The sequence below is a fragment of the Sinohyriopsis cumingii genome, chromosome 15 (assembly GCF_028554795.1).
Source record: "Sinohyriopsis cumingii isolate HCF-2022 chromosome 15, ASM2855479v2, whole genome shotgun sequence".
Lineage (NCBI taxonomy): Eukaryota > Metazoa > Mollusca > Bivalvia > Unionida > Unionidae > Sinohyriopsis > Sinohyriopsis cumingii.
In genome coordinates this window covers 136966481-137110659 of record NC_142975.1, presented here as the reverse complement: position 1 = coordinate 137110659, position 144179 = coordinate 136966481, and the positions used below count along the sequence as shown (strand labels likewise).

At 35.6% G+C, this 144179-nt stretch overlaps 3 protein-coding genes across 4 annotated transcripts in view; all 3 read left to right on the top strand.

The window, feature by feature from the left end:
* LOC149782870 (DNA topoisomerase I, mitochondrial-like) overlaps nucleotides 1–30269 on the top strand; it is a 67349-nt gene extending 37080 nt beyond the window's left edge. The window contains exons 10-19 of the mRNA XM_089934403.1: nucleotides 968–1155; nucleotides 1687–1750; nucleotides 3639–3863; nucleotides 7707–7961; nucleotides 14900–15014; nucleotides 15694–15821; nucleotides 19494–19588; nucleotides 21597–21675; nucleotides 22179–22249; nucleotides 24464–30269. Coding sequence (XP_089790529.1) covers nucleotides 968–1155; nucleotides 1687–1750; nucleotides 3639–3863; nucleotides 7707–7961; nucleotides 14900–15014; nucleotides 15694–15821; nucleotides 19494–19588; nucleotides 21597–21675; nucleotides 22179–22249; nucleotides 24464–24566 — 1323 coding nt within the window. The 3' untranslated portion in view covers nucleotides 24567–30269. The remainder of the gene's footprint in view (nucleotides 1–967; nucleotides 1156–1686; nucleotides 1751–3638; nucleotides 3864–7706; nucleotides 7962–14899; nucleotides 15015–15693; nucleotides 15822–19493; nucleotides 19589–21596; nucleotides 21676–22178; nucleotides 22250–24463) is intronic.
* Nucleotides 30270–38904: 8635 nt separating this feature from the next.
* On the top strand, nucleotides 38905–125008 carry LOC149782868 (DNA topoisomerase I, mitochondrial-like). The gene is made up of 15 exons (XM_089934402.1): nucleotides 38905–38993; nucleotides 39367–39400; nucleotides 69818–70800; nucleotides 74651–74739; nucleotides 75959–76074; nucleotides 88631–88752; nucleotides 94574–94696; nucleotides 98000–98187; nucleotides 98725–98788; nucleotides 100648–100872; nucleotides 103701–103955; nucleotides 108211–108325; nucleotides 109170–109297; nucleotides 113875–113945; nucleotides 117966–125008. The coding sequence occupies exons 1-15, from the start codon at nucleotides 38952–38954 to the stop codon at nucleotides 118066–118068; spliced, it is 2658 nt and encodes an 885-aa protein (XP_089790528.1). The 5' UTR covers nucleotides 38905–38951; the 3' UTR covers nucleotides 118069–125008.
* Nucleotides 51064–56770, top strand: LOC149782869 (uncharacterized). Of its 2 annotated transcripts, none has more exons than XM_089934939.1 (5): nucleotides 51064–52224; nucleotides 52448–52533; nucleotides 52815–52963; nucleotides 53112–53246; nucleotides 56021–56770. In XM_089934939.1, exons 1-5 carry the CDS (start codon nucleotides 52032–52034, stop codon nucleotides 56037–56039), a joined length of 582 nt encoding a protein of 193 aa, XP_089791065.1. In that variant the 5' UTR covers nucleotides 51064–52031; the 3' UTR covers nucleotides 56040–56770. The 2 variants fall into 2 exon arrangements, with proteins under 2 accessions (XP_089791065.1, XP_089791064.1); XM_089934938.1 differs by having other exon boundaries at nucleotides 55880–56770.
* Nucleotides 125009–144179: the final 19171 nt, after the last annotated feature.

The window sequence follows — 144179 nt, the reverse complement described above, 5'->3', positions numbered from 1 at the left end:
GTCTTTAAATGAATTCACAGTAAGTCCTTACAGCAAAATTTTATTTATCTCCTAATAGTCTTTAAATGAATGTTAGAGCACTGCATTTCCAATGAATTATTATATTAAATCAATGATTCAGTCATCTCATAAAAGACCAGTAGTACCATTAAGAATGTTTTAATTCCTGGTAATAATTATATACAAATCTAACAGATGATAGCAATAATGTAATACAAGACTTTGAATAAATCATTCTTGTTATTTCAAAATACTTTATCAGTAAAATACAACAGCTGTTTCAATTCTAACTAAATAAAGTAGGCCAGGCTAGCTTTACCAGAACTTGTGTTCTTGTCTGATCAAATGATGTTTGTACTTGACAGTACGACTTAACCTAGTAACTTATTTAATACATGACTCATCTTACAGTTCAAACTACAATCATAGGATTTTAGCATTAAAAATGTCCTTAATTAAATGACTCTTGTGAAAACTTATTATGAAAATATTGTACATATTATAGATATACAATATCAATTCCAATAAGCAACTTGATAATGAGTTCTCAGGACTTTAGCTTTTCTGGCTTGTGAGCATGATAAAAAGTATGAATGCATTTTTATAAAACCCAGTTGATGTGAAGAATACCTTGAATGATGCATTTTCAGTAAGTCACAAATCACAAAGCTAGTTAGATGCTTTGGCTGCACTTCTGATTTACACAGAAATCTGATTTATTGTTAGAGTTTTCAGTTTTAAAGATGAGATAATCTTGATAAATAATTGCAAAGATTAGTCTTAACAAGTAACTCATTAAACTGGATTGTGTGAACATTTGTCAAGAAAATTGCATGCAGGCAATATAGTTAATGAGAATGTGTGCATCAGTGGGTGCTGTGACCTATATTTAATGCTTCACTGACTTTTAGTTGACCAGGTTTCCACATTCCACAACCAATTTTGAATGCTGTGTATGTTTTAACAGAAAATCAAGGCACAGAATGAAGCTATTCAGAAGGAATATGGTGTCTGTATGATGGATGGACACAAAGAAAAAATTGGAAACTTCAAAATTGAACCTCCTGGCCTTTTCAGAGGCAGAGGGGATCATCCTAAGCAGGGAATGTTAAAGATGAGAATAAATCCTGAAGACGTCATAATCAACTGCAGCAGGTAGCTGAACATTCAAAACATTTAAAAGTTTTAATTGGATGATTTGAATTTGATCAAAAGTTGGTATTTTCACTTCATTGTGTTTTGATTGTTGATTTTAATGCATCACGATGACCATGTTCATGTTCTATTATGAAGTACTTGGTGTCAAATTTCCAAAAACTGTTAAGATAACTCTTCCACCTGTTTTGATAAATGCAATATTTGTTATTTCTTTGGAAATGTGGTTTGCATAAAAAATTGTGTATTAGAAATTCCTTTGTTTTTTGTTTGTTTTTTTTAAAAAGGGAATAGATTTGCTTGGATAGCTACAATTTAAAGATTGTGTAAAGTCAACGCAATAGAGTGAAAGGCAATATTTTTTCCAAAATCTGTTTATCCAAATTGAACAGAATGAAGAATCCTACCTATTTCACATTTTCAGCTGTTAAACAATTTTTCGTATTTCAGAATTGTTGACTAAATTTTTTAATGTACTAGGCTGAGTTCAGATCACTGAGGTTTAGTTCAGTTTGTATTCGTACTTTTCAGTGATTCCAAGATCCCACAGCCTCCAGCTGGTCACAGATGGAAGAAAGTTTTACATGATAACAAGGCAAGAAATTACAACTGATCTCCAATAAATTGCAGGAGAGTTAATTACAGACTTGGGGGTTACTGTTATTCTTTCATTGATCTTTTGTACTCCTCAGTTGCAGTCATAATCTTTAATTGCAGAGAAATACCAAGCTGAGTCATTGAAATATTGACCACTATATTGTCACAAAGAAGTAGTAAGTACTGTGATTTAAGAGGAGAGATCAAACAAAGAACAGAGATTATTTTCCAAATCAATGGAAATAAATTGCAAATTTATCTAGACAGTGTTTTGAACTTATGCATGGCACATCAAACTTTAGTTGGTGTTCATTACTTAAACAAATCATGCCTAGTCAGTGAATCATTGATCACTGTATAGTCACAAAGAAATATCAAATACTCTGATTTAAAATGAGACATTGGATAAAGAACCACATTTATTTTTCCCCCAAAGAGTAAATAAATTGCAAATTTTATAGAATAACTTATTTATTAGTTACACAGTATGTATTAATGTTAATATGGTGTGTTATATTGCACAGATTGAAAGTATTCGTGATAGAGTAGTAAAACAGATTTCCAATCTTTTATATCTTTCGGGTTGAGGCACAGAAAAAGAAATCTACAAATGTATGTGATAAAAGACTAGAACATAAGCAATCAAAGAACAGGACTGTTGAGGTTTGTAAGCATTAGTTGCATCTAAAACAAGGCTAAAAACAATATAGTTAAAATACAACAAATTCACTATTTAACAAGGATGTATGTGTGTTGGCAGCTTTAGTGCCATGATCCTCTCATCAGATCAGCCAAAACAAAAACTTTTCCTTTGTTCATTTCTACTGTAAACATACACCTTCCCAAAAGTAGGGAAATCGGTATAAAAAGTACATCAATCAGTTGGTAATGTTTGTATCACTTCCTAGATTGCTGAAATAAAGACCTGAGACTTTGAGATATAATTCAGCGTGGTCAGTAGACATGCACAGCAGTTTGAAATATTGACCCTGGGTGTGGCTAGTTGGTGGTTAGGGTTTTCTTAACTATAAAAGATATAGCTTATTAAGTATTATATATCTGCAACTTGGCATGTCATCATTGGGGCTAGAAATATTATTTGTTAACACTTTTGTTACAATACTCCTTTGGGTCTAGCTCAGTGGTGTGTGAAATGCTGCCCATGGGTCTTCACTTGGAAACTTGAAATCACCTCCCAATGAACATTTATAGGTTTAAAGGTCATGAGGAGATGAAATCAGACGTATTCAAATCAGACCCCTGGAATAGGGGATTACCTCTGTGTTAGGAATCCCATCATGTAGCCATAGATACACTTACTGAATATGAAAAAACAAATAGATATAACTGTGTAATATTGCAACATTGGCTATTGGGTAAGGCATTACCCCAAGTAGCATAGCTTGGAAGCTTTGAGATATGCATTTACATACCATTGACCCCATTCTGTTGCATGTTTATTCCTACTTTAGAGAGAACTTTTAGCTATTACTTGAGCTGTCAGTAAAGTGTTGTAGTATTGACACTTGGTCTCTGATGCCATCACCCTAGGTTCAGTTACCAAAGTATAGTTATTGATCCATGATGTGTACTCTTCACTGATCTTTTTTTGTAACTTGGGGTCAGCTTTAAACCGTGACCTGGCCTGGATTTCTCTGACAGAATCTAGTCTGTACTTTATACTTCATTCAGCAGTCTGATTGGATTTGTTTAAGTTTGAGAAGTCAAATTTTTTCAGTTCAAAATTAAACTCTAAGGCATGCCCTGAATAGTATTTAGTGTAGATTGTTATAATTTATGGTACGATCAATGTAAATTAAATAAGCTTTCTCAAATATGATACCAGCATTCATCTTTTATTTTTCCATTTATTTTTTTTACCAAAGGTTACTTGGTTGGCCAGTTGGACTGAGAACATACAGGGTCAAACAAAGTATGTTATGTTGAATGCTGCATCCAAGTTGAAAGGAGAGAAGGATTGGCAGAAATATGAGATTGCACGAAAGTTACACAGAACTGTTGACAAAATCCGAGCCCAGTACAGAGAAGACTGGAAGTCAAAGGAAATGAGGATAAGACAGAGAGCTGTTGCTCTGTATTTCATTGACAAGGTAAATTTTAGTATTTTTGGTTCGTTTTTTTAATGATGTGAAGTTTGAAATTGAAGCAGAGAATGCCTGTTAAATATTGAATTACTTTCAGTGGAGATAATCTGTAAGCCTATAACAATTTTATGTACTAAGAGGCCAACAATTAATTCAAATAAATCCTCCAGGTTGTTGAAGTTCATGTCATGTACACTAAAGGAAGAATTGTCAAACTTGTTGTCTTACTTGTGTATATCATGTCTGAAGGCCACACAAGGGCTGTATGTGCCAGACATGAGCTCAGATGACCTGCTGCTAGTTATACTTTTTGTTATTTAAAAAATGTAGGCACAAAGCACTCTATAAAAAAGGTGTAAAATCTAATCTCTCAGACTAATTAGAGCACTATAATCCTGTAATTGAATGGTTGCCCCAGGGTCAGTACTGTAGATATGACATTAGTCCCTCTCACTGTGATTTTTAGGTCACCTTGCCATAAGGCCAATACTGACATTACTAAAAGTCAGGAAAGTATATATAAAAAAGGAAAGCAGCAGCAACAACTTCAAAAAAACCTCTAACTAAATTTGACCATATTTGATCGACATCAGACATCTTAGCATAGGGACCTTTAAAATATGCCTCATTACTAAAAAATAGAAAATCCATTGATCAACTTTACCTAAATATGACTCAATAGCATTAGCATTTGATGGAAAGAACTATGTATGAAGGCCTTTCAGATTTGTACATGTGGTGATTATCTGTCAGCAGATATAGCCAATATTAATAAAAATATAAAACCATTGAAATGACTTGCACTCCACACAGCTGCTGAACCAATTCTGACCTCATTTTGGCAGAAAACAGACTGGTTTCAAGGCCTTTCAATTTGTGTACATGTGATGCCAATCTACTACCAACTATGGCCACCATTAGCACAAATGCAGAGGCCTTCTGAAATGACTTCTCAAAAACACGATAGGAATTTTGTTGAAATTTGACTTGAAGCATTCTAGCGTGAAGTTCATTTGAATTTTGACAACTGATTGGGCTTACCTCGAGATATGGCCTCCATTATTAAAAATGAAAAAAAGTTTTAAATGACTCCTTAAAAACTACTTAACATAATTTGACCAAATTTGGCAGAAAAGTCCCAGATTTGAGATGTCCATTCCAATTTATGCAAGTGATGACAATATACTAACAAATATGGCTGCCATTTCTGGAAACAAATAAACTTCTTTTAAAAAAATCTTTGAACAGAACTTTACCAAACATGGAAAAAAGCACACTGTCCAGAAGGCTTTTCAGGTTGGTTCAAATGATGGCAATCCATTGTTAAATATGGCTGCTGCTGTTATTAAAAATAGAAATACCTTCCTATGATCTTTTCTCAAAAACCACTTAACAGAATTTGACGAACAGCATTCTAGCTTACTAATGGTGCCACTCCATTATTAGGTATGGTCACTTTTCTGCTAAAAATGAACAAACACTTTAAATGACTATTATCTTAAAAAAAGATGTTCTTCAGAATTTAATCAGATCAGATAGAAAGGCTCTTTGAATACCAAAATCCCCAGATATTTTGGTCAACTTCTTTTTGCATTTGGCTGTTAGCAGATTTAATCAAGGACCAATGTTTTTAACTATATTGTGTTTCAGTGTAAAAATATCAGACCTTTTGAACAAAATATACTTAGCCTAAGCCCAAATTAAAAGGAGTAAACATTTTTGCCATCAAGTAACCTTTATTATCATCCTCCAACACTTATTTGAATACCTGATCAGATAAAACTTTATCATCAGACTTGACTGGATTTGCCCATGAAGTTAAATCGTTTTACTTATATACATAGTTTGAGAGAAAACTATTGAAGCCTGGAAGGATACTAATAAGCAAATCCGGAACCCAAAATGACAACATTTTCTGGTACATTTAACAGTTAAGTATATTGATATATTATTAGGTATTACAACCTTTTTTTAAACTATTTTTGAATGTTTTTGTATATTAAGTTTCATAAATATCTGACTGCCACATTATGTTTTTAGGAAAATTAATATGCAGTAGCTATCAGAATTTAGGACACCTAGGCAAGACATCAAGAACACTTCTCACCATTAAGATCCTTTGCTAAAGTTTAATGTTAAAATTTTGCGTGTCAGATTCAGTAGAGTATATCAGTGCAAGCCAGACACCATGTTGTCAGAACCCTTGTGTTCCTTTAATTATTGTTCTAAAGTACCAAATAAAGCTCATTGTACCACAGTCGTTCATATCACACAGATATATTTATAGAACCCATTTAATTAACTTTCTTTAGTTGCCAATAAACATGATTATAGGTTTTGTTTGATTAATACCAATTTTAATGTGACCTTACATGTGACATGCCCTATACATGGGTGTTTTGTGTACAGATTGCCCTGTTATGATACAACCTTTGCATCCTTCCACTGCCTCAGAACTAAATAATTACTGTCATGCTGAGGTGCCATTAAACACCAACCAACCAACCAGTCAGCTTCTCTATGTCATATAGTACAAGGTGGTCTTGTCGAAAATGCTGCACACTTTATACCTGTCACCAATTGGCATATTGAGGGATATCTCTAGCTATGGATGACCAGGTCAAAAAATTTCAAGAGATGCATCGGTTATTTGGCAGATATGCAGAAACAATTATTTTAAATCCCCCACTACATGTCTGCAATGACAAATGACTGTCCAACTTGTACTTTATCATAAGGAAAATAATTTCATGTGACTTGTCTATAAATTCCGATTGAATGGTATAAGGCCACACTGGTAAAGTAATCTAAATTAACTGGAAAGTGACATTGATTTTGGAATGTAAACAGGTATACTGCATCTTCAGGTGAGCCCAATGATTGCTTTTGAAATGACACATTCTCATGAAAGATCTGATTAAAAATAGTATTGTTTGGTTACATTATTTACTGTTTACAAATATTTCATCCTTGTTGAACTAAAACTATTTGTTTATTATTAACCAGGTTTGTGCAAAATATGGGAGTGTCTTTACCTAGGTACCCATGTAATGTTTAGATTTAACTTGAGGAAAAATCATGTGATACACTCATGGAGAGACAGCCAAATTATTTAATATTATTCGTGGATGCAGGCATGATAATTCAGCATAACTAAATTGTGTAAAATATTAATAACATCAACACTTAACAAGGTATATTAGGATGTGTATTTAAAGCAGTAAATATATATATACAACATTCAACTACTAGTGTAGTGGTCTTTGAAGTATTGAACTATTGTAAGAGTGCATGACTAACAGAACAGAAACAAAAGATTTTCAATTTATTAATGAATTTATTAAAATAATAAGACATGATATTATCCAATTAATCTACATTGTTTTACATTTTGTTGCTGCATCATATTGCTGCTATTTTATTTTTTTCTTTGATGCATCATACATCATTGAGGGGCCTAGGAATCTAGACATCACATTATTGCTGAAGAATCATTGATGAATTTGATGCAGTTTTTAATTACATGTTAGTGGTAACAATGAACCACATTTTAGCAGTCACATAATAAGCAAGGCAGAGTGTGTTCTGGCTATCCATACAAAGTTTTGTTTGGTATTAAAGAAGGGGTTGAGCAAAAATGTACAGGTTATTTAGAATGGAAATGCCAATTTATATGTGTAGAAAAAGAGAACCTTAAAACACGTTTTACAGTACTTGAAAAGTTGTGTATCAGTGGTAGTTCATAATGGGTTTGAAAAAGGGGCATGAAAATTCCTACCATTTTTCCATGCTTTCAGTACAAATAAACTGCACATTTCAGTTTCCTATTTAAATTCTTGTTTTTTATAGCTGGCTTTAAGAGCTGGTAATGAGAAGGAAGAGGGAGAGACTGCAGATACAGTGGGTTGTTGCTCACTTAGAGTTGAGCACATTAAACTGCATGATGAATTGGATGGAAAGGAAAATGTGGTAGAATTTGACTTTCTTGGAAAAGATTCCATCCGCTACTACAACACCGTGTCAGTGGACAAGCGAGTCTACAAAAATCTGAAAATATTCATGGACAATAAACAGCCAGGAGATGACCTCTTTGATCGCTTGAATGTAAGTATTTCATTTTTTTTTAAAGTATGGAAAAGTTTTTATATGATCTTGATTTTCAGAATTGGGTCATCTTCTCAGCCCTCATATTAGATTCGGTGGAATTGGTCAAGGAACGAAACTGACTATTTTATAGAGTACTACAAACTCTTTAGACTGCATATTTTGTGATGCAGAATGTTTGTATGATCGTTTTTTTTATAAATGACATCCAACAAGTGACATGTCAAGACAAAAGGGACAGTAAACCTCTTAAAAATTTTAGTAATGCAGAAGAATGACAATATTCAGATTCTTTGGGGGAAAAAGCAGAAAGGGCAACAATTACATTAGTGGATATCATGTGTTGTTTTGAGCATGTCCTGTGGCAGTAAAGATGATTGCCATCGTGACAGCCAACATGAAAGTTAACTTTTATAAGGATTACCTCAAGTTGAGAGATACCAAAAAGCCATTGAACTCCATATAGAGTTTGGGACGAGCCTAGGCTGGAGCTCGAGGCTCGATAATTTTGGAGCATTTTGGGGGGCCCAAAGCTTGAGGTCGAAGCTCGATGAGCTTCGAGCTTACGCCTAGATAAATTCTCCGCTTTTTGATATTATCGGACCAGAGAAACCCATGCTATAATTAATTGACTGTGGGAATGAGCAGCTTTACAGATTCACACTGCCTACGCTTCCCCATGTGTTGGTCGACCAGTGGGCGTTCATTGCCTTGCAACTGTCATCGCTGGGGGTTCCTAAGATAATAATTCCGACTATTATGATTGCGGCTGACGGGGAGAAGGGGTTTTTCAACTTCTGCAACCGGTGAACTTCTCAAGCATTTGTCCTGACGATGAGTGGTGCCGGAGGGGCAGTAGGCGCACAACTGACGCCCGAGGGATTTCTTTTAAACTGATTTTTGAACAGTTCAAACAACATAAACGTGTTACCAGCGATTTTTCATATTGTATCTGCTCTTTGTTTGTTAATTTTTACTTATATTTTATTTCTAAAGCAGTAGCGATGTCAAAAAATAAGCAATCAGCTGTTTGGACTTATTTTAACAAGCGCGAAAAGGATAATTTCGCAGCTTGCAATGAATGTAAGCAGACAATTTCATGTCCACAAGGAAACACTTCAACAATGCGCCGACATCTGCTTAGCATTCATCATATTGACGTCAACAAGGATGAGTCTGAAATAGAGCCGAAGAAAATGAGAACAATGGATAACTTTGTTGTCAAAACTTCACTGGAAGAAATAGTCTCGAAACTCGCTGCAGTCGATGGATTCTCGATTCGGAAAATCACTCATTCAGAATTTATTCGTCAATCGCTGTCATTAAGAGGAATGAAGCTACCTGCTGATGAAAGATCAGCAATGGCCCTTATTCGCGGTTTTGAAGAAAAAGTGAAGCAACAAGTCATACAGGACATTAAGAAAGAACTCTCAGAATCAAAGAGATTTTCAATATCATTGGACAAATGGACAAGTATCGGAAATCGTCGATTTCTCAACATCAACCTTCATACGGTCTCGTCAAAATGTATCAATCTTAGTCTTGTCAGAAGTTACGGAAGTTGTAATGCTGAAAGAATGAACGAGCTCGTTGAGGAACATCTTAATTCTTTTGGTGTCTCATTCAAACAGGATATTGTTGCCTCTACCGGTGATGGAGCAAGTGTCATGATCAAGTTCAGAGAAAAATCGCCCGCTCTGTATCAAGTCTGCCTTGATCACGGATTGCATTTGGGTGTTACAAAAACTTTTTACAGAGAAAATTGCCCAGGTCAAGGAATTTCAGTTTTTTCACGCGAAGAAACTGGACAGACTGATGATTTCGATGAAAGCGACGATGAATTGAGTGCTGAAGAAGTTGAGATACAAAGCGAATCATGGAAGGAAAATATAAACACTGTGAGAGAAATCGTTAAATTTTTCAAAGGCTCAGCCATACGATCGAATGCGTTTAAAGCTAAAAGCTCAGAAAAATTTAACAAAGAACAACAACTGTCCCTCGACTGCAAAACTAGATGGAATTCCATGCTAAAAATGCTAGAAATCTTTATTAAATTATACGATGTCATGAATGAAGTGCTGAGTGAAATCAGATCCGAGCATCTCTTAATTAATTTGAACATAGAATTTTTGAAATCCATAGTTTTGGCATTGAAACCGGTTGAGGTTACTCTTAATGCTTTGAGCGAAAAAAAGCTTCTCTGAGAACCGCTTATGTTGCTATTAGCTTCATGAGGGAAAAATTGTCTGCACAAGGAACAGAGATCAGTCGTACTCTTTTAGAAAATATTGATCATTACATCGACGGTAGAGTTAATCAACAACTTATGGATCTTATGATTTCTCTGCACCATTTGGATAATGTTCCATCCAAAACTTCTATTGAATTAGTGACAAACTCGATGAAGCGGCTATTTCCATCGGCAAATACTGCAAATGAAGAAGCACATGATGAGAAAATAACAATTAACCATAATGAGTTCTCACTTGAAGATGAACTTAGATTTCGATTGGAAGCTTCTAGCACTCAGGGATCTCTTCAAACCGATCGATTTAAGAAATTACGCCAAGAATTTTCCTTGTCAAAAAGTAATGGTGAACTGACCAAAAATTTGAGGCGATTATCAGATGCCATCAGTACAATCAAACTGGCTTCAATTGATTCAGAAAGAGCATTTTCAGTTGCTACTAATTTCTGTACAAAATTGCGATCAAAGTTATCGGATAAATCTCTGCATGCTCTTGTCTATTTGAAATACTATTATATTAACAAGAATGATGTTTAAATTATAAAGAAAATTATTTTTCGTACTACTCAAGCTCGAAAGCTCGAAAAAATTATCGAGCTCGAGCTCGCATGAGCTTCAAATCCCCAAGCTTTCCTATACTCTAACTCCATATGGTTTGAAACTGCAGTTTGTTTAACTGTACTGAAGGTAATTAAGATTCAAATAAACTTTACAAACTTTTTGAGTTGAACACAATGTTTATCATCACTGCATCAGTCCTGACAAATCACACCTCTGGATTTGTAAATGTATGTTTTCCAGCTTGACAACAGCAAGTACATGATATTTTGTTACACTTCTGAAAACTGGTGTAACTTGCAGTAAAAGATTAACCTGCCTTACTGAAGACTTGTTGGCTGGTCTGCTGCAAGGTAGCTACCATTAAACCCTGTTTAAACCAGTTTTTATTTTTGCTGCCATGTGATATATGTCCTCCAGACAATCCAGTTAAATTCGACAAGTGTTATAACTTAAATTTTGTCATCCACGTCATTAAATGTTTTTTTTTGTAATATGGTGCATACAGCATTTTTGTAAAATCTGTTGAATTTATTGATATTTTTAAATTAATGTTTGTTTTCATCACAGATGGCTTAGAATGGCAGCTTATATTTTCATGAGTGTAATTTCCCAGGTGTTATCTTTAGGCATTTACTCCTATTATAAGTCCTGTTTATAATGATGTTGGCATATATATATATATATATATATATATATATATATATATATATATATATATATATATCTGTGTGTGTGTGTGTGTTGTACAGAAATGACAACATGTGGGACAAATGCAAGAAATTGAGAGAAGTAGAGGATGTTCATGAAATATGCCTGCTCTGTACCAAAATGCTCTTCATTTTGCACATGTTTAAGGTTTTTGCAATGTGGAAAGAGAATACATGCTCTAATGTCCTTAAAGCAGCTCAAAGGCACAAAATAGGGCAATATTTATTTCTTGTCAGCATGAAGTACTAAGCCTATGTTCTCCTTCAAAAGTGACCGCTCCAGTGGCCAACTGGTTAGAGCGTCCACCTTGGAAGCCAAGTCATACCAAAGACTTACAAAAATGGTACTAACAGCTGCCTCGCTTGGCGCTCAGCATTAAGAGGTTAGTTTTAGGACTGGTTGGCCTAGTGTCAGGATAATGTGACTGGGTGGTACATTATGCTACATGTATGCGGCATGATGCCCCAGTGCTAGACACCACTTTAAACTGCCACACTGCAGACATCGTAGCGATATGACTGAAAAATTGTTAAAGCTACATTAATAATCCTAATCACACACACACATACTCCTTCAGAATCCCTCACAACATCCTCCAGAATCTTTCACAAGTCTCGTTGTGGGATGCAAAATGACCCTCCCTCACCCCTCTGAAATTCTGAAGTCTGCACTGGATCTTAATCTAGTTGGAATGAGTGATGATTCCAGTCAAGCGTAAATTAAGCTATATCTTCGACATTGTTGATCACGGAATGAGAAGAAAATTTTGAGGATCCCAATGGGGATATTACTGTAGCTCAGCCCATGAGGCACAACAACAATCCCAAGTCAAATATCACCCCCACTTTGGGTGTGAGAGTACAGAGTCATGCCTATCTTTGCCATGAGGCTTGTATATACAATACTCCATACACTGTCTATGCATTGCAACATTTTTGCTGATTGTGAGGGCATATTATTTGATGGCTAGACCAAATGAGCTGCAATTTGACTCTTTTTGGATGGCTGCCTGTCTGGCTGTAATGCCTGACCATCATGACACTTGTCATCCACTGTATGCCTTTCCAACTGTCAACCAACCGGATGATTTGTATGTGCAGTATACAACTGCAGTGGTTATGAGTCACTTCTGTCCATGTATTCCAACAGCTATGGTATCCAATACCAAACATAATGTACAGTGAAACCAACCAGCTGGACCAAAATTACTATGCCATTTAATAGTAAATCGGCTATTTTCATAGAACTATCCAGCTGAGAATTCTAGTATGCCACCACTTATGAACTGTATGACCAATGATACGGCATCATCATTTCTATATGGAGTTGTGTATCCATTGATTCAAGGTGTGCAAGAAGAGGACATTCCCCAGCTAGATGAGGGGATGAAATGGAAATGTGAGAATCATCCAATCTAACAATGGAATGGATGGTATTCAGGCTTTAAGGCAGCAATAAAAGAAATCTTTCTTATTCTGCTTTCATCCAAACATCCTCCATCTACATTCATCCCTACCTACAAGGTCAAAGCCTCTAGATGTAGATGGTGACAACAATAGTCCATCATTTAGAATGTTTCCTCAGCCATGAAAAGTTCCAGAAATTATTGGGCATCTTTCTGAGAAAATGTGCACTCTTGGTGATGCAAAGGCCTTTTCCTTGAGTTATTTGCCATCTAGCTTTTCTTCTCACTTTTGTAAGTTACTGATGCATAATGTTCGGAAATGCCAAATGTTGACATGGATGTTTCTAGTTTTGGCATGATTGCCCCACTTTATAAAGTAGAATATTATACCAACTTCCTTACTAATAGACTTCACTTCCTTTGGTGATTTTTTGCCTCGCTGAGAAGGACATAAGTGATCACAACTAGGATTCGTTGAGCTGTTATCACGATGGTCATGAATAGGGTTTCTCAACACACTATGGCTAATTCCTTGACGGCTCCCGCTACATAGACTGTGACAAGATGCACTCTTACACTCTTCCTCTCTAGAGTCCCAGCATGTGATGGCCTTGCATAGCCTCCCATTCTGCTTTCCTTTTCTGTTTAGAGGTCAAATTAAAGAGGTCAGAAAACAGGTGACACAAGAATTGCCCCTACATCTGTCAGTGCAAGTTCCCTTATCATGGTGTTCTACTTCTCACTGTCAGACAGGGAGGAGATAAAAAGCATTTTGTATCCTCCAAGCCCTCTTCCACCTGTCAGTGACTTAACATTTTCTCCTACCTGCTGGTGACCCACTCATGGGTGCTAGACTCTGTATGGTGTAATTGCAACATTATATTGTACAAATTTGGATAACGATTTTTAATTATTTTTTTTTAAAGATTCAGGTACAGAAAAGTATGTTTTAGCAGTAGAGATTGAAGAAGCAATGGAGAACAACTAACAAGAATATCACTTAGCAGAGAATTTGTTGACATTTTAAATTTATTTTATTTTTTATTCATTCATTAATAAAAGAGTAAATTTAATAAGTTTTAATTGTACAATTTTATCCTGGCATTCCAGTTTTCTTTTACACATAGCAGAAAAGTCACTGCCCTGTATAAGTTTAGGACTGTGTCTCATAGGTCATGTTGTTCCAGAATTGGTCCAACATGGTTAATCTCATAGCATTGTGACTTCCATAGCAAACTTTCATAAAAACTTTTTTAGCTGAATCTCAATGTGGCTGATTTTGATCAAACTTGGTATGAATGCTTCTTTGGACACCCTGTCATGATTGTCTCTTGAGTGCCGCCCCCCCCCCCCCAACCTCCAGAGTAGCTTCTGTTACAACTAGGCATAAATCCTTCAGATGATACCTATTTCCATCCAGTATGGCTACATTTATTGTTTATTTTTTTAATATAACAACTATCATAGACTGGTTTTCTCTTCCCAAGTGCTACATTATACAGACAAAATGTGATAGGTAGTGTTCTAGCAAGAACACTTCACATTCTTATAAAAGATGCCATTGCATCATCCACTCCAGATGAAGTTACTCAAAATAGAAACACAGTTAATCAACATGTCAAATACCACCAGTTCTGACAAACAGTGTCTTTCAACTAAAGGTATTTGCTTTATTTAATACATCTCCAAGGTTAGCAATATGAGGCCCATTTAGCTGCTTCATAATGAATATGTTTCTCTGGTCTCTGTTTTCAGTTTGGTGAATTATTATTGTGTGAACATGTGACTGAGTGGGACATCATCCTACATGACTGCAGCATGATGCCCCAGTGTTAGACCTCACTATAAACTGTCACACTGCAGACATTGTAGCAGTATCTTGATGCAGTAGATAAAGTCCATTCTATAGCCAAGATTGTGTTGACAGGCCAATTAAGTTTATGCATACATGTACATTTATATGTAAGGTTCATATCAACTGCTTAATACATATAATGTGTCATTTCTGAATTACAGACCAGTATCATGAACAAACATTTGAACAACTTGATGGAAGGGTTGACAGCTAAAGTGTTCCGTACCTACAATGCCTCCAAAACTCTGCAGGAACAGTTGAATCTCCTCACAAATCGTAAGCTTTCAAAAATTAATGTCACATGTTGCTCAGAATCATAATGGAATATCTTGAGAAGAACAAAAATTAAATCGAGAATACTACATTTTAAACTTACAACTTTAATTCTATTTTGAACATTCACTATTTTCTGTGCAACCAATGCTGAGGTTCCATTTTAGCTTTTAAACAAAAATGTTAATTTTTTTCAAAAGAATTTAACATAATATCTTTAATGCATGGTTCAAATTTGGGTTTCAAATCAAACTGAAAATGTGAACTGTGGTAGCTCATTTTGCAGAACATTGAACTTGTAATTCAGATGTAGGGGGTTTAATACCTGAATAGGCAGCCCAGATCTGATGCATCAGTGTGTCCAGGGAAAAGCACTTAGCTTCTGTTTCCTCTGCATGATATAACCTATATCATGTTGAAAGTGTCATTAAAGCCATCAAGTCGATCAACAATCAATGAGGAGACAGCAGAGGACTCACATTAAAGATTCAACATCAGTCACATGGTTACTGCTAACTTGGATCTTCCTGTTGACCATGACATCTAAAATTTGAACAAATTAAATACCTGAATGAAAAATGTAGGTCTGCAGCATATCTAAGTTTGGTACTTCCACCATCTTTTACACAGACTCTATTTTGTTCATCAGTTCCTGAATGCATTTAATTTCATTATCTTGCAGCTGATGACCCTGTACCTGCCAAGCTTTTGTCCTACAATCGTGCTAACAGAGCTGTGGCCATTCTGTGTAACCATCAGCGATCAGTGCCTAAAAATTTCAGTAAGCAGATGGAAACCCTTCAGAGCAAGGTAAAGCTAATTCAGCCTATTAAAGACTGGCATACTGCGAAATTTGTGCAGGTTTATTGAAGTGCTTTAAAGCGTGTAAAAAGTGTTAATGCATTATTTAGCTTGACTAATCATTGACCAGAAGAGCTGAAGGAATGATCTGTTCTCTGTTCATTTGTTAGCATAAGTTTGCTATTGTTACTACCCCTAAACTTCAACTACTTGGAGGATTGCCATGAAATGTTGCACACACATTCATCCCATGGTCTAGTTGGTCCTATAAGAAAATGGGACCAATCTGATGTCCAGTGTGGCTGCAATACTTTTTATGATGTCTGTTTTGCCCTAAATTGAAAATGGTGCTGATCTAATGGCCAATATGGCTTCCTGAGTGGCCATTTTGAAAATCTGATTATCAGTACACCTGAATGGATGATTATATCAACATGGGGTTTCCACAGAATGAAAATGGGTCCAATCTGGTGCCCAATATGGTTGTCACAGCTTCTTATGATGTCTAGTTGGTCTTAAATGAAAATGGGGCTGATATCTATGTCCAATATGGTCACCAGAATGTCCATCTTGAAAATCTTCTTATCACTCCTCTTCCTGAATAAATGGTCATATCAACATGCGTTTTTTAGTCTGAGATATTTTATAATGTCTGGTTAGTCTTATATGAAAAAGGTACTAATTGGATAGCCAATATGGTCACAAGAATGGCCATCTTGAAAATCTTTTTATCACTACTCATCACATCAACATGGGGTTTTCAGTCCAAGACATTTTGTAATGTCTGCTTGGTCCTAAATCATAATAGTGCTAATCTGATGTCCAGTATGGCTGCAATATTGGTAATCTAGAAAATCTTGTTATTGCTGATCAACCTGAATGAAAAGTAATATTGCCATGAGATTTTCAAAAGAAGACTTGTGATGTCCAGTTGGTCCTAAATAAAAGTGTAGATCTGATGTTCGGGATGGCCACAACAGTAGCCATCTTGAAAATATTGCTATCACTACTTGTCCCGAATTGATGGACATATCAGAATGAGGCTTTTACTAAACAACTTAAGATGTCTAGCTGGTTCTAATGGTGCCATTCAGATAATATGCCTGCAACAGTGGCCACCTTGAAAATCTTATCCCTATTTCTCCTGAATGAATGGTAATATCAGCATAGGGTTTTTGCTTAAAGACATTTTATGATGTCATGCTGGTCACAAATGAAAAGGGTGCCATTCTGACTTTTAATATGACTGCCACAATAGCCATCTGAAAAATCTTGATGCCACTACTACTAGATGGCTGGTCCTGTAGGCATTTTGCTTTCACCAAAAGACTTCTTCGCGGTGTCTGGTTGGTACTAAATAGAAATGGTGCCAGTCTGTTATATATAAAAAAAATAGCCACCATGACGTCCATCTTGAAAATCTTATCATTGTTCCTGCAAAACAGAAAATCTTAGCATGAGTTTTCCACCAGAAGCCTTCTTACAGTGTCTTGTTGAACTTAAATGAAGTGTGAAGTTGACATCCAGTATATCCACCACAGAAGCTAATTTCAAAATCTTGATATTGATGAAGACTATCAGAGATGGTTCAACACTCCAGAGTTAAAGGAAGAAATCTTGAATTCCTTGAAATTCTTTATAGCCAATAAAGTGTCAGACCCTTTGAGGGACTCTTGTATAAATTGGAAATTAGAAATGTCCACAATTTGGACTATAGCAACAATAAAAAGGCTGCAAATAAATTTTGGTTTTTGTGGGTTTAATACCACTTTTTGGCACATGATAGGTGGCCAGTATGTTTATTGGAGGAAGATGTCTCACGCCAAGCTTCCTCACATATCCATGTTATTGAAGGACTCACGGTACTAATTCCACTCCAATGGTAAACATATGGAAACACTGTCATATTCAAAATTCAATAACTTAAAATTTATGGGTGCTGATAATGACACCTATAATTTTTTGTGCACATCTAACCTTGGTGCAAGCTTATGTGTGGAGAACACCATATGACCTGCGGCAATTTGTTTACATACATGTGCATGAAACACGTGTTATTGATTCTGCACCAAATGAATCAGGTGCTACTTTCAGTATTGAGTACTCCTGAGTCAAGCCTGTAAAAATGCTAAAATTTTATCAGTAGAAATTTGTCAATATTTTTTTTACATTACATATAGGACAAGCTCTCAAAAGATATTTTTCCTAAAATTTTAATTTTCATTATTAACCAATTATGGACCACCAAACCTGTAAATGCTCTATCATTTCTTCACCCATTTCTAGACTGGTTCACAGTTCTTCCGTATAATTAGTACCGTGTGTCCTGAACCATAGACTTTAACCCACATAGGCAGAAGTGAGATGGCAGCTGTTATAAATTTCAAGCAAAGAATGTCTATAATGTGTGTTTATACTTTTGTGATAACAGCTTTTTGGAAGGAATGGAATGTGTTGCAACAAAATTATTATTTGAATAGAAATGGTAGCTGAATAAATAAAAATTATTGCACCCAAAACAGGTGGTGTGTCGGTTTCATTAGTCTATGTATCTGTTGTTATGCAGTTCATTCCATGCTGTAACTCTTATTTTAATGTATCTATTGAAATAGTGGTTTCAGAGGTTAAGAGGATTCTTAAATTTGGTCACCATGACCTACTTTCCAGAGTTTGTTTAAAATTATTCTACATTACCTTAAAATCCAGTGTTGGCTCTTATTCTGGTAACTTTATGTCTGTTGTTACCAAAGTTGCAATCTAGGTACAGCTTGGGATCAAGGCATGTTGTGCACCAAAAACAGCCAGTCATTGCATTGCACATCAGAAATGAGTATTTGTGACTTAGTTTCCAGACTTTATTCAGCATTTCATCATTATAATGCCGAATAGCTCAGAAACAGGGATTAATTGTTTCCTTATTAGGGCTTTCCATTTATACATATATGGCACCCAGGGAAGGCACCTTTTAAAACTATATGTCAGGATACTCTGATTACTCAGGGAGTTCATATGAAAATAATACAAAATTCTAAATTACATCTATGGGTGACAACTCCACATTATAAGTGCCTTCCCTGAGTCCCTAGTGTATTTTACTGGAACAGCCCTTACACCATGTACATGAATTTTGTGGGGTATACAAAGTCTGTCTATCCATCCATTCATCCATTAGACTTTTGTTCACTTAATATCTCCTGAATTGTTTTAAATAGATTTTCTTGAAACTTGGTATGCATTTCTATCATAGGAAGAGTTTGTGTCCCATATAAGAGTCAGTTTACTACCTTTAGAGTTGTCTTCAATTCTTAAATGCTTGCAGCAAGGCAGGGCATATTATTATGTTTTAACTCTCATCAGTTGTCTCTTGTGTTTCTGCATAATAACTCTAATTGTCCAACAACTCCAGCTATCAAACACTGCATGGCCTTCCCTTGAGGCAAGGAACAACTTTATTGATATTAGGGGTTACAAGGTTTGACAGGGGTATTATGTGCTTTTCCTAGCACTCTTGTTGAAACTTGTTTTTACAGTTCATATATTGCAGAGCATATTCCATTTGTGCTTGTGTTAATGCTTGTTTACTGACATATCAAGTTACATAATAATATTGTCACATCTTATTTCTGGTGTTCACTATTTAACATGACTAGTGAGTATTTAATTCTATTATCACTTTTCCAGATTGATGCCAAGAAAGATAATATCAGAGATGCAAAGAAACAGCTGAAAGAAGCTAAAGCCAACTTCAAGGCCAGTAAAACCCCAAAGAACAAAATGTAAGTTAGATTCTTTGATCTCTGGTAACAATTTACTTATTATAATTTACTGGAAGTGCATGTTTATGTATGTTTCTCCCTATGTGAGTAAAACTTTCCTCATCATTAAAAAAATAAACCATTTGATCTTTATTATTTCTTCACTTTGAGAAATTTTCTTCATCTATGCATGTATGCATCTAATCTATCTCTTTTGGATTGGCTGTAACTCTTAAATTAGCACACCTGTTGATACCACACATGAACTTGGACATATCTTCCAGGGTTTTTCAACATTGTCAAAATAATATAAATGAGCTCTAATTGCAGTACTTGTTACTTCAGCAGGTTGTAGACCAAAAGCTCTTATGGGATGGTCTATTGTTTGTTGTCCTTACATAAATTAGCACAAGTTTGTTATCGCTTCTCCAAAACTGCTTGGAGGATTGCCATGAAACTTAACACACATTCATCACAGGATCTAGTTGATTCTGAATGGAAATGGTGCTGATCTGACAACCATTATGGCTACCATAGCAACCATCTTTGACACATAGTTATTGCTTCTCCTTCTAAACAAAAAGACATCTTGACATTATGTTTTCACCATGAGTCTTATTGTGATGTCTGGTTGGTTGTAAATGAAAATGGTGCCTCTTGGACTTCCAATATGGCCACCACAGATGGTTACATATCAGCATGGGGTTTTCACTAAAAGACTGTCAAGATGTCTAGTTCTGAATGTTGAATGAAAATAGGCTGATCAGATGTCCAATAAAGCCACCACAGTTGCCATCTTGAAAATCTTATTGCTACTTGCTCTGAACAAAAGGTAATATTACTGTGAGGTTTTCACCTGAAGACTTCTTATGATGTCCTGTTGGTATAGAATGAAAATTGGTGCCTGTATGACAACCACTGCAACGATCTTGAAAATCAGGTTATCACTTCTGAATCAGTGTTTGTTTCAGCATGGGGATTTTACTGAATGACTTCTTATGATGTTCTAAATGATAATGCTGCTGCTGATACAGCCAGTATGGCCACAACAGTGGCCATCTTAAAAATCTTGTTATCACTACTCCTGAATGAATAGTCATATCAGCATGGGGTTTTCACTGAAGGACTTCTTAAAATATCTAGCTGGTCATAAATAAAAATGGTGCCATATGAGCCGGCCATCTTGAAAATATTTTGATTACTTCTATTAGATGGCTGATCATATTAATATTGTGCTTTCACAAGAAGACTTGTTGTGATGACTGTTTAGTCCTAAATGCAAATGGATGGAAATTGTGCCAATCTGACATCCAATATGGTGAGCATGGCAGCTGTTTTAAAAATCTTGTTGTCATTCTTTCAAAAGAGAAATTTTCATGGTGTTTCCATTAGAAGACCTCTTATAACTTGATAATTCTATATGATGTTTTGTTGCTCATAATGAAAATGGTGTCAGTTTGACATCCAGAATGTCACACCATTACAGCATATTTTAAAATCTCATTATTGCTGAAGAATACTATTATCAGAGATAGTTTCAGTACTCAGCAGGTAAAACAATAGTTTTATCTCATGCTGGATATTCATTTCAGTCGGTAGAGCTTCAGTCCCTTTTATCTAGTGCCACCAAAGTTGCCATGTTGGTGAATTTGGGCTGAAAGTAAGGCCCTGAAAATATATTATTGTGATATATTTCTAGGTTCATCGATATTGCTTAAAAATATAGACTTTTGCTACTAAAGCATTGTATCCTGTAACCTATTGCACCCTAACAAGAGTAATTAATCATTCTTTTTTATATATATATACTAAAGTCATAATTAAAGACATGGGTGCATTTTAGTTGAAATAGTTATATTGCACTGTTTTGATAACCGCCATTTTATTGTAAATTCCCTCCCACCATCCGAAAAGAAATAAATCTTAGAATTGCATGAGAGATTTCACTTGGGTCAGGGGACATGATTTGGAAGTTTTGTCACTTTTGATGAGCTTTCTGTTTAAGACAGATTTTGTTGTTTTTTAAAAGGGTATATGAAAAGAAGAAGAAAGCTGTGGAGAGGCTTGAAGATCAATTGACAAAGCTGGAGGTGCAAGCTACAGACAAGGTAAACAATTTGAGTTATACTACAACTGGCCAATGAATAATTATAAGCTTACCGACTTAATTAAGATCAAATATTGTGATCAGTAAATTTACATAAAATTTCTACATCACTGTTTGGTAGATATTAATATTGTTGTCTCACTTAGGCAAGAAATAGTCAAGCTATGATATGAATGTCCATTACATAGTGAAAAGTACCTGCATGAAAGTAATCAAGTCCTATCCCATGGAAGTTGTATGCGATCTGACAAACACTAGCACACTGACTTGCATGTGGCTACAGTATTGTTGGTGTAAATTGCACTGATACTGATAAGCAGTGAATGATGAAAAGTTTTCATAAGGTCACTTTTTATAGAAGCTTCTTTGCTAAGTCCAGCAGTGAAAAGCAACACATTCACTTCCTATGAAGTTTTCATCCTCATTCTTTAAGGAAATATTATAGTAATGATAATCAACCTTTGTTTATTTACATTCTTGTTTATTAAATGTTTATTCCCACAGGATGAAAACAAGGAAATAGCTCTTGGCACCTCCAAGCTTAACTATTTGGATCCCAGAATCTCAGTTGCCTGGTGAGTCCTTTGTTTACATTTTCTCTTTCCAATATTTGTCTTTGTTCCCTCTTTCTTTTCAGTAATCAGAGATTTCATAAAAACTGAGTACAATGTTTTCTATTATTAGTATAAAATTGTAATCAGTTGGTATTTCTAATATAGGTGTTACTACTTGCAACAAAGTTGCTTATGTTGTTGCCAATGAAGTCACCAGTGTCTTTATTACAAGTATGATGCCCATGTGGTCTAAAGCGCTCACCATTCTGGATCACTGCCATCTCACCTGTGTGCATGAGTTCGAGTCTTAGGCATGGCTAACGTGGGTATTTGAGAAGGCTTGTCAGTAGCTTCTTGTGGGTTAGTGGTTATTCCCAGGGTTCTTCCTTCACCAGTTATACTGACCACCATGTCTAGCCAATCTTGTGCTGAAAAATGGTGTTGTACCCTACAACAACATCAACAACAAGTATGATGTATGTAAACAAATTATTTTATGTCACCCTGGATGTTATTATACTTTGTCTACAGTACAGTATAGCTCACATTATCTTATTTCTCCTCTGAATTGCAGTGAGAGTGGTGAGAGCATGGAGGTATAAGGGAAAATCTCTCCATGTTTTCACCTTGTATATTTGTGGACTTGCAGTACTTGAATATGTAGAAATGCCTCCTATACATTGTAGGAGCCATGCCACCAAGTTGTGGTGGAAAGGGCATGGTCAGTTTGCTAAATGGGGCAATATGTACAATATTTATATGTGTGTGTGTGGTAGCATTTTGAAGCACATCAAGGCAATAGTGGATACATTATGCCATCTTAAGATAAAGTTTGTAAAAAGTTAAAATGAAGAATGGCTCAGAAGCAATCAAAAAAGGACAAATATTGCAGAGTAAACATAAAGTGTAATCAGATTGTTTCCTTTATTACATATTATCATCACTTGGATGTTTCCATGTTGTTGTGGTTTTATTGCCATTTTTCAGCACATGATAGCTATACATGGTGTTAAGTTTGTCTAGTGGAGCAGAACCTAGGAAAATCATGGGAAGAACTGCTGACCCATGGGAAGCTACTGGCAAACTTTCTAACATACCCACATTGGATTTTTCTTTTGTCAGGGAAGGCATCCTGCACCTCTTCCTACTTGAATATTTTTATTTTTACAAAAATCGTCCAGCCATACTCCAAAATATCATCAATTACTATTTACTGATAGGCATGGGGAATTCAGAGATAGCCTTGACCCGAACTTTAACTCGAATCTTAAGTGAAAGTACACATTTAGGGTGATGGCAAATTGTCTGTCAGAAAATTAACTTGCCCCAGACCATAGAAAATGAGAATTGGAAGGCCAGACCTGCCAACCCTGTGACCATTTGTCTCACTAAAATGACCCTTAAGTTACTGACCTGAAGAATAATAGGAAACAAATTTGATAGTTACAGTTAAATCTGGAAAATTGCCTTGTCTGGGTTTGATTTGGATTAAAGTTTCATATTAGATTAATTGGAGTTGGTCAGGAAATAAAACTGAAGGAGTACTTCACATGATTTAATCTGCTCATATTTTTCATGGAAAATATCTTGATGATCATCCTGTTTCTTATGGCATTTTCTTGAATGTTATACAACAAAGAAAAACACATTGAAGATTAAAGGGACTGTTAACATTTAAAAAGCTCAGGCAATTGGTACAGAAGTAGAACAAGGAATATTCAGATTCTTGGAATAAAAGCTGGAATGGCATCAGTTGTGTTTACTGGATATCATGTTATGTTGATTTGAGTATGTCTTTTGGTCAGAGAGATGATTCCCATTGTGAAATGAAATTGGAAAAAACCCAAAGATTATCTTAATTTAAGTGATCTCGGAAGTACTTTTGGAAGAAGCCATAGAGTTCCATTGGGTTTAGAAATGCATTTTCTGAAATGGTACTGGAGGTCATTAATGTCTAAGTATACGATACAGTTTTTAGTTAAACACACTGTTAGCCTTTGCTGCTGAACTTTTAAAAACATGTTTTCCAAATCAACAATAGCAATACATGATAGTTTACTGAAAATTGGTCTAACTTGTTGACAGATATCAAGTGTTTTATTCAGAAGGAATTGTTGGAGTTGGCAATTCTGTCACTCCAGTGTTATTTATTAAATCTTGGTAAAGTGGAGAAATGGACATTTTGGGGTGTTTCTTTGTTATACAATGTTCCATAACATATTTTCTCCATTTCAGGTGCAAAAAGTGCAATGTCCCCCTTGAGAAAATTTACAATAAGACACATCGGGCGAAATTCCAGTGGGCTATTGACATGGCTGGGCCAGACTTCGAGTTTTGATGCATAATTATCTTTTAGGAACATGTACTTGTTACAGAACATCAATATTTTATTTTAATCATGAATGAATGAATGAATGAATGTTATTGACAGCAGAGCAATGAAGGCAAATGTCCTGTAAGCTTTAATTATATGACTGGTTGTGATTAGATTATTACAGTTGTACTTTGAAGATGAAACATTTTAGATTTTTAAAATCCAAAAAATTTATGCACATTAACATGATCTTTGAAGATTTATTGTACTTCCAAAACCTGGGGTACAGTCCCAGGATTCCAGCCATACATACATCTGCATTTCTTTGAACCATTTTTTTGCAGTCATTTAGGAGTTCTTAAAGTTGAACAGTGTGCAGATGTTGTTCACAAAGGAATTTCCTATGCCTGACTTCAACTGTAGAAGAGAAATAAAGACGTTAGTAAAAGGTTTAAGTACAGATTCATTTATGAACTTGAGTTAATATGTCTTTTGATTGCTTATAATATGAGACATTACAATTCATTGTAGCATGTATGGAAAATGGATTACTTTTGGAAAGTTGAAAGTATTTGATGAAAATGTAGTGTAACTGGTTAATGATACAATCCATGATCATGATACAGTTAAAGCTATCATTCCCCCCTCTCTCTCTCTCTCTCTCTCTCTCTATTCTGTTAAACAGATACCATCTTGGAGACTGGGTTTGTGTGCTTCCTTGGAAACCTTGAAAATACTGATTTTGGCTTTTGAAATTTATGGTCTTAAAATCCTTTAAAGGTTATATTTTGTGATATTTTTATTTAAAGTCTTTGGAAAGTCCTTAAAAATTCTTTTTCCTGAATCCAAAAAGATTCTGGACCTTTTTTTTTTGTCATATAATTCCAAGAATATGGACGATCTTCCTTGGTTGTGTTTTCGAGCTCTGATGTTTCAATTATTTTATTTGTATTGATGATCATTCCATATGTAATTTTTCACTTTCACTGCTAGATACTACTATATAACATTGCAAATATCTGCTGTCATTGCTAGTCAATTCAGCAGTTGAAATGGGCTGTTTTCTTCAAATTTCTTTGGCATGCTTGGATTGTTATTGTGAATGATTGGTCATAAATATGCCTGGAAATTGCACATTCATGGAAAGTTGGACTATGAATGTTTTTACGACTGCTGGCTCCATCCATCACAATATATATTGAATGTAAAGCATGATGGTGGCTTTGTCAAAAGCTGTTTGGCATATTTGAGGTCCTGGAATTTTTTGGGGTTGTATTTTGAGATTCTGGTAAAGTATTTGAATTTCACTCATGTGGAAGCATATGAACCCTGGAGACTGAAATTCAGGCATTATGAAGACTTGTATTGTAATCAGATACCATTTACACTTGAAAACACACAGGAAGATGTGAGCGCCAAGTAATTTTTTTAAAAGAATTAAAAAAGGATTGCTTCTTTAGGGGCCAACATTGTTACTCAGGATTATATATAATTTTTAAAAAATGACATTGTCTTATGTTTATCATTTACCTATGTGGCTTGAAGCCTAGATATTAGATGGATTGAATATTACTTTAGATGCTTTTATTTTGTTCTGTTTTCAACAAGTAAACCATTTTTTATGCAAATAATTCTGTATTTGGTGCTGTTTTGAGACAGATATTTATTTTGATTAAAAATTTTCAAATGATAAAATACAAGATTGACATATTTCTGCCAATTAATTTCACTTGTCACATGAAAAATCCAAGGCAGAATTATGAAATAACTCATGCAGTTTGTAAACAAAAAAAAACAAAAAAATTTCTTCTGTAATTTTTAATTCCAACTAATGTCAATACTTGAATCGTCATAGTTATAACTGGCATGAACTAGTTGAAGCAATATTAGGTATATGACAAGAAATTTCACCTTGAATTGGTAAATTACCATTAATTTCACATTTTTAACTTCTACAACATGAACATGTAATAGCATACTTGTGTGTAAATTGACAAATCCCAAAATCAGAGATAACCACGGCAGCTTTTCTGGCATAGCATTTTCTTTCAAACAAAAGATTTTCTTTTGAAAATGTTTACCACTGTTTGGTTCATTATGAAAATTTTACAAAAGTTGAGTCACAGACGGTGAGGTTATGACATGTTCAGTATGTACATGTTACGTTGTGAAACTGATATCATACCATCAGTAAACTATATTATATTATGCTTGGATAAGCTTAAACCCCCCAGATGTGACTGTAATAAATGGAGAAAAAAAAGCCTGGCCTGAGAGTATAAAGCAGGCAGATGGAATATTAAATAAATTGCTTGACTGACAGCTGGTGATAGGTAGGTGTAGTTTGGGGACTTGACCATTTTTAGGACTAAAAAATAGTGCTATCCTTTCACGTTGAAATTCAACACCTTGCATCAGCAATAAATTGATATGTTAATGTTTTATTTATGATGTTCATATACTTATGAATGACCTTGTATACAAGTTGATGTATTTTATGTAAGTGTTGAATAGAATTCTTAAGGAAAAAAAATCTTTTTTTTCCTAATAATTCTGGTGCCTTTCAATATGTCATAGTCTTCATTCATATGCATTGTTATAAAGAAATGTTTACCTGATATATGTGCATTATTCTAATATTTATGTCAGTATTGTGAATGCTAACAATTGATGCTCTAAAGACGCAGATAGACTTCTCCTTGGACACCTAAGGAGGAGTTGATTAAAGGTTTTTTGAGACAATAGATTAAATGAATGATTATTGAAGTTTTAATTCATATAAAGAACCCATATTGTATTGTCATGGTACTTTGCAGCCTATCATTTTTATCTTTGATGGAAATCATTTTTGATGTTGCCCTACTTGGTGTAGTGTTTGTGATTAGTTTCTTTGCTGCCAAAAGTAGACATTGTATTGTATATATCATAGTTTTTCCATGGTTCAACATGTATTGCATGTTGCCACTTTAGGTTCCAAAGCTGCCGGATTTGTTTTTTCTTCACTTTTGCTGTTTATAATCCTTTTGAATGGGTAAACAATGAGTATTTATGTCACCATTTCATGAAATCATTCAGTTAATAGTGATCAAAATGGCGAAAAGTGAAAACAGTTTAGGACATGTTATTTGTCTTAGACAAACTTTTCACTTTTATCCATGTATAGGCATTGACATTTTCTTTAAAAGCATGATTTTAAATCTCTTATGGAATCACTGAATTGTCGTATTGCTGTTTGGCTAAATATTCAGGCGCATTCTTAAAAATCTCTACCAAATATGCCTTGTGTTATTTACACATTTGAAAGGATTTTATTACAGTATGGCCACATTATTGCATATATATCCTCATGTAGGTAATTTAGTGCATGCAGTGTAGAATTATATCATTCATTTATCTGTATTTTTTTTAAACACAAATGTTTCTATTGAGATGCACTGTCTCACAGTAATCAAGGATTTTTTGTTTTAAATCAATGCTTGCATTCATAAAACATTTTTATGCCTTATGTTTTGTGAAAAACATCTCACACAGATTGACGTTTTTTACAATTTTGTGCCTGTTCTTGCAAATGTTCGCATCTTCACAAGGTTTGGCAAAATGTAATTTTCAATGGAATTTGTTATAACTCTTGAAACTCAATTTATGTAGATCTCAGATAGAACATATTTTACATAATTTAAAGATGTTATCATATATTAAACCTTTAAATGTTCTTTGGTATCTCGTGGAGTCAAGTGAAGGAGTTTTGAAAAAGCATGAGTCAAATATTGAATTTAAATTTGTGTGCAGGGTATTATTAGTATCATTCATTTTCTAACAATATATGATGATTTTGGCAAGTACTTCACTTTTGCCCCAAAGTAATAAAGTTAAAGGCATTTTGTAAATTGGGTGTGCATTTGTATGTTGGTATTGATCTGAGAATATCCCATATTCATCATGGAGAAATAACATGTTTTCTTCGTTAAATCCCCATTTTATAATGGATCACAAAACTTTGGAAGGAAAGTGAATGTGTTATATGACATTTTAAAATATTAAGTTTCCCATAGCTTAATCATTATTTGTTTTCCTCTGAATAAAGTTTCATTTTTTTTTAAGCACAACTTAGCATAACAAATGTTAATTCAGTTGATGCAAGATTGGTAAGGGTACAGGATCCATCAGACCAGTGGTCTCAGCTGTTGACTTTCATTATTGCAAACTGTCTCTTTAATTGGGAAGCAATGTAAGTTGGTTAATTTAAAAATTTATTCAAGTACTTTAATTCTTTTTAATATATCATGGTTTGTACAAATTTGCCTACCTCCACTCCTCAGCCTTAAATTTTTGGACATGCCACTGTACTATGAATAGTGCCCCAGCATTTGATGTACACAGCTCATTACCTCCCTTATGTTGACTACATCATTCATATGAAGAAAATACAGGGTATCCAGGTCTGGTTCAATCGATACAAATATCGTGTTCAGTTTGAAAAGTATATAAAACTTTTGTTTTGAGCAAACAGTATTTAATTGGATATGATATAAGAGTGATTCAGAATATAGTTTGAAACACTGATCATAATCTATAAATGCGTGTGATACATTGTTTCAATCTGGGCGTGCAGTACATACATTTTGGTTGTTTTTGTACAGAAATACACGTACAACATCATATCAAAGACCATACTAAAGATGTTACATTAAAAGGATGTAAGCAGTTAAACCTTGAGGAGATATTTGTCACAGTATATAAAGTGTGCTGTCTCAAAGCACATACAGAAAGAATGATTTGCTTCACAATTATGTTGTAATCAAATCATTGTAAGCAAAGAAATTTGAAAGGAATTGATGAATTTGTACAAGTACTAATACACCGCTAGGATACAAGAAAGCTCTTTATCATTATAGTAAATAAAATTGTTTGACAAAAATAAACTTTTCAGTATTATATTTATTTCTTAAATCAAATATTGTATAAAACTGATTATTTAGTATACATGGTACACATTAACTTAATCATAATTAGTCATGTATATTATTACATCACAGTAGTTTTATGGCTGCAATGAAAAATAATCATCTGGTCAACTTTCCGTAAGCCCATTGTTTTAAAAAATAAATGAAGATGCAAATACAAAATTAAGGAAAAATCCATCCACTACAGATTTTGAAATTTTCATGCTATATTTTACCAGTAATGCATTTTTGTTCTGTAATAAATATTTTTTAACTGCAAGTTCGTAATGAAACAGAGATTTTGATAAATATTTAGTTTCAGTTAGGGACACAAACTTGCATTGTTTACATTCCATATTTTGTATTCATCCAAAAATATGTTTCAGGCTGCTTTATTATCTTCCATATACTTTGGATTGTGCGCGAGAGATCAAATATCCCTCTAAAAAATTTATTATCTATCTAAGATCAGGAAGTTTTGACCATAAAAACATAAGCTGTCGGTTGAATAATTAAAGGTTGTTGGATTTTATATTGTCTCTATTAGCAGCCTTATTCCAAACATTGTAAATCACATGAATGTTGTATTGTTATTGACACTTGTTATAATGGCATTTTCACATGTATCAGTGTCGATGATTAGGGTATGTCCATCCAAAAACACTCTTAATGATAAATCATTGTATATGTATACATACACTTTGTCAATCATCTGTTATACTGAATATGTGTGAACTCTTTTTAGCATGAAACTGGAGAAAATGAATAAAGATTGCAATCTGGATATTGTTTTGTGTTGAGCCATTAGTGACCTTGTATCTCGGTGACAAAGGATACTTCTTGGTGATAGACTTGTTCAGTATTATTCTTCAGTTTGTCTGCAGACAGTGAGGGAGAAGTCCTGTTGCATGCCAAACATCTTGGTTGTATCTATTTCAAATTGGCTTTCTCTTGCCTTTGTTATCATTGTTGACAACCTAACAACCTATCAATGGTCTCTGTCATCATCACCACCAAGGAATAATATTAAGGAATGTAGGTCATCATCATTCTTTTGCCCAAGTGATAGTTCTGCAGGAAATTATTCTAGTGCTTGAGATGAAATGTATAACCTTGTATTCTTAGCATCTAGATGATTATGACATTCCATCAGTTTTATCATGCCATAAAATGATAATCAAATGGATAACTGTGACCTAGTAAGCAAACTTAAGAACAGTCAAACCTATCCTTAGAGCCAACTGTACATGGTGGTCACCATGTAGTGAGCAGTCATGTGTTTCCTTATCAACTAGTTTCTCCCTGTCTGATCTGGTCCCTGGAGTGTATGAACGGTTGCTGCTGCAAGTATGCGATTATATTATATGCTCATTTTTGTTTCTGTTAACTTTGTCAGAATTGTGCATGATTTCATGATACTGGAGAACTTCATATTGCACACACGTGCACGACATGTGTGTCTAAATATAGTATAGTGTATCAGGAACCACTTTGTAAATAAACCATGTACACTCGTGTAATAGACGCTTTAGGTTTTGGTTGATGAAATTTGTAAATGAACTAGAGCAGCTGTTTCATCCATTTGAAAGTATTTATGATAAAGTTAACAATGTGTACGAGTTCACTGAGGCAGAAATGAAACTTTCAAAGAAGCAAATGAATGTAGGTGATATTAGCAATATTAACAAGAAACGTGATGGATTAATTGAAAATAACATTCTGATCATTGAAACAGTTATTTAGAAGAATATTCATATCTTTTTGCAAAAAGAATGGTTAGGACTATGGTAAGTGTTTTCTCTAAAACAACAGAGCCAAGGGCTATCGCATACCTGTCAGAGATGTACCATTTTACAATTCTGTCAAAATACTAGATTCGTGGAAAATAATGCAACTGAAAGTTTTCATAGGAAACTAAGAGCCTTGGAGCCAATCAGCCAAGACAACAAAAAGTATTATTTCCGCTGGGTAAATGGAGAGTCATACAACAGCTCGCCTCGGATGCGGGAACTCGTGGGTTCGATCCCCGGCCAAGTCATACCAAAGACTTACAAAAATGGTACTAACAGCTGCCTCGCTTGGCGCTCAGCATTAAGAGGTTAGTGTTAGGACTGGTTGGACTAGTGTCAGGATAATGTGAATGGGTGGGACATTATGCTACATGTATGCGGCATGATGCCCCAGTGCTAGACATCACTATAAAACTGTAACACTGCAGACATCGTAGAGACATGACTGAAAAATTGTTAAAGCTACGTTAAAAACCCTTTTAAAACACACACACACAACAGCTGCTTTTCCATTATCTCGATGTAGTTATTTTGCTTCAATATTAGGCTAGCAGTAGAAGACAGTGTATGATACAGGTCATAGCTGTGTTCCCTCTAACAGCGAGTTGCAAGTGACTGGGCATAATCATTGTAACGTACCACCCTACGGTACTATTTCTAACACCGGATAAGGTGAACAATTAAAATTTAAATAGCTCCAAGCCCCCAGTCAGCAATGCAGACGGTCTAGGTGTATAAAATAATCAAGGTGAAAGGTATAGCAATTTAATAAAATATATCAAATGTATTCAACAATTTTATCAACAAATTTCTCAAACACGATTTCTTTCAAAAACTAAAAACAATGTCCTATTCACAATTATCAATTACTATCATCATATGAAGTTAAAGTTTTAAGTGAAAGTGTTTCTCTTCAGTGTTGATTCTGTTACTCATCTGTCCGACTCTTGTTTCTCTTTTGGTACTTCTGGTACCCTTGACTACGTGCTGTCCTGGCACTTCGGTTCCGATCTTCCGACTCGTCCAGTACTCAATTCCACGTGTTCCTTCCGGCAGTGCGCCTCCACAGAAACGTCAGATGTCACAATAGAGCAGTGATTCTCAAACTGTGTGCCGCGAGAGATTTGCAGGTGTGCCGTGTGAGTTTTAAAAAAATATTTAAAATTGCTAGCGTTTTGAAACCTTTAACATATCGAAAAATTAAATGGTAAATCAATGCCGCAAAAGTTAAAACATTATATATATATATATATATATATATATATATATATATATATATATATATATATATATATATATATAAGTTCTGAACCAAGTTATTGAAGTTGATAACTTCATCAAATCTCGACCGCTTCAATCTCGACTTTTCTCTCAACTCTGTGAAGCGATGGATTCAGACTACAAATGCCTGCTGTACCATACCGACGTTCGTTGGCTTTCGTGACGAAATCTGGTGGCTGAAGGTTCAGTTTCTCTCCGATTTATTCGACAAATTAAATTCTCTGAATTTAAGTCCTCAAGGACCATCAGAAAACATCATCACTGCAACATCAAAACTGAAGTCGTTTGATGAAAAGTTGTCGCTGTGGCAAAATAAGGTCCCGAAGGGAGTCCTCGACTGCCTTCCTATTGTCAACGAATCTCATTCAAACAAGCAAATCATCCCCGAAATTCTGGACACACCTACAATAGGCACTGCAGCATTACAACGAAACTACAAATCTTACAACCGACGAAGAAGAACAGCTCATTGATTTAAAAAAAAAAAAAAACGATAATTTTTTTTCAGTCAATATTTCTCGAAAAGAGCCTGGATGAGTTTTGGATCTCAATCAAGAAGTCATGTCCTGCAATCAGTTCAAAAGCAATCAAAATAATTCTGCCATTTGTGTATTCGTGGTTTTGTGAGTTTGGATTTTCAGCATTGACAGAAGTCAAATCGAGAGAGAGAGAGAGAGAGAGAGAGAGAGAGAGACTTCTTAAAATCGACGATGAAATGCGCGGTTGTTTGTCGACTTTGAAGCCTCGCTTCAGTCTGATTTGCTCTCGAAAGCAGGCACATCCTTCACATTAAATTAAAAATTAAATATATATGTAAAAACAAATAAGTTCTTCACCATAAAAATTGTTAAATCTTTTCAGGTGTGCCGTGAAATGTTTTAGATCTTTTTGGTGCGCCGCAAGACAAAAAAGTTTGAGAAACACTGCAATAGAGTCCCACGTGCTTTCAACGTGTCTTCCCTCTCTCAGATCCACGGGTGTTGCCTCTTACACTCACCAGGAAATCTTCCTGTGGATTTAGAAGGGACGTATAATCTTGTCTCCTGCCTTTAATCTCAGGAGAATTAACCACACTCTCACAGACCGTTCATCAGAATAATGGTGAATGAATTGTCGGGTCAACTCACGCACTCGCATCTAAATATTCCATACACGCTTGGTTCTACAATAATTGTGCTATAACAATATTATCAACGACTTACGATACATGCATACACGTCCCTAATTGTTAACTTCTCGATATAGTAAACTATCATCATCAACAACAATCATAAGCAATTCCTACCCAAAGAATTATAAAACACACAAATATACAAAAAGCTAATTATATGTTCACAAGTCCAACAATGACTAACTAACTAACTATATATATATATATATATATATATATATATATATATATATATATATATATATATGCCTATATTAATAAAGGAAGTACAAGTTCTAACACAGTTTACTAATAAATTCAGCCATGCATTACGACGCAACATAGAACATTACACTATCCAACAATCTACATACTTTAATCTTGAATGTTAATAATTCTCTATAAGCTACGCTATGATATGTTGATAATTTAGCTATAAATGGAAGATTCCATTTCTCATAAATTAAATGTACATAATAACGTATCAATCTTACAACACCTAGTTATGAAAATGAGACAAATTCGGGCGAAGGTAAGTTACCTCAAGAAGCCTCCGTTCGTAATCCAAATATATAGTTTCACTAGAATTCCTTCCCGCCTTTTAACGAGCACACATCTTCGGCACTCGAAGAAGAGTCTATTACCTCCCAACTTCTCTATGATTTACCTCTAGCGACGTTCAAACATATTTTAACGGAAAAATGGAGTTAGTCCGAAAAAATTGCTTATTGAGACTCTGACCTAGATTTTAATATATCGGTATCGATTGGATAAGGTCTGGTCTCTTTGAAAACTACTCTGGGGTAATTTATCACTTACCTATTAATCTCGGATTTCTGGTACCAAAAAGCCCGAACTTGCTCGAAGCCGGTCGTGACATCAAAGGCGTCTCTATCTGGTCGTAGAATTCCCTTTGAATTTAACCGTGAACGGGTCGTTGCGTAATGGTTAAACAACAGACAGGCAGTTTCTTTATCCAAAATCGGGTGTATAGTTGTAATCTTACATAATAGGTATTGACATCTTAACAGTAAACCCTTAACTTAACGCCAAGTTCTCAATTATTTTTCATGATGTAGGAAATTTAACGCTTGCTTTTGTTCATGAAGCACACTTCATTCATTGTACAAAAGAATAAGCATCTCTAGCGACAGAAACTGACCTTGAAGAAGGTAGTTCAGTGTACAAGATCTAGGGGTGGCCAAATTTCACAAAATCTAACGTATCATTTTTCTTTTTACATAGAGCTAGAGACGCTCTGCAATTTGTTGTAGTTGCACACAAACAGCTATTTTTTTTATATAAAAAGCAAGTACAAACACTACATGTGAGATGAATAACTTCCATGAACTTGGTTTCTGCCGTTTTAAGATTCAAACATCTTACCGTAATACCTTAGCTTCAAGCCAAATTCTGATTTCATTTGACAGTGTGGCAAACTTAATTATGTTGCCTCTCTACATATGGCATATCATACGAGAAGCAACATCTGTACATAAATTAACTGGCACTGGATACGGCCAGCCGGTGAACTTAAATCTACTATTGAAAAAGTAATTTCCTAATAAATTGAAGGAAAAAAAATTTGCTTAATGTGACACTGAATATATGTGGAACAAAACTTGCTGCCAGTTATATGGGTGGTCACATTTAGCGAACAAAATAAAATTTGCGACGGAAGCAAATATAAACAGTATTTAAAAATTATAGCACCACTTGGCTTTTTAAGGGATTAACAACAATGGATATGTTTGTATCTGGATTGTAAAACTAAGCTAAATGACTGACCTTAAGCACATTTTCTCTCACTAGACCATTTTCACTGCATGTGTGATAGTGTATAAGTATGTTTACATGTACAGTGTGTATATTTCCACCCCTTTTCTCTCCTTGCACTTCCTTGGTAAAGTTATACGGATAATAAGGGTAGTAGGTATCGTAGTTCTGTTTAAGAGGGGATTGTAGGGAAATTATTGTGGGATTGACGTTTTATTTTCTTTATAAGGGTATAGTAGGGAAATTATAAGGGGAGCTTGAAGTTAGTTTTGTTTACAAGGGATTAAAAAAAACCATTCTAGTTTCTCTTATATCCTCCCCTAGATTGGTATGTGCTGGTCATTCAGAGAACATGGTAAACCACGTGACGTTTTTCAGATTTAATTTTCCCATGTCACCATACAGATCTATCATATTAAACCTTTGAACATTTTTGTTAACATAAAATTTCCCATCTTGTCCCGGTCGTCCGCCTCAAGTTACACCTACAGACAATTTTTTACATTAGATTTCTCATTTTGTTCCCAGAGAGCCATATAATGTTATATCCATCGTGGACGTTTTTAACGTAGAACTTCATCGTGTTAAACCTATGGACATTTTTTAACATAATTTCCCATTTGATCCCAAAGAGACACTCTTGTCATAAGAACCTAAACCATTTATAGTGACAAGGGAAATTACATGTTAATTTGCAACATCCACTTTCCGCTTGTCTCCATAGTCACATTATTAAACCTATGAATTTTTAACATGGTATTACCCCAATCTGAACAAAATCACATATCCGCTGTTCTAGGTGCAGATCTGACGATGACCTTTGAAGGGTCTTGTTCTGGTGACCTTTGAATTAGCCAGTGGAAATGCAGCTTTCAAAAATCTGAAAAGGAATCAAATCGTTTGGCATATATTGATGCTCTTCAGCCAAACTGCTCAGGCTCCAAAACGCTAAGATATAAGACTTCATCCGATTGGTTGATAAAATTAAAAATTATGGTAACAACACTGGTCACCAGAACATGACCACTAAGGTGGCGCTCTACAGTTTCGTATTTTGCAGAGGGGTTAGAATTTTAAAGAAAAAGAATTTCCCCGGCTTTGATCACTGGTTATACTGGCTGTTTAAAAATAACCTTGTATATCTTAAGTATAATTGAAAGAACCTTTAATTCCCTTTATTTTGGTGTATGATTGATGGGTGTAATATGGGTCATAGAGTATACAGCTTGGCCTTACTCCAGATGTGCACCTTTCAAAAAGGTGCTTGCTCCACTTGGTCATTTTCACTTCCTGAACTAGAGGTAAATTGTATAAAAAAAGAGCCGATAACTTTATTTTAACATTTTATATATTTGGTAATTCATTCATTGCACTTTCAGAAGCTGGTATTGTCTAGTCTGGCAAAATTCATTTTCCCTATTTTAATAGCTGCTATGGATGGTGTACTTTAGACTAATTCAAGCTGATTTTGTAGCACAAGGGAGCAGTCATTTTAGTTAGCAGTGTGCTTAGATCATGTACAATTTCCAAAAGTACAATATCCAAAGAAATATCATCCACATTACATTAATGTAGCATGGAGGTATGCCAACATTCTCTCCACTGTGTATGTTTTAAATGCAAACAACTTCACTTTACATACGTCACTCTCTCAAAAGTACATAATAACTGGTGAGCGCCCCCTAAGCGGTCGCTGTCAGATCTTCACTTAAGTCAGTGGAAATCGGATTTTCATCAGATTGGGAATTCCCCTTCCAGTCACAGGGTATTACTTCCAAAGTGGTAGCCCAATGGTAAATTCCTGTTTGAGGACAGAGAGCCGCTGTTGTGGCCATGACGCTGTCCTACATTACCGTTCGTTCCCCTTCTCTCCGTGCCGTTTCCTTCAACCTTTATTCCATCTTTTGAGGGTGGGGGTAAGTGCATGTTCGAGTGGATCTGAGTACTGTTGCAAGATAGCTATTGGCTGGCTATGCAATGAGTACCGTCACTGATAACACGCATTCGGTTCCTGCTTGATACAAATTGCATTATGTACCTGGCTGTTTTTAAGAAGAGGGCAGATAAAATAATGGGGAAAATCTACCACAATTTGATCGTCAGTAATTGCTTTAAAAGATAACAGAAAACGAGCATGGGCCCCATATGCTGCAGAGCGAGTGCTTCTTCACTGGTATTCTGAGTGTCTCCCCCTCTCTCTTACATATATATATATATATATATATATATATATATATATATATATATATATATATATATATATATATATATCTGTGTGTGTGTGTGTGTGTGTGTGTGTGTGAGAGAGAGAGAGAGAGAGAAGAGATAATTACATTCCACCTTATTATTTATGATATTGTTGAAAGTACAATGTATCTACATGAAGATCACCCATAATAATGATGCTAGAGAGCTTCAAATAATAAAGGAGGGACATAACTGATATCCTCTTGGATTTGCAAATTTATTTCTATATATGAACCGGTATATGTCCCGATTCACTCTTTGGCATGAAATAATAACGAATAAAAATCTAAAGGTTCTCCGTATTATACCAGAGGCGTAGCGGGGGGGGGGGGGCAGGGGGGTACATATGTCCCCGGGCGCCAAGGTACAGGGGCGCCAAAATGAGGCTTACAACGTTACATTATAATAAGTAAACAAGGGTAATATTCAAAAATGTGATTAAACGGGGAGGGGGCTGGGGCGCCAATTTTATAGTTTGTCCCCGGGCGCAAAATATCATAGCTACGCCTCTGTATTATATCGCGCTATATTATTTCCATGAAAACCCCCATCTCACCCCCACCCCAGGTGTATTTCGATTCTTAACAGACTGGGAATAAGCAAGTGGAGCAATGTATGCTCTAATAAACCTTAATGAAATCTGGAATTGGAGAAAGAGGAACCATGACAATTATTAAGAAAGTAATACTGACAGAATTTTTTTTTTATATTGCAGTTATTTTTTCCGCAAAAAAGAAGACATTTGCAAGTTGTTTTATTCCATTATGCTACGTACTTTTGTATAACTTAGCATGTTATGGCTAATTTTATAATTTAATTTTGTTTTTATTCTGTTAAGTTTCTTCCGATTATGTATGACATCTCCGCTATGAAATGAATTAAAAATTAGTTGCACGGCATTTGTTTACAATGGAGCCTTCAAATAAAACAACTCTTACTGGAATAAATGATTAGTATTGTTTTTCGATTGAAAGTCAGTTTTATGTAATAAAAAGACACATTCTGAGAATTGTTTCATTCATTTCCTTCTACGCAACACTTCCTTTACCTTATTAAGTCCACTAACAAAGGCATTGGACTAGCAAATAACATGTAATTATTGTATGATCGTAAGCCGATGACGTCATTGACATGCGCATTCCGTGAAAGTCAGTACTTGGACGTTTCATCAAAATTATTATACGCCATATAGCGTTGTCGAAGTGAGAAAGAATTTTCTATCATGGAAAAGTCAGCAAGTGATCTTAGTCAGCAGTCTGCCCAGGTATGCAATTATAGTTTGTCTTCATTTATTATAACTCTAAATTGGTCTGTTATTAGTATTAACCAGTGTCTTTTCTCGGGTGCTTGTGCTAGACTTGGCACGAAATTGGCTAAGTCGACAACACAGGCACATGATTCATGGGGAAACCAATGAGGACACACTCCAAATTAATTGGGAGTGTGTCATCACTGGTTTCCCCATGAATCAAGTGCCTGTAGTTCACAAGATGGCTGAAAATTTTCCAAGTCCACCATAGTTAACAATGCATGTGCACGTTTTTCAGCCCTCCGTTTTACCTTATTACAAAGTGTATAACAATTGTACTAACAGGTTTCATGTGAATGAGTACTTACAAGGTTTTTATCTATTTCAGGACGAAGGAGTTGCAAAAGAAGCGCCAGAATCGGGTATGAAACCACAGGCACTTGATAAATGGGGAAACCAATGACGACACACTCCCAGTTCACACACGGTAACTATCGCAGGTCACAATCTGACTCCTCGAACACAGGGGCTCTTATCGTTGCTTACAATTGACCTGTTATACATGTACTATATAATAACTTTTCTTATGCAGTTATTACACAGTACATGTATGACAGGTCAATTGGAAACAACGATAAGAGCCCCTGTGCTCGATGACTCCGTTCGAAGTTTTAGTTAATTGGGAGTGTGTCATCGTTGGTTTCCCCATGAATCAAGTGCCTGTGGATTTGATTCAGGATTTGATTTGGTTTTCATTTTACTCGTTATTACAGTCGTTAAATATGTATAAGTTTGTATAAACAGATTCAGCTGTCGTATAGGCAGGTCTTTGTTCGATAGAAGACACCTCTCAGCTGGTCCGTACTCGCTATAGGCTATAGCGCACTGGTTCATCTTTGACCTTTATCACCTAAGGCCGAGTTAAAGTTAAGATAAGAGTTTGTTGACACTATTGAATATTTTTTTTTTTTTTTGTCTCCTAAAGAAGAGGAATGGTTAATTATAGGATTAATGTGAAATTAGCCTTCCATGCGTTGTAGTATCATATCTGAAAACTAAAAGTGTTGCAGTAATATATTATATTGTGGTAATAATCAAAAGAACAATGCCGTGGTTAATTTCAAAATACCAGCAGCAATCATGTAAAAATGAGTGAGACCAATAGAAGTGTATCATATAAATCAGTTGAAATAAGGAGCATTTTTATAGAAATCTGACCATAAAAATGGAAACTTTAAATCAATTATTCTACTGATCTGTTAGAACTTCAAAGGTTTTCCAGGAATGTTAGGCAGTAGATATCCTGTTTCATTTCTACTTATTAACTGAGACAAAATAATTCACATTGCCCTTGCTTCATGGGTCCTAATAATCTTGACAATTCAACATAAATACACCAGAATTAGAAAAAGCGAAACTTAATGCCAGCTAAGCATTGTCTGTTCAAATTAATCAGTTCATACTACTAACTCCTTAGGCAAAATTTTGTTTTAAAAAATGTGTGTTTTTAATCTGCTGACCATCCCTGTTTCTCACTGGTGACCCTATAAGCCCCCCCCCCCCCCCGCGTATATTTAAAAAAAAAAAATTCTTTTAGCATTAGGATGAAACCTTTAAGAAACAAGATCAATGAAAGCTCCCCTTATCTGAACTCATCAACATCAGGTCTTTCAACACTGACTTTACACATCAGATGCCCGTGATCTAGTAGTATGCTTTCCCATTTTTCTTTGGAAGACGTGCACTCGCTGTAGAGCATGTGACTGGAAATGTCAAAAGTTTCGGAAATTTCTACCGGGTACCCGTCAATCTATTCGGGTGCCCGGTCATACGTAAATTGTATTAAATGTGAACCTGAACTGCTTTGTTATAGGTTAGATATGTCAACCCATAAGTAATTCATTACTATAAGTCAATTCATTCATTGATTTATAGTTTCTAACTTGACTCCGAGTAGAGAGGCCCTGACACCGTCATCTTATGCGCGTTTCATGGAAGTTTTCAGTGTAATAGACGGACATACTCGGATCCATTTCCAGTTTCTGGACAAGTCCATTTTCAGCAAAGGGGTGTATCACGACTACAGATTTACATACATAAGTCGTCTGTTTCCGATATTTACAATGTCGAATCAAGCAAAGGAAAATAATGACAACTACAAATTTTCTTTTCACGTGGATTTAACAAGCGTTTAATTTCTGTGTTTATATATGCAGAGGGATATAATTCCAAATTCTCAATGTTATGTAATTTACGCAATTATTCAGCACTTGCCGAACAGGATGAACTACGTCATTATGTAGTCTGAAGGAAATAAACTAGCCTATAGTGTACGCAATATTGCGCCGTGTTAGTATGGAAAGTCCGTTAAGCATGAAATGTTGCAGGGCACGGCAGCATTAATCCATTCTGGTCACAGTCAGGTTAGAAATTATAAATCAATGATTCAATTGACTTAGTTCTGTGCACTTTTTATCACATCAAACTTTCTCGTTTTTTAAATCGGTAGTGGGTACAAACAAACAGGGATGTAGAGTCAGACTTATAATATAAGTGTCAAAAAGCGTAATTTGAGCATGAAAAGATCAATCTATATTTTACATGCCATAATTACAGAAAACTACATTTATTTTTGCTACTTGCCTGGATCTGCGGTTACATTTTGTTTGTCACGAATCGGCTAAATCCATGTGGATTGGTAGTTAACACAAGAGTATAGGCATACAAGAAATGGATAACTTATTTGTGCATAACAGTCTACATGTCTACAATAACTTTAGTGAATAGTCATACCAATAATGACTGTAGTAGTATCCTCGACCTGCAATGGTTCATTCCTTAACTACGGTCCGGTACAACATGTTTTTAAGTTTAAAAAATCCCTCTCCTCTAACATTTTAAGTCGCATAACATGCAACAGTCACATCGATACAGCCCATTTTCTTTTATGATATCTTCACCATTTATTTTCCATTTAGACTGGTCTACTACGTATGTAGTATCAATATAGAATGAATATTTGACAACTGGTTCACATTCAAGAATACCGTCTGTTTTTTTGGAACTGGTACAAGTAAAATTAATGCAAACATTACCATATTTTACACGTGGTCAATTTTGAATAGATTTTTTCAGTGTTATTAAATAACAAAGATTTCCCTTATATTTAAATATTTCAGTGAAAATTTTCATCTTGTATAGTTGTCCATTTCGTTAATTTTTTCCTAACATGGGTAAACAAGTACACGTTACGGTAACCAAGTTTTTGTGTTGCCTTTGCCGTTACAAATATATCTGTCTTTGGTTTCCCGCTAATAAAAAAAAAAGAGTCCAGTAAAGTGTTACGTGTTTAGGCTATCATTAACAGTAAGAAGAAAAGAGTGAAGACAACAAGCTTTGTAAAATTTAAGAAATGTATTTCCCTAGAAAAACGAGGTAAAAATGGAAAAAAGAAATTATGGTTTTAAGAATCAAATCCAAGAATAACCCAAGAATTAAAAATTAGAAGCCCTAGTAATAAAATATTCTAATGAATTCAAGTTAGAGTCCCGACGAAAAATCCAAAATGGAAGGCGATGACGTATGATATTGCCAGTATAGTAGTGATGTGTATGCAATTCTTTGTTTTACCACGGAAAATAATATTCCTGTGATTGAATTCCGAATAAATTTCAATAAATGTCTTTGTCCAAGAATTCTGTATGAGCACTTAAATATTTTCCAGGGAAATGAATTAATCTCTTAGAATCCAAAAAAGTTTAAAGAAAAATTAAAATGTAACTCCAACTGGTCACAACAGAAAAAACACCGTGATATCTAAGTATTTAAAAGCCCAGCTGAGATTATTTCTCTAAACATCGGTATTAAACCTATATATTGATTTTCATCAGATGAACAAAATAGTGTATATGTTTCTTCTCTTGAAATGTAGTTGGTTGACCATCGGGGCTCGATGAAGTCAATCCTGCGCTGATCTTTGCTGATGGGTCATTATGTGGCTGATGAGTCTGATACGAGACGTGCATGTCCTGGCGCAGTGTGTACACTGGAGGCATGGGTTGGTTCTTGACGTTCAGACCTTCTTGCGTTTCCTGGCATTGGCGACTTTCGTTCTGCAGGCATCCTCGAAGGTTTTGAACCCATTACTAACAGCTGAATGCCAGCCAGGTCTGTCCTTGGTGCAGGACTCAAGGTTTGTCACAGATATCGAGCAGCATCTCAGGCTGTCCTTGATAGAGTCTTTCAATCTTTTCTTCAGGCGACCAATTTTTCTGTGCCCACTAGATAAAGCTCCATACAAATTTTGACGTGGCATTCGAGACTCCTCAATACGGATGACATGACCCATTCACCGGAGCTGGGCTCTCATGATCATCACTTTGATACTGGTTAAGTCTGCTTTATCCAGCACTTCTAGGTTCATCACTCTGTCTTGCCATCTGACGCCCATAATCCAGCGCAGGGCTCTCGTGTGGAAACGCTCAAGTTGCTTGATGTGCTTGTTGTATGTTGCCCAGGTTTCACATTCATATAGGAGGCTTGTTAGCACAACTGCTTTATATACCTTTATCGTGGTGGACAGTTTGATATTCCTGTAACTCGACATGCGAGAGCGGAGACGTCCTAGTGATTGACTGGCGCTGCTAATGCATGCTGTTATATCTCTTTGTCTAGCTATCCATTGGAAGATATGATGCTTCCAAGGTACTTGAAGTGATCGACAGCTTTCAGCTTGGTGTCTTTGATACACACAATCAGGGGGCGATGGTGCCTGAGACAGGTTGGTGAAGTACCTCTGTCTTGTTCAGACTGATAGTGAGTCCGAAGGGCCTCGAGTGAGTAGTGAAGTGAGTAGCGATGATCTTGAGATCTGCTTCCGTGAGTGTCACGAGAGCACAGACATCCGCAAAAAGTGCTTCAAGAATAAGTTTCTTCATTGTTTTGGACCGGGCATTCAGTCGGCAAAGGTCGAAGAGAGAGACATCCAGTCTGTACTTTATGTACACTCCTTGCTGGAGATTACGTGTGGCATGGTTCAGGACACATGTGAAGAATGTGTTGAATAATACTGGGACGAGAACACAACCCTTCTTTACGCTGTTAGAAATGCTGAATGTCTCCTCGTGCCGTCGTGGAAAAGTCGTATCATCTAAATGAACTTCCTAGGGCAACCGAGTCGTGCTAAGATGATCCACAGTGCATCTCTGTTGACCATATCGAAGGTCTGTGTGAGGTCTATGAAGACACTGTAGAAGTTCATGTTTTGTTCAATGCACTTTTCCTCTAATTGGCTCACTGTGAAGATCGTGTTGATCATGCTCCAAACTGGTCTGAAGCCATATTGGGCCTCCGGCAGTATGACTTCTGAGACATTACGGATCAGACGGTTAAGAAGGACGTACGCCATAATCTTGCCTGGAATCGACAGGAGTGATATGCCTCGATAGTTGCTGCAGTTAGCATTGTTCCCTTTGTTTTTGCATAAGGTGACAATCATTTCGTCTTTGAACTCATGTGGCATGGACTCCTCCCAAAGCTGATCAGGATGCTGTGCAGTGCCTCGAGTACCGTAGGGCCAGCTGCTTTGAAGTGTTCAACAGGAATTCCGTCTGTGCCTGGTGCCTTGCCTGAGCTGATCATTTTGATGGTTCACTCGAGTTCTTCCGTGGTAGGGGGCAAGTCCAGGTCCAAGATAGTTGGCTTCGGGAAAATTGCGTCTAAAGCTGCAGAGTCTATGGTGGAGGTCATGTTCAGTAGGTTGGAGAAGTATTCCTTTCATCTTTCGTTGATACTCTCTTTGTCCTTGAGCAGAGTGGTCCCGTCAGAAGAGATTAGCAGGGTGCTGCAGGCTTTCGACGGTCTGTAGACATCTTTCAGGGACCTGAAAAACTCTTTTGAGTTGTTAGTGTCTGCGTAATGCTGGACTTTATCTGCTTTGCGATCCCAACAGCCATTTTGCATAATGCGGAGTTCTCTTTGGGCTTTGCTCTGCAGGTGTTTGAATCGATCACATTTTGAGACTGAGTCAACGTCGTTCTGTCATTCTATATAGGCCTCTTGCTTTTGTTGAAGGACGATGCTTATCACTTCATTATTTTCATCAAACCAGTCTTGGTGCACTTTTCTTTTGGGTCCTAGGATGACCTTCGCAGACTCGCTCAACATATACTTTAGCTGGTTCCACTTTGAGGTTGGGTCACCAGAGGTCCGTGTGCAGTCAGTAGGTTTTCAATATGAGCTTGATATTGCTCTCTCACCTGCGGATGGTTCAGCCTTGCAGTGTTGAACTTTGTTTGGATAAGCTTCATCTTTTTGCGCTGCGGCGGCACAATGTTGAGATTAATTATAGCCCTGACTAATCGGTTGTCCTTCCAGCACTCGGCTCCCCTCAAGGCTCTTGTTATCCATACATCGCGGACATCTCTGTTATGGACGATGATATAGCCGATCAGATGCCATTGTTTGGATCTGGGATGCATCCAATTCGCTTTATACTTGTTCTTCTGTTGGAAGAGTGTGCTTGAGATAGTCAGATTATTCTCTGCACACATCGACAGTAGAAGCAGTCCATTGGTGTTCATTTTTCAGATTCCATGCTGTCCCAGTACTCCATTCCAGTTATCGTAGTTGTGGCCCACTCTGGTGTTAAAATTGCCAAGTATGACAAATTTGTCATAAGCTGGTGTAGCTTTTGCAAGGGCATTGAGACTTTCATAGAAGGCCTCCTTGTCTTCTTCGCTGCTGGTCAACATGGGGGCATACAAACTGATGATGGTGATATACAAGGACTTAGAGGGGGAGGGGGAGTTTCATCAAGCGTTCGTTCACATGCATAGGAACCACTGGGAATTGACACAAAAGTGCAGTACGAATGGTAAAACCGACTCTATAGATTCTTTGTTCATCTTCTGTTTCCCCCTTCCAGAAGAAGGTGTAGCCACCCTCGGGTTCGCAGACAGATCCTACATCGACTAGATGTGTCTCTCAAAGAGTGGCAATGTCAGTCTTGTATCGGCCCAGTTCTCTGGTTATGAGGGATATTATTCTCTGAGGACTGGGTGTATCTTCTTTGTCCATGATTGTGCGTACGTTCCATGTGCCGAAAATGAGTTTGGTTTTTTTTATGCTTAAGGTGTCGACCGCATTGAGGGTTAACTGCCAACTGCAGCTAGCCGGCCAGTTAGTTTATAGGAGAGGCAATATTTAGGACACCTTTTCTAGTCCCTTCCCTTACTAGGGTGAGCAGTGCTTACCTAAACAGGGCTGCTTAGTTGCCTGGGATGCTGCCAGACTTCTTTGCTCTCCTGGTTCAAAGAAAAACGACCACTTGTCCGCCAACCGCCTCTGTGTAGGTTTGTAACTATGACTGCCAGTAGTAACATCTACCTGTCGTTTTCTCCCTCCCCCATCGCTATTGGACTTGGAAGATACGCAGAGTAGGAAAGAAAGAGGATGCAGTGGTTTGAGTGAAGAGCGTTGCACAAGAAAAACCTTCACGTGAAGGAAATTATGGTGAAGGAACTGTTGTACTGGAGCACAATAGCTCATTACGGCTGGCAACTTCTTTGGCTGCAGTGGATGAATAGGTCTTCTTTTGTGCTCCGACGTGCTCTCTGCACACCACAGTGCATTGCTGAACCGCCTTCCTGGCCGTTAGATCTTGTGATTGATCTCATCCGCCCAGTCAGCCGGAGCAGTCTTCATATGCTGGGTTGATCATGTCCCTAAAATCACTGGAAGGTTCAAGACCTACCGGTTACCCTCATCAGGTTTTAGCCCGCCAGTCGAAGCTGTTTCCCAGGGTGTGGCCGCTGTCGCATTCAAACAGCTACTAGGAGCCACAGGTGAGAGTTGGAAATCAGGGGAGGACCAAGGTGGATGAACTTCCCTTGGGAAGGCACGACATGTTCCAACCATCAGAGGTACTACCTCTCCCTGAGACCCCAAACACCCCACTTGAAATGTATGTATTAAATTTATTTAACTAATCGGTGTCATAGCAAGATTATACCTGTATGAATTTAGTCCTAGAAAGCTCTATTCAAAATAATACAGATAAATGAGAAAGAATGATGCAAACGATGATTTGTGTTTGTTTCACATATTCCTATTCTTCTCTACTAGAAACCTTCAGTACAAAATCAAATGTCAACAAATATAAATGCAAACTATCAATGATATATTTATTTTTCTGTTGAAGGTACCAACTCGAATTGATCTTCTTAATATTGATGATGATTTGATCTGTGACAGGTGAGTAGAGATAAGGTCAATGTCACCCAGGCAAAGGCTGTCCATTTGCATAACAAGCATATGAATGTATTCATGACCAGTTGAGAAAGCAATATGCTGCTGGATGACCAAGCAAAAAATACACCTGTTACGTTGTTTGGTTCATCATATATTGCTATTGAGTCTGCTTACTTGATCCACAAGCTGGCATCAACCAGGCAGATAAGCAGGGCCTGATACATGCTAACTGTATCGTGGAACTTGGAAGAGATCTGATTGCAGAAGAAAACAGTTAACTCTGAGGGATAATGGTGGTTCCAGAGAGATTCTTGTGCTGTCTTGTCAGCAACAACATACTCATGCACGCCTACCTGGACTAAGAACGAGAAGTAAACACAGTTTTCAGAGAAAGTTCATTGTGCAACTGGTAGCTGTGTGTGCAGTATCCATATGTGCCATGTCTGTTTCCTTGCAGTACATCATAAGCAGTGAACCAAATTGTGTTACAAACAGACTATAAGATTTAATTTTCTATTTGCAACTAAAGCAGAAAAATTAGGTTCAGCTGTGTTTTTTAACCTATTTTTCAGCTGTTTAGTGATGTTGTAACTCTTCAATATATGGAAAATCTTGTTTCAAGTTAAATTAATTTCCTGCGATTTGTTTTGATGTATAATATATGTGATACATGGACTTTGTAAAGAAAGAAGAAACAGAAACAGGTCAGCGTTATATTCCAGTTATTTTACTTAAAATCTTTCTGGGGGCACCTTGGCTAATACTATGCAGTATTACATAATGGAGTGAAAAGTCATCATTAGGTTTTCAGTTTTATGCAAATAATGCCAATCTGCTATCTACTGTGGCCACTGTTACAACGTTGATAGTGTCAGGGACCCTCCTATGGCAATCACGTTAGAATTTATAAATTAATGCGTGAAATTACTATGTTTTGTGTCTTTTTCATATCCTTGTGCACTTTGGTATTAAAATTGGTGGTGGGGGTACAAACAAATGGTAGGGTGTGCGATTAATACATTGTGTCGCGTCGCCCATCATGGACGGGCGACGGATTCAGAAATGGTCCGTCTTGTCATCAGCTTTTGGTTCACTTGAGGATATACTATCATATTCTATGGGAACGATCTTATTCTAAGGGTGCAGTTAATGAACAGAGGCGTCAAATGAAGTAATATTATTTAATGACAGAAAAGATGAGCCAAGCAGCTCAAGTGACTTATGGGAAATGATTGTGAAATTATAGCGTGACTAACATTATGAAATGCAATATATTACGATCTAAAGTAATGTTAGTGTAAGCTGAATCTGTTAGTAGAACACACATTTGTTCATAAAGCTTGTTGACATAGGTTATGACTAACAGGAATCAGCAAGTAATTACATATGCTTTTCTTACTGAAAGTACTTCTAAATACAGAGCTGAAGCATGCAAGTGCACGAGAATGCAGTGTGTCAAGCAATTAATTAGCAATAAAGACTAAAATACTCACGTGTATCTTGTTATTTCTTATATGCACTGTTAACATGGTTAGTACCGAGTCATGCAAGCTATTGGTGTTCAATACGTTTTAATTTATTCTTTATTCGTTCGTAAGGGGGGAGTGATAACAGAAATACAAGAACCTAATCTGGGTTCAACGCTTACCATTGCTGGTGCACCATAGTCTTTGGTGTTCAATGTATCTAAGGTCTGGGTGCAGATGCACCCAAAACATATGGTTCTGGTTCACAGTTTCAGGTCTGGATGCAAGAGTGCACCAAACATATCTGGTTCACTGCCTTTATGATTTATACCCATCTTGGTACAATGGTTTGCTCACAAGCAGACGACAAAGTTCTAGTTATTGAATTTCACACCAAAAGTGTAAATTCTGTAAAAGGAATAAATTATCAAATTAATGTTTGTGAATTTAGAATAATAAATTATAGGCGCACTGAATATAAATAGAGCTGCGATATGCAGATGTAGGTTATTCACCTTCTACTTAAATGACAAAGTAAATAAGTTCAAAACACGTCATTTTACTAAGTCACAAATTAACTCTGCTAGTGTTATTTTATGCAATGGAATTAGTTAAACAGCTTTAAAATGTGTTTTACCATAGCCACATCTGATTTTAGGGTTGGTTGAGCCATTTTTGTATTTAGCGCCTTGGACAAAGACTGGAAAGTGACAAAGTTCGTTGTTGTTGTTGAGTTTAATTACAGTGGCGTGCGCATGTGCCACTTTTTTCTGACTGCACCGCAGCCTGCTAGTTGTTCCTGGGGAAGGGAATGGTGCCACCTCCCCCAGGCTTTTATGGATTCAAGGAACCCTGATAGTTTGGCCTCAATCTGTGGGTCCATAAAGGTCCCTTACAATTGAATGGTTGGCTGTCATTAGTGGGGAGGAGAGCTCGGGAACGGTCCTGCTTGCTTTACATCGCAGGTTTCTTGTTGCATTTGCCTGGTGTTTCTTGCGATTTTTTTTTGAGATTTTTTTCTTCTTCTTCAAAATGTTCTAAAAGGGGGTGTTGTGTTCTATGCTGTTTATAGAGGTTCTTAGTAGAACTCATGTATGAAGAGAGATTTTCAAGGTTATTATGGTATTACTAGTCAAGGTTTTTAGGGTGTGCTTCCTACGTTATGTTATTTATAAGTTTTTAGATATTGCCTCTTTAAGTTATTTATTTATTTATTTATTTATTTATTTATTTATTAAGGACATCTAGGACATCCGATTTTGCGGTTTCCTTAGTTTTTTTTATAGGTGCTTCGTAAGCGAATTATTTATTAATATTTTTATAAAATTGAATAATATGTTATGGGTTTTTATGTGGTGGCTTCTAAATTTATTTAGCTAGTTACTGGGTCTTTTGGTTTTGTGGGGATAGTAATTATATTTTGTTCTTAAGTCCTGCTGAGTCTATGAATTGATTTATATTTTTATATGCTGATTGTTTATTTTTATTAGAGTCCATGGACTCTGGGTATGTGTGTGGTGATCCAATCTCTTTTTGGTTTTTAATAAATATTTTCCGAGCGGGTTGATATTTTGGGCATATATTGAACACGTGGCGTAGATCTTCGGTGGTGTGGCAGTTAAAGCAGTTAATGGTTGCTGGTTTGGGTCACATAAACCTTCCAAAACTGATTGCTAGTTTAGTTTTTCCAGTTATTATCCTGTATATGGTTTTCTGCTCTAAATATGTATCCTTAGGTAGCTGTCTGTTCCTATCTACGGTTTTTTTGGGTTTCATAGTGCTTTTTACCTTTTGTGGAGGAGTTCCAAAAATCTTGCCATGTTTGGTCTATATATGTTTGTGCGAAGCTTTGTGCTTCTGTAGAGCTATAGTTAAGCTTGATAGAGTTTTGATCTCCTAGTTTGGCTTGTGCAACTTTGTCTGCTGTTTCGTTGCCAGAGATTCCAATGTGCGACGGTATCCACATGAGCTCGACTAATTGATGTGCTGTGGTGATATCGTCGATTAATTGGCATGCTCTGTCGAAGAATTGTTCCCTAGAGTGTGTATTGCAATTTACAGAAGTTCTTGAACGCTGACCTCCTTTTATACTATTATTATTGACCAATCAAAATTTAGCACTTGCGATCATCAGGCAAGAAAGATTTACTGACCAATCAAAATCAAGCATCAAATATCCTATGCTGAAAGTGACGTAATCGTATAAACATGAAAACCCAACAACATGGGCCGCGCTAAAGAATTGGTATCTGGACGTTTCGCCCCATCGACGTTTCGGCCCAGGACATTTCGCCCCACATTAATGGAAATATCGGACATTTATAGAAATTCATCAGCATTACACTACGTTCTTCATTTTACTTTAAAATGATCAAAAATATAATTAAGTGTCCCTTGTGATCTGATTTCTTTGGCATTATTCTAAATAGTTAAAGAGACGGCCTGCTCCAGTCGGGAGAAGTACATTTAAATAAAGTGCGAACCCTCACTCGAGTACAGTCTGTCTCAGTATAATGGTAATGCGAGAAACGACACACATCATCAATCATACAAAACAATATGGTTTATTTGTCGTTTAAATATAATACACCGTTTATTCGCCCAAATTCCAAATTAAATTTAAAATAAAAATCCCAAATTAAATTTAAAATAATAAAACAATGACAAATTATCATTGGATGGATTGTATCCAATAAGAAAATATAATAATAAAACATCGATAATTTGATTTAGTGGCTGTCCCTTCCTCTAGCCAAGGTCAACTTGAAATTATGGGGAGGGATTTCGAGTAAGGTGACAAAAACTGGACTAGGATGAACAACCCTATAGATTACACTAGGGAAATACATAAATACCCGTACAAAATTTTGAAATTTTTCGTTCAAAAATCTTTTATAAGGTAAACAAACGACATACCTTTGGGGAAAACATACACATATAAAACAACTTTATTTTTTTATAAGTAGGGGTGCATCTGTCTGGTGCCATAAAGAAAAAAATGTTCTGGCGTTCACTATTGCTCCCAGCAAGTGTTAATAGGACTTAATTACAGCCAGGTAACTTCTTTGATCTTCATATTTAAATAATCTACTAAATGTGGTATCAAGGTAATTAAGCTGCAGCCAGGGTTTTGAGTAAGTCGTGTAAGCTTTTATGAAAAGGAAATCACAATTTAGCACAGATGTTATGGCGTTCACTAATAACAAAAACAATGACATATAAATAAACAACGTTTGATCTTAGTATATCAAAATCTGAGTTTTAGGATAAAAATTATGATTCTTCAAGTGCATTGTCCGACAGATCGTTTGGTATAGAAGCTCGTGCACGTGTTTGCATGGAATTTTATCAGTGGCTCTATAAATTGCAGTCTTTGCTTTTCTTGGTACTAGTTGTTTTAATATCACGTAAATCAATAGATCGAATAATGTCTTCGTGCATTTACTGCAGAAAACCAGTTACCCGTCGTCAGCAAGCCATAGATTGCGATATTTGCGGCCTATGGCAACACAGAGCATGTGGAAATACTGGTAAGTTTATTTATTTATTTCTACATCATATTACGATCATTCCGTAATTGAACTGGCTTAACAAAATAAATACATTTTTTATAATAATTTTATGTATCTAGTGACCTTTTCTCGCATGTTATTGTTCTTGTTTCAGTATATCCAATGTCTTTCAAAATAAATGTTATCATAAGACGTCGATAGAATTAACTAAATGATACTGAGAAATGGTTTCTATTTACAGGTTTATCAAGCTACAAGTATGGTCTCCTTAGACGTAAAAAGATATCTTTTCAGTTTGTGTGCGACCTGTGCAGTTCTAAACCTGAGGTAAGATTTCATTACAAACAAACTATTTTAAGAATAAAGACATGCTACAGTAACTTGTTCCCATTCGCATTCGATGTACTTAAGCTACGGTTAAATACAAATTGCGAACAAAACGTGGATCGCTGCCTACTTTCTCCATATCACAAATGCTGGAAGATTAGTAAAAATAATTTTTCTTGTATCAAATATTTCGTTGTTTTTCTTGGGCTACACGACGTTCCATTCTAGTAAGCGTTCTTATGTGCACTTTTATAATGTTTTAATATTAATACTGTTTACAGGCAGATGGCTACGATGTTGAAATGGACTTAAGCGGCATACCAAATACATCAGACAGATTTGAAATGTATACTGGTACAGCACGGGGGCAGATGGAGAGCACGAGAAATTCGACGTCGATTTCTATCAATGAAGATGATATTTCGACAAGGTGAATGTTATTTTATTTATTAGAATCGTACGGGTGCTTGCATACGTCTTTATGTGTAAATACCATATTCGGTATAGTTAAACTTGGTTTTCTATATATTTGCTTGTATGTTTTCAACATTTTCTGACAAGTTCAGACATATTTCTAGTTACAGGCTGGATAGAAGTCAACAAGTGAACGAGTTTATGGTCAACAATGATGCTGCATCAACACTTGCAGCCGATATCATTTTATTTGACGTTGAGCGCCCACACAGATCTTTGACACCAGAAGAAGAAGAAGCGTAAGTTAAAAATCGAAGCGGACAAGAAAGCACAGAAAATCGCAACAATTTATTTCAGTAATATTAATGTACATAAATCATTATATAGTCTATCTTCTAACACTGGACAACAAATTCTTACAAAAGTCATGTTACTGAAATAAAATTAGTCAATTCTTATCAATTTTTATGTGCTGAACACGAATATGACAGTCAAATTGCAAAATTGGCTCTAGTTTTTTTGTAATCTGCAAGAAATTAATGTTTACATAACGAAATGCATTCCAATAGTAAAAGGTCAACTGTAATAGCCTACCTATAAAAAATCAAGTCATTGACTACATCTTAGATTTCTTCGCCTGTCTCTTGTACAGCTGTTCGGGAGCATCTCTGAGGAGTGTCCAGCAGTAGTCAGCCAGCATTGTAGTGGACCATTTTCCCTGGTATTTTTGTTCCATTGTTGCGATATCTTGATGAAAACGTTCGCCGTGTTCATCACTAACAATACCACAGTTGCTAGGAAAGAAATCCAAATGGGAATGAAGGAAGTGAATCTTTAGAGACATATTGCAGCCAAGTTTCTTATACTTCATCAACATGTCTTCTACTAGTTCCTTATAGTTTTCTGCCCTAACATTTCCGAGGAAGTTTGTAGAAACTAGGCGAAAAGCATTCCATGCTTGTTTCGCGTCACCTTCCAGCAAGTTGTTGAACCGGTCATCTTTGAAAAGCTCTCGAATCTGAGGACCCACAAAAACTCCCTCTTTAATCTTTGCTTCGCTGAGTCGAGGGAATTTTTCATGCAGGTATCGGAATGCTGGCAAAGTCCGGTCAATGGCTTTCACGAAGTTCTTCATCAAACCTAGTTTGATGTGAAGGGGTGGTAGCAAGATTTTCTGAGCCTCAACCAGAGCTGGGTGTTGGATATTCTTCTCTCCAATGGCTACATTCTGCCTGTGAGTCCATTCCTTCCTCATGTAGTGCATTTCCCTTGCTCGGCTATCCCACTCGCATAAGAAACACATGTATTTTGTATATCCTTGCTGCAGTCCCATTAAAAGGGCAACTACCTTCAAATCACCACAGAGGTGCCAGCTGTACTTGTTATACTCAATGGAATTCAGTAGCTGCCTTAAGTTATCGTATGTCTCTTTCATGTGGACAGCATACGCTACTGGAATAGATGGAAGAATGTTTCCATTGTGCAAAAGCACAGCCTTGAGACTCAGTTTCGAAGAGTCCACAAATAGTCTCCATTCTTGTGGGTCATGAGTGATTTTTAAAGCATTCATGAGGCCCTCAATATCGGAACAGAATATCAGATTACTTTCCTTTCTGAAGAAAGGCTCCAATTGCTGGTGGCGCTTTCGATATGCAGTAATTGTGACATCTTCTTCTAGAAGATTCCATTGTTGGAGTCTTGATCCTAGCAATTCTGCCTTGTTCTTTGATAAGTCCAAATCACGAATCAGGTAATTTAGTTCTTCCTGTGTTATTCTGTGTGGGGTTGATGATGCACCACAGTGAAAATCTGGATCACTGCATGCTGATGGACCAGGAGAAGAACAGGTCGACTCACCTTTGTCTTCGTCAGATGAATCAAGAGAATATTCTGCTGGAGGTTCTGGAATAGGAAGTCCCTCACCATGTGGAACTGGTCTCAATGCAGACGGAATGTTTGGGTAGACTATTCTCGACTTCTTTCGCTTCGTTATTCCGCCGGAAAGAGGAGGAACCAAGCAGAAGTAACAGTCATTTAGGTGGTTGCTTGGCTCTCTCCACACCATTGGGACTGCAAACGGCATTGATGACCTTTTGCAATTCAACCACTGTGAAAGCTGTGTTGTACATGTAGCACAGCATATATGCGGAGCCCAAGGCTTGTCTTGGTCACCAACCTTGCATCCGAAGTAAAGATGATATGCCTTCTTCACTTGAGAATTGATACTTTTCTTCTGGTTGGCAAATGTCACTTCCCCACAAATACAGCAAAAATTGTCCGCGGTATTAACACACTTTCGAGGCATTACTGTTTTTTATTGTACGTAAATGGATAAAATAATAAGTTTTATGTAACAGTAGCTTGAACTGTCTCGCACAACGTCTAAAATATTTTAAATGCTGAACCTATCTGATTGGGCTTTATATAGTACACTGCTTACGTCAGCTTCAGCAGCCGCCTGGCATTAGTATAATAGGCCTACACATGTATAGTACACTGCTGACGTCAACTTACTTCAGCAGCCGCATGGCATTAGTATTGCATTGCATCAGAAAATGATGCAATCAACTGTGGATGATGTGAGCATGATGGTATTATGCAATGTTACATCATTATTCCGGATGTTGCTGCAGTCCTACTGGAGAAATTTACACAGTGAAACATAGAAAATGAGGTATATGAATATCTTCAAAACGAGAGCCAATACAAATTTTTCACGGTTATATTCGTGTTCGGCACACCAAAATACTACAGATTAGGGCCTTTTCAAGTCAGTAATGATTTCACTGTTGACCAGTGTAATCAAAGAATGATCATCTTTTACTCAATCTTGTTAGGTATCTTGTAAACATGTGTTATTTTACTGATGCATATTTTTTGTTCATGTAAAATATTCGTTTTTTGATAATCACGATTTTTCTCCTTTCTTTAGGTCAGTTAGGAATGAAACTGTTTATGGAGAAGTGCCAGTGGATTCTGAGGATCGTATAACCTTTGAAGTAGTAGCCACAGGATCCACTCGAGGAAAAAGGAAATTAATATCTAGTGCTGGATATAGTTTTGTCATTTGCAGAATTACAACGAAGAATTGATCCAGATGCAGTGAATGTGCAGTCATTCCTACGATATGTGGAAGACACCTGGATTCACAATGACATATGGACTGTTGAATCCTGGTCAGCTTATGACAGAAGCCTCCGAACCAATAATGATGTGGAAGGGTGGCATACTCGTATGAACAGGAGAGCAAGAAAGGGAAATTTGCCTTTCTATCTCCTCATAAACTGTACTTTAAAAGGAAGCCAGAGAAAGTGGATCTGTAGTTCGTCTATTGCAAGAGGGGAAGATAAGACGACATCAAAAGAAACAGACAACAAAGGTTCAGGGTCGCCTTATCAAGTTATGGGAGAAGTATGGAAACCACCAAATCAGCACGAACACCTTGCTTAAATGCTGTGCCAAATTGTATGGCCCGTGTTAGACATAGCAACAGTAAAGCTGGACGGAGTATTGCTTTTCAAAACTGGACATATTTTATATACACGTGCCTTTTGCGTTGTCTATATGTTACAAACATTATACTTCAGTAGAGATAATATGTATATTTGTATTTCAATTTCGTATTGTAGTAGCTGATGTTTTACTTGCATGCATTTTAAAAAAAAAAATAAAATCATAGTTACTGTTTAGAAGTATACTTTTGCACATCATAATTTGACACCAATACCTTGTCATGAGATGTAATTTTGATTAGTGATGTGTGTTGATTTAAAAATGCAAATACATGCTTCATATTTCAAAAATATAAATCTCTGAAACCATTTTTATATCTCTTTATTGTTAATTACAATTAACATTCCTCGTCCCCCTTGTTTTCCTTGCTCGCGATATGTCGGGCTATTCTGTGCACAGCTTTGAAAAGATGTAATGTATAACGATCGGGCTATAGAAATGAAATACATTAATTTGGATTGTTTCTGTCAGCAGTTCAGTCGAGTAATTAGGACCCTATTTATAGCTAGTTTTACAAAATTCAAAGTAACAATGCCAATAAATGGCAGGAGATAAAAAGCCAATTAACCCGAGCTTGAAAAAAATGAGTAAAGTTCAACATTTAAAAAAAAGCTATTTTGCGGGCGACCACAAGTCTTTAATCATCGTAGTTTTTATGTTTCGCGAAAGGAATAAACCTAACTCGATATATACGATCTTGATATTGACTGTTAGAATTACAAAGTTGTGTCTAATTTACGCTCGCTGATTGGGTAAACGAACAGCATAATTGATAAGTGGCGATACGCCAATTTCCTACAAACGGTAAAAGTGGTTTTCATTAGTTTGTGTATGTAACAGCGAAAATAAAAGTACTGCCGTATAGAAAATGATCACTGTAAACGATATATTAATTTTCTGATCAGTCTTATTACATAAATGAAAAAGAAATAGGAAAATATTGTCTGATATAACGGCAAGCTGAATGTAACTGAAATGGAGGAGAGTGATGGGATTATGGGGCATGAAATTAAATCTTAACGGTAGGCCCCTAAAGTAAAATGAAGACGATGGTGTAATAGTAGTAAGGTGGGACGGATAAGCACTCCAAAAAGAGTTTCCGTCATGTTGAATCACTGTCGCATAGATTGACTGCACACAGGCGCTAGCGAATCTATATAGACCACGTGACGTCACAGACTGTTCTCTTCGGATTGGATGCGGACTGACTGAATTTTGTAACGCGTGTTTGGATTGGTCAATGAACTCAATCCGTTTCAATCCTTCCTCTACCTATAAATAAGCGCAGTTCACTGCATTGATTCACCTGTTCTCAGCGCCTCAAGATGTGGACCACAGTCGAATCATCCACCCTTGTGTCTTCAGTGATGTTTAGGACGGACATGCTAATGTATGTCCGATCCAAGTGGACACTTGTCCACAAGTCAGACACCAGTCTGTGGATACGAAGAGTCTATGTGGAAAGACAAGGTTGCCTCAAGAGGACTCTGATTTATGGCCCTACACTAAGACGCAGCTTGAGGACAAGAAGATGCCGCAGATGCCCTTTATGTTAAGGGCATATTAACATAGATCCAAAGGCCCTTTTCAGGGCCACCCACGTCTCTCGAAAAGAGACTGACTTTCAATTGCCTACCCCTTTTTTATTTTTTATTTTTTTTAATTTTTAAAAAAATAAAGAATCCCATGTTCAATTGCCTTTGTCCCTAGAATGGATTTTTTTTTCTCCCATGTTTCAATTGCCTTTGTCCCTAGAATGGATATTTCTTTTCTTCCATGTTAAATTCCCTTGTCCCCAGTGTGGATGCCTTTTTTTCCCATGTTACATTTATATAGTCCCCAGAGTGGATATTGCTTCCCATGTTAAATTTACGTAGTCCCCAGAGTGGATATTGCCTTTTTAACATGGAACTCCCCTAGTCCCTAGACCGTCCCACCTTACTACTTGTAATGCTTGTGAATTTCTATAATATCCGATATTTCCATTGATGTGGGGCGAAATGTCCTGGGCCGAAACGTCCATGGGGCGAAACGTCCATATACCATGTGGGGCGAAATGTACATTGAAATGGGGCGAAATGTCCATTGAAGTGGGGCGAAATGTCCTGGGCCGAAACGTCCATGGGGCGAAACGTCCATAATCCTAAAGAATTAATTCTATAGATTTTCACACGAATGATATAAATAAAATGCAACTGCACAAAGCATCATACATTTAAGATGTAAGTAGCCAAGCCGTGTGATCAAAATGTCAAATCAGTTCAAAATACGTTTCTTCCAACAGCCGTCGACAACACATCGTAGCGGTAATACACAACATGTGCTTCGCATGAATGAACGTTCAAATCACGTCTGCCGAAATAAGTGTACATATCTGTGAATTAAAGCTGGGACATTTCAATCATAAAAGTACATATAACTAATATGGTAATACCTAGTTGCATGAAATAGCTCACTTCATGAGCAAGATATATATTACGATGGTGCAGTGAACGAGAAATGCCATGCTGTAAACATGGAAAAGTTGACGCTGTTGACTTAAACCAGATATACCGGCATAACAATTGCTACACGCTGGATAATGCTGACCTTCATCAAGCCAAACAAATATATGTTTCTGGTTGACTAACCATCCCTGTTTTGCACTGCCGACCCTAGCATTTTTTAGCCCCACGGTTTAAAATAAGAAGAAAAACCCAGCCTACCCTAATTTTAAAACCAGTGCAATAGGATAAGCTTTTTTTCTTCTTGGCCTTATAGCAATAACAGATCACAATATAGTACTGTCTTTTTGCACCAATGACGACAGTTGTGTATGGAGCATCAGTATTCAGTGAATACTCCCAGTTAAGTTGTAATGCAGACCTGCCAACCCTTAAGTTGGGCCAAAAGACTTAAAGAAATGACCCTTAAAATTTGGACTTGGGTATAATGACTGCATTGTGCATTGACAATTATTCTTGCAGTAGTCGTTCAGGTGGGGATGTGTTAATTATCAGGTATTTACAGGGTATAACAGTACAGAAAGCTTTTACTGTTAAAGAAAAGCTTGAAGCCTTGGACAAGATTAAGTCCAGAGGTAAACAAGTGCAGTTTACTTGCAGGAAAAAGCTTAAAATTTAATAGTATTGAAAAAAATAAAAAAAGGACACTTCTATTAGATACTTCATTTGCATCTTAGCATTGCTTCTAGTTGAAAAAGGGCTTTGTCATAATAATTTTTTTCTTTTTGTATTTGGATTCATAGCAGCAAATACAAGCAGTATGAAATTTATACAGACACCGCTTAATGACTGGGGGGATTTACACATGGACATATGGAACCTTACATGTGCTTCACACTGAATTGAGACACATAATGACTAAATATTATACTTCTCTATGCATATTTATCGTGGAATTATGGATTCGCTCTTAGGAATGTTACTACCCAGAATGGCTGAGTGGTCTAAAGAGCTCACTGTTCCAGATCACTGCCATCTCAACTTTGTCTGCATGGGTTCAAGTCTTGGGCTTGGCTAATGTGGGTATGTGAGAAAGCTTGCTATAGTCGAACTATACATCCCCATTTGTTTGTACCCCCCCCCTTACCGATTTCAATAATGAAAATGTTTAGTGTGATAAAAAGTGCACAGAACTAAGTCAATTGAATCACTGATTCATAATTTCTAACCTAACTGTGACCAGAATGGCACTAATGCTGGCATCCCTTGCAACCTTTCATGCTCAACTGACTTTCCATATTAACATGGCGCCATATTGCATACACTATAGGCAAGTTTATTCCATCAGACGACATAATAACGTAGTTCATTCTGTTCGGCAACTGCCAGATAATTTCGTAAATTACCATTACATCGAGTTTGGAATTATATCCCATTGCACACATGAACATAGAAATTAAATCTCTTGTTAAATCCACTTGAAAAGCAAATTTGTTGTTGTCATTATTTTCCTTTGCTTGATTGGACATTGTAAATATCGGGAGCAGACGACTTATATATGTACAGCTGTAGTCGTCCACACCCCTTTGCTGAAAATGGACTTGTCCAGAAACTGGAAATGGATCTGAGCATGTCCGTCTATTACATTGAAACGCGCAGTGGATAAGTTTCGCAGTATCTGCGATTAATTACACTGCTGTCGGGCATTTCTGTGCACCTAAAGTTTTCGTTTCCAATATTGAAGCAAAACGCATACCGAATTCGAGCGATTGAAAAAATAAAATACAGCAATGCTTACCATTTGAAAATGTGCAATTGTCACCAGAATATTCTGTTCAAAATAATATTAATTTTGGACATAAGGGCCTATTCTGCGCATAGCTTTGAAAAGATGTAATGTTTATCCATCTTGCTATAGAAATGAAATGTATTACTTTGGATTGTTTCTGTCAGCAGTTCAGTCGAGTAATTAGGTTGGGTTTATAGCTAGTTTTACAAACTTCAACGTAAAAATGTCAATAAATGGCAAGAGATATTAAGCAGACTAAACCGATCTTGTAAAAAGTAAAGTTCAACATTGTATGAAAAATAAGCTATTACATGGAAGAGAAACAACAATGAATAGAATGTATTGTGTTTACAACGTCTTGTTGATGAGGAAAAATTACTACAGAATTTAGAAACAGACTATATGCCAGGGAATTTGTTGAGAATTTATGTTCTATCGGCAAGTAGACACGTTGGGTAGCAGACGATTTTGTACATGTGGGACAACTTCTTGCAAAATTGGAAACTTGGATTAAAATACAGTTTTGTTTTAAGGTACACGTTTCCATCTTTTATATAATGTATTTATTTGTATGAGTCTAAAATATGCATAGTAAATTGATTTTTTTGGGTTTTGGTTCAAGAAGGTCATGGAGTGGTTCTTCATGTTGCCATTTAGAAATCACATTTTTATGTGCATTTCGAGTCTAAATGTGGGATATTTTTGTACAGTTTATGAATATCACTTTTCTTAATTAATGTACGATTTTTCTTTCTGGATACAAAATGGATTTTTGACCCAAAAATAGCACATGATCAAATGTTTACAGAAATGACGTATCGCAGAATTACCCTACTGGAAAAATTGGCCAACGTGGCGGTACTGTACTAATGTTATGGGGTTACTCAATTAGATATTTGTAATTTTCATAAAATATTTTATCACAGTATTGTTCATAAATATACAGATATACAGAAATATGTACATGTAAGTTAACAACAAACAAGGACATCAATAATTACAAGGGTGTACACAATTATCCAACCTGTTACACACATAGATGACATTACACTAATTATTAACAAGTTCTGATATTCCTGGGGTCACATAGTTCTTTGGAATGTTCATAAATAATAATAATAATGATTACTTTGTATAGCGCCTAATCTTTAGAAGCTCTAAGCGCTTTACAATATTACACAACACCTGTAAGATAAAAAACATATAATGATATGATTACAAAAACAAACACCATGAAATTAGAAAACATTAAAAAAAACATGCTGAGAATATTTAAGGTGGGAAACATTATTAGGTCTTTAAGGTTGTTCTTGCAGTTGAAATAAGTGAATTTTGAGAGCCCTCTTGAATGTGATCACTGTGTCTTTGTGTCTAAGTTCAATGGGCAATTCATTCCGCGTTGCTGGGCCCTGGTATGCAAAAGAATGCTGTCCACATGGCTTTGTTTTCATAGTGGGAATAATGAGTATACGATTGTCAGAAGAGGAGCATAAGTATCTTGCTGGTGTGTACACATGGGTGAGGTCGGATAGGTATGTTGGACTAGAGTCCAACAGTGAAATGTAGCTCAGAGAACAGATTTTGTGCTTGGTTCTGGATTGAACGGATAGCCAGTGTAGGGTACAGAGCAACGGGGAGGTGTGCTCTGATCATGGTACTCTAAGTATGATCCGAGCAGCTGTTTTGAACTTTTTGAAGTTTCTGGAGTAGATATTGAGATGAACCAGACAGAAGTGAGTTACAATAGTCCAGTCTTGAAAGTACTAATGAACATACAAGTGTTTTAGTGGCATCAGATGAAAGATATTTGCGAATTGAGCTGATGAGTCTCAGCTCAAGATATGCAGCCTTGCATTTGTTCATGACATGTTGGTGCAATGTGAGAGTACTGTCCAGAGTAACACCTAGGTTTTGTACTGATTGTGGGAATTCAATGTTGGTGTTGCTGATATTTATTGTTTGAGGTAAAGGATGTGAATGAGAAAGTCTTTGTGTTGTGATCAGAATGGCCTCAGTTTTATCATCATTCATCTGCAGCTTGTTACATGTCATCCATGATTTCACATCAGAAATGCACCTCTCTACACTTTGGATGGTAGCATCAACTTCAGTTTGGTGGCTAGATTTGTATATTTGGGTGTGATCAGCTTACAATTGGTGAGACACTGGATGATGATCTATGACACTTGAGAGCGACTGAGTGTACAGAATGAAGAAAACAGGTCCAAGAACAGACCCCTGTGGAAACCACAACATAGATCAACTGGGCTGGAATGTATTCCATTTGCAGATACAATTTGTGTACTGTTGACCAAGTAGGACTTGAACCACAGTAAGGCTGTATCATGAATGCCAAATACATGCTGGAGATGGTGAAGTAATATATCATGGTCTATTGTGTCAAATGCTGCAGACAAATCAAGGAGGGTGAGGACTGTAATCTTTCCGCTATCCAACGCAGAGAGAATGTCATTAACTACTTTTAGAAGAGTAGTTTCAGTACTGTACATTGCTAAAAAGACTGTTTGAATTTAGATGAGATACACGCTGGGATAGACAACCTTTTCTAAGATTTTTGATATGAATGGGAGATTAGAAACTGGGCGGTAGTTCTTTAAATCGTTATGGTCTAGTGTTGGTTTCTTCAGCAGAGGCTTTACAATGGCAGTTTTGAAAAATGATGAGAATTCCCCGGATGAGAGAGAGGTATTAACAACACCAATTAGTCAAGGCAATATTGGATCTAAGCACTCAAGCAGCAGTGATGTTGGAATTGGATAAAGTTCACATGACTTTGGTGCTCTCTTCATCAGGATTGTTCGTACGAAATCCATAGAGACAGGTTGAAATGCTGCTAACGGTTGCCGCTCAAATTCTGTATCCCAACTGTATGGTGATGACGAGTCTTATCTCTAATGGTTTGTACTTTGTCATGGAAGAAATTTGCAAACATGTCCGGAAGGTCGACTAGAGAAAAGGTAGTTCGAAGTGGTATAGATTTGTTCCTTGACATTAGCTTGTTAGTAATCTCAAAGAGCTCTTTGCAGCTGGAACTTTCCATGATCTTAGTAGTGTAGTGGGCTGATTTCGCTGCATGGACTATAATTGTGACATTTTTCTTAGTGGCTTCATAGATTTGCTTATGAATAATGAGTCTGGTGGAAAGCCAAAGGTTTTGTTGTTTTCCAGCTGAATTTTTTGTTTGTCAAAATAAATAAATGTCTAACATTTTAAGATCTTGTAAAATTCTAAATGCATTACTCATTTGCTAAATTTTTTGTTACTGCACACATTTATTATTGTTCTTGTTTTAAATTTATATTGTACATTAATACTTGAAAACAATTTTATTTTTATTTTAGGTGTTTCGAGTGTATAGAACCAAACAACACAGACATAGTTATTCATGTTGATGGCGGAAAATGGTGTGAACAAAAAGTGAGTGAGATGTTATCTTATATGCATCTCCCATCAAACTTTGTACATGTAATGTTGGAAAAAAGTCTAAACAAGAGCCACAACCATGCCATTCAGCATCATGCAGCAAGAAATTAAAAACAGATAGATTTAGAAATAATGATCCATAATGTGACATTGAAATTAATGAAACAAAGTTTGTTAACAGCTTCATTGCTACATTACCAAATTCAGATTCAGACAGCATGTTATGCCAAATATTATAGATAGACTACCCTGAAATGTAGGAATTCAACGTACCAGGTACAGATGCAGATTGCACTTTGTAAAGTGGACTTTTGTAACTTAATTGTCATTTGGTCCTCAAAAGGAATGACTGTAGAAAAAGTATTGCCCGATATTGAATTTTGGAAAGATCTATGTTCAAAATTAATAAACTTTCATTATAATAATATTGAAATGAGAATCTCCATGTGACTTATGCCAGCTGACATTAAAATGTAGGATTCAAAACATTGTCTGTGGTTATACTGGTGTTCCACATTTTCAAGTTAACTTGTATTAATTGAGAAAGTGGTACAACAAAAACATAATTATACAAAAACTGAATGAACAATTTTAAAATGATTTGTTTTATTTATAGTAGGTCCATGTATTACAATGACTTGTTTTATTTATAGTGGGTCCATGTATTACAGTGACTTGTTTTATTTGTGGTGGGTTCATGTATTATAGTTTACTGTCAGTTATTCATCTTTATGAACATTCATAAGAAAATAAGGTTCTTGATAATATGGCATGTGTAAGGAAATACAAAACAATGGTATGGAACTGCATTTTTATTGCTGCTTTTGTCTTACAGCCTTCAACAATGGAAAATTTATATCCATAGTGTACATATATATATATATATATATATATATATATATATATATATATATATATATATATATATATATATATATATATGTGTGTGTGTGTGTGTATGACAGACAAAAAGATACAATGTAATGAAGTAATTGACATGATTCTCTATTTTGATTTAGTCTATATTGAAGACAGTTTTAATTCATGTTTTTAGAACATTTTGTAAAGTTGATCTACATGTATCATTTCAGAATAAAGTTGTATATTCTTTAAGTGATAATACACTTGTAAACACAAGAAGTTTTAAAACTGATGACCTAAATAACATGCTATCCTGAAATATTCATGAATCATTTTACTTTTAGATAGAATATCAAAATAAAATCTATTGGTGATGCAACTTTTTTTATTTTTTTAAGGAAGTCTCCACTGTTTTGGAATCATTGTTTCATTTTTATTTTTATTGGCATCCATATCACTGCCATATTAGGTAGTTTGTGTCCCAGCATCACAAACAGGGGTTGCTCTATACATGATGGCCTCTTCTGCTATCTACAAAATGAATCAAAAGACATAAATAAATATGTTACATGTCACAGTTGAATTTTGAATGTGTGAGATTTATAAGTTTGTTTACTTGTGTTTTTATTTTACCTTTAAAAAGAAATATCTGAATAAAAGTTCCTACATATTAAATACGCTGCCATTTGAACATTAACATTGTCTTACTATGTAATATATAAACTGCAAATTTTGGTAATACACAAATTTTGCCCCATGGGTCCCACTACTTGTATTTTTTTTGTTTGTATAAAAACACCTTTGTACAGTTTTGTATATCAAGCCTGTAGTAATCTACCATTATTTAGACACTTGTAAGTATAACATCTGAAAATTTATTATAAAGATATCTTTTTGTTCAGATATATGAGTTGATGGTGGGACCCTAAGTACTCCCCACTCCAGCACTGAGCAGGCCTGTATGATCACGCCCGCTTAATATGCAAGAACAATGCGCTGAATGGAATACTACCTTCTTATTGGCCAACTGAAAATAAGTTATAAATAAATACAGGATGTAATTTTCTTTTAACCATTGAGAGGACAGTATTCAATTCAGCGGGATGTTACTTGCATATTAAGCAGGCATGATCAGGGCCATGTCAGGCAGTAGCGTGGGAAAATCATCTGGCATTCCTTAAAGGTATGATAGTAAGTCAAACTTTTGATCAAGATACACAGTCGAATGCCTGAACTAAATATTGGTGCCAAATTTATTAAGCTATGTGAAGCATAGCTTGAAATATCAGCGTTTATTCTTAAATAGGTCGTGCGAGCAAGGAGTCAAGTGTCCTCCTTTGTAGTTATTATATAGTACATTTATGACAGGTCAATTGTAAGCAACAATACGAGCCCCTGTGCTGAAAAACAGCATTAAACCCCAGAACAACAACCTATGGATGCAGTGAGATCAGTTGTTGAGTACATATATTTCTGGACTATAGACATGTACATACTGTGTACTATATATACCATTACCAATGTATGTGTCTCTCAATAAAGTAAAATATTAAATATGCAGTCTCTGATTTCACTACAGTGCTCCCAAAAAGTCCAGTAGCCTGACATCCAGGTCCCATCTAATTTCAGATCGGGCCCATCCTGCATTCTGAGAGGTACTGTTGGGCTTGTCAGAAACAAAATAATCAAATTTGTTCACGCTGATGAAATATGGAAATGTATTTTCAAGGTGTTGACATACTTGCCATAATGTGGTGCAGTCTGATTAAAATCAGATCACCACTGCTCTACGTGAAGTGGATATCTGATTTTAGTCAAACTTACATGGCGTGTGATGCTAAAACATGATTTTGTAATATTTCCAAAACTGACACTGTCATGTTTCGAGAAAACAGTTTTTCTGAAATCTTCAAAAATAGAAAAAATACCACTTCACTGTATTTTCGTTACATGGAGCATAATTGTTGACAAGTTTGTGAACAGCAGCAGCGTTTCTTTGAAGTCAGATTTTACTGCAATGCAAAGCATGATCATTTAAATTGTCAGAATTGTGTTCAAGTGTTAATCATGTTTTTGAAGTCTATTTAGGCAGGAGTTAGCCATTAGCAAAGCCCAGTGAAAATAAGTTCAGAATTTTGGTCGCAGGAGTTTTACCAACTAAAAAAATAAATGGGGCGGCAATTAATTCTTTGCAAATATGTCAACTTGGTTCTGACCAGGATTCACTCAGAGAGTCCAGCAGAAAAGTTTGGTCACATAGACCATCCAGTCTCAGTGACTGCAGTGATGAACACTAATGACACCTTACCTTCAAAACCGCTATTGGACCCTGTTTAATTTATATTTGAAGTGGATCAACTGCAATGTTGTGACACATATAATATTAAAAAAGGGAAATTTTGGGCATATGAAAATTGGAGTACATGCATTGATTTCAAATGTTAACTGTACCAGTGAAGCTTGCAGGTAGTTTCATGCCCATTCTAATTAACATATTAACATACATGCCAACCATTATGCTTTTGGTGTAATCATTATTATTTTTTTCTCACCAAATTATGTCTTACGCTAGACTTTATATGAATTAAGATATTTTTGTACAGTATAAAGTTAAAATAAAGGAATAAAATGCCATTTTTGTCGTTTTATTATCATCACTTTAATATAAATTTGAGAATATTCTTAAAAAGGTGACTGCTGCGTAAGAATAGCATACAAGTACTTTCCTTAGTTGCTATTTACTGTATATGTCCCATTTATAAGAAAATAAACGGGTTTCTTCATATGTCAACTTTGCCCCACAGATTCATTTCATTGATAAGCTAGTTACTGAACCAGTTTGTATTTTTAAAGAAAATGGCACCAGATGTTAAGTGAAATGTTTTACAGTGAGTTGTGGATGCTATCTGATGGAAAATGTTAGAGCAGATGGATCTTTTCAAACTTCAAAATATGTCAGATCTGAGAAGAGGACAAATCAACACCACTTAACAAACTTTAAAAGAAGAATATGAAAATAATGTATTACTGCACTCCGAGCACCTGCCTATGCTGATTATAGTATTCCAGATCATGATCATTCAGTGAAAGTTACACTTCTAGACTAGTTAAAGTGAGTGCTGAACATAAGTAAATGTTCAGGATACTTTGTGTTCGTATTCTGATTTAGTCCATATGGATTTTGCCCTTTGTGATTAGAATTTGACCAGCTGCAGAACCAGGTTAGTCGTAACAATGTATCTTATTCATACTTGCTGTAAATTGTAATTCTGGCGTGCAATATATTGATCACACTTTTTACACCCAAAATAAGGCTGTTTTGCCACTTATAATAGCAACAATTACGCTTATGCCTCTTGGGGGATTGGCATGTATGTATTCCCCCAAACCCCTTTTTTTGTTTAGCTTAGGTGGTAAGCATGCATCATTTCCTTCAGTTAATTGACTTGTTTGTTAATAGTACAGTACAATACATAGAACAATCCCTGCTGTAGATCCCAATTACACCTAAGTGAAAATGGCTGTCTTATAGAAAAATAGTGACTGCCTTACTAAGATCTTCTGTAGCACGTTCCCAAGTCAACTGACGGGTTATAAATTTTAGTACATGAATATTTTAAAGAATTACATATAAGTAAAACTGAAAAGGTTTTGTGTCTCTTTATTCCTGGTTTTATAATGGACATTTATCCACATCGTGTATTCCCAATATGCTTGTGAGAGGGGGCTGCAACTTTTACTGGGTGGAACTCATATTTTTGCCAACATTCTAGTGAGACCTGATCTCTCTCTCTCATGCACACACATACACACAGACACCCAACTTCCTGTAGAAGCTATAATGTGGGACCCTTTAAACATCTTGTAAGGACCCTATGAGATTCGAATGTAGGGGTCCTCAGGACTCCATAAAATATCAATTTAATGGAAGCCCTGCTTAAAATAGCAATAATTATGCTTATGCCTCTTCAGGGATTGGCATGTATGTATTCCTTCAAAACCTTTTTTTGTATAGCCTTGGTGGTAAGTATGCATCATTTCCTTCAGTTAATTGACTTGTTTGATAATAGTACGGTACAATACATAGAACTATCCCTGCTGTGGATCCCAATTACACCTAAGTGAAAATGGCTGTTTCTTATAGAAAAAATAGTGACATCCTTACTAAGAAGGTCTTGTTTCGTTTGGCAGGTCTGGGTATTGTACTGTTTAGAAAACATATTCTGTTGCCTCAATCTTTCAATGATTCACAAGTCACACAAAAAATATTTATAGTGAAAGAGCTCATATCATATCAGCTGTATATACACTAACCTTGACCTTAGCATTGACCCAAATGATGGCTGCTGTTACTCCAAATAGAAATAAAAACCTTTCATAACTTCTTCTGAACAAACAACTTTGATCAGATCAGCTCCTTTTGCATTTAGCTGTTACCAGATGCCAGGCAGATGAGTAATGGACAGGCCCACTTGGGCTTCTTGCTTTGCAAGCTGTGTTCAATTCAGATTCAGAAATCAACAGTTGTCCAATATTTTAAATTGCCCTGGTTGAGCTTCTCAAAATGTTGCACTGGCCTGACCAGGGCATTAATGTGTTATCAGAAAAGGTAGATTACAACAGTTTTCATATCCCAGTTGCAGCATTTGGGCAGGGATGGATGGGAAATAAAGGCCCTCGGTGGCTGTGGTGTTAAGAAACACTATTTGGATATTTCCAATGGTTTCCATAACAGGAGAGGGGATACTGTTTGCAATTGAATGTCATTCAAATAGTATTTTGTTTTTTTTATATAAAAAACATTTTTGTGTAATTGCAGATCTGAAAGCCAAGCTTTACCATGAAGGTGGAGGTGACATTCTTACGTGCAGTGGTGATGAGAGTAGCATTAACCACATGCAGAATGGATTGAATGGGACAGTAAGTGACTCCAGGCAAAGCTCCAGTTGCAAGTCAGAGGAACATGGCTCTTCCTCAAAGCATGGCTCCTCTGGTTCAGGTTCCAGTTCTCACAAGCATTCCACCTCTGCAACCTCTCATAAGTGTGATGAAGGCAATTCATCATCCCATAAGTATATATCAAGCTCTTTGGGTTCTTCAAGTAAACACAAGGAAGGAAGCAGTTCCAGCTCTGGAAAGCACAGGGATTTCAGTTCAAGTAGTAAAGATAAACATGGAGAAAAAATAAGTAGTAAAGAGAAACATGGTGAGAACAGGTCCAACAGCAAAGAGAAACAAGGCACTGAAAGATTGAGTAGTGGGGAGAAACAGGGCAACAGCTCAAGTAGTAAAGATAAGCATCATGAAAGTAGCTCAAGCAGTAAGGACAAAGCAGAGCCTAACTCAAGCAGTAACTTTTCCAAGGAGAGGGAGAAGTCTTCCAACAAACTTGAGAGTTCCTCCTCCAGCAAAGAGCGTGACAAGCACAAATCTTCATCTTCTAACATGCACAACAGTAGTAGCAGCTATCAGAAAGATGAGGAAAAAGAAAGAGATAAAAGCAAAGAAAGATCAAGCAGTAAGCATAAAGAGGGGAGTTCTAGTGGCTCTGGGGAGAAAAAGGAAGAAGAGAAACCCAAAGGTATAGATCGTCCAAAAGAGACTAGAGATGTTGAAAAAGATGAAGAAAAGAGCAGTGATAAGCAACAGTCCAAACAGGTAGTTGATTTGAAGCCCAAGATCAAAGAGGAACTGAAATCACCAATCAAGGAAGAGCAGTCCCCAGTGAAAGATAATTTCATATTATCAGGTGTAAAGAAAGAGATCAAGAAAAACCCAGAGAGTGATGATGATTTACCTTTGGTAAGGAAAAAAAGATGAGTAGAAGAAATGTTTTAAACATGTGGGCTTTTTATATGGGAAAAATGAACTTTGCATTGTGGAAGTTTTAGGAAAGCAGTAGGCTGTCTTTTATTTTAAAAAATAGAGAATGTTGTTATCAGATTTAGCAGATTATCGTTCATTTGGCAAAGTAGCCTTACATGGTTCTCATTAGATGCACACCCTCATGTTTTGATGCTTGGAATTTATGTTTTACCCATTTCCGATGCTTGGAAATTTTTATTTTATGATGCACATTGATTTGGGACAGCATCAATCGTAATTATCCTGATTTGCCTCTGGCATAATTTCCTACTAAGTTTGCAATGTCTGTAACAATTTTTATGTACCAGTGATTGACATTTGCTAGACTACTGCTTGCATCTTGACACCCAGATAATATTTCACATATGCAATATCAAAATGAAGTGGATAGATGATTATATGAGGAAATCAAGTATATTTAACTTTTCATAAAATATTCATGTTTGATTGATTGCCCATCAAATTATATGCAATTGCACAAAACTGAAAAAACTTGGGGCCTCGCAGACTGTTCTAAAAATGAGTGGACCAACTTTTAATTGTGCTTAATCGCCAATTAATTTGCCTCAATCAATGAAACCTTCAACAAATTGGGTTTAATTAATGTAACAATGACATTACACTCAGTGATTTATTTTGTGCTTTGGAATTACTTGAAGTTGAATAACATGGTGTAATAAATTTTGTTATTAGATGTATCTGTGAACTATTAAATCAGAATGGCTCAAAGAAGTATATTTTCATTTCTGTCACCATATCAGTAACGATCTTCCAGTGATGATCATTCTGACCCTCGTACTCCAAACAAAAAAAGTTCACAACATTTTTGAGAAGGAGAATCAATCTCTAATGTTGTGGGAAATCTTAAGCATAAGTTTGCTTCATGAATAATGAAGAATCCACCTTCTTCAAGTTCATGGCATGAAAACAAATTACACTGGACAACAAATTTTTACAAAAGTCATGTTACTGAAATAAAATTAGTCAATTCTTATCAATTTTTATGTGCTGAACACGAATATGACAGTCAAATTGCAAAATTGGCTCTAGTTTTTTTGTAATCTGCAAGAAATTAATGTTTACATAACGAAATGCATTCCAATAGTAAAAGGTCAACTGTAATAGCCTACCTATAAAAAATCAAGTCATTGACTACATCTTAGATTTCTTCACCTGTCTCTTGTACAGCTGTTCGGGAGCATCTCTGAGGAGTGTCCAGCAGTAGTCAGCCAGCATTGTAGTGGACCATTTTCCCTGGTATCTTTGTTCCATTGTTGCGATATCTTGATGAAAACGTTCGCCGTGTTCATCACTAACAATACCACAGTTGCTAGGAAAGAAATCCAAATGGGAATGAAGGAAGTGAATCTTTAGAGACATATTGCAGCCAAGTTTCTTATACTTCATCAACATGTCTTCTACTAGTTCCTTATAGTTTTCTGCCCTAACATTTCCGAGAAAGTTTGTAGAAACTAGGCGAAAAGCATTCCATGCTTGTTTCGCGTCACCTTCCAGCAAGTTGTTGAACCGGTCATCTTTGAAAAGCTCTCGAATCTGAGGACCCACAAAAACTCCCTCTTTAATCTTTGCTTTGCTGAGTCGAGGGAATTTTTCATGCAGGTATCGGAATGCTGGCAAAGTCAGGTCAATGGCTTTCACGAAGTTCTTCATCAAACCTAGTTTGATGTGAAGGGGTGGTAGCAAGATTTTCTGAGCCTCAACCAGAGCTGGGTGTTGGATATTCTTCTCTCCAATGGCTACATTCTGCCTGTGAGTCCATTCCTTCCTCATGTAGTGCATTTCCCTTGCTCGGCTATCCCACTCGCATAAGAAACACATGTATTTTGTATATCCTTGCTGCAGTCCCATTAAAAGGGCAACTACCTTCAAATCACCACAGAGGTGCCAGCTGTACTTGTTATACTCAATGGAATTCAGTAGCTGCCTTAAGTTATCGTATGTCTCTTTCATGTGGACAGCATACGCTACTGGAATAGATGGAAGAATGTTTCCATTGTGCAAAAGCACAGCCTTGAGACTCAGTTTCGAATAGTCCACAAATAGTCTCCATTATTGTGGGTCATGAGTGATTTTTAAAGCATTCATGAGGCCCTCAATATCGGAACAGAATATCAGATTACTTTCCTTTCTGAAGAAAGGCTCCAATTGCTGGTGGCGCTTTCGATATGCAGTAATTGTGACATCTTCTTCTAGAAGATTCCATTGTTGGAGTCTTGATCCTAGCAATTCTGCCTTGTTCTTTGATAAGTCCAAATCACGAATCAGGTCATTTAGTTCTTCCTGTGTTATTCTGTGTGGGGTTGATGATGCACCACAGTGAAAATCTGGATCACTGCATGCTGATGGACCAGGAGAAGAACAGGTCGACTCACCTTTGTCTTCGTCAGATGAATCAAGAGAATATTCTGCTGGAGGTTCTGGAATAGGAAGTCCCTCACCATGTGGAACTGGTCTCAATGCAGACGGAATGTTTGGGTAGACTATTCTCGACTTCTTTCGCTTCGTTATTCCGCCGGAAAGAGGAGGCACCAAGCAGAAGTAACAGTCATTTAGGTGGTTGCTTGGCTCTCTCCACACCATTGGGACTGCAAACGGCATTGATGACCTTTTGCAATTCAACCACTGTGAAAGCTGTGTTGTACATGTAGCACAGCATATATGCGGAGCCCAAGGCTTGTCTTGGTCACCAACCTTGCATCCGAAGTAAAGATGATATGCCTTCTTCACTTGAGAATTGATACTTTTCTTCTGGTTGGCAAATGTCACTTCCCCACAAATATAGCAAAAATTGTCCGCGGTATTAACACACTTTCGAGGCATTACTGTTCTTTATTGTACGTAAATGGATAAAATAATAAGTTTTATGTAACAGTAGCTTGAACTGTCTCGGACAACGTCTAAAATATTTTAAATGCTGAACCTATCTGATTGGGCTTTATATAGTACACTGCTTACGTCAGCTTCAGCAGCCGCCTGGCATTAGTATAATAGGCCTACACATGTATAGTACACTGCTGACGTCAACTTACTTCAGCAGCCGCATGGCATTAGTATTGCATTGCATCAGAAAATGATGCAATCAACTGTGGATGATGTGAGCATGATGGTATTATGCAATGTTACATCATTATTCCGGATGTTGCTGCAGTCCTACTGGAGAAATTTACACAGTGAAACATAGAAAATGAGGTATATGAATATCTTCAAAACGAGAGCCAATACAAATTTTTCACGGTTATATTCGTGTTCGGCACACCAAAATACTACAGATTAGGGCCTTTTCAAGTCAGTAATGATTTCACTGTTGACCAGTGTTACTCTGGAGATCTTCATTTTGACTTTTGTTATCAAGGGTTAAATGACACTTCAGCTATGAAATCTATTAAGAACTCAGTTGTAAACAAACTGATAATAGAAATTGAATAAATTGATGACAATTATAATTTATATAGTTGTTTTTCATGTTTAAAAATCAGGCTTAATTTAATAGTCTTAACATTGATGTGAGGCTGCTTTGTATTGTTAGAAATTTTCAAAGAAATGAGTGTATCTATTTAAGTTAAAATATATAATGTTGCATTTTCTTAATACATCACTATTTTGCATGGTGATAATGGTGCTTAGTTATCCATTACACCAACAACAATCATCTTTGTCTGCAACTATGAACTAATGAAGGATACTTTTCTTAAAGACGAATTTAAATTATTCTAGCTATAGTAGTTTGGATTGTACGCCTTCAAAAAGGTTCTTGTATTTTTGACAGGCACAGCAAGTGAATCAGGAGAAACCAGAGAAGGCGGTAAAGAGGTCAGCCAAAGATGATGCAGATGATGATGAGCCTCTGGCTGGCAGGTAAAGAATAGTTTAGAACTATTTCTCTCTCTCTCTCTCTTTCACCGCTCCGGTGGCCTAGTGGTTAGAGCATCTGCCTCGGATATGGGAGGTCTTGGGTTCGATCACCGGCCAAGTCATACCAAAGACTTATAAAAATGGTACTAACAGCTGCCTTGCTTGGTGCTCAGCATTAAGAGGTTAGTGTTAAGACTGGTTGGCCTGGTGTCAGGATAATGTGACTGAGTGGAACATCATGCTAAATGTCTGCGGCATGATGTCCCAGTGCTAGGCATCACTATAATCTGCCACACTGCAGACATCATAGTGATATGACTGAAAAATTGTTAAAGCTATGTTAAAAAAATCCAAATCACACACACACTCTCTCTCTATCTCTCTCTCTCTCTCTCTCTCTCTCTCTCTCTCTCTATATATATATATATATATATATATATATATATATATATATATATATATATATATATATATATATATATATATATATATATATATATATATATATATATATATATATATATATATATATATATATATATATATATATAAACTATTAAGATGTCAAATCATCATGTGCATGCCATAATTTTAATGCAGCAATCTACATTTCCTTCAAAAACAGTTATGAGTTAATATTCATTTGCATTAGGTCAGAGGTAATTCCAAATACAGTCATATTAAGGTTAACAGTGTTTGTTCAGATTCTTAAGTGTGCGTGTGTGTGATTTGGATTTTTAACGTAGCTTTAACAATTTTTTGGCCATATTGCTACAATGTCTGCAGTGTGACATAACATAGTGGTGTCTAGCACTGGGGCATCATGCTGCAGACATGTAGCATCATGTCCCACCCAGTCACATTAACCTGACACCATACTAACCAGTCCTAACACTAACTTGTTAATGCTGAGCACATAGCGAGGCAGCTGCTAATACCATTTTTATTAGTCTTTGGTATGACTCTGCCAGGGTTCTAACCCATGTCTGAGGTGGACTTTCCAATCACTACACCAGCATTGTTTGTTCTGCTGATTACTCCTAACAAACTGCATAGACCCAGACGTACTGGCACGTTATTTGACAGCAGATTGGGATCTATGCAGTTTACAGTTGGGCTCATCTTATAAACAAGTATATTTGCTATCTGACTTTCTTGGGGTTTAGAATATGGAGAAGAAAGGTAATTAATTATAGAATTACATTTTCTAACATTCACACAGGTGGGAGGAAGAAAAACATGCGGATGGAGTGAAATGGACTTTCCTGGAGCACAAGGGCCCAGTGTTTGCACCACTTTATGAACCCCTACCAGATGATATTGGCTTTTATTATGATGGTATGTCAATTTTCTCATTGAATTTGTACAGTAAATAATACATTTTCAAGAGCAGAAAATTGTTATGCAGTTTGTCCAAGATGTCAAATTCATAAATGTGCTGCATGTAATGTGTCCATACAAAATGTAATTACACTAAGGTTTAGTCTCGGCTGTATTTATGCATCAGTTGCAATTTTAAAAAATGTGGATGATCTCCTTTACGGTGGTTTAATGCTCGCTACAAATTTCACATATCTCAATGCCTGTATTGTTCCTGATTGTTAAACATGTGCTTTACACATGATATGCATAAGGTAGATGAGTGTTGGACTGATAGAAACTGCTGCTTTAGCAAGACTGGTTACAGTACTTCATGCCTATAAATTCATCTATAATGACATAAAAGTGATCACCATTCAAACCACATGCAAACAGATCTCATCATGAGAGGTGATTCATAAACTTGCTGACGACTTTTTTTCTGAAAGTCACCCAGATTAAAAAATCAGAGTGATACTATTCATTTGAAATGGTCTAAAGAGGCTTCCTTCTCTTCATCCTGTCCATCCCAATGAAATAAAATTGACTTTTGGAAATAGAGTGGTAATAAAGTAGGCATAATAGGTGTAATGTCTTTCCATGACAATGGTAGGTTAGATTATCATAGTTAAGATAATATTTCTCATTTGTAAGGAATACCTCCACTACCAGATGTTTAGGAGGTATTACAGATACAATCAGGTATGTGAGGGGAAACTAAACTGAAAAATACCGTTGACGAGGATACAGTAAAAGTAAAAAATATCGCAGACGTGTAGTTATCATTGACGTAATTGTGTATTCAGCATCCGCTGTTATTGCTGGAACCGGTGTATTGCTATCAACAATAACAATGACATCACCAGCAGTTGTAAAAAAAATTTCAGCTGCAACAACAATTGTTGGTGTTCTTAATATCATCACAAAAAAACAATACATGTACAAATATAAAATTACATGAGTATATAATAAAATTACACACAGCGATGCTTGCATACTCCAAATTAGCATCATTGATATCATCAGGTTTTAGTGATTGAATAATATCAGATGCTGAGTTCACAGAAATGATTAAAATTTTCAAAGAGGTAATGATTGTGTTAGAATCTGTGTCCAATTTAGAAAATCAGGATTTAAAATCAGGCGTTATAAATAATGTCAGTGTCGAACAAATTACTACAACAGATCGTCGCTAATACAGCTCCATCAAAAACAACGATGATGTTATCAAGCTCAACCAATCCTGAGTTTAGCATTAATTTTCCAACTGCACTTCCAGCAAAAGAAATAGCACTAGCACAATTATGATTATATCATAGTTGGGCAAATATTAGATCAAAATCATTCAGTGGGTTGCCAGCAAACAATTCACTGGTATTTGCAAATTAAAATCAGATGGAACTTTCAGTTGGCAAGTTGTTGGTATTCCCACAGGTAGTTATCAAATTAAGCAAATCAATGATGAATTTCAGCACAGAATTAAATCTATCACTGGAAAAGAAACCAAAATCGCTCTTACGGTTCATGAACCAACATTATCTTTCACGATAGAAATAAACTCTCTAGATTATGCTGTAGATATATATCAATTGTCAATCTGAAATGTGTTAGGATGGCTTGAGATAGCACCTGTTTATCAAGGACCACCAGAACCAAAACTGATTTTTTCACGGACAAAAAATGTTTATAAAACTTCCAGAATATGTAGCATATTATCTTTGGAAACCTCGTAGTGAGGAGGACTATTTTATTGTGTCTGATGGTATGAGGTTTCCTAAATTAAGAATGAGTGTATATAGCTTTGATGATGAAAGAAAAAAAAGCAATCATCAACTAAGAGTATATCGATAGATATTCTTATTCCAGAGATATTAAATCTGAACACTCTAAATCACTTATAGATTTGCTAAATCTGCTTTCTTCTCTATCTCAGTATTATAATGATGATATAAAACAACAGATCATTGAAACAATGCAACATCTAAACCAAGTTGAATCAGACCTCAAATTTATTAATAAAATTATTATTGAAACAGTAGTCCCTAGTGGTAATACAATTATTAATCCTACAGGTTCATTTGGTATTTGATACTCTGAACCGATAACATTAAAACAACTGTTTATCAATCATTTTAGAATAACTGAAATAGATTTACAAAATTTTATATTACCTGTATTTAACACCGATGAGCTAAAAAATCAGCTATTGATCTCATCAATGAAAACTTTCCAAAAATCGTTGAGTCATGGAGAAAAATAGCCCCTCCTCCGAATATTCTCAAACATAAGAATGATCCATATGGTTGAGGTTGTCATATTTCACCAGGTATTGTTAATATAACATCAACAATTGCAGTGAATCTTGTATGTGATACAATTGATGGCAGCTATCAAATAGATCTTGAAAATTCCAGTCAGACTGAACAGGGATATATTTATACACATTTACACCTCAAGTACCTCCTGGATATTTGATTGTACAAGAACCCATTAATCCAGTCTATTTGCAATGTCATAATCCGCTATTATCAAGGATATATTGCAAACTTATTGACCAATCCAGACACTTGCTTGATTTGAGATATGAAGTTTTGAATTTGACTCTGTATGTAAGATCATAGATTTTCATGTTAGTGATTACTCAACCTTGACAAAGTCAAGGCAGTCAGATTTTATAATTTGATGAGGGTATATGAAAACAAAAAAATATATAAAAAATTACATTATAATTTCACCTTTTGTCAAGGAACAAGTAAATATATTATAACAGAACTTATTTTTTAATGATGATCAGTTAGATTTTATAATTTAATGGGTACATTGCCCATAATTTTTCAGATTATCAAACAATTTCATGAAATTGATGGGTATATTACCCATAATTTTTCTGGTTATTAGTCAATTTAATTAACAATTTATGTTAGATGATTTTCTTATTGATTTTATCGTTATTAATATTATTTCATATTAATGCTTAATTTCATCAAATTGATGGTATATTACCCAGATTAAATCGGATTATCAAACAATTTCATCAGATTGATGGGTATATTACCCAGATTAAATCAGATCAAACAATTTCATCAAATTGATGGGGTAAATAAAAATCTCATTTAAAACAGAAAAAATATTACATAATAATAATTTCACCCTTGACTTTGTCAAGGAATAAATAAATATAACAGATTTCAGGTAAATGGTACTTAAGATTTTATAATTTGGTGGAGTAAATGATACTTGAAATTGTGTAAATCAGTTAGATTTTATAATTTGATGGGGTGAATGGTACTCAAAAAATTGTGAAAATCCTACTGAAAACAGAAAATTATGTAATATTATAACCTGAATCTGAATAAATCTGAATCTGAATAAATATCAGAATAAATATTAAAATCTGAATAAATATTATTATCAGAATAATATTATAATCTTATTCTTCACTGATTCTCGAATTTGATGGGTTATATGGTATTCGAAATTGTTAAAATCAGTCAGATTTTATAATTTGATGGGTGTATGGTACTCTTAAAAATTGCAAAAATCCTACTGAAAACAGAAAATTACATAATAAATATTATAATCTGAATCTGTTGAATAAATATTATTATCGTGATAAAAATTATAATCTGAATAAATATTATAATCTGAATAAATATTATCAGAAGAAGAAAAAAATCTTATTCTTCACTGATTATCAGATTTGTGGGGGTAAATGATACTAAAAATAATAATTATAGGACTGATTTCAAAATTTGTTGAGGTAAATGGTACTAAAAATAATTATAGAACTGAATCAGAATAAATATTATTATCAGAATAAAAAATAAATCTGAATCCCTTGACAATGTCAAGGATAAATATTATAATCTGAATAAATATTATCAAAATAAATATTAAAATCTGTTATTATTTTGTGTTAACACTTTTACATTCACTAATAACTTTGTCATTGTTTTCATTAGAATCTTACTCCAGACAAAGCTGAGATGTTCGCTGTTGCCATAACTTTCACAATTCCCTTTAGTGATGTTTTCACTACTTTCATATTCACTACAGTCACTGGTAACAGTGCTTTTTTTTCACAATCTGACATAATCTTTCTCAACTGCCCCACATGTGTGTCAATAATGTTTTTTTGTTTCATATTCGTGAGATAATTCTGATCAGATCTTTTCAAGTGTGGGTGAGAGAGATACGAATTTCTCAGCTTCTGTACCTTTGACTGTTACCAAGGATTGGAACATAGATTGTTGAATCAGCTTAATGAACCTGTATTCTGCTGGTAGTGTGTATTTATCTTCAAATTTTCATTGTTGTAATGATTCAAAATTACAATTTTTTCATGATTCAGCTCATCAGATATTTTTTTACTGCAATGTTTTAATTTTTTAAATGCAGAAATAATAGCATTAATATTTTCGTAATTCATTATACAATAAATATGTTTAAATTGTATTCCTCAACCAAGACAATATACAGTTGTACAGTATAGCGCAAACACAACCCTAGATTACTAAATGAATGTTTTACTTACCTGTTCACTCCCACGAATACACTTGCTGAATGACACCACAAAGAGTTCTGGTTGCCTTTTTATAGTCGTTTAATGCCTACGCAGAATGTTCGATCACAAGACCGTCTTCGATTACTATCTGAAAACACTCGTACATGAACCTGACATAAATAAAATTTTTTCCCCCCACCAGAGATAATCTTCAGCATTTTTTATGACCATGTCATTATTGTGTTGTTTTTTTAAATCATAATATTGTTTTAGCTCTCTGTATTTTTTTACCACCACATTGCACAAACAACTGTGTTTCTCCTCTAACCCCAACACCACACTTTAAACACAGTTTTAGTCCTAAATTCCCTCTTCGTACACTTTGTAAGTGAAGTCCACAGAATTCATGTATGCAGGCTTTGTTACAGGGAGTTGTAGAACCTATCCTTAACCATATACAGTTATTCTTTTTTTTAATATATATATATATATATATATATATATATATATATATATATATATATATATATATATATATATATATATATATATATATATATATTAATTATAATATGGAAGAGTTTGAGAGCTTATCTACAAATGAGCATTCTAAATCAAGATTCGATCTTGACTGTAGAACCCTTGACTTGCGGAGGTGAGCTCTGGTTGATCCGATGGAAACTCTGATTAAAAGTATTTGTGGCACCAAGAAAGAATTTTGCGATGATAGTGCAGCTCATGTGTAGTTAACATTCAGAATCATGCACAATACCAAAGGTGTTGTCGATGCTGCAATGAATGCCCAATGAGCAGCGACGATTATTAATTATCTTGACAATCAAAGATATTTTTTTAGAATAAAATTTATTAGTGAACTAGATGATACTTGGATTATCCATGACAAACGTGACCCTGTTTGATTACATCACACTGGAAATATTGTTACGTTAAATAAAAATTCTAAACCAGGAATGTTGACTGGTATTGATAAACCATATGATGAAGGAGTGTATCCTGTAACTGCAGTTATTTATGCAATATATCCAATAAATGATAAATCCAGCATTGATGATCTCAAACCAGTGGAGTTTTAGAAAATAAATTGTGTAGCCGAGCAAGGTATAGAACACTTCACAAACATGATACATATAAATAAATTAACAGATCACAGATGTAAACAAAATAAATGATTGGGCAGAAACAGTTAAAGATACCGGAGCATATATATAAGACGTTACTGAACTAGGAAAGAAACTAAAATTCCCAGTAGTGGTAAAAACAATAACTGGAGAGTTCTTGTAGGAATTGAAAGGAGTTCTGATAAATATTAGTGATTATAATGAGCATGTGTGGGTGATGACAATATTTTCACGAGATAGAACAGTCAAATTTTATCAAGGAAATATTTTTGATTTTATTAATGAGATTAGTAAAAGTGATCCTAGGGGCCCCAAGTGGCTGAGTGGTCTAAAGCACTCACCGTTCCGGATCACTGCCATCTCACCTTTTTCTGCGTGGGTTCAAGTCCAAGGTTCTTCCTCCACCAGTTATACTGGCCGCCATGTATAGCCTATCTTGTGCTGAAAAATGGCGTTAAACCCTAGAACAACAACAAAAAAGTGATCCTGTATTTGTATGGATGTTTCAAAGCTCAGAAGATGATAGTGATCTGATAAGGCCTGATGGAAGTCATTTTGTCGAAGAAAAAAGATTCAGTCAGTTTGTAAGACCTAACGGTGAGATTTATCAAAGAGAATTTCTTCATACAAAATGAAAGATCTTGCGTTAAAATATGATATTATTTGACATAGCAGTGTGTTATCCTAGAAGTTTTCTTGGAATGGGAGAATGTTTGGAAAATTTTAAGAGATTTAAACATCCAACCCATGAAATGATTCAAGTTTCTGTAAGCGGACTTCTCCCAGATTTTGACGTAATGGATTTTGCACGAATTACATCATTTAAGTTTCCTGAAAATCTTCATCCAATTTGTTATGTCTGGTTTGTCAAACATTTATCAGAAAAAATGTGGGCACCAACAGTATTGTTGATACATGCTTGATTCAGGAATTTTATTATTGTTAACAGTGAGTGAAATATTAATGTCATATCTTCCACAAAAACAAGTTTGGTTACCAGAAGAAAAGAAAAAAATAATCTTTGGATCCATTTAGCCGCTCTGGTGGCCTAGTGGTTAGAGCATCCGCCTTGGATGCGGGAGGTCGTGGGTTTGATCCCCGGCCGAGTCATACCAAAGACTTACAAAAATGGTACTAACAGCTGCTTCGCTTGGCGCTCAGCATTAAGAGGTTAGTGTTAGGACTGGTCGGCCCGGTGTCAGGATAATGTGACTGGGTGGGACATCATGCTACATGTCTGCGGCATGATGCCCCAGTGCTAGACATCACTATAAACTGCCACATTGCAGACATCGTTGCGATATGACTGAAAAATTGTTAAAGCTACGTGAAAAATCCAAATCACATCACATCACATCACATCACACCATTTAAGGATGAAGATAAAATTGACTATGAAAATAAACATGCAAAGGATCTTAGTAGAAGGATAATTGGAAAGTGTACACAAGGTGGTTCATGTGATCATAAATGACGTTGTTGTAGATTAGTTATTGACGATGCTGAATTAGATTTTATCATCGCTGATACATTAAATAAAAATATATTTGTTAGCCGAGAAACAGCTTTCCTGTCAAATGGAACTAAATTAGGTACAATTGTGAGTTACATTAATGGCGACACACCACAATAAACTCAAATAAGGTCTTCGATGCTCACGTATGTTTCAATAAATCTATTGTTGATGGTGAACAGATTCCCTAAATTAGCCATTAGAATAGTGATGGATTTATTTTTTATTGATAAGAAACATGCATATTTGTTAAAACAACTAAATATCGGCACTGAATCATTATGGGGTGGATGGAGATTGAAAAAAGAACAACTACACGGTTATGATGAAACAGTTGATGTCGAGTGTAAAAATACTTTTGTGAAAATATTCAAGAGACAATATCATCATAGCCGTCGGTATATGATGCTGTTGCCAGACGAAAAACAGTTTATGTAAATGGACCAGATGAATCAGGAAAGACAACACATGTGATCAGATTATTTCGTGGACTTGATATGGTTGTATTAACACCTACACACAGACTCGCCAGGGAAATGAAAGAGTGAGGGGTAAAGTCTCATACTTATCAAAGCTTCTTTCGGTGGAAGGGTGATAAATGGACTCCTGAATGAATGGGTGAAAAATATATTCCATGGATTATTGTTTGGGATGAAATATGCACCGTTTCATTAGAAACGTTAAAAATATTTCTTGATTGGTTGTTGACAAAAAATACTGCTGTAATAATGTGTGGCGATCATGGTCAACCCCTACCTTTTGTTAGCTTGTCTCCACATGAATAACCATTGAATATTATGAGGAAATAACTGATGAGAATAGACTGCTTGATCCAGAATTAAGAGAGTTTAAGAAATTAATCAGACTACAACCAAATAAAATTCAGTGTGAAATAATGCGTGAAGTAATTTTAGAAATTCCTATGAACGTTTTTTGGAATTTATGATTTGATAGTTGCAAGTAAAAAGATGGTTTGTGATACACATCAACAACAATTATTTCTGTTACATAAAGTAAAATTTTCAAATCTACCCATACCATTGTGTTATTGACCAGCAGTTACTCGACAGCAAAATATCGACGTTGAAATTCCAGGTTGTGGTAGTAAACAAAATCTTGTACTAAATGATATTGTTTTAGTTTTTGTCAATGTTGTTGAGAGTGCATTAACGATGGATAAAACTCCATGGACTCTAGGCTATGCTATAACGATTCATTCTTAACAAGGATTAACTATCTCTGATACTAATATTTGGATTGTTGATGATCGTATCAAATGGTCAAATTTAGTTTCTGTTGCAGTGTCTCGAATTAAAAGAATATCTCGGCTGCGGAGGGATTTTATAGACTTCACAAAAAATAATAATCAAACTCAGGAAGGCAATAGCAATCATGTAGTAAGAAAAAAATTAACTGGTTATAAACTGTGACAAAAAACAAAAACGCGACTTTGATCTCGACACTGAATTTATCATGACGCTGAAGCAGCGATAAATCATTGTACGAGCTGTAACACAGTAATGTTGTGGCAGTATTAAAATAATAATCCAGAACAGTTTACCGTAGATAGAATTAATAGAAGTCTTGGTCACACATGCAAAAATGTGATGCTGACCTGCCTTGAGTGTAATCAACAAGTTCACAAAAGTGAATGCGGTGGTAATTGTGTGCCTTCAGGAATTACTTGTAATTGTTTGCATACAAATTTTATGTGTCATCACACTCCAAATAGGATCATTCGCTCTTTTTTTACTACCTTCAAGTTCGCCAGGTTCATATAAATACCTCACAGCCACATTACCTAATACTGGCTGTTTTGAAAAGTCATGTCATTGTATTGGTATATTGTTTTCTGTGATCACTTTGGTAGGTTGCATAAGTAATTTCATTATTTATCACACTTGGTAGTCTTGCAACCCATTCACAAGATCTCTTGTCTTTTTGAATTATTTCCTTCGCATACTGATATCCAAACTATCTCTCAGCAAGTGTTCCATTAAATTGTTCAACAATTGCCCTGATTGCAATGAATTGTGGTATGTCTTCATCTGATTTTAACATTATGTTTTTGCATCAGAGATGATACTGAACCAAGAAATTCCATGCTACGACCAACCTGTAATAAATGTGGCCATCGCAAGGGTTCTTGTTGATAAATTTGTTCAAACACAACTGCAGCTTCAGCTGCTCCTTTAGTTGATAGTGGTTCTGCTTCTTTATATCTACGCATATTTGTATGTGCGTGATTCATGTCTTTTTAACAGTATCATGAGGTAAAAATAAAATATCTGCTTGATGAACTTCATTTGGAGTGCTGACATCAAAATGTGCATACTGAATTTGTGTAGGTGGTGGTAAATAAATTTGCCATGTTGCCTGTCATGCTAACCAATTTGCAGCAACAGAACATGTGACATTTGCTGCATCAGCAAGTTCGCTAATTGCTGCTCTACCCCTCCAATATCCTCTTGGGCTATAATAAATCAATTCAATTATAATAATAATCAGTTGATTACTAACTGGGCCCTGATACTAGTTTACCTTTCATCGCAGATCTTACTAGGAAGCTAGCAAGTTTTTCTCAGATTTTTTTTGTGGGAATTTAATGAGTGAATAAATTTCACATCTGCAATATGTCTTTGTTGTAAATCCTTATTTTTATATGCTGCATCATGAATATGGCACGCTTGATCAATTGCATTTATTGGATACTCTGCAGGTCTTGGTCTTGTTCGTCAAGTTGGATATCAAGTCGAGTTCCAGGACCACAATAATTATATCCAGGAAGATGTTTTTCTCCTGGATACTTAGCCCATGAAGCTCCTGATAATTTTCCTAATGAAGCAGCGATATCACGAACTGTCTTCATACAAGACAAAATAAATGTATATTTTTTGTAAGACATTTCACACACTTGCCTGTAAGTGCAGACTTTTTATTTTTTGTTATTATTGTTGTTAATCCACTGGTGAAAGTGGGTGCTCTGCATCGAATGCAATATAAATCCATATTATTTATTATATTTGTACAAAATGGATGTCATTAATTTCTCAGCAACATGAAAACAAGAACCAGTAAAACATCTTCCAGCACTACTAAATTCTCTCAGAGCAACTTTCCATGTCAGACATAGTTCATCACTATAAAGATTTGTCCTTTTTTGCCGTGTTGAGATAAATAATATTTTAGTTTTACCAGTATTTACCACCATGCCATTGCATGTGCACCAGTTTTCCACTTTGTTTAGGGCATTCTGTAAAGAAATTTTGAGTTCTTGCTTTGTGTTTTGGATGTCTGACAATGTTGTGGCATCTGCATAGAGATCTGTAGGTGATGTTGAGTCTCTTAGTAAAAGTGGTAGGTCATTAATAAATAAAATAAATAGTAATGGACCTAGAATTGAGCCTTGTGGTACTCCATATATAATTGTTCCAGGTTCAGACAGAACATTATTTATGTAAACATGTTGTGTTCTCTCACTTAAATATGAAGTAAACGATCTAATTGTTCTTTCACCACTTTGGTAGATTTTCAGTTTCTTCAATATGGCCACCTTTACTAAGAACAGAAAATACTTTATCTAAAAATAAACACAGCAGAATATAACCTGCCAGGTCAGAAAATGTCCTGATGTTGTGGCCTTTTGATATGAGACCAATATTTTTTTTATATACCATCGAATATTGATGAAACAAGAAACTAGGAAGAGTTGTTTATACAAGATACAGGAACAACAGCAATGAAAGCAGTATCTACAAAAATCATTCTGTTGACCCAGATTTTTTGGTCAGCTTTTGTCTCTGGCTGTTATTCTGATGTCAGCAGTGAGTGATCATAGGGTCATGCGAACTTCTTGTTGAGAAATTAGTGTTATACCATTTTCTAGAATGGACCTCAGCTGTGACCTTGAATACATAAATCTTTGTATTTCTCCAGGTAAAAATAAAATGTTGGCTATACCTGCTTTTAACCTATTTTATCTTACAGACCAGAAAAGCATATGCAAGAGACTGATGTCTGTCATTCATCTTTTAATTAGCACAAGTTGTTGTTACTCCTCTAAAGCTACGTAGACAATTGACATGAAAGTTTGCATGCATACTTGTCCCAAGGTCTTGTCTGTCCTCAATGAAAATGTTACTGCTGAGGCTTCCTGTATGGTCACTTTCAACATTTTGTTATCACTGTTCTTCTGAACAAATGGCTATATCAACATAGCATTTTCACTGAAAGACTTCATGTGTTATCTAGTTGGTGTTGAATGAAAATGGTGCTGATATTCACTATAGTCACTATTGCAGTCAACATGACAATGTTGTCAATACTGCTCCAGAACATAAAGTTATATCATCTTGGGGTTTTCACCAGAAGACTCCATTATGGTGTGTAGTTGGTCCTAAATGTGAAACTGACCTCAAAAATGCTGCAGTTATGGCAAGCTTGAAGATGTTATCAAACCTGCTATTCCAGGATGTATTGCCATAGTAACATGGAGTTTTTACCAGAAGAGTTATAATGATGTCTTGGTCCTAAGCGAAAATGGTGTCAATTTTAAATCTAATATTACTGCCATGGTAGCCATCTTGAAATTCTTATCACTGCTTCTTCATGACTTGATATGATTTCACCATAAGATTGATGATGATGGCTAATTGGTCATAAATGAAAATCATGCCAATATGACCTCCAATTTGCCCATTTTACTGTTTCGTCTACAGAGAGATGATCATAATTACAAATGGGTTTTCACCAAAATTCTTGTGATGTCTCGTTAGTACCAAATGAAACTGATGCTAGTCTAACATCCAGTATGGTCATATGACCATCTTGAAAATCATATTAGCATTGCTTCTGAATGGAAAGCAATATCAACATGGAGTCTTCACTTAAAATATCTAGTTTGTCTTAATGAAAATGCTGCCATTCTTACACCCAGTATGGCTACCATGTTGTCCATTTTGAAACTCGTTAATGTTACTCCTGCTGAATGAATGGTGATGTTGACATCAGGTTTTCGACACAAAAATATAAAAATCTCAGGTTTGTCCTAAATGAGAATGGTGCCAATTACTTTAATATGGTTGTCTTGCCATTTGCAAATCTTATCACTGTAGATTATATTAGAGATGGTATCACAACTTGTCAGTTAAAATGAAGAAATGATCATATCTTGGATTCTCGGAAATTATTTTCAGCCTGTATGATAACAACAGTCCCTTTGATTTACTCTTATTCATTATGCAAACCAAATAGTTATTTTTTTAAAAGTCATTAGTTCTGGGCTTGAAAAAGAGGCTGATTTTTTTAATTTATATCCGTGATAAACTTTTACTTAAAATCAACTTAAAAATGTTTGACCTTTTTAGACTTTGTTTTCAGGGGAAAAAATGAAGCTGTCATTGCCAGCAGAGGAGGTGGCAACATTTTATGCCAGAATGTTAGATCATGATTATACATCTCGTGATGTTTTTAACAATAACTTCTTCAAAGATTGGAGAAAGGTTAGTTTGAGAACATTTTCAGTTTTCTAAAAGGTATTTGTAGATACTTTTCAGTCATACCGACTGATAGAGTAATCTCTACTTTCATTTTTTTAAATGGTATTATTTACATTTTCCCACACTAATCAATATAATTGTTGGTCATTTACAGAGTTTGGTTAATTGCAGGTCAGTTTTTACATGTGCCATATGTATTCCAGCTTAGACTATATTTAAACATTTTTAAAATCAGAGTGAAATTGAAATTTTAGCAGATTTGATCTTTTGGCAAAGACCCCTCCACCCTTATGTGACTCAGAATGAACAAGCCAAGGGTATGTCTCATCTGTATGGTGACCCAGGGCTTCGATTAAATTGATAATTTATGGCATCCTGAGGACACCCCACATTTGAATTGTATAGGTTCCTTACAAGATTTTAAAGGGTCCCACTTTATAGTTTCTACAGTAAGTTGTGTGTGTGTGTGTGTAAGAGAGAGAGAGAGGTCTCACTAGAATTTTGGTGACAATAGGAGTTCCACCAGCAAAAGTTGAAGTCAGCTCTCACAAGCATGTTGGGCATGCATGAAGTGGATAAATGTCCATTATAATGCCAGGAATAAAGAGACACAAAACCTAGCTAAATCAGTTTTACTTATTTGTAATTCCTTAAACATTCATGTAGTAAAATTGATATCCAGTCAGTTTTTCTGGGAACATGCTACACAAGACTGTTATTTAGACAGTAATATGATGTACCCTCTAAAACAAAAAGGCATCTTAATTACAGAACTGGATGATTGTTAATTTAATTTTAAATTTTGCTCAATCACGAGTGCTGTAATACATTACTCTCATATTCTTCTTTTAAAGTCTGTAAAACCGTGTTGATTTGTCCTTTTTTCTGATCTGACATTTTTTTCAAAAAGTTTGCAAGATCCATCTGCTCTAACATTTTCCATAACATCCACAAATCACACTGTAAAGAGTATTGCTTATAATCTGGTTCCTTTTTCCATAAAACCATAGACTGGTCCATTACCTAATTTTATTATGAATATAATAAATCTTTGAGGGTAAGTTCAGATTGATGAAACCCGTCTGTTTTCTTGGAACTAAAATGGGTCATGTACAGTTGCAATCAATAGAAAACATGGAAATTTCTTACGCATTAGTGATTTTTTAAAGCAGATTCTCAAATTTATACAAGTGGAATTAAAGAGATAATAACTAAAAATGATATACCCAACTTTTTACTGATTTTTATTTATTTTATTTTTTTAATTTGCCAAAACAGCGTAATCGATATACTGGAGAACAGAAAACATAATTGGTTGTTGAAAAAAATAAGGTGTAATGATTATGACAAAAGCATAATGGCTGGCATGTATACATTTAACCCTCAAAATCCTTATCCAAATTTGCCAATGGCATTTTGTCCAATTCTCTTCATGAAAGAAACAAATGGTAGTGATATTTATTATCATAGGGTTTATCTTCTAATTTAATTTGAATCCTTAGCATGTCGTCCTTTCGAGACCATATTAACTATACTTATTCAGCTAGACTCGAAAATGAACACAATGCATAATTAATGAGCAAGACCTCAACAGACAGCATAGAAGAACCTTGTGACCTCTGTTTTGAGAAACCTTGACCTTTTCTGCAAGCTTGAAATCGACTTGGTCAACAATTTTTATTGCATCCTTCAGGACTCTTAGGCTGGGGTTTTAATGCGTCATTTTTAATTTAATTGCGTCAGGGACTCACATTTGTGCTTATCGGAAGCCCTGGTGATCATATGGTAGGATAATACTATCAAGTTCAGTGAATTTTCTAGTGTTAAAGTAAAAACATTCGTGAATTGTAATTTAATTGATTAAATACAGTTTGAGTAATACACAGTGCATCCTTCTCTGGCTCCTTGTTGGGCCCCAGCTCTTTGTCTACTAGGGTTTCTCTGCGCAGTTATGATGTCATTGCAGGCAGTATATGTTAATAAGCTAGTAACTAGATATGTTGTCATGTTAAACCAATCAGATGACTGAGTTGGAGCATGTGATTAAACATTGTCAGTTGTTTGAGGCCATCATAGAGCAACTGGGTTGCCAGTAGAGATGTGCTTTTCAGTGTCGACGATGCATTTAACTCAAAATTATCTGTGGAAAGAACCACCCGCCTCCCCTCCTTTCACCATGTCATTTATTTGGGACATTTCTTGCATAATTTGGGACATTTCTTGCATAGCATACTGTTCCCATTCTGTTCTGGGGGGCCATTGCAAGTTCATACATTCACAACTTTTGCTTTTTTAACCTCAAGTTGTGTCGGTACTTAAATATACCCAACTATTAGGCCACATATACTAAATACATGCTTCCTATGGTGCCTGTATGGAGTATCGGCTGATGTTTGTTATCATGGCAATCCTCAGGATCAGACTTATTGAATTTCGGTTATCATTGTTCCCATATAACTTGTATCAGCCCCTTGCAGCTTCACACACAGGTGTTGAACACTCTTCACAACACGACAAACTCCCCATCCTGAAGTATTCCCATGGAACAAGGGTCATTGCCAAGTTTCATGCATTCACAACTTTGCTTTTGAATCCATTTTGTGTCAGTACTTAAATGTACTCAACTATTATGCCCATATATACTTCATACCCGTTTCCTACGGTGCATGCATGGAGTATTGGCTGATATTTGTTATCATAGCATCCTCAGGATCAGACTTATCAAGTTTCGGTTATCAGTGTCCCTATATACCTCGCATAAGCCCCTTGCAGCTCCACATACAGGTGTCAGACACTCATCACAACCCCACAGACTCCCCAGGTATCTCTTCCTAAGTATTCCTATAGAACAAATTCAGAGCTGGGCTGGTGCAGGGTGCTGTGACAGGATTTGCCTCCGTTATGCCAAAGATTATTTTATATATACAATAAAGTGTTTATTGAACCTGTGTATTTTATGTTATTTAAATGAATTTATTGAGACCCTGCAAATTACTTCATAGTATCCTCCATAATTTGTTATAAAAATGCATGTATGAAGTATAGTCAGCCTATTGTACTACTTCCATTATCAGTGTCATCATTGGCATTGGCAACCACACAGATAAAAGCATGTACATTTTTTGTACACTCGCACTGAATGTCAGCCACAAAGATGTCAACATTTTAGGAAATGTTGAATGGGTACCCATCGATCCTAATGATCGATTACCCGGGTACCTGATCAAAGGGAACTTATATTAAATGTGAACCTGAACTGCTTTGTTATAAATTCATACATGCCAACCCAACCCTCCCCCACCCCCAAATTATAAGTGAAATTATTCTTAATATGAGTGGCAAAAAAGTACAGTCTGAGCATAAAAAGAGTAATCTATATAGTACATGCCACAATTACAGAAAACTATTTATTAAAAAAAAAAAGATTTAAATTTGCTACTTACCTGGATCTGCAGAGTTAAAATACTTATCACAAAATGGCTAAATCCATGTGGGTTAATACAAGAATATAGACTCAAAACAAAATGATAAATTATTTATACACAACATTCACTTTAACTAGTAAACACTACATGTTTGACTTTCACTGAAAGGTCATAAAGTCAAGCCCACAAATTCTGAATGCTGTATTACATGTATAATTAATCTCTAAAAAATTTTAAAGCGCTATTTATTTTGTCCTTTTCCTGATGCAGGATGTTCTTCAGTTTAACAAAATCCATCCTCTAACATTTTTTTAGTCCTATAAGATCCATGAGTTAAATTGATAAAGCCAGTTTCATTTCATATTTGGCACAATTTTTAAAAACAAATTAGAATGATCTACTACTTTAGTGTTTTTCAAACTTTAATAAATCTGTGACATGTGGTTTCAGATTCAAGAAGCCCATCTGTTTCCTTGGAAACATGTCATGTACAGTGACTATATTAGAAAATAAGGAAACTGTTTGACATTCATCGCCACAAGTTTGCACACATCAAAAATATAACTTCAGTAGACGGTGGCCTATGGTGGATCAATGTCACATGATATAAGCTTCAAACTGTACTCATTATTCTGTGTCTCACTCGCTCCTGACATCACCAGATATAATCTTTGATATGAACATGGAAACAAGTTTTTGGGGGTTTTTTTTACATGAAATGGTGTACCCTGTAACTAATTATATTACCTGAGTGATCATGAATGGCAAGTACCTGGGTACCTATTGACACCTTTAGTCAGTCACAGTCTTATGTAATGAGCAACAGTTTGGAGTGGGTTTTATAGTGCCTACCCAGGGTAGGGGGCTAAATTTTTAGATATATAACTTAGTACATATGTACATTATTTGTACATTCTTTGTCAAATTTTTGCATTTTGCTCATTTTTTTTTTGTGCACACTTTATAATACTTGTATACCTGGAATCATGAAACTTAAAGGGATGCATCTTGACGAGCACTACATATTCATCATAACTGTATGTCACTGTGGTGTAAATTTTTTGCTTCACTGACTGACTAGATTTTGAGTGCATTTTTTTTTCTCAAGATATGTACATGATAGAATCATCAAACTGAATGATTTTGTGTATCTCTATTTGTACCATCAAACTGAATGATTTTATGTATCTCTATTTGTATCATCAAACTGAATGATTTTATGTATCTCTATTTGTACCATCAAACTGAATGATTTTGTGTATCTCTATTTGTACCATGCCCTTACAACAAAAAGGATGGTTATTGACCTACATTTTACAGTTTATTGACTTGGTTCATAACAAACCAGGTTTTTTTTCAGCCTGTATGTATATTGTTATACCTATATTGATGACAGTTAGTGAGGGGTACATCTAGAGGAGTATGACCTATATTTCATGCTTCATTAATACAAATTGTATTTTTAAAAAACCCATAAAACTGCTTCTTGAAAGTTGCTGAAAAGAATTTGACCAAAATTGACAGAAAGTATCCTGGCATGAATGGCTTTTAAATTTTACAATGATGTCGATCCACCCCACACAAGAAAGGCAACATTTGTTAAAAATAGAAAAACCTTGTCAAGATTATATATTAGATGGTGTCCAACAGAATTTAACTAAATAAAGGGCTTTCAGGTTTGTATTAATGGTGTTGATTCACCATCAAATATGGTAACTGTAACTACAGATAGAAAAACCTTTAAATTCTCAAAAATAGCTTCACAGAATATTACCAAATTTAACAAAAATCATCATTGAATTATAGCCTTTAAAGTTAATACAAAAAATGTTACTTGAAAAAAGCTCCCAAAATTGGGATAATATAATTTGATCAAATTTTAAGGCCTTTCATATCAATTCCAATGATGCCAGTTTGCAGTACAATATGGCTGCATATTCTATAAGTCGAAACAAAAATTTATAGTCTTGTCTGAAGAAACAAAATGCTGAACAGAATTTGAAAAACCTGGACAGAAAACACCTTGATTTAAGGGCCTTTCCAATGATAGTGATGTGCAATCAGATGAAGATACCAAAAGAGAGAAACCATGAGAGATTGCTTTCATAGTTTATGCAATCAACAGCATTGAAATAAAATTGTACACAAAGCATCCTACTAGCCTGCACTTGCATTTGGTTGTTAGGCAGACAACAGCCAGGTGTGTGATATTAGGCCCACTTGAGCCTCTTTGTGGCTGTAGATAATCGTTCAAGTGTTAGTGGTGGTAGCTCACATTTGGCTATTAGACAGATGCCAAACAGGTAAGCATATGATGTAATGTTGGAGGTATATACAGTATTATTCAACTCATTTTATAAATGTATGTAATAAATGCTACAGGATATACTCTATATCAGATGATGACTCCAGAAGAGAAGAGTAAAATCAGAGACCTGAAGAAATGCAACTTTAAGGAAATGTATGAGTATTTCAAAACAAAATCTGAAGAAAGGAAAAATATGTCAGAGGAGGAGAAAAAGGTATTACTGTATTATTTACATATATTTAATTTTTTTTCCTTCCTTGTCTCCAAAGAACATAAATGTTTTCAAACTGCAAATACTAGTAGCAGGTCAGGAATTTTGTTCAACCTGTGAAGCATTGTTGTTGTGGGGTTTAACACCATTTTTCAGCACGCGATAGGCTATACATGGCTGCCAGTATTAATGGTGGAGGAAGAACCCGGAAAAACGCCGGAAAGAACCACCGACCCACGAGAAGCTACTGGCAAGCTTTCTCACATACCCACATTGGCTGAATCCTAGACTTGAACTGCCGCAGACAGAGGTGAGATGGCAGTGATCTGTAACGAAGAGTGCTTTAGACCACTCGGCCGCTCGGGGCCCCCCTGTGAAGCATAGGCAATATGTACATTTTATTTTTTGCCAGACTGTCATTTTGAAGATCCATTTTTACAGACCAGAAGAGCTTATTTGAGGGCATGTTCTTCATCTGTGTGTCTTCTATTTGCAAAACTTTTTTGTTTGATATTCCTTATAAGACTGTTAGGATTGCCATGAAACTTTACACACACATTCATCCCAAAGTGTAATAGGTCCTTAATAAAAATGGTACCACTCAGACATTAATTATGTCTGCTATGTTGGCCGTCTTAAGAAATGTTATGGCTTCTCCTGAACAGCTGGTAATATCAACATGTTGTCACTTAAAAAAAAACAATTTATTCTGTCTGGTTGGTTTTAAATGAAGTTCATGTTGATCTGACTTCAGAAATGGCTGACGAGGTTTTCATATTGACTTACAGCGATTTCTATTTAGTCCCTGATGAAAATTGTACCAATCTGACATTCAGTATGGTTATTTTGAAATCTTGTTATCTCGAATCTGACAGAATGTTTTTTTTCTCTAATGTCTTCTTTTGTTGTATAGTTTGTCAGAGTCATGGTGACTAATTTGGTAAGACATTGGAATTGTGACCAGAAGATTGCAGGTTCTGTTCCTACTGTCAGATCAACTACAGTGATATGACCTTGGGCAAATCACTTTACTTGTTTCTGCACAATATAGTCATAAAAGAGTTGCTGTTTTATAAAACATACCAAAAAAAGAACATTAAAAAAGGAAATGAAATGATATGACCTCCAATATGACTATGACCATCCTTAAAATTGTCTTATTACCACTTTTCTAAACAGATGGTCTTAGCAGTGTAGGGTTTTTCCTTGAAGACTTTTTATGATATGTAGTTGATCCTACATGAAATATCTGATGATAAGACTTCAAACATGGCTGCCCTAGTGGCAATCTTGTAAACCTTGTTATGACTATTTCTTCTGATTGGATGGTCATATTGACGGCTTTTTCACTGCAGGACTTTGTATGGTGTCAGGTTTGGATGCTAAATAAAAATGGTGCAGATTAAATCTCCCAGTGGTTGCCATGGCAGTCATCCTAAAAAGTTTAAGCTACTTCTAAACAAATAGTTATAGAGACATGAGGATTTTCACTGAAATATTCCTTATGATATCTAGTTGGGCCAGAGTGAAAATGATGCTGATTTAATCTCAAGACAGTGGGCATGAGGTTTTCATTCAAATGCTTCTTACTCTGTGTTTTTCTAAATGAAATGGTACCAGTTTGACCACCCAGAATGTGAAAATAACATTACAGCTATTGCTTCTGAACATATGGCCATAGCAGCATGTTTTAATATATGTTTTTGTTTTCAAAACCCCAAAACAATCCTTTCTTAAAATAGATAGTTGTTCCTTGATTAAAATGATGCTGACTGAGCCTCATAAATGCTGACCATGATTGCCAGAATACAAATCTTTCATTTGATACTTCTGTGTAGATGCTCTTATTTACACTACTTTCATTAAAACACTGAACAAAAATGATACTCATCTGACATACAACATGACACCACACTTCTGTGAAGTAGTTGAACACCAGACCTACTTGACTGTGAGGTCAAGTCAGCAGTCATTTTTTGCATATTTGTATTACACTGACATTATTAACACTTGTCAATTAATTTTGACCTGACTTTGTGTTTAATTGCATTCTGTTATTACACTAGGGTCTTGAAGTACATAACAAGAAAGAACAAAACATACAAGTTTTGTAATATTGAAAAATAAAATGTTATTTTCCTAAAATAGAATGTGAAAGATTTGAAAATAACTTAAAGTTTGGTGAACAGATTTCTAAAATCCTAAATTTCTGTCAATTCCAATAGTTCAGAGTAATTTGAATGATTTCCAAAGGTATTTAGAATGATGTCACTACTGTACTGATATGTCAGTGGTACAAAAGAAATTACTGAGATAATCTTAAAATGTCTTTAAATGAATTCACAGTAATTCCTTACAGCAAAAAATTATGTATCTCCAAATAGTCAAAATTGTTGTTGGTGTTGTTGTTTTAGGGTTTAACGCCATTTTTCAGCACAAGATAGACTATACATGGCCACCAGTATAAATGGAGGAGGAAAAACCCAGGAAAACCCCGGAAAGAACCACCGACCCACGAGAAGCTACTGGCAAGCTTTGTTACATACCCACAGTGGCCAATATTTCAAAATACTTGATCAGTGAAAAGCATTAGCTGTTTCAATTCTAACTAAATAAAAAAAGTAGGCCACGCTAGCTTTACCAGAACTTGTTTTCTTGTCTGATCAAATGATGTTTGTACTTGACAGTACGACTTAACCTAGAAACTTATTTAATACATGACTCATCTTACAGTTCAAACTACAATCATAGGATTTTAGCATTAAAAATGTCTTTAATTAAATGACTCTTGTGAAAACTTATGAAATTATTATACATAATATAGATACACATATCAATTCCAATAAGCAACTTGATAGTGAGTTCTCAGGACTTTAGCTTTTCTGGCTTGTGAGCATGATAAAAAGTATAAATGCATTTTTATAAAACCCAGTTGATGTGAAGAATACCTTGAATGATGCATTTTCAGTAAGTCACAAATCACAAAGCTATTTACTTAGATGCTTTGGCTGCACTTTTGATTGACACAGAAATAGGACTGATTAAATTATGATTTTGTGGTGAGAGTCTTCCATTTGAAAGATGAGATAGTCTTGATAAATAATTGCAAAGATTATAGTCTTAACAAGTAACTCATTCAACAGGGTTCTTTGAACATTTGTCAGGAACATTTCAGGCATGCAATATGGTTAATGAGAAGTGTCATGCACTGGGTTCTGTGACCTATATTTAATGCTTCAGTGACTTTTAGTTGACCAGGTTTCCACATTCCACAACCAATTTTGAATGCTGTGTATGTTTTAACAGAAAATCAAGGCACAGAATGAAGCTATTCAGAAGGAATATGGCGTCTGTATGATGGATGGACACAAAGAAAAAATTGGAAATTTCAGACTTGAACCTCCTGGACTTTTCAGAGGCAGAGGGGATCATCCTAAGCAGGGAATGTTGAAGATGAGAATAAATCCTGAAGATGTCATAATCAACTGCAGCAGGTACATAGTAGCTGAACATTCAAAACATTTAAAAGTTTTAATTGGTTGATTTGAATTTGATCAAAATTTGGTATTTTCACTTCATTGTGTTTTGATTGTTGATTTTAATACATCACGATGACCATGTTCATGTTCCATTATGAAGTACTTGGTGTCAAATTTCAAAAAAAATGTTAAGATAACTACTCCACTTGTTTTGATAATGCAATATTTGTTATTTCTTTGAAAATGTGGTTTGCATTAAAAATTGTGTATTAGAAATTCCTTTTTGTGTTTTTTACAAAGGGGAATAGAATTGCCTGGATAGCTACAGTTTAAAGATTGTATCAAATCAATGCAACAAAGAGTGAAAGGCAATGTTTTGTTTCAAAATCTGATCATCCGAGTTGAACAGAACCAAGAAACCCACCTATTTCACTTTTTCAGCTTTTAAACATTTTTCGTATTTCAGAATTGTTGACTGTCTAAATTTTTTTAATGTACCAGGGCGAGTTCAGATCATAGAGTTTTAGTTCAGTTTGTATTGGCACTTTTCAGTGATTCCAAGATCCCACAGCCGCCAGCTGGTCACAGATGGAAGAAAGTTTTACATGATAACAAGGCAAGAAATTACAACTGATCTCCAATAAATTGCAGGAGAGTTAATTACAGACTTGAGGGTTACTGTTATTCTTTCATTGATCTTTTGTACTCCTCAGTTGCAGTCATAATCTTTAATTGCAGAGAAATACCAAGCTGAGTCATTGAAATATTGACCACTATATTGTCACAAAGAAGTAGTAAGTACTGTGATTTAAGAGGAGAGATCAAACAAAGAACATAGATTATTTTCCAAATCAATGGAAATAAATTGCAAATTTATCTAGACAGTGTTTTGAACTTATGAATGGCACATCAAACTTTAGTTGGTGTTCATTACTTAAACAAATCATGCCTAGTCAATGAATCATTGATCACTGTATAGTCACAAAGAAATGTCAAATACTCTGATTTAAAATGAGACATTGGATAAAGAACCACATTTATTTTTCCCCCAAAGAGTAAATAAATTGCAAATTTTATAGAATAACTTATTTATTAGTTACACAGTATGTATTAATGTTAATATGATGTGTTATATTGAACAGATTGAAAGTATTCATGATAGATAGTAAAACAGATTTCCAATCTTTTATATCTTTCTGGTTGAGGCACAGAAAAAGAAATGTACAAATGTATGTAAAAAGAAACTAGAACATAAGCAATCAAAGAACAGGACTGTTTAGGTTTGTAAGCATTAGTTGCATCTAAAACAAGGCTAAAAACAATATAGTTAAAATACAACAAATTCACTATTTCACAAGGATGTATGTGTGTTGGCAGCTTTAGTGCCATGATTCTCTCATCAGATCAGCCAAAACAAAAACTTTTCCTTTGCTCATTTCTACTGTAAACATGCACCCTCCCAAAAGTAGGGAAAATAGGTATAAAAAGTACATCAATCAGTTGGTAATGTTTGTATCACTTCCTATAATATAATTCAGCATGGTCAGTTGACATACACAGCAGTTTGAAATATTGACCCAGGATGTGGCTAGTTGGTGGTTAGGGTTTTCTTAACTATAAAAAATATAGCTTATTAAGTATTATATATCTGCACCTTGGCATGTCATCATTGGGGCTAGAAATTTTATTTGCTAACAGTTTTGTTATAATACTCCTTTGGGTCTAGCTACAGTGGTGTGTGAAATGCTGCCCATGGGTCTTCACTTGGAAACTTGAAATCACCTCCCAATGAATATTTATAGGTTTAAAGGTCATGAGATGAAATCAGACATATTCAAATCAGACCCCTGGAATAGGGGATTACCTCTGTGTTTGGAATCTCATTATGTAGCCATAGATACACTTACTGAATATGAAAAAACAAATAGATATAACTAAGTAATATTGCAACATTGGCCATTGGGTAAGGCATTACCCCATGTAGCATAGCTTGGAAGCTTTGAGATATGCATTGACATACCATTGACCCAATTCTGTTGTATCTGTTTATTCCTACTTTAGAGAGAACTTTTAGTTACTACATGGGCTATCAATAAAGTGTTGTAGTAATGACACTTGATCTCTAATGCCATCACCCTAGGTTCAGTTACCAAAGTATAGTTATTGATCCATGATGTTTACTTTTCACTGATCTTTTTTTTTAACTTGGGGTCAGCTTTAAACCGTGACCTAGCCTGGATTTCTCTGACAGAATCTAGTCTGTACTTTAAACTTCATTCAACAATCTGATTGGATTTGTTTAAGTTTGAGAAGTCAAATTTCTTCAGTTTAAAATTAAACTCTAAGGCATGCCCTGAATAGTATTTAGTGTAGATTGTTATAATTTATGGTACAATCAATGTAAATTAAATAAGCTTACTCAAAAATGATACCAGCATTCATCTTTTATTTTTCCATTTATTTTTTTTACCAAAGGTTACTTGGTTGGCCAATTGGACTGAGAACATACAGGGTCACACAAAGTATGTTATTTTGAATGCTGCATCCAGTTTGAAAGGAGAGAAGAATTTGCAGAAATACGAGATTGCACGAAGGTTACACAGAACTGTTGACAACATCCGAGCCCAGTACAGAGAAGACTGGAAGTCCAAAGAAATGTGGATACGACAGAGAGCTGTTGCTCTGTATTTCATTGACGAGGTAAATTTTAGTGTTTTTGGTTTGTTGTTTTCATGATGTGAAGTTTGAAATTGAACCAGAAAATGCCTGTTAAAATGTTAATTACTTCCAGTGGAGATAATCTATAAGCCTATAACAATTTTATGTACTAAGAGGCAAACAACTACATTTAATTTAAATAAATCCACCAGGTTGTTGAAGATCATGTTATGTATACTAAAGGATCATTGTGTCTCTACACAGTCTACTCATTCTGCTATAAGTGATAATGAGAATACTACACACCCTAGTAGGATCTGACCATCGTTCTACATTAATGACTATTAAGACTGATCTACTTCCCAGATTTGTTCCTTGCCCCAGTGAACTCTTATACTTGAAATACAACATCATTTGGTCAGACCTTACTTCTGATGAAAAACTGAATTATGCTCAGACATCTGTATTCTTATTAAACAAGATTGAGATCCCACATTGTGCTGTGAACTGTAATGACCATGGCTGCACTAACCAGGTGCATATGAAACAGATAAATGGATTATACACTGATATAGTAAAAGCTTTGTCGAACTCCAGTAATAGCTTGACTAGTAAATCCAAACATGTTCACTGGGTTATACCAGGCTGGAATGGCTGTGTCAAAGAACTGCACAACTTTGCATGAAATGCTTACCTTATGTGGCGTGATAACGTTAAACCTCGTCATGGCCATCTCAGTAACCAAATGTGCCAGACAAGAGCACAATTTAAGTATGCTCTTAGATTATGCAAGAAGGAGGAAGTTAAACATTGAGCAGACTCACTAGCATAAAAATTTGAAAATATCGACCAACGTTAATTCTGGGAGCAAGTTAAACAAAATGCTATGACTACTTCCAATAAACTACCAATTTACATTGATGGGAACCATGGTCAGAATAATATATGCAACATGTGGAAAAATCATTTCGAAGACTTAATGGTGTTAGAAATGAATCGAATAAGAAGCATGTGCTCTCATCATTGAATTCTGCTCATATTGATGTAATCACATTATCTGAGATCCAAAGTGCAATAACAAGACAAAAAGGTGGTAAATGTCCAGAATCAGATATTTTTGGTGTGGAACATTTCAAATTTTCAGATACTAGACTTCATGTGCTATTGATGATTTTATTTAGCTCTGTGTTTGTGCATAACTTTGTCCACTACCAAAAAGCAAAATTGGTAACCTGGCAGACAAAAATAACTTAAGACCTTAATCTCTTATGACTATTATTTCAAAAGTATTTGAATGCATCATACTGCAAAGATGTGAAGGCACAATCTCCAATAATCAGTTTGGTTTTAAAAAGCAGCATTCAACAGATTTATGCCTTTTGACTTTAAGGAAACTGTCAGGTATAGGCCAACACTGGTAAAGTACTGTAAATTAACTAGCCAGTGACATTGATTTTGGAATGTAAACAGGTATACTGCATCTTCAGGTGTGCCCAATGATTGCTTTTGAAATGACACATTCTCATGAAAGACATGATTAAAAACAGTAGTATTGTTTGATTACAATAATATTTACTCTTAACAAACTTGTTGAACTATAAATGTATTTGTGTTATTATTAACCTAGTTTGTGCAAAATATGGGAGTGTCTTTACCTAGGTACCCATATAATGTTTAGATTTACCTTGAGGAAAACTCATGGTGCATATAAGCTGGTGGTCGTGTAATACGTGTAATACACTCATGGAGAGACAGCCAAATTATTTAATATTATTCATGGATGCAGGCTTGATAATTCAGCATAACTAAATTGTGTAAAATATTAATAACATCAACACTTAACAAGATATATTAGGATGTGCATTTAAAGCAGTAAATATATATATATATATATATATATATATATATATATATATATATATATATATATTTACATACAACATTCAACTATTGGTCTTTGAAGTATTGAACTATTGTAAGAATGCATGACTAACAGAACAGAAACAAAAGATATTCAATTTATTAATGAATTTATTAAAATAATAAGACATGATATTATCGAATTAATCTACATTGTTTTACATTTTGTTGCTGCATCATATTGGTGCTATTTTATTTTTTTCTTTGATGCATCATACATCATTGAGGGGCCTAGGAATCTAGACATCACATAATTGCTGAAGAATCAATGATGAATTTGATGCAGTTTTTAATTACATGTCAGTGTTAACAATGAACCACATTTTAGCAGTCACATAACAAGCAAAGCAGTGGAAACCATGAACCACATTTTAGCAGTCATATAACAAGCAAAGCAGTGGAAACCAGGAACCACATTTTAGCAGTCACATAACAAGCAAAGCAGTGGAAACCAGGAACCACATTTTAGCAGTTTAATAACAAGCAAAGCAGTGGAAACTGGGAACCACATTTTAGCAGTCACATAACAAGCAAAGCAGTGGAAACCAGGAACCACATTTCAGCAGTCACATAACAAGCAAAGCAGTGGAAACCAGGAACCACATTTTATCAGTCACATAATAAGCAAAGCAGTGGAAACCATGAACCACATTTCAGCAGTCACATAACAAGCAAGGCATAGAGTGTTCTGACTATCCATACAAAGTGTTGTTTGGTGTTAAAGAAGGGATTGAGCAAATATGTACAGGTTATTTAGAATGGAAATGCCAATTTATATGTGTAGAAAAATAGAACCTCAAAACATGTTTTACAGTACTTGAAAAAGCTATGTATCAGTGGTAGTTCTGTTGGTTTGAAAAAGGAGCATGAAAATTCCTACCATTTTTCCATGCTTTCAGTACAAATTAATTGCACATTTCAGTTTCCTATTTAAATTCTTGTTTTTTTAGCTGGCTTTAAGAGCTGGTAATGAAAAGGAAGAGGGAGAGACTGCAGATACAGTGGGTTGTTGCTCACTTCGAGTTGAGCACATTAAACTGCATGATGAATTGGATGGAAAGGAAAATGTGGTAGAATTTGACTTTCTTGGTGAAGATTCCACCTGCTACTACAACACCGTGTCAGTGGACAAGCGAGTCTACAAAAATCTGAAAATATTCATGGATAATAAACAGCCAGGAGATGACCTCTTTGATTGCTTGAATGTAAGTATTTCATTTTTGTTTAAAGTATGGAAAAGTTTTTATATGATCTTGATTTTGAGAATTGGGTCATCTTCTCAGCCCTGATAATAGTTTCAGTGGAATTGGTCAAGGAACCAAACTGACTTTACAGAGTACCTCAGACTCTTTAGACTGCATATTTTGTGTTGCAAAATGTCTGTATGATCAAGCTGTTGCTTTTGTGGTTTTTTTTTTAATGGCATCCAACAAGTGACTTATCAGGACAAAACAGACAATAAACCACTTAAAAAGTTTAGTAGTGCAGAAGAATGACAATATCAGATACTTGGGGAAAAAAGCAGAAAGGGCAACAATTACGTTTAGTGGATATCATGTGTTGTTTTGAGTAGGTCACATGGCAGGAAAGATGATTGCCATCATGACAGCCCACATGTAAGTTAACTTTTATAAGGATACATCAGGTTGAGAGATACCAAGAAGCCATTGAACTCCATATGGTTTGGAACTCCAGTTTGTTTAGCTGTACTGAAGGTAATTAAGGTTCAAATAAACTTTACAAACATTTTGAGTTGAACACCACTGCATCAGTCTGGACAAATCACACCTCTGGATTTTTTAAATGCATGTTTTCCAGCTTGACAACAGCAGTACATGATATTTTGTTACACCTTACTGAAAACTGGTATAATGTACAGTAAAAGATTGATCTGCCTTACTGAAGTCTTGTTAGGGTTGGCTGGTGTGCCGCAAGGTAGCTACCATTATACCCCGTTTAAACCAGTTTTTATTTTTGCTGCCATTTGCTAGATGTCCTCCAGACAATCCAGTTAAATTGGATAAGTGTTATAATTTACATTTAATCATCCATGTCATTGAATGGAAATGAGTTTTTTAAAATATCGTGCATACAGCATTTTTGTAAAATCTGTTGAATTTTTTGATATTTTTAAATTAATGTTTGTTTTCATCATGGATGGCTTAGAACGGCAGCTTACATTTTCACAAGTGTAATTTCCCAGGTGTTATCTTTAGGCATTTACTGCTATTATAAGTCCTTTTTGTGATGATGTTGGCATATATATATATATATAGATATAGATATATATATATATATATATATATATATATATATATATATATATATATATATATATATATATATATATATATATATATATATTGTATGCAGCTGTTTGTTTATCCTCATTTCATTACAGAAATGACAACATGTGGAACAAATGCTAGAAATTCAGAGTAGAGGAAGTTCATGAAACATGCCTGCTTTGTACCAAATGCTCTTCATTTTGCACATGTTTAAGGTTTTTGCAATGTGGAAAGAGAATGCATGCTCTAATGTCCTTAAAAAGCAGCTCAAGGGCACAAAATAGGGCAATATTTATTTCTTGTCAGCATGAAGTACTAAGCCTATGTTCTCCTTCAGAATCCCTCACAACATCCTCCAGAATCTTTCACAAGTCTTGTTGGGGGATGCAAATTGACCCTCCCTCACCCCTCTGAAGATTCAGAAGTCTGCACTGGATCTTAATGCAGCTGGAAGGAGTGATGATTCCAGTCAAGAGTTAATAAATTACGCTTTATCTTTGACATTGTTGATCACAGAATGAGAAGAAAATTTTGAGGATCCCACTGGGGATATTACTGTAGCTCAGCCCATGAGGCAGAACAACAATCCCAAGTCAAATATCACCCCCACTTTGGGTGTGAGAGTACAGAGTCATGCCTATCTCTGCCATGAGGCTTGTATATACAATACTCCATACTCCATCTATGCATGGCAACATTTTTGCCGGTTGTGGGGGCATATTATTTGATGGCTGGACCAAATGAGCTGTAATTTGACTCTTTTTGGATGGATGGCTGTCTGGCTGTAATGCCTGACCATCATGACACTTGTCATCCACTGTATGCCTTTCCAACTGTCAACCAACCGGATGATTTGTATGAATGTGCAGTATACAACTGCAGTGGTTATGAGTCACTTCTGTCCATGTATTCCAACAGCTATGGTATCCAATACCAAACAATGTACAGTGAAACCAACCAGCTGGACCGAAATTACTATGCCATTTAATAGTGAATCGGATTTTTTCATAGAACTATCCAGCTGAGAATTCTAGTATGCCACCACTTTGAACTATAGGACCAATTATACGGCATCATCATTTCTATATGGATTGGTGTACCCATTGATTCTAGGTGTACAAGAAGAGGACAGTCCCCAGATAGATGAGGGGATGAAATGGAAATGCGAGAATCATCCAATCTGACATTGGAGTGGTTGGAATTCAGGCTTTAAGGCAGCAATAAAAGAAATCTTCCTTATTCTGCTTTCACCCAAATGTCCTCCATCTACATTCATCCCTTCCTACAAGGTCAAGGTCTTTAGATGTAGATGATGACGACAATAGTCCATCATTTAAAATGTTTCCTCAGTCATGAAAAGTTGCAGAAATTATTGGGCACCCTTGGTAATGCAAAAACCGTTTCCTTGAGTCAGTTGCCATCTAGCTTCTCATCTCACTTTTGTAAGTCACACACTGATGAGTAATGTTCGGAAATACCAAATGTTGACATGGATGTTTCTAGTTTTGGCATGCTTGCCCCACATTATAAAGTATAATATTATACCAACTTCCTTACTACTAGACTTCACTTCCTTTGGCAATTTTTTTCTTCGCTGAGAAGGACATAAGTGATCACAACTAGGATTCGTTGAGCTGTTATCACCATGGTCATGAATAGGGTTTCTCAACACACTATGGCTAATTCCTTGATGGCTCCTGCTACATAGACAATGACAAGATGCACTCTTACACTGTTCCTCTCTAGAGTCCCAGCATGTGATGACCTTGCATAGCCTCCCATTCTGCTTTCCTTGTCTGTTTAGAGGTCAAATTAAAGAGGTCAGAAAACAGGCGACACAAGAATTGCCCCTACATCTGTCAGTGCAAGTTTCTTTATCATGGTGTTCTACTTCTCACTGTCAGACAGGGAGGAGATAAAAAGCATTTTGTATCCTCCAAGCCCTCTTCCACCCGTCAGTGACTTACATTTTCTCCTACCTGCTGGTGACCCACTCATAGGTGCTAGACTCTGTATGGTGTAATTGCAACATTATATTGTACAAATTTGGACAACAATTTTAATGTTTTATTTATTTTAAAGATTCTGGTACAGCAAGGTATATATTTTAGCAGTAATGATTAAAGAAGCAATGGAGAACAACTAACAATAATATCACTTAGCAGAGAATTTGTTGACACTTTATATTCACTTTCTTTTTCATTCATTCATTAAAATCAGAGTAAATTTAATAAGTTTTAATTGTACAATTTTATCCTGGCATTCCAGTTTTATTTTACACATAACAGAAAAGTCACTGCCCTGTATAAATTTAGGACTGTGTCTCATAGGTCATGTTGTTTCAGAATTGTTCCAACATGGCTAAGCACACAGCAGTGCGACTTCCATAGCAAACTTTCATAAAAACTTATTTTTTAGCTGAATCTCGATCTGGCCGATTTTGATCAAACTTGGTATGAATGTTTCTTTGGACACCCTCTCAAGGTTTTATCTTGAGTGCCCCCCCCCCTCCAGTGTAGCTTCTGTTACAATTAGGCATAAATCCTTCAAATGATACCTATTTCCATCCAGTATGGCTACATTTACTGTTTATTTTTTTATGTAAAAACTATCATAGACTGGTTTTCTCTTCCAAAGTGCTATGTTACACAGCCAAAATGTGATAGGTAGTGTTCTAGCAAGCATACTTCACATTCTTATAAAAGATGCCATTGCATCATCTAGTCCAGGTGAAGTTACTCAAAATAGAAACACAGTTAATCAACATGTCAAATACCACCAGTTTCTGACAAACAGTGTCTTTCAACTAAAGGTACTAGCTTTATTTAATACATCTGCCAGGTTAGCAATATGAGACCCATTTAGCTGCTTCATTATGAATATGTTTCTCTGGTCTCTGTTTTCAGTTTGGTGAATTATTATTTTGGGATTAGGCAGAATATGCTAAATTAATGACACTTAAAAATAACCTGATTTTTACAGCAATGACTGTGATATGGAATTTAACATCAGCTTCGATATTTTTTTCATTATTTTGATGGAATAGATAAAGTCTACTCTATAGCCAAGATTGTGTTGACATACCAGTTAAGTTTATGCATACATGTACATTTATATGTAAGGTTCAGTATCAACTGCTTAATATATATAATGCATCATTTATGAATTACAGACTAGTATCATGAAGAAACATTTGAACAACTTGATGGAAGGGTTGACAGCTAAAGTGTTCCATACCTACAATGCCTCCAAAACTCTGCAGGAACAGTTGAATCTCCTCACAAATCGTAAGCTTTCAAAAATTAATGTCACATGTTGCTCAAAAGCATAATGGAATATTTTGAGAGGAACAAAAATTAAATCGAGAATAATATATTTTAAACTTAAAAAATTTAATTCTATTTTGAACATTTCTCTCCTTTCTTCTTTGCCACCAGTGCTGAGGTTTAATCTTAGCTTTTAATCAAAAATGTAATTTTTTTCTTCAGATTTCCTTGATATAAAAAATTATTAAGCATTGTGTTAACATCTCCAGAATTGTCATTTTTATTATGTGAATCATGAACATTGCCTGCTTTTTGGATTATGTATTAAAGAATTACATCATGTCATTAGTAGGTTACAGTTTGTTAATTTTTTTCAAAATAATTTAACAAATAATATCTTTAATGCATGGTTCAAATTTGGGTTTCAAATCAAACTGAAAATGTGAACTGTGGTAGCTCATTTTGCAGAACATTGAACTTGTAATTCAAATGTGGAGGGTTTGATACCTGGATAGTCCTGTCCAGATCAGATGCATCAGTATGTCCAGGGAAAGCAGTTAGCTTCTGTTTCCTCTGCATGATATAACCTATGTCATGTTGAAAGTGTCATTAAAAGCCATCAAGTCGATCAACAATCAATGAGGAGACAGCAGAGAAATCATATTAAAGATTCAACATCACTCACATGGTTACTGCTAACTTGGATCTTCCTGTTGACCATGACGTCTAAAATTTGAACAAATTAAATACCTGAATGAAAAATGTAGGTCTGCAGCATATCTAGGTTTGGTAGTTACACCGTCTTTTTCACAGACTCTATTTTGTTCATCAGTTCCTGAATGCATTTATTTACATTATCTTGCAGCTGATGACCCTGTACCTGCCAAGCTTTTGTCCTACGATCGTGCTAACAGAGCTGTGGCCATTCTGTGTAACCATCAGCGATCAGTGCCTAAAAAAATCAGTAAGCAGATGGAAACCCTTCAGAGCAAGGTAAAACTAATTCAGCCTGTTAAAGACTGGCATACTGAGAAATTTGTGCAGGTTTATTGAAGTGCTTTAAAGCATGTAAAAAGTTTTAATGCAGTATTTAGCTTGACTAGTCATTGACCAAGATGAGCTTAAGGAACGATCTGTTTTTTGTTCATTTGTTAGGATAAGTTTGTTATTGTTACTACTCCTAAACTTCAACTACTTGGAGGATTGCCATGAAATGTTGCACACACATTCATCCCATGGTCTAGTTGGTCATAAATGAAAATGGTGCCACTCCAACATCCAATATGGACACCAGGGGAATCTTTAAGGTCTTCTGATTGGTACTTCTCCAGAATGGTCCTCACTTAAAGATTTCTTATGTCGTGTTGGTTCTGAATAAAATGGTACTAATCTGATGTCCAATATGAAAATCTGCTACTCCTGACTGGAAAGCAACATTGACATTAGGATTTTGCCAGAAGACTTCTTATGATGGCTATTTAGTCCTAAATGAACTGGTCCCAATCTGATATCTAATATGGCCACCACAGTGGCCATTTTGAAAATCTTGTTGCTCTTCCTCCAGAATGAATGGTTACATCAATGTGGGTTTTTCACTACAAGACTTCTTTAATGTCTAGTTGGTCCTATAAGAAAATGGGGCCAATCTGATGTCCAATATGGCTGCAATAGTGGCCCTCTTGAAAATCTTACTACTGCTCCTCCTGAATGGAAAGTCATATTGACATGGGATTTTCATCAGAATACTTTTCATGATGTCTGTTTTGTCCAAAATTGAAAATGGTGCTGATCTAATGGCCAATATGGCTTCCTGAGTGGCCATCTTGAAAATCTAATTGTTAGTATGCCAGAATGGATGGTTATATCAACAGGGGGTTTCCATAGAATGAAAATGGGTCCAGTCTGATGCCCAATATGGTTGCCACAGCTTCTTATGATGTCTATTTGGTCTTAAATGAAAATGGGCTGATATCTATGTCCAATATGGTCACCAGAATGGCCATCTTGAAAATCTTGTCATCACTACTCTTCCTGAATGAATGGTCATATCAACATGGGGTTTTCAGTCCAAGACATTTTATAATATCTGGTTAGTCTTAAATGAAAAAGGTACTAATCGGATAGCCAATATGATCAGAATGGCCATCTTGAAAATCTTGTTATCACTGCTCGTCATATCAACATTGGGTTTCAGTCCAAGACATTTTATAATGTCTGCTTGGTCCTAAATCGAAATGGTTCTAATCTGATGTCCAATATGGCTGCAACATTGGTAAACTTGAAAATCTTGTGATTGCTGATCAACCTGAATGAAAAGTAATATTGCCATGGGATTTTCAAAAGAAGACTTGTGATGTCCAGTTGGTCCTAAATAAAAATGTTGTAGATCTGATGTTCAGGATGGCCACAACAGTAGCCGTCTTGAAAATATTGCTATCACTACTTGTCCCGAATTGATGGACATATCAGAATGAGGCTTTTACTAAACAACTTGTGATGTCTAGCTGGTTCTAATGGTGTCATTCAGATAATATGCCTGCAACAGTGGCCACCTTGAAAATCTTATCCCTGTTTCTCCTGAATGAATGGTAATATCAGCATAGGGGTTTTGCTTAAAGACTTTTTATGATGTCTTGCTGGTCACAAATGAAAAGGGTGCCATTCTGACTTATAATATGACTGCCACAATAGCCATCTTCAAAATCTTTATGCCACTACTACTAGAATGGCTGGTTCTATTGATGTTTTGCTTTCACCAAAAGACTTTTTTGTGATGTCTGGTTGGTACTAAATAGAAATGGTGGTAGTCTGTTATAAAAAAAAGAGCCACCATGGCATCCATCTTGAAAATCTTATCATTGTTCCTGCAAAACAGATAATCATAGCACGAGTTTTCCACCAGAAGCCTTCTTACAATGTCTTGTTGAACCTAAATGAAGTGTGAAGTTGACATCCAGTATATCCACCACAGAAGCTAATTTCAAAATCTTGATATTGATGAAGATAGAGATGGTTCAACACTCCAGAGTTAAAGGAAGAAATCTTGAATTCCTAGAAATTCTTTATAGCCAATAAAGTGTCAATCCCTTTGAGGGACTCTTGTATAAATTGGAATTTAGAAATTTGGACTATAGCAACAATAAAAAGGCTGCAAATAATTTTTTTTTTTTTTTTTCTTTAATGCCACTTTTCAGCACATGATAGGTGGCCAATTTGTTTATTGGAAGAAGAACCTGGGAAGAATAAACAACCCACAAGCTTCCTCACAAATCCATGTCTACTGAACCAGAGACTTTAACCCACATAGGCAGAAGTGAGATGGCAGCTGTTATAAATTTCGAGCAAAGAATGTCTATAATGTGTGATTAGACTTTTGGGATAACAACTTTTTGGAAGGAATGGAATGTGTGTTGCAACAAAATTGTCATTTGAGTAGAATGGTAACTGAATAAATAAAAATTATTGCACCCAAAACAGGTGGTATGTAGGTTTCATTAGTCTATGTATCTGTTGTTATGCAGTTCATTCCATGCTGTAACTCTTATTTTAATGTATCTATTGAAATAGTGGTTTCAGAGGTTAAGAGGATTCTTAAATTTGGTCACCATGACCTACTTTCCAGAGTTTGTATAAAATTATTCTACATTATCTTAAAATCCAGTGTTGGCTCTTATTCTGGTAACTTTATGCCAGTTGTTACCAAAGTTGCAATCTAGGTACAGCTTGGGATCAAGGCATGTGCACCAAAAACAGCCAGTTATTGCACTGCACATCAAAAATGGCTATTTGTGACTTAGTTTCCGGAGTTTATTCAGCATTTCATCATTATAATGCCAAATAGCTCAGAAGCAGGGATTAATTGTTTCCTTATTAGGGCTTTCCATTTATACATATATGGCACCCAGGGAAGGCACATTTTAAAACTATATGTCAGGATACTCTGATTACTCAGGGAGTTCATATGAAAATAATACAAAATTCTAAATTACTTCTATGGGTGACTACTCCACATTATAAGTGCCTTCCCTGAGTCCCTAGTGTATTTTACTGGAACAGCCCTTACACCATGTACATGAATTTTGTGGGGTATACTGGAGTCTGCTTATCCATCCATTCATCCATTACGCTTTTGTTCACTTAATATCTCCTGAATTGTTTTAAATAGATTTTCTTGAAACTTGGTATGCATTTCTATCATAGGAAGAGTTTGTGTCCTATATAAGAGTCAGTTTACTACCTTTAGAGTTGTCTTCATATTCTTAAATGCTTGCTGGGAATATTATTATGTTTTATCTCTTGTCAGTTATCTTTTGTATTTCTGCATAATAACTCTAATTGCCCAACAACTCCAGCTATCAAACACTGGATGGCCTTCCCTTGAGGCAAGGAACAACTTTATTGCTATTAGGGGTTACAAGGTTGGAGGTCTGGTCATTGCAACTGAAAGAAGAAAACTTGTTTCTGTACCCATTACATAAGTTGTCCATCATCTGCAGTTAACAAACTATGTGGATGCATGGCACTTGGTGTCGGAAACAACTCTGTTGATTTGGGGGTCAGTGTTCAAAATCATTGTGACTGAAGACAGAAAAAAAATCTTCATTTGTCCATCATCAGCATTCAAAATTTGTCGATAGTTTACAGATTTTGTAAGGAATAACTATGTTGATTTTTAGATCAAATTTCATGGTCACTGACTGAATCAAGTTTTGGATGACTTGCATTTGGGTTTAGGAAGAAGCCTATCGATTTGGGGTTGAAAGGTCAAGGTCATTGACTGACATTATAAAAATGGTTTCTGCACGATAATATTAGTTCTACACAAGACTAGACCAAACTTTGTGGATGGCTTGGATAAGGAAGATGCCTATTGATTTGGGGATCAAAAGGTTGTGGTCACAGGCTGAAATTACAGAAATGGTTTCTGCACAATAATATCAGTTCTACACAAGACTAGACCAAACTTTGTGAATGGCTTGCATGTTGGATAAGGAAGATGCCTGTTGGTTTGGGGGTCATAAGGTCCATGGTTAATATTTCTGTCTGAAATAATAAAAATGGTTTCTTGACAAACGTCTCAATTGTCAACCATGTACCATCACCAAATTTAGTGGATGAGTTGCATTGAGGCAAGAAAGAAGCCTTCTGAATTTAAGGTCAGAAGATCCAAGGTCAGAGATGTTAGAATTGAAAGAAGTGAAATAAATTTTGCATAACAACTTGAGTTCTAGAACATATACCTTGTCAAAAGTGTTTCAAGGGTTTGCATCACACTTGAGGTATGGAAGAGGCCTATTATTTTGGGGTCAAAAGGTTAATTGCCAAGATTTATTTAGCTAAGATAAAATTGAGTTTTGGAGAATAATATTTATTCTAGTGTTTTTGCCTGAAGTCTATAGAGGGCTTGTACTTGGGCTAGTAAAGAAACCTTTAGATTCTGAGGTCTAAAGGTCAGATAATATGGTCCGAGAAGAAAATTGTTTCTACACATTCTATAAGGAAATATTATAGTAATGATAATCAACCTTTGTTTATTTACATTCTTGTTTATTAAATGTTTCTTCCCACAGGATGAGAACAAGGAAATAGCTCTTGGTACCTCCAAGCTTAACTATTTGGATCCCAGAATCTCAGTTGCTTGGTGAGTCCTTTGCTTACATTTTCTCTTTCCAATATTTGTCTTTGTTCCCTCTTTCTTTTCAGTAATCAGAGATTTCATAAAAACTGAGTACAATGTATTTTGTTATTAATATAAAATTGTAATCAGTTTGTGTGGGGCCCCAAGTGGCTGAGTGGTTTAAAGCGCTCTCCATTATGGATCACTGCCATCTCAAGTCTCGGATTGAGCCAATGTGGGTATGTGAGAAAGCTTGCCAGTAGCTTCTCAGTGGTCACTGGTTCTTTCTGGGGTTTTCCCCGGGTTCTTCCCCAACCATTAATACTGGCCGCCATGTATAGCCTATAGTGTGCAGAAAAATGGTGTTAAACCCTACAACAACAACAATATTCAGTTTGTATTTCTAATATAGATGTTACTACTTGCAACAAAGTTGAATATGCATTTGCCAATGTAGTCACCAGTGTCTTTATTACAAGTATGATTTATGTAAACAAATTCCTTTATGTCACCCTGGATGTTATTGTACTTTGTCTACAGTACAGTATAGCTCACATTATCTTATTTCTCCTCATGAATTGTAGTATGAGAGTGGAGAGAGCATGGAGGTATAAGGGAAAATCTCTACACATTTTAACCTTGTATATTTTTGGAGTTGCAGTGTTTGAATATGTAGAAATGCCTCTTATACATTGTAGGAGCCATGCCACCATGTTGTGGTTTTATTGCCATTTTTCAGCACATGATAGCTTTATATGGTGGTAAGTTTGTCTAGTGGAGCAGAACCTAGGAAAACCATGGGAAGGACTGCTGACCCATGGGAAGCTACTGGCAAACTTTCTAACATACCATTATTGGTATTTTCTTTTGTCAGGAAAGGCATCCTGCCCTGCTTGCTACTTGAAAATTCAAAAAAAAAAAACAAATTCATCCAGCCATACTCCAAAATCTCATCAACTGCTTTTTGCTGATAGGCATGGTGTTATGAATATTTAATTTAATTTGTTAGTTTATAATATTTTTTTAATTTTAATTTTTTCCTTTCCTTCTGGGTAATGAAACATTTTATCTAGTTGCCAACCTTGTTCCGAAATCAGTGACAGTTTTGGTAAACAACTTTTTTTCCTTATCTTTCTCAGAGTAAGAATCGTTAAGTTGAGTCAAGGTCATACCTAGACTATGTGATATTTATCATGTGCCAATTGGTAACAGATTTCTATTTTTTCCAGAAGAATGAACTTTTGACCCTCATCCAGGAATCTGTTTTACGTCTTAATTAGTCATATAACTGATGTTTTGATAAAGGTTTGTCATTTGGGCTTAAAACACTTGACACATTGTGTTATGTTGTGTCCAGTTTGGGCTCAATTTTATTTTCTTCAAATTATTGAATTCAAGTGATTATTTTCCCTGGAAATACAAAAGAGCTCTGACAAAAATCTTAAATAATGACATTCACTGGAATTTATACTGATTTAAAAACAGGAATACTATTTTCTGTGATTCAACAAGAGACTGTTGACACATCTGCACTTTGTAAGTTATTACAGACGTCATTGCCTTCCATCTTGAATTTTATCGGGATTTAAACTGAGATTCACTTAGAACTTTTCATTGATAGGACTTGTGTTTATAATTCTTGGATTATTTTTTTATTTAATACGCAATACTGTATGTTCTTTTTTCTCATTGTTCACTTTGTTTTATAGGGAAATAAATTATTTGTTAAATTTTACAAAGCTTGTTGTCTTTACTCTTTTCTGTTACTTATTTTAAGAGCATAGACTCATATCAATGGGGAATTCAGAGATAACCTTGACCTGAACTTTGACTTGACCATGTCCCACAGTATGTCCTAAAAATGTGACACAAGCACGATAAAACTCACTGTCACTCAAATTGTTAGATTTGCATCACTGAGTCGATCAAAGAATTTCCCAATGGTTTCCATATGATCTTTCCGGGTTTCACTGTGGATGATATCATTGATTTATATGTCACATTTATCTAAACTGGATGTTATCATGTTCAGCATTGTTCACTGATTTTACAAACTGATGTAATAAATAAAAATGAGTACATAAATTGAAATAAGTAAAATTCCTGTAATTTTTATATCAATAAGAGCCTTTTTCATTAAGCTTACGTTGTCAGCAGTAATAGTTGTGAGGTTTGTTTTTTCAACCCCAACAAAAATCATATGGACTGAACATGCTCTGACAGACATTTTGTATCTCATATTGTATATTTTATGTTAAGCATGAAAATGCAAGTGGGCAGACTATAATAATACTGGCTGATGTTTCTTATTCTTTGTCAGAAAAATATTCAAATCTTCGAACAAGTGACTCTTGATGATTTCTCCATTATTCATTTCACAGCTAAATCGAGACTGATGACAGTTATGTAAATTTATTGGGATGTTTGATACATGATATTCCATGTCAGTTGGCTTCATGTAGTAATAAAAAATGAAACCTTTCCAAAGCAGGGATATGACAATTGACATTCATTTGTATGTTAATTATGTTGCAAACTTTATGGCAGTGTTGATGGTGGTTAGAAAGGATGGTCACTGAATCAAGGTCCCTGTCACATCATTATTGCATCAGAATCTAAAGTGGCTTAAATTTTTGAACTGCACACCCACAGTGTATCATGCCATTATCTAAGCAAATGGTTCACATTTTTTGTGTGAATATTATACAGTTGTGTATGTTTTCAGTTCTTTTCCTTAGGAGTTTTTGTTGAAAGATAGACCTGTAAAAGTTATGGTAGGCAGGACTCTTTCTCTATCCACTGGAGAAGAGTGTACCTCAGGGCAGCATATATTCAGTATCCGAAAGTAACAACTTATTTAAATGCCATAATCAGGAACTAACTGCTCATTATATGTTGAAGACTTTTTGATCTGCGATAGATTCAAATCAGAGTTTGCATCCTGTTGAACCTCAGCTCTGGTTAAGCTTAAACGTGGTTCAGAAATGGGCAGAAGAAAACCATTTAAAATTTTTGTTGTGGGTTTAATGTCATTGTTTAGCATGCAATATACATGGTGGCCAGCATAACAGGTGGAGGAAGAACCCATTTTTGAAATCAAAAACTGCTCGTTACACTGAATTCATGATGATCCAAAGTTCTGTCTTGATATTTGTCTTATTACCATTATGGAGGAGACCAGATTTTGTGGCTTAGTTTTGACATTAAACATATTTTATATCCATATGTTAGATATTTTAAGGACAGTTGTAGAAAAGCCCTTGATTAAATAATAGTGTTTGCAAGCACTAATTGGAGAGCAGATTGAAAGGTCTTGCTCTATATATATGGGTCATTAGTAGGATCTTTTGTTTTGGATTTAATGCAATTTTCAGTGCACAATAGGCTGTACATGTTGGCCAGTATAACTGGTGGAGAAAGAACCTGGGAAAACACTAGTAAGAACCAACGACCTACAGGAAGCTACCAGCAAACTACATCACATACCCACATTGGTTGAGCCTGAGATTCAAACCCACACAGATAGAGATGAAATGCATAGTGTTGATCGGTACAGGTGAGTGCTTTAGACCACTTTGCCACCTGGGACCCCTTTAGCAAGGTCTAAACTTGATAATGGCTTGATTTTGTAGAGATCAGTCTGTAAATCTTGCCTGTAAATGATGGATATAATACAGTCAAGCAGTTATACTTTGTGTGTAATCAAAACTTCCCCCTTCAGAAAGCCTTTATTTTCTGAAATGGTACTGAAGGTCATTAATGTCTAAGTATACGATACAGTTTTTAGTTAAACACACTGTTAGCCTATGCTGCTGAACTTTTCAAAACATGTTTTCCAAGTCAACAATAGCAGTACATGATAGCTTACTGAAAATTGGTCTAACTTGTTGACAAATATCAACTGTCTTACTGAGAAGGAATTGTTGGTGTTGGCAGTTCTGTCACTCAAGTGTTATTTATTAAATCCTGGTAAAGTGGAGAAATGAAAATTTTGTGGTGTTTCTTTGTTATACAGTGTTCCACAATATATTTTCTCCATTTCAGGTGCAAAAAGTGCAATGTCCCCCTTGAGAAAATCTACAATGAGACACATCGGGCGAAATTCCAGTGGGCTATTGCCATGGCTGGGCCAGACTTTGAGTTTTGATGCATGATTACCTTTTAGGAACCTGTACTTGTTATTGAACATCAATATTTTAATTTAATGGATGAATGAATGTTATTGACAGCAGAGTAACGAAGGCAAATGTCTTGTAAGCTTTAATTATATGACTGGTTGTGATTAGAATATGTGTTATACTTTTGTACTTTAAAGATGAAACATTTCAAATTTTTAAAATCCAGCATATTTATGCATGTTAACATGATCTTTGAAGATTTATTGTACTTCCAAAACCTGAGGTACAGTCGCAGGATTCCAGCCATTCATACATATGCATTTCTTTGAACCTTTTTTTGCATTCATTTAGGAGTTCTTAAAGTTGAACAGTGTGCAGATGTTCACAAAGGAAATTTTCCTATGCCTGGCTTCAACTGTAGAAGAGAAATAAAGATGTTATACTTGTGTAAAAAGATTAAATACAGATTAATTTATGAATTTTGGTTAATGTAATTCGTTTGATTGTTTATAATATGAGACATACAGATTCGTTGTAGCATGTATGGAAAATGGATTACTTTTGGAGAGTTGAAAGTATTTGATGAAAATGTAGTGTAACTGGTTAATGATACAATCCATGATCATGATAGAGTTAAAGCTATCATTCCCATCTCTCTATCTTTTGTGTTAAACATATACCATCTTGGAGACTGGGTTTGTGTGCTTCCTTGAAAACCTTGAAAATACTGATTTTGGCTTTTGAAATTTATGGTCTTAAAATCCTTGAAAAGTTATATTTTGTGATATTTTTGTTTTACATTCTTTGAAAAGTCTTTAATAATTGTTTTCCCTCAATCTTAAATGATTTTGGACCATTTATTTTTTTTGTCATATAGTTCCAAGAATATTGACAGTGTTGGTTCATGGACAATCTTCTTTGGTTGTGTTTTTGAGGTCTGATGTTTCAGTTATTGTATTTGTATTGATGATCATTCCATATGTAATTTTTCACTTTTATTGCTAGATACTACTATATAACATTGCAAATATCTGCTGTCATTGCTAGTCAATTCAGCAGTTGAAATGGGCTCTTTTCTTCAAATTCTTTGCCATGCTTGGATTGTTATTGTGAATGATTTGTCATAAATATGCCTGGAAATTGCACATTCATGGAAAGTTGGACGTTGAATGTTTTTACAACTGCTGGCTCTGTCCATCACAATATATATTGAATATAAAGCATGATGGTGGCTTTGTCAAAAGCTGTTGGGCATATTTGAGGTCCTGGAATTTTTTTTGGTTGAATTTTGAGATTCTGGAAATTCTGGAAAAGTATTTGAATTTCACTCAAGTGGAAGCATATGAACCCTGGAGACTGAAATTCAGGCATTATGAAGACTTGCATTGTAATCAGATACCATTTACACTTGAGAACACACAGGAAGATGTGAGCGCCAAGTAATTTTTTTAAAAGAATTAAAAAAGGATTGCTTCTGTAGGGGCCAACTGTCACAGGATGAAGCCGGGTTGGGACTGGATTAAGGAAGACACCAAAAGCAACTGCGTTTACAAGATGTTTATTTATAAATGCAATTTAAATATTAACAAATCTGACACCATTATAAACAAAAAGATAACGGAAAATTATAAAGTTCCTAACATGGAACTATCAACAACAATTAACTCAATGAGAAAAAACTCAAAACATGAATTTAACAATTGGAATTTCAAAACAAACGTGAATTCCTATCACCGATCAACAAAATAAAAGTGATCTACACCCCAATATAAAGAGAGTCTTGAATGTATTGTTCATACAACGATATTGAAATGCAGGTAAATTTGAATGTATCGTTCAAATACCGATTTAGAATAGACTGTAAATTTGAATGTATCGTTCATAAAACGATTTAGAAAAGAATGTAAATTTGAACCTATCGATTGTAAATCGATATTGAAATAGGAATGAATGAAATTGTGAACCTGTCGATCGTTCACATAACGATATTGCAATAGGAATGAATGAAATTATTAACCTATCAATCGTTCACATAACGATATAGCAATACGAATGAAAGAAATTATGAACCTATCGATCGTTCACATAACGATATAATGATAGGAATGAATAAAATTACGAACCTATTGATCGTTCACATAACGATATAGCAATAGGAATGAATGAAATTACGAACCTATCGATCGTTTACATAATGATATAACAATAGGAATGAATGAAATTATGAAATGCAATTGTGGAAATAACATGGAACACTATATATAACTATCGTGGCGCCCATTTGACGACCAAGATGTAACTCTGGTTCCATGCGCTCTAGTCAATTGCCAGAGAAGCACCCACGCATGGTCCGCTCCTCTCAGTCTGTTGAAGGATCCCGCAAGAGCCCTCTCATCACAGACCCGATGGTCGTGAAGCCCTGGTCCCTAGCATCGAGAAAACCAGTCCACTCTTCCGATCCAACTTCACCATAACACAGCGTATACGTCACATGAAACCCCACAGAGTTCTGTGACTCCACATCAAACGATGTATAAGGCATGGCAGGCATGTATAAAGCAGCTCTACAGCTGGTGACTCCACATCAAACCATATACAAGGCATGGCATAAGGCAGCTCTACAGCTGGAGATTTGCTTCCGTAAAGGGGTAAGCTTCCTGACAAGACTTTGAGTAATGTGATTTGGTTGTAGAGAATTTGCTCTATATGTACACTAGCTGTGACATATGCGCAGCTAGGTACTTAGGTTTCCCGCTGCAGGCAATTTGCACGTGCAGGGGTCAGAGTTTTGCTCAGGATTTCGAAATAACTAGAGCCGAACACATATACCACACTCGGGTGACACTGTACGCAGCAACGAAACCCGAGTACATTTTTGACAACATATACATATTGATATACCTCGTACACAATTTCGTGACACCAACATTGTTACTCAGGATTATATATAATTTTTACAAAATGACATTGTTGTATGTTTATCATTTACCTATATGGCTTGAAGCCTAGATATTAGATGGATTGAATATTACTTTAGATGCTTTTATTCTGTTCTGTTTTCAACAAGGAAACCATTTTTTATGTAAATAATTCTGTATTTGGTGCTCTTTTGAGACAGATATCTTTTGTGCTTGAATGTTTTCAAATGATAAAATACAAGATTGACATATTTATGCAAATTAGTTTCATTCAGTGCATGAAAAGTCCAGGGCAGAACTATGAAATGACTCACATATTTTGTAAAACAAACAAAATGAATTTTTCTTATGTAATTTTGTATCCCTTGAAATGTCAATACTTGAATCATAGTTGTTACAACTGGCATGAAATAGCTGAAGCAATGTTATGTATCTGACAAGAAATTTCACCTTAATTGGTAAATTACCATTAAATTCACATTTTTTACTTCTACAACATGAACATATAATAACATACTTGTGTGTAAATTGACAAATCCCAAAATCAGAGATAACCACAGCAGCTTTTCTGTCATAGCATTTTCTTTCAAACAAAAGATTTTCTTTTGAAAATGTTTACCACTATTTGGTTCATTATGAAAATTTTACAAAAGTTGAGTCACAGACGGTGAGGCTATGACATGTTCAGTATGTACATGTTACGTTGTGAAACTGATATCATACCATCAGTAAACTATATTATATTATGCTTGGATAAGCTTAAACCCCCAGATGTGACTGTAATAAATGGAAAAAAAGCCTGGCCTGAGAGTATAAAGCAGGCAGATGGAATATTAAATAAATTGCTTGACTGGCAGCTGGTGGTAGGTAGGTGTAGTTTGGGGACTTGACCATTTTTAGGACTAATTTTAATTGCAGCAGTGAAAATGTGCTATCCGTTCACAGTGAAATTCAACACCTTGCACCAGCAGTAAATTGATATGTTAATGTTTTATTTATGATCATATACTTATAAATGACCTTGTATACAAGTTGATGTATTTTATGTAAATGTTAAAAAGAATTCTTAAGGAAAAAAATCCTAATAATTCTGGTGCCTTTCAATATGTCATAGTCTTCATTCTTATGCATTGTTATAAAGAAATGTTGACCTGATATATGTGCATTATTCTAACATTTATGTCAGTATTGTGAATGCTAATAATTGATGCTCTAAAGACACAGATAGACCTCTCCTTGGACAACCTAAGGAGGAGTTGATTAAAGGTTTTTTGAGACAATAGATTAAATGAATAATTATTGAAGTTTTAATTCATATAAAGAAGCCAAATTGTATTGTCATTGTACTTTGCAGCCTATCATTTTTATCTTTGATGGAAATCATTTTTCATGTTGCCCTACTTGGTGTAGTGTTTGTGATTAGTTTCTTTGCTGCGAAAAGTAGACATTGTATTGTATATATCATAGTTTTTCCGTGGTTCAACATGTATTGCATGTTGCCACTTTAGGTTCCAAAGCTGCCGGATTTGTTTTTTCTTCACTTTTGCTGTTTATAGTCCATTTGAATGGGTAACAATGAGTATTAATCTGTCACCATTTCATGAAATCATTCAGTTAATAGGGATTGCATGCCCTCTTTTCAAAATGATGAACAGTGGAATCGGTTCAGGACATGTTATTGTCTTGGACAAGCTTTTGATTTTCATCCTTTTTGTTGACATTGACATTTTCTTCAAAAGAATGATTTTAAATCTCTCTTGTGGAATCACTGAATTGTCATATTGCTGTTTGGCTAAATATTCAGGCGCATTCTTAAAAATCTCTACCAAATATGCCTTGTGTTATTTACACATTTGAAAGGATTTTATTACAGTATGGTCACATTATTGCATATATATCCTCATGTAGGTATTTTAGTGCATGCAGTGTAGAATTATATCATTCATCTGTATTTTTTTAAACACAAATGTTTGTGTCGAGATGCACTGTCTCACTCACAATAATCAAAGATTTTTTTATAGTTTTAAATCAATGCATCTTCACAAGGTTTGGCAAAATGTAATTTTCAATGCAATTTGTTATAACTCTTGAAACTCAATTTATGTAGATCTCAGATAGAACATGTTTTACATAATTTAAAGATGTTATTATATTATTTGGCAAGTACTAAACAATTGCACCAAACCAATAAAGTTACAGGCATTTTGTAAATTGGGTGTGCATTTGTATGTTGATATTGATCTGGGTATATCCCATATTCATCTTGGAAAAATAACATGTTTTCTTCATTAAATCCCCATTTTATAATGGATCACAAAACTTTGGAAAGAAAGTGAATGTGTTCTATGATATGTAAAAGCATTAAGTTTCCCATAGCTTAATCATTATTTGTTTCCCTCTGAAACAAGTTTCATTTTTTTTAGCACAACGTAGCATAACAAATGTTAATTCAGTTGATGCAAGATTGGTAAGGGTACAGGATCCATCAGACCAGTGGTCTCAGCTGTTGACTTTCATTATTGCAAACTGTCTCATTAATTGGGAAGCAATGTAAGTTGGTTAATTTAAAAATTTATTCAAGTACTTTAATTCTTTTTAATATATCATGGTTTGTACAAATTTGCCTGCCTCCACTCCTCAGCCTGAAATTTTTGGACATGCCACTGTACTATGAATAGTGCCCCAGCATTTGATGTACACAGCTCATTACCTCCCTTATGTTGACTACATCATTCATATGAAGAAAATACAGGGTATCCAGGTCTGGTTCAGTCGATACAAATATCATATTCAGTTTGAAAAGTATACAAAACTGTTTTGTTTTGAGCAAACAGAAATTAATTGGATATGATATAAGAGTGATTCAGAATATAGTTTGAAACACCTGATCATAATCTGTAAATGTGTGTGATACATAGTTCCAAGCTGGGCATGCAGTACATAAATTTTGGTTGTTTTTGTACAGAAATACTCGTACAACATCATATCAAAGACCAGACGAAAGATGTTACATTAAAAGGATGAAAACAATTACACCTTGAGGAGATATTTGTCACAGTACATAAAGTGTGCTGTCTCAGAGCACATGCAGAAAGAATGATTTGCTTCACAATTACGTTGTAATCAAATCATTGTAAGCAAAGAAATTTGAAAGGAATTGATGAATTTGTACAAGTTCTAATACACCGCTAGGATACAAGAAAGCTCTTTATCATTATAGTAAATAAAATTGTTTGACAAAAATAAACTTTTCAGTATTTATTTCTTAAATCAAATATTGTATAAAACTGATTATTTAGTATACATGGTACACATTAACTTAATCATAATTAGTCATGTATATTATTACATCACAGTAGTTTTATGGCTGCAATGAAAAATAATCGTCTGGTCAACTTTCCATAAGCCCATTGTTTTAAACAATAAATGAAGATGCAAATACAAAATTAAGGAAAAATCCATCCACTACAGATTTTGAAATTTTCATGCTATATTTTACTAGTAATGCATTTTTGTTCTGTAATAAATTTGCTTTATCTGCAAGTTAGTAATGAAACAGAGATTCTGATAAATATTTAGTTTCAGTTAGGGACACAAACTTGCATTGTTTACATTCCATATTTTGTATTCATTCAATTAAAAATATGTTCCAGGCTGCTTTATTATCCTCCATATACTTTGGATTGTGCATGAGAGATCAAATATTCCTCTAAAAACTTTATTATCTATCTAAGATCAGGAAGTTTTGACCATAAAAACATAAGCTGTCAGTTGAATAATTAAAGGTTGTTGGATTTTGTATTGTCTCTATTAGCAGTCTTATTCCAAACATTGTAAATCACATGAATGATGTATCATTATTGACACTTGTTATAATGGCATTTTCACATGTATCAGTGTCAATGATTAGGGTATGTCCATCAAATAAAACTCTTAATGATAAATCATTGTATATGTATACATACACTTTGTCAATCATCTGTTATACGGAATATGTGTGAACTCTTTTTAGCATGAAACTGGAGAAAATGAATAAAGATTGCAATCTGGATATTGTTTTGTGTTGAGCCATTAGTGACCTTGTATCTCAGTGACAAAGGATACTTCTTGGTGATAGACTTGTTCAGTATTATTCTTCAGTTTGTCTGTAGACAGTGAGGGAGAAGTCATGCCAAACATCTTAGTTGTATCTATTTCAAATTGGCTTTCTCTTGCCTTTGTTATCATTGTTGACAACCTATCAACCTATCATAGGTCTCTGTCATCATCACCACCAAGGAATAATATTAAGGAATGTAGGTCATCATCATTCTTTTGCCCAAGTGATAGTTCTGCAGGAAATTATTGTAGTGCTTGAGATGAAATGTATAACCTCGTATTTTTAGCATCTAGATGATTATGACATTCCATCAGTTTTATCATGCCATAAATTGATAATCAGATGGATAACTGTGACCTAGTAAGCAAACCTAAGAACAGTCAAACCTATCCTTAGACCCAACTGTACATGGTGGTGACCATGTAGCAGCCACGTGTATCCTTACTGACTGGTTTCTCCCTGTCTGATCTGGTCCCTGGAGTGTATGAACAGTTGCTGCTGAGAGTATGTGATTTTATTATATGCTCATTTTTGTCTCTGTTTACATTGATACAGTCGTGCAGTATTTCACAATACTGAACACCTTCATATTGCACACACGTGCCTGACATGTGCCTAAAGATAGTATAATGTATTAGGAACTGCTCTGTAATCAAACTATGTACACTCATGTAGTAGATGCTTTAGATTTTGGTTGATTAAATTTGTAGATGAAATAAAGCAGCTGTTTCATCCATTTGAAGGTATTGATGATAAAGTTACCAATGTACAAGTTCACGGAGTCAGAAATGAAACTTTCAAAGAAGCAAATGAATGAAGGTGATATTAGCAATGTCAACAACAAACGTGATGCAGTAATTGAAAATACCATTCTGATCATTGACACAGTTATTTAGGAGAATATTCATATCTTTTCGCAAAAAGAATGGTTAAGACTATGCGAGTGCAAGATGTAGAAAAGCATATTGAAGCCAAGGGTTATCGCATATTTATCAGAGACGTACTTTTTTACAAGTCTGTAAAAATACTAGATTCAAGGAAAATAATGCAACTTAAAGTTTTGTAGGAAACTAAGAGCTTTGGAGCCAATCAGCCAAGACAAATGAAAAGTATTATTTCCGCTGGGTAAATGGAGAGTCACACAACAGCTGCTTTTCAATTATATAATATATTTTGTTACAATATTAGGCCAGCAATAGAAGACACTGTATGATACAAGTCATAGCTAGGTCCCTCTAGCAGCGAGATGCAAGTGACAGGGCATAAGCATTGTCACGTGCCTCCTACAGTGCTTCTTTCTAACACGAGAGAAGGTGGACAATTAAAATTTAAATAGCTCCAAGCCCCCAGTCAGCAATGGCGACGGTCTATGTGTATAAAAAGCTCAAGGTGAAACGTATTATAATTTAATAAAATATATCAAATATATTCAACGATTTCATCGACAAATTTCTCAAAAAGAATTTCTTTCAAACAAATACAATGACCTATTCACAGTTGCCAATTACTATCATCATATGAAATTAAAGTTTTAAGTGAGAGTGTTTCCCTTCGGTGTTGATTCTGTTACTCATCTGTCTGCCTCTTGTTTCTCTTTTGGTACTTCCTGTATCCTTAACTGGAATCGGGTCACAATTAGTACTTCCAGTTCAGTACTAATGACGTTCTAGTCTATTTTTAGAACATTTTTTCCTCTCTCTCATTTTGGTGGTGATAGAAGAGTTTTATTTATGCATGTTTGGTAGGGATTTAAACGTAATTGTTTATTCTTGAGAATATGAGCTCAGGGTGTGGTTGGCCGTGTATATTTCGGCGACAGTGCACAGTGAGTAATAAGGCCTTGGTGATGATCCGGAAATGAAATCTGTGTTCTGTTTACGTGCTGCTCTGTTGACAGTCCAGCATCTCAAAAAAAGAGCAGGTCAACCATTGGCAAGAACTTCACCGTGAAGTCATCTTTGAAGGTATTTTAGATTAACATATGATTTGTATTGATTGTCAGACAGTGGAAAGGTCAGTACTGAGAAACAAATGTAGAGAACATATAGTAAAATTAATTGTTTTCTATGACCAACTACGTGCTCTCCTGGCACTTCCGGTTCTATCCTTCCGACTCCCACGGTACTCTCTTCCACGTGTTCCTTCCGGCACTGCGCCTCCGCACAAACTTCTGACGTGTCCCTCTCTCCAATCCTTGGGTATAGCGTCTCACACTCATCCGGAAAGCTTCCTGTATAATTGGAAGGGACATATAATCTTGTCAACTTGATCTAATCTCACGAGAATTAACCACACTCTTACAGACCGTTCATCAGAATAATGGCGAATAAATTATCAGGTCAACTCACACACTCACGTCTAAACATTCCATACACGCATGGTTATACAATAATTGTGCTTTAACAATATTACCAACGACTTCTGATACATGCATGCACATCCCTAATTGTTAACTTCTCGATATAGTACCGCTCCGATGGCCTAGTGGTTAGAGCGTCCGCCTCGGATGCGGGAGGTCATGGGTTCGATCCCCGGTCGACTCATACCAAAGACTTACAAAAATGGTACTAACAGCTGCCTCGCTTGGCGCTCAGCATTAAGCGGTTAGTGTTTGGACTGGTCGGCCAGGTATCAGGATAATGACTGGGTGGGACATCATGTTGCATGTCTTCGGCATGATGCCCCAGAGATAGACATCACTGTAAACTGACACACTGCAGACATTGTAGCGATATGACTGAATAATTGTTAAAGCTACGTTAAAAAAATCCAAATCCAAATTCTCGATATAGTAAACTATCATCATCAACAACAATCATATGCATTTCCTACCCTACGAATTATAAGACACATACAAATATACAAATACCTAATTATATGTGCACAAGTCTAACTATTACTAACTGCATAATCCACAATCTATATCTTCATATAATAATAAAGGAAGTACAAGTTCTAACACAATTCACTAATAAATTTAGTCATGAATTAAGACGCAACATAGAAAATTACACAATCCAACAATCTACATACGTTAATCTTGCATATTAATAATTCGCTATAAGCTATATTACGATATGTTAATAATTCAGCTATACATGGAAGATTCCACATTCTAATGAATGTACATAAAATAACGTATCAATCTTAAATCACCTAGTTATGAATATGAGACAAATTCGGGCGAAGAGAAGTTACCTCAAGAAGCCTTTGTTCGCAATCCAAACTTAAATTTCACTAGAATTCCTTCACACCTTTTAACGAGCGCACAACTTCAGCACTCGGAGTACAGTCTAATGCCTCCCAGCTTCTCTATGATCCACCTCTAGCGACAGTCAAACATATACTAACAGAAAAATTGACTTAGTCCTAACAAATTGCTTATTGAGACTCCGCCCTAGATTTGAATCCCTCGGTTTAGATTGGATACCGTCTGGTCTCTTTGAAAACTACCCTGGGGTAATTTAGCACTACCTATTACTCTCGGATTTCCGGTCCCGAAAAGCCTGAACTTGCTTCAAGCCGGTCGAGATATCGCTGACTGAGTGCAAACAAACAATGGCGTCTCTATCTGGTCGTAAAATTTCCTTTGAATTTAACCGTGAAGGGGTCGTTGTGTAATGGTTAAACAAGAGACAGTTTCTTTGTCCATAATCGGGTGAATAGTCTTACATACTAGATAGTGACATTCTTCCAAGTGTTCTTAACTACGAATTAACTATAAAAAAAAATATATTTATACATGAAGCATGAAGCATCGGCAAATTTTCAACAGAATATGACAAGCATGTTTTCTTGAGCTGGTAATAAGAATGGTAATAAATATGCTTACATTTATGCATCTTGAATTTCCTCAAATTGTACTTTCTTAGTTCTTCAAATCCGACTTATATTTCCTGCAAATCCCGATACACACAGAAACTGAACTGGAATTTCGAGTATCCTACATTTCCAGAGGTGAAATTCACTCTTACTGCACTGAATTGAATCAATTATCCAGTCCATCATAATCAGAAAAGCAGAATTGAGTTGGATCATCATAGAAACAAAATCCATGCGCATTCATTCACAATATGACCATACATTTCAATTTTAAGTAGATCAAAACCGATGTAGAGCGCGCGACTAAGTTAAAAGGTCGCAGGGCGAAGTTATGTACGTATGCATACTGTTATTATGTATTGATGACTCTACGGTTGTGGATTTATTTTGGAATAAAGCATAAATTCAACTACATTATTTCTTGTAATGTCTTTTCTTATTAAACCTTAGGTAGTTAAACAAAATGAGCATATAATAAAAAGGTTACTGCATTTGTAAGGAAAAGTATAAACTTGTTTTTCTGAAAAATACTGCACTCCGCAAAGTCGTACAGCATTTTGTCATATTTTCCCACACAAATGCAGTAACTTATACATAGTGTTGTTTGATCAGCAAGGCATTGTTTAAATAAAGTTCTATTGTGTAAATGTTTGCGTAAACATTTTGTAAATTGCTTGTACTTGTTCATTTTTGCTAGCCAAGGTTCCTATATGATAACCCTATCTACACCTTGGAGGGATCGTACAGATATTTTAGTGCTCTGACCTAGCGACATGTTTTGTATTTCATGATTTGCCTCCCTTAGAATGTAATGCCAACAAACCAACAGCGTGTAACAATGGGGCATTGGACATTGGCCGAAAATGGTGGAGGCAGTTGACCTAAAGAGGAAAAAGGTGTAAGCTTTACATTGAAAGTATGACTATGTACCAGAGGCAAGCCATTACAAGTGTATTTGAGTGAAAGGTATTTGTGCAAACATGAACCGGCAGTGGAAAATTGCTTATTTTTCAGTCCATTCAAATTGTGTGTTCACCATTATGGGCAGCCGTCACTGTCAATATTACATTAAATAAATGATGTAGTATGAAATCGAATGATTTAACCCAGCAAATGAAATGATCAATCCAGATTCCAAATGATATGATGTCACATGAAATGATTCAACGAACAAAACCGAATGATTAATTTTGCTTCCATATGACGTAGTATTAAATGAAATGATGTAGTATGAAATTAAATGATTTAACCCAACAAATAGGATGATGAATTCAGATTCCAAATGATGTGTGATATGAAATTATGTAGCATGAAATGAAATGATTGAACCCCAAAAATGAAATAATGAATTCTGATTCCAAATGACTTGGTATTAAATTAAATGACTTAGTATGAAATTAAATGATTTAAAGAACAAAACAAAATGATGATATCTGCTTCCATATGACTTGGTATTAATAAAATGATGTAGTCTAAAATGAAATGATTCAACTCAATAAATCAAATCATGAATTTAAATTCCAAATCATCTGGTATTAAATAAAATGATTTAAACAACAAAAGGGATTGATGGATTCTGAATCCAGATGACGTATTATTAAATGAAATTACGTAGTATGAAATGAAATGATTTAACCCAACAAATGAAATGATGAATTCAGATTCCAAATGGTGTGGTATTATATTAAAATGATTTAAAGAACAAAACGGACTGATGGAAATCAGCTTCCAAATGACGTAGTATTAAATGAAATTATGTAGTCTAAAATGAAATGATTTAACCCCAAAGATGAAATGATGTATTCAGATTTCCAAATGATCTGGCATTAGGCGAAATGGTCTGAAGAACAGAATGGAATGATCAACTCATATTCCAAATGACGTGGTATTAAATGAAATGTATGGAAAGTAAACGGTCTGACTCGAAACAGCATTACAGTTTAAGGTCAAAATGTAAATCAGCTAGCATAAATCCAAACAAACACAGGGGCGCTGTTAGCCAGACTTATAATCGACAGGCGTGTTTATAGCATTCGGCTGAGATTTTTGCAGACGACATTTAACAGCTAACGTTAGTGTTTCTTCTCATTTGATATAAACAAGAACTATGTTTTCCAATTAGCATAAAATGACTATCCACATTAATGAATGTGAGTGTGTTGTTTTATTAAAATCTGCCTTGTACTGCGCGAGTGTTCAAAGCTTCAACTCAGCTAGATCTATCAGCTAAGGAGATTAAATCATCATCGTATTTGATCAATAGTAATTACCATGTTTAATGACCTAACGTAGCATTCACACTAAACCAACAATTGTTGTTGCCCGCCACTTTTTGTATGTCTCATGTTACCGGCCATACGTACATATGCATTATTCATCCAAGTTCGATAGGTAAGAATTCTCTTTTCCCCTCCATTTAATCTAGTTTGCATTGACATATTACTGGTTTATTTCTTTTAGTTTTCTTCTGGGAGATCGATATGGAACGCCAGAGCTGTCTTAAGATGACAATTTTTATTATATGATGTGGAAACCTCTTTGATATGATGTGCATTTATACTTATATGATGTGCGAACGTTTATATGCTGTGCTTTTGTACTTATATGATGTGCAAACTTTATATGTTGTGCTTTGGTCCTTATATAATGTGGAAAACTATTTATATGATGTGCTTTTGTACTTATATGATGTGCAAACTTCTTTATATGCTGTGCTTTTGTACTTATATGATCCGCAAACTTCTTTATATGCCGTGCTTTTGTACTTACATGGTGTGCAAACTTTATATGTTGTGCTTTGGTCCTTATATAATGTGGAAAACTATTTATATGATGTGCTTTTGTACTTATATGATGTGGAAACCTCTTTATATGCTGTGCTTTTGTACTTACATGATGTGGAAACCTCTTTATACGATCTGCATTTGTACTTACATGATGTGCAGACTTCTTTATATGCTGTGCTTTTGTACTTATATGATGGGCAAACTTCTTTAAATGCTATGCTTTTGTACTTATATGATGTGCAAACTTCTTTATATGCTGTGCTTTTGTACTTATATGATGTGCAAACTTCTTTAAATGCTATGCTTTTGTACTTATATGATGTGCAAACTTCTTTATATGCTGTGCTTTTGTACTTATATGATGTGCAAACTTCTTTATGTGCAGTGCTTTTGTACTTATATGATGTGCAAACTTCATTATATGCTGTGCTTTTGTACTTATATGATGTGCAAACTTCTTTATATGCTGTGCTTTCGTCCTTATATAATGTGGAAACCTCATTATATGCTATGCTTTCGTCCTTATATGAAGAGCAAACTTCTTTATATGAAACTTCTTTATGAGAAGCAAAAACGGAATTTTTCCAGGCGCGCGAAGGGGCCAAACAGTCCTTTGACAAAATTAATTTGGTCGGCTCTGTTATAATCACCCTGTCAAATGGTTTACACATTACTTATAATGTAAACAGTGATGCCATCAGTTTCTGTAACAAGATATCTACACACATGAGAAAATATGTGTGTGCGTGTGTGTGTGTGTGTGTGAGAGAGAGAGAGAGAGAGAGAGAGTTTATAATGACGAAGGTATCTTGGTACTGAGAATAATTATCGCAATATATATTCTCAATGAATATCATTCAATTGCATAGTAATCTTTAGTTAATAGAGAACCTTACCGACATTGTTAAATATTTGACTCGGGGAGACACGATTTTGTGTGAATATCCTTTAAATATGACTAAAACATATTTCATTCAATGTCCCATGTACAAGCTATAATATTGGTGAACATATAACGTTTTGAATATGTGACGATTTTCTATCAAGTATTCCATCTGTGTATATTTTCTTTCGCTTGAATATACTTGAATATACTTTGCTTTCTGTGGCACCAGAAAGTCTTAAGTGATGATATATATCATCCCTTTGTTAAAAAGGCTACGAAGTTCTGAGAATCATGAAATTTTTCTTCATTGGTAGTATAACCAGATTCCTCCCCACCAGAGGCGCCCGCAGAAATATTTTCGGAAGGGGTGGAGGCATACATTTAGTGGTCAGCCATAATGTTTTACGCATGAAGACTAAATCATGTTTAGAGGTGACATCAGGGGGTGGGGCAAGTGCCCCACCCCTTTGCCCCTATGTGCAAGCCTCCATGCTTCCGCCACGAAGATAAAATGTCTGTGTTTGTTAAAAAATTTCAAATCATTCAAAGTAGAGAGGAAGCTCACGGGCATTGCTAATTAAATTAACTAGTGTTCATCGATGTCTGGACAAAATTCAATTTATGTAATCAACTTAATAGTTACACTGGAGAAATATCATTAATTCGCTCTTTAATTTCGATTTATGTTAAGCTCTTGTATCACACATTTGGTGTCATATATTCATTCTTATATAGTCATCATCACTTGAGACCTTTATGCCATATATAAAAAAGCAGAATATATTCAAACCGAAGAAAATATATACAGATGTAAGACTTGGTATAAATCTTCAACGACTCAATGGGATACATGTTCACAAATACAGTGACGTTTTAATTAGTACAAAATCATTCGTATGGCTAGTACATAGAGCAAAACAAGAATCCTGGGATAGTCAATATCTCTCTCCCTCTCTCTCTCTCTCAGAAAAAAAAAAGAGGTTCAAGATTTAATGAATGCACACATAAAATACTTTCAAGTCTCTTTACAATACACAGTCGTTGTTATTTTTATGAGGTACTAATGAAATGAACCGAATTTATTAAAAATAGAAAATAAACATTGTACAACCAATTTAGACCACCTACACTGGAAACTCTTCGAAATAATTGTTCGGTGATGTTGCCCTATTCGATTTAAAGGGAGATCTTGATACTGACAATGATACTGGGGTCTTCTGACTGGGCGGAAGCGGCGGCCGCCTCGATTTATCTATAATCGGCTGCTTCGTTTAACAGCTTTACAATGTTAGTCACATCATTCCGTCTCACCTGATTCGTTATGTTAAACGCTATGTTTTGCGCTCTTGGCTCAATCAAAGTAATCTCCCTTTATAATGCAGTGGCACCCTCTGTTCTTTTCGTAAAGTTGATCATTTCATTATCGTGTTTCTTTTATTTTTCAATAGTGCTGAACATGTGTGTTCACCTTTTTTGTTGTTACTTTGTTTCATTTTTACGCTTGTTTATTGGCTTAGTTTTGTTTCGTTAGGCGTTTGCTTGTTTGGTTTGTTACTTATTTGTTTCTTTTGACATTTACCGGTTTGGTATGCGCTTCATTTGTTCTATTTTATTATTTTCCTTTTATTTTGTATACCGTTACTTCGTTTGGCGTTTGCTTGTTTTATTTGTGTTTTCATTGTTTCTTTTGATATTCATCTGTTTCATTTTTGCCTCTTTTGTTTTATTATTATCTTATTATTTTAGATATCGTTATTTCTTTTCATATTGTATTGTTTCATCTGTGTTTTATTTGCTTTTTCACATGGTGTGGTAGGGTTATTTTATTAAGTTCTTGCCAAGGGTCATTTGCATGGAGTTGTAATGCTATTCGGGTAGATTAAGTGTGTTGATGCAATTTGGATAGTAATTCTTTTCCATTTTTATCTTGGTACTATATTATGTGTTGTTTATTTTTTCCTTCTTTTTTCTAGCTGGTCAAATTGAGAGTGTAAGGGAAATTTTAGGGGGTTACAAATAAATGGTACAAGAGTTGTATAGATTCGGGTTACAGCGGCAGGTTTGGGAAAGTTAAATTATACTCATTTGTGCTTACATCAAGAAAACCAGCCGATTTAAGCCATCTCTAAATTGTGTCTGGACTGGTGTTAAGTTTTGGGACAGGAGCGTTTCCATTTCTTCTTCTGTTAGGAAACATGGTAGAGGCCCGTTCTGCACCAGCGACAAACCTAAAAATATTGTTAACAATAAAAGAATGGATACTTTAGAAAAGCAGCAAAGATGACGCGTGTGTGATATTAAATGAAAGATATATTTAAACCAAACGAATCATTTTTATGTTTCACTCTTATTAACTCCAAAAACGTGGCACAGCCTGTTTAGCAAGAAATGTGGGTCATCACAATCACATCTTACTAGATGTTAAAATACGTGTGACACATGAATGCACGCCAAAAAAATAGCAATATATTGACCATGCATGCAACAATGTCGTGTAAACTGAGGTATAGGAGTTAAAGAATGTCCAACATATTTTTGCTAAAAACGGATCGCTTTATATGTCAAGCTCCAGAGAGAGAGAGAGAGAGAGAGAGAGTACACTTTCGTTCAATAATATAATGAAGGACCTATACCATTCCTTTACACGACAAACGATTTGTTTTATCGATTGCTTACCAAATTGCAGACCAAAGCTATTTACCACAAAAAATAACATGAAAGCATATTGTGCTCTGCCTATTATTCACATCGCAGATATGTTGTCCATTGATAACACATCAGATTTATGACCAGCATAGTTAAAATGAAATCTACTACAAGTAACTAAAATATAACACTTACCACAAACTAGTCCTGCACCAGAATAGTATTTCCTTTTAAGTCCACCGGAGTTATCTTTCAGTGTGTATGTACCCTCCTCAGTCATTTCAAAAAGTCTCCATCCTTCTTTTATTAGCTCTTGCAACATATGACTGAGGAACTCCTTCCTTGGTTCCTCTAGGTCGGAAGACTCTTCTGCATAATGTCACTTCATGGGGGTAGCAGAAGGTTTGGCACTTCCAAAATCTCCTCCTTTCCTGTTGCAACCATATTCATCCGAGACACATATATGGGTTGGGTTTCACCCTCCAGAGGTTCTTTTAATGATCTTTGGTCTAATTGTTTTCCAGTAATTACAGAATTTTGAAAATAATGCAAGACAGCTACTGGGTCATGAATGTCCTTGCTGTAGCAACAAAAAAGAGCAAGTCAAGGTACTTAAATCACTTAATTCAGGTGGAATTTTATAAACTAAGACGGCACCAACACATACTGAAATAAAAGAAAAGGAAAGCAAGGGCGTCTAAGACTTGTAAAATTTGTCATTTGTATCTAACTTTCCTAATTTAAAGGGCAAACAATAATTCATATGCATCTGGCAGTGAGAAATAAAGATATCCACTGAAAACATGTAGTTGAAGTCAAACTATATACATGAATCATATATTTTACTTGGATACCAAAGCAGGAGATATCGAACAAGATTAACTAGTTGATATACTTAGTATCAATCGGTGCTTTTTGGTGTGCGTGTGTGTATGAAACAAGTCTTTAATATTAAGAAAATATTTACCTTTTTGCAGATGGAAACATAAACAGGTCACTTGGCACAAAAATACGTAGTCCAGCATGTAAAATGAACTAATTAGAGTTACCTGCATCTTATTATGCGTTATTATGACCCATCTAGACAAAGGAATTTCCACTATCTCAAATAAAGTAGTACATTGCTGAAAAGGCACAGAATGGCCTCAAGAAGGAAATTTTGTTTTTCATATACTTTGATCAAAGATTATTGATCGATTTTGTTTCTAAGCATGAATGTATACAGCAACCATACAACATGGCATCTCATAATTAGATCTTTCCAAAAAATAGTTTTTAAACATCTTACACTCCTTCCAAAATCACAGCCATGTTGTCAACTAAACAAGAAGACCTGTAATTTGTCATTATAGTATGATGCAGATCACCAATGTTGGGATGTCCGGTTACATCATTATGATGTTCAGTGTTTCTTGATCCAGCACCATGCTCTTCACTGGTACGACGTACTATTGCTACTATACCAGCATGTTCGCTAGTCCCATAGTTGGGAAACATGGCCACGACAGTATCGTCTGGTGTCTGATATTTGGAATTGTGGGTACATTACTGTACATTTCACCAGTGTTGAGAAGAGGGGCTACAGTATTGGTGTTGGTGTGTGTTGTTACAACACTAGGCTGCTCACTAACGTTAGCTGGATCATCGCTGAAAACACATAAATATATTTACAACATCTGATAAATCAGATGATTATAGATCGATTCAGATGTTATGTCCTCCTTTAAGTTTCATAAAAGGCACATGCATTCTGCAGGAGATATACTTTAGATAAGAACTGTACTGTAATAGTTGAAAGCTATACAGGACACAACTGGAATGGCTATCAAGTGGCATATTTATTAATCAAGGATGATTAAATTCCATCATCAGACTCTGTAAGACGCAAGACGATTGACAATGAAGCAAAACATCGCGTAAAAAAATCCACCAACAGGATTTAGTTAGTTTACATGGGTAGTGACCAGTGGACTGAGTAAAGGGAACAATGTATATGCATGATCAATCTGCATTGGAGCCTCACTTTCATTTTCACTAAAGTGATGATCTATTGTGATGTTTAGTGGATTCCATACATATATATGCAGTCTACTTCCAGTAAATCATATATCAAGTTTGCAGGAACTGTACGAATGTAAATCATATATCAGTTGTACATGGAACTATAGTATACTCTACACAAATATGAATCATTTATCAAATGTACAGGGAGTAAGTTACACACCTACACAAATATGAATCATTTAAGGCAAATGATCAAGTATTAACGGATGGACAGAAGACCCTCACACAGCTTGTCTGGTCCTGAGTTAAGTAGATCTAAAACCTAGGTTCAAAGACATACAACTTGCTTGAAAATTTCAATTAAATCTGTATCTTCTCCTGATTTCTGAAAATCTTACAAAAATATGTGGGTAAATTGCGTTATTATCCCGAGCCTCCCCCGTGGAAAGAAAATATGCCGACAAAAACGACACTGCGGAATGGAAAAGAGCCTGGGACATTTAAATATCTGACCGAGACAAACAACAAAGAGCAAAATTCATGTTAAAATAGGCAGGCCTATCGAAGGACACTGCCTGTGGCATTCCTGAAATGCACTAACTGCAAGACGTTTTGGCTACACCCTACACGGTAAATGTGTACCCTCAGGTGGTTCGTAGACTGGTGTATCGATTCCCGTATTTCCCAGACGGATTGCACGTTCACGTTTATCATCACCACTTTCACCGGTTTTCTCGGATACGGATGCTACTGTCAGAAATGTGACCAATGATTTTCCAGTCGAGAAAAGCACATTCATTGCGGAGAGAGATGCGAAGGAAAAGAACGAATCCATTACCCATTGCTCTGCCTGCCAGTGAACCTTTGAACAGGACATTCAACGTTACGGAGACACCCATTCTTATGCTACGGTGATCGGTCACAATTTATCGGGATTCGATGAATAATTTCTTCCTAAATATGATTCAGAACAAGGCACTGATTGCCCCCAAGTCACCATGAAAGAAGCCAAACTCGTCTACATAAAAGTGTGACAAGTACAGTTTAAAGATTCCATGAGTTTTTTGCCATGCGTTCGAATAGAATGCCTGAAACGTTTCGAATGACATTAATGGCCAACGGGTATTTTCAACACACTTTTACTACCCAAACTAATCAATACGCGCTTCTGCCGCATTTGCGTTATGATGACTGTTTACTACCCCAATAATATGCGTACCGAACGAGAAGCGTCTACGCCTGTTATCACTCTCACGTACCGAGCCATTTGACTTTCATAAGAAATGTTAAAGTATGGCCGATCCTATTTGGAAATTTTACGCCGTTGTTGTGGAAAATTTCGACAACTGTTTATTGAACACGGAGAGACTGATCTTTGAAAGTAAGCCTCTACCATTGCCAGTGGGTGAACCTTAGTGTACCAAAACCAATTCATTCCTGTGAACACCCTAACAATCATACGCTCACAAATTTCTGAGTTCATCAGCCCATCGATACTCTGCCAAAATTTCTGCGTAGATCCGTCAAGAAAGAAAGAAAGACGGCGCTTCTACTCCAAAGTCATACTGAATTGCTTGTGAGGAAAAACTGCACAACGGCCGTGGTTACCCAAGACAGAGTACTTGCCAGATTGCTACCGCTATTATGAAATGACTGATTACAAAACGAAGCGGATAAAACATGTCGACGTCGTTGGCGAAAATTTGATCATGGTCAATTACGAAGATGAACCAGACTTTGCACTGGCCAACGAGTTTAGAAATGTCATTATTGCTGCATAAATGATAGCCCACACTCGCGTAAAATCGTACGAAGCCTTACCCCTGTAAGGAGATGGTGTCTTGTACTTTGACACAGACATTTGCATATTACATTCACCACCCTCATAAACTTCGCACAGTCCTTGAAGGGGGTCGCATAGGAACGAGGACGAACGAACATCCCAAAAGCAAGATTTCGAGCTTTGCTTGTGTCAGTTCCAAAATTTACGGCCACCAATACCGATACGAACAGGGCGAAATGCATGCCAACTCTAAAGTCAAGATATTGATGCTGAACTATCGAGCCAGTCAAGTGTTCAACTTTGACGAACTGAAAGAGGCTTTGCAGTCTGGACAGGATCAACACTTTCGGACGACCACAAAGTTGTATGGTTATCAAATTACTAAATCGTCATTCGCCATTGTGAAAAAATCTATCAAATCGTGTACTTCCAGACCACGAAACTTTACCGTTCGAACATGTCGATATTGCCAGATATATAAAAGGAAGACGTCCTAGGCCGACACTTTAAAACGACTTCAAACACCGAGTTAGAAAGATGAATCATTTCACACAGACACAAGCAAGCGAGGGACCCATTATGAACTCCATGCGCAATTTTGAGTCCAGTAGACTTTTACCGTTACTGGAATACTCTACACAGCAACAACCGAGTGAAGGGTTCGCTACATACTTCAAGTTCAGTGATAAACTCGAGTGCGATGCTGTGCCTTAAGACCACATCAATGACCTACCCTGTGGCATCATTGATGTAACACAACTTGTGTGCTTCTCTACTGCTACCACCATAGAGAGTGATGCTGTGGGTGTATCACCCGATGTATGCGAAAGCGATGCCGTTTATTTCCGTTCACTAGTCAACATCCTGGATGTCACACGACGATTCAGCCTTACTCGTAAAAGTGATAATGTGCGTGTACCACCCTAACGATCTCATCCACGCATGTGAAACTACTCCAGACACCACCACCACCACCTGAACGAAATGCACCCGTGAAAAAAGAATACACGTTGCCTGTGGCTTTGGCTGGCTACTACAACTTTGAAAGTCGATACCAAACGTTTAAAGGAAAATGGCCTAAATATTTGGAAGACACCCAAACAATTAGCAAGAGCTAGATTTTTTTACTTGGGAGAAGGAGATAAAATCAAGTGTATCCGTTGTGGTGTGTCACTTTATGAATGGAGCAAAAAAGACTCGGCTTACCTGGAATATGTTCGACTGTCTGCGCGCCGTAACTGCCTTCTTTTGGTGGAGCCTAAGTAATATTAGTCTCTGCGCTGCTTTTGCTTATCATGTTGTTTTAGAAACCAGATTTGCTCGAAGTCACATGTTGGACAACACGATTTACTCATTGGAGTTTAGTATTTAAGCCATATTTGGAAAGCAATATTCAATTAATGGCAACAGAAGATCTACAAGGAAGTTTGGACTGACCTTGCAAGAGTAAAATCTCATCTGGTGAATATAGAACTTTTGTGTCAAGAAATTCACAAAAGGAGGGTGAAGAAAGTGAACAATGAAATTAGATTTCTTTTGGTACAGACTTTGTTCCTTTAGACAGTTTACATCATAGTATTTCACTTACTTTCTTGAAAATTACTCTAATCGACATTGGTCATTTAGTCTCTACATCGATATCTTCACAACTCTGCGAAACGAGTGTGAATAACTAAGGATATGTAGAATCTCTCTGACGTGGGTATTAAAGTTTACTGCCATGCTAATGTTGCAACAGACACTGTGGAATGAAGTCAATGACTGTATTTAGACCCTGGAGGATTACCAAATTTCTTTTTCAACATTTGCTTCCATTAAATTTGAGACTTCATTTAGTGTGAATGTTAGTGACAACGTTTCTGGTATTTGGGTTGACAGAAGATTCCTTGTGAGCTATTTACGAACAGTTGCTGCAAAGTCATCATGACCACTGTACCTTTTAGTGTGAACGAGAGACTAATTCTGTTAAAAGGGTAAGACTTTCAAATCGATATTTCTCTACTGCTATGTGAATAAAATATTTGTTATGCTTTATTGACTTTAGATGCTTACGAAGATGTGTGTGGAGCTTGTTGGTTATACGATCATTGGAAAGATGTACGAGACAGGAAAGGTGGTGACTTTGATGCTTGGACGCATGAAGTGGTTAACATTTGTGCAATTAACTTAAAATCTATAGTGATCATAACATTCATACCCGTGTTAGGAATAGAGGCAGAAGGACACGATACAAAGGAAAACCAAAGTTAGGATAGCAGTACCGTCTTTGACATCGACGCGAATGAAAAGCCATTCTGGGGTTAAAATTAGAGACTGTGCATGGTGCACAGACTCAAAGACCATTACAACGCGTCCCAGGAATTTCTAGGACACCCCACTTTGATCGAAAATATTTTTCAGTGACTTGTTTGAATTCTGCTTTGATCCTTTTGCTTTATATTTTATCGATGTACTTAACCATTTATCTATTATGCGTTTTTGTATTTCCTGTCAACTCGTGACTTTGAACACTCAATAAACGTGTCCTTAGAATATAAAATCTCTTGTGTTGTTTATGTTATTCTCAGACTTCTCAACATCTTCGTTATGGCTACATCTTGCTCGTCTTCACTGACGAAACGTTAGATCGTCCAAGTTGAGAGGTACTGCATCTTCTTCATACCTTTAACATGTTGATTGCTGGGCCTAGTGGTTCAGGCGAAACCGAATTTATCAAACGCGTCATCGAACACAAAACCCATTCTTTTCGATTGTCCAACCCACCGCATTGTGTTACAAAGAGTGGCAATCAGTTTACCCCCTCCTTCAAGAACGTCAAAGAGAACCCGTTGTCTTTCTGGAAGGCAATTATCGCGAAGACGACGAGATCGTGTCTGACACGAATCAAACAAATCTGGTTATCTTCGACATGTTAGGAGATGACGAAGAAAAATATAAACTTTGGTTTGCTCGCAAAAGACACCATCGTAATGCAGGTATAATTTACATTAGCCAAAATTTGCTTCAATAAAGTAAAACCCACTGTATCATAAGTCTCAATGCTCATTACGTGCAAGTGTTATCCAAACATATAGGAACTTCTTTTCTGACTTGTGCGTACGACGATGTCACTCAAACACCTCATGCCTATTTATTTATCGATTTACAACCCACTACACCCGACTACTTGCAATTTTGAACCATCTGTTCACGACTGGTGTCAAGAAATAGGTCCAGTTGTTTACACGTCCCCATCGGCATGAAAATAAAATATATAAAAACCTCTTACACTTTTTTCTGTCTTTGCAATCGTTGATGGATCGCCCGATGTGTCAGAAACAGAAAAATCGCAACGGTAGACCAAGTATTGGAGCGTCTTCAACTTTTTCACCAGAGAGCTGTAGACGAAAAAGCTAACCCGACTTTGAATTATTTCAAGCCAATAATGAAAAGCCACAATTTTTAGTGACCAAGACAGACGCAGCTACACTGAGGCAAGAGGAAGAGGACAGAGAAGTCTTTCAGACTCCGTCGGCTTCCATCCCTAGTAAGATTGCAGCGTCCTTGTTGACCCTTTCGTGCTCTCTAACGTGAAGAACTCAAAGCTGGAATTAAAATTATGGTGACGACCCCTTCTTCGTCATAAGAAACAAAAGAAGGGAAACCAGAAGTAAATCAGAAACAAGAAAAAAAAAACTAACCTCTTTTCCATCCCAACCACCCTCGAGTCCTACTCCCGTGGCACGTCGGACATGCCAAGCAGATTCCAATCCCCACAAATCCAAGAGTAGCATCAGTGAACAGTGGGGGACTTATTGAAGAGAATCCTGATGTAAAGCATTTTATTTTGGTCCATATAGTCAATCAGCACTTTGTAATTCCAGTGAATAATTAAATAAATGATTTCTTTTAAGTTATATCTGAACAAAACAGTAAATGATTCCACGGACTGAGCTGAAAATAAAGAATGAATAATTGTTTACCATAAACTCTTTATATTCAAACTGTCACCTGACTTCTGACGCAGCTGAATTTTCAGGAGAAAGTCATTAATTCGTAAACAAGGTCTGGCCTTGAACTTAAATTTTAAATCAGATAAACATTGCATGACAATAGTCAGGCAGAACAAAAAACTATACAAAGATCAAGCATACAAAATAAATTCTTTTGCTTAAAATGGCCAACTTTTTTTTAAAATGTTTGAATTTATACCAAATACGATTGATTCCACACTATTTTACTCTTTGTCAACCAACCACGTGAAACAACTGGCTCCAAGGCAAACCTGGTCATTGTTCCCAGCTCATCTGGCTGTGATGTGTGTGTTGTCCATTGTAAGTTATCCGGCCAAATTGCAATTTTCATCCGAATTACTGCTTGGACAATTTTAATCAATTATTTTGTAACTTCTGGTATATGATTTTATTTAATTGTTGTAATTTTTATTGATGGTTGTAAATTGTACAGAATATATTTAGTTAGAATTTGTCTACGTGACCCGAGTCTATTAAGGGCGTAAAATTACACAGTATCTATAAACAGATGCTGTCGTATGTGTGACAATTAGAAATATTAATAATAAGACTTAATAGCGCCTTTTAATAATATCTTCTTGGGCGATGGAGCTTGACGTTTGCTGAAGAATTCGATAACTTTCCATACGTTGGGATAGGCTATATCAATAGTCAATTTCGATACAAAAGTAAGACGTGTCACTTTGGGTATATTGTGAAATATAGTAGTAATAGAGTTCTGGACGACGCCATCTTGACAACGTCACCATTTTGAGGGACCAGTGTATTTTCGGTTTTTAAATTTATACGGATCTTTTCGATCTTCATAGAATTTTAACAGAATTATTTTAGATTTCACTTAAAAATACCGTAAGTTACTCTCAAGTTTTCATTTATAAATTTGATAATGAAATTATTAGTCAAGTTTAACAAAACTTTTTGGTTTTGCTTTGTTCTATTACTTACTTTATGAACATAGAGTTGTAATAAAGGATAGTTACTTGAACCCACCCACCACCACCCCAGCTCGTCACATTTCCTCACAATAGCTCAGACACCCTCATTTATGATGTTTCTCGTTGCGTGTAGTCTATTTCGACAGCACCCAATTGGGCCTCTTGTTCTCTTTTTTTTTGCAGTTGATTTTTTTTTTTAAATTGTCGCTGCTAGGGATGTTGCTATTGTTATTGTTGTTGTTATTGTT

Bases quoted from the DNA above. Each gene is read 5' to 3' on its own strand.
- LOC149782868 (XM_089934402.1), top strand. From the start codon at position 38,952: ATGGAAAAGTCAGCAAGTGATCTTAGTCAGCAGTCTGCCCAG. The intron at 39,401-69,817 runs GTATGAAACCAC...GTGTAATTGCAG, and splicing joins AAAAGAAGCGCCAGAATCGG to ATCTGAAAGCCAAGCTTTAC. The intron at 88,753-94,573 runs GTTAGTTTGAGA...ACTCTATATCAG, and splicing joins TCTTCAAAGATTGGAGAAAG to ATGATGACTCCAGAAGAGAA.
- LOC149782869 (XM_089934938.1), top strand. From the start codon at position 52,032: ATGGAATTTTATCAGTGGCTCTATAAATTGCAGTCTTTGCTTTTCTTG. The intron at 52,964-53,111 runs GTGAATGTTATT...ACATATTTCTAG, and splicing joins GAAGATGATATTTCGACAAG to TTACAGGCTGGATAGAAGTC. The intron at 53,247-55,879 runs GTAAGTTAAAAA...TCCTTTCTTTAG, and splicing joins ACACCAGAAGAAGAAGAAGC to GTCAGTTAGGAATGAAACTG.